This window comes from Rhopalosiphum padi, chromosome 4 (genome assembly GCF_020882245.1).
Source record: "Rhopalosiphum padi isolate XX-2018 chromosome 4, ASM2088224v1, whole genome shotgun sequence".
In the NCBI taxonomy this organism is placed as follows: domain Eukaryota; kingdom Metazoa; phylum Arthropoda; class Insecta; order Hemiptera; family Aphididae; genus Rhopalosiphum; species Rhopalosiphum padi.
Genome location: NC_083600.1, coordinates 37,405,774 through 37,549,952, shown reverse-complemented (window position 1 = coordinate 37,549,952; position 144,179 = coordinate 37,405,774). Strand labels below are relative to the sequence as shown.

The following is a 144,179-nucleotide window of genomic DNA, read 5'->3' as shown; positions in this document are numbered from 1 at the left end:
TACGTCGTTTGATTAAAACCGCATGTCGAAATATATACACAGTGTGTTACTAATATTCATTAAAACCATATTAATGATTAAAATTATAAATACTAGTACTTATAATCAATGATATTTATATAAATGTTATTATCGTCGAACGTTGAGCAATACATTAAAAGAACAACTAGCCGACATGTGTTAAATACGTGTTACAAATGAACAATACAGCAAATCTGTGTTCAGCGAAACAATTTTTTACCTTTAATAATAAAATGATATTTTATCAAATGTAAAGGTAAGAATATTACGTGTGTTTTTACGTTAGTTTTTAAGAATGATTAATTTTTAACGGAATTGTGAGACATATCATAAAAAAACACACAAACAACACGCTTACCTTTATTTTTATAGTAGGTCAATTCATTATAACATCAACTTGATAACATAAAATTGATTCTACTGAATAATATTGAATGATATTGATCATTTTGTATGTTTGTAAGACGGAGACATAGAACTCTGGTCCTCTTAGTTATATTGTTGAATTTGACGGTTTTCAATAAGAAATATTATATAGTACCTATTTCAATACATCACCTAACCACTTGGTGTAGAGAAAGTTATACGTCCTGTTTAAAACGGGATTACCGCTTTTTTTTAAAATTATTATGTCCCCTTATCCGGAAAAACTTTGAATTGAGCACTGTTTTCCCCGTTTTTAGTAGTTAATATCGTTTTAGTCTCGTCGTGTCCATATTATTTTGACAAATGCGAAAAAGAAAAACCAGTAGACTGTAAGCACTGTGTATCTTCTACTATCTACACGAAAAAAAAAAATCAAACAATATTTTTACAGTTTGATATTGAATTATTGAAATCAATGCGTATGTTGTTATAAAGCACTGTTTTTGTGTTAACGAGCGTCGAGTGATGACGATGAATATTCAGTATTGTAAACGATAAACATATGACATGTCGTATTGCATTATTCCACCGTGTTAAAAATTATAAATCCCCACAACAGGTACCCTTTACCTTATACTACGGGTAAACGTCATTTAAAAAAATATCGTTAGAATTATAAAAATCTCTACACAATTTTCAGAGGTTTTTTTAAGTTAAACCGACATTTTGTGTCCCTTTTTTTATAATATATAAATATAATCACTTTAGGCACCTTCGCTTAGATAGCTAGACGGAAAATACCTGCTTGGTGGTCATGTCTCACGCGAAACTAATCCGAACGGCCATTTAAATTTGTGACACAATATACGATGTCTCCATTATATTAAAATCTTGCGGGCGTATATATAATCATACGATTCGTCGTGGAGGTCGTTGACTTTAAATTAATAACATAATCTGTTTAACGGCCCAAGTCCGCGCTTTATCGAAGAACAACAAATACAATAACGTATATGTATTGTATACCCGCTCAGCGCATACCTACCTTGCAGACTTTAATAATTAACATCTATTTTTCATTCAAAATTTTCGTCCGGCGAATAGGTACCTCAATTCAAGGTTGCCATCATATGTGATATCGGCGTTCCGACCGAATTTATTTTCAGAATTATACATCAACATATGCATGCGCGACATATTGTTACGTACGTACCAAATAATACTATAATAATATTATATAGTAGTACCTATGAATTATTCCACTATTATACATTCACAATTCAATACATTATTAAACATGATTATTGTTAACAATACGTTTATAAAAAAAACAATGACGCAATTTCCTGTGTACAATTAAAGCGAAACTTTTGAACAGTAATTATATTTTCCATGCTCGATATCGAAATAACCTTTTTCGATTTCGATTTCAATTTTGCTTATAGATATTAGTATATTTTCTGATTTAAATTTCAAAACGATGTATTGATTTTATAATTTATGATTTTTTTCAATTATTTATGTGTTCTAAATTTGTATTTAGATTTTATACTTAATTTGTATTTTAGTTTCAATTTTAATTATCACTACGCATTGATTGTCAGACTCACGTCTCATTCATTTCAAACGCGCGACTATGATACGGGCCTAATAATATTGTTAACTTGCTGAATTTATATAAAAATTACAAAAAATTGAATTCTTTAATTGCAATATACATTTTGAATATAATTTAAAAAAATTGACTTTTATGTTAATCATGATTTTTTTTAAAGATTTCAAATCGATTTCAAGCTTTCAAAATGTTTATAGATTTTACTGTATAATATACCCATATCCTCATTATTATTTATAATTGTATTTCACTTTTCATTTTAACGCCAACAAATTTCTGTATATTTTAAACAGCAGCCACACTTTTGTTTCATGTATTAATAGATTATCCGTAATAATAATAATCATTTATATTACTTTATTTTTTATACGCGTACAAAAATACCTATATAGTAGAAAAATAAATATTCCGAAATAAAAAATCATTTTTTTTTCAACCACCCGTGGTCGTTAGGAAAGTATCTCGCCCACATTTGTTTTTCCCCAAGCTTTCGCAAAAACGCGTAAATTTACCGCCGCCGGTTATTTGCCCAACTATTAAGTACGTACCCTTACATTTGTTGGTGTATAAAATTATACACAAAACATGTATAAATAAAGCAGATAATATATAACATACATATAGATTGCCGGTAACCGCTCGTTATCGACATGGGTAACATGTACGTATACGAGAGTATAAGAACAAGCTATCTTTGTAAACCGCCATTAAGCCCTTGTAAAATCGTGACCACGACCCAGCTAACTGTCAAAAGCTCTAAATCCGCTACGATATTTACGTCGAAATCTAAAAAATGACGAGTTTTATACGCGTATATTATAATATTATGTTTGAAAATGTGACTATTATTCGCCTAAATATTATAGGTACATTACCTATATTATACAATATAAGTATATCATTTTAAGGAAAATCACTCATTTACCCGGAAAGTATTAACATTTTGGAAATATTTTTTTTTCAAAATTTGCAGTCACAACAGTCATGTTTTTTACTTTTTTGAATGACAGCATATATTTTTAATTCCTATTTCAAAGCAAAATATTTTTCTAAGAATTTCAATACGTTATTATTTTTTATTTTTTATTTTCATTAATAAATACACAATCTGTACACGATAAGGCACAATAAGAGTATGGGCTATAAATACGTTATTATAACTTAATAAACCTTAAAAGTTTGATCTAGAGGAGTTGATAAACACTTCTGGGATACTAATGTAAAATTAATCTAAAAAATTAAAAAGTAAAAATATAATGTTTTTCAAAAATGTTATAGTTTTGTAAGGACTAAGAATTGAGTAAAAAAAAATATTCCAAAGACGTTAATTATTATAGGAAAGATTACCGTTTTTCTTTAAAAAAAATTGCCTTTTCTAATACTAAAATCAATATATATTTTGTATCATTAACCGGGGTATGATATTATATTATATTTGGTCCGTTTATATCCGCATCGCTCTATAGTATAATATACGGTCCGACTGGGCAGAAATCTATAGTAGAACTATGCTGTAGAATGTTTTATTTGTTGCTATTTACAATCGGGCCAAATCATAAAAAAAAAAAAATGAAGTTGCAAACACAAAACAAACGTATATTATATAAGTAAACAAAACAAAGAAATACCCAGCACATCTTTTGAAATTGCGTTTGGAATAACCATTTTGGAGTATTATTGTGAGAGTAAGAACAAAACAACATGTTGTGTACATAGAGGTACGAATGGAGGTGGAAAAAACACCAGCACATTATTTTTCTTAATATTTAATACATGCATATTATTATATATTTTTACATATAGGTACCTAGTCGAAAAATAGAAAACATCGCATCCAATTAGTATTATTTCAGTTGATTTACTTGCATCATTAAAATTCAATGACTATATTGCATATACAAATAAACTATAAAGTAATATAATGTGCACCTTTATGTTAAAGTTATTTCATAAAAATATAATGTAGTATGCTTAATGTAGTAAGATATTGTTATTTTATAATTAATAGTTCTCTTGAGAACATTTGCATATAAGATCTCCAGTTTTGTAAGCGTAAATTTTCATAAACAATGATTTAAGCTTAATAAAAAAATGTATACAAAGTATAAATATATGTATATATGATAAAGAAATATACGTATACACAAATATAAAAGCACACAATACAGATTAATAAATTTAATAATATGACTTTTATGTTATTGTCATTAATAAATATGCTTAAAAAGGATAATAAAAAAGATTATATTAATAATTTTTGCATTAAATTTTTACAAACATAAAATCAATATTTTTACTTATAGAGATTGGTCATTAATTTAATACTGTTGTGATATAAATAATATTCAACATGGAATTAAATGATTTAAGTTATATTAAAATTAAAGGTCAAGAAAAACGTACACGTGGTTGTCCTTTGAGATTAGATAATACCACCTAGCACAATAGACTCAATTATAAAGTTTACTTACACGTTCTAATGATCAATTAAAAATATTATACTATAATAATGTTATGAAATACTGTGAAAAAAAATTAATTAATTAATAGCAACTTCTTTATTAAATATGCATGGTAATAATTATTTGATTAAACTATAAAATTCCATTTAATATTTAATAAAATACCTAATATTACATGTATATTCATTTTTTCAATTTGATTTAAAATATTTTTACAAAACGATAAAATCATGAATTATATAAAAGGTAGGTAATAATTTATTATCAGAATATTATACTAAAGTCCAGAAAACAATAATAAAATAATACTTTTTGAACGTTTGAACTATAGTGTTGACAAAAAAAAAATTAAAAAAATACGTGTCGAAAATTTAATTAAATATACATTTATTGAATTGTTAATTTTATTTTACCTACGTAGATTTATAAAATGTTATCACAATAAAAAATATTTTTTAAAACTTATAAAAATAAAGCTAAATGTTAATAATATTATTAATTATATGGATAATGATTGAATTTTTAATCATGTAGTATGATTCGTTTTACTTATTAAACTTTTTATTTCTAGATTTCATTTATTTTATCTTTACATCATTTTAATCCTCATCTTTCACAAATTCAATGAATGAAATTGATCAGTATTAAATTTTAACATATGTAATATATATATACATATGTATATTTGTATTATAATTTTTAAGCGTCTGTTAAACATACATATTTTTGGCCCAACTCTGAGTTTAAACAATACATAAAAGTAGGAGTTTGGTTGATTTGGACTTTTTTTTATTTAAAAATATTCACTACAATAATTAAATATAATTACTAAGCTTGATAAATTTGACAGTTCATTAAAATTGAATGGACCAATAATACGGGTCAGCACTACTTTATGTTTAATATAATTAAGAATACTCCAAACTTGAATAAACGTCTGCGCGACTTTGTATGAGTATTTTTTTTAATTAAATAGTTAAACTTATAGTAATAAATTGTATTGTTATGAATAAAAATAAAACATAATTATTTTATTTTAAATAAAATACTTTAGTCCTATGTGGAAAATTAAAATACACAATAAAATATTATAATGAATCTAAAGTACTCGTATTTCGGTATTTAAAAACATTACCGTCTAGTACTACTGTCCCAATACTGTTATAGTTGCACGTAGAACCAGACGGTAATGTTTTTATTACGTTCCATATACTATTAAAATCTCAACCAGAACAACTAAAGTACTATAAACATTAAACGATTAAGTCTTACTTATCGTTGAACTAGAATAATTTTATTCCCCATATTGATGGTCGATAATAATATAATTATATATTGTATAACTAATATTTAATTAATAATCACTGTTATGTAAACAAAATTATTTTGAACATAATAAATTGATTAATCGCAAATAGTTTATAGTTATAATATTGATCTAATGCATATGAACTATATTTATGCAAAAATAATCGAACCACATACATAATAATATGTCTGCTATAAAAAATATATTATTCTCGTATAAATTATAGCTAATACTCGTTTATAATATAATACTTTCATTTCTTTCAAAATCTTGTGGAAGAAATAAGTAGCAAATAGCCGTAGGTAGGTACCCTACGGGATTAGTCGCTGAGACGGTTGTATACAGACTCCTAATTCCTTATCACGGAACATTTCTTAACCCGACCCGACCTGACCAAAAAGTTGGACCGAACCGCTATAAAAATCGAAAAATGGTAATTTTCAGCTCATTAAAGTAGATAAAAGAATGTACAATATGTTATCTGCGCAAAAATATGTAAAACAACGTGAAGGTAACTTGCACCACTTGTAAAAATAAGTTATGGTAATCTGCGTGACGGAAAAAAATTCTGAAACTGATATCTTATCCAATGTTTATCAAAATAATAAAATAGAAGAAAGCAAGTGGCTAAACCATATATGCATTGAAGTAATGTTTTATTTTTCCAAATTATGTCTGCGATTGTTTGATTGAGAATATTTTAATATCATAGACTTCTGTAATGGCATCATAATATTTCGAAAATATAGCAATTATTTAACTAAGCGTTAATTTGTTTTTTTAAAAACCATTTATTTTGAGCTATTACAGTTTAGAACTTCAATAGTTTGAAAAATTTCGTAGATTATATGGGTAATATGTATTATGTTCTTTTGCGATTTTTCCGTAGATAAATATGAAACTTGTAATTTTGTACAATTTCGGTTTTTTCATTAAAATTGGTGCTACCTATCAACACTCAACATAAAGTGCTTGTGTGCAATTTTCGTCCAAAAGTATAAACCCGTAAAATCGGATGACATTATTTCTATCATAATATCATTCATTATAATATGTACCGATTCAATATTTCATTGGTTAGTGATTACCTATCTATTTATCTCGTGCACATATGGGTCAAACAATTTGTCATTGGACACGTTTACGTACGTGGCGAAGATCACAAATCTAGATTTAGTATAAATGTAGAATTATTGTCAAATTCAAGGAATTCCACTTTACTATCGATTGGTTCATAGGATTATTTAATTGTAATTACTTAATCTGTTTTATGTGCGCATACTATACAAATAGTACCGACTCTTGAAATATAGTGCTGTGGGGTCAAAGCGGATAACAATAAAATCAGCAACTGTGCTACTTCCTAGTTGAGGTTTTTCCTCTCGCCACTAATTTATGTCCTACTGGGTTAGGATTTTGGTCCATTATTAGTATCATAACTTATTGTTACGATTTATAATTTACAATCCAAGCGATCGTAAAGTTGGTTTTATTTTATTTTTGCTAAACTATCACTTGAAATATACAATTTAATCGGTATATTCTAAAAAATATGTGTATGTTTTTATTGCGTGAGTTATCATTATGGAATTTATATTAACAACAATACGTCGATTATAAATAAGAATAGAACAAAACATATAGTTATGTAATACGATCAACAGTCAATATGGATAAAAATCATTAAAAGTAAATTAACTATTAGTTATTTTTTCTACAGAAATATAGTAACTACTGAATGTATTATTTGTTTTCGTACACATTTTTGACGTGGCCTTTAGATGCGTAATAAAATTATTTAAACTCAAGAAACTGTTTTTTTAAAATGACTATACGATTTCTCTGTACGGACACAAACCAACGAAAAATATCGTGTTAAACCGCTCGCGATTAATTTATTTAAATGTGGTATTACATTGACATCATGTAGATCCTACGCTGCACCGTTACCAGATTTTGTTTTCTGATCACAGAATATAATATAAAATAAATGTTTGCATCTATTCTGTTGTCTAATCATAGCGTTGCTGAATCGTATTCAACCTATAGAGATAACTAAATAAAAATTATACAGTTTGCGTGTACCTAATATATACAACCACAGTTAGCATTTAATGAACAAACGGGAAAAGGCTGCAGAATATTACAGTTTGATAGCTTGTAGGAGTAGCAGAATATCAAACATCAATCATGATATAAATTCGGTGACCGACGTCCACAGTGTACATAGTACACTCGCAATAAATGGGCATCGTTCAAAAAACGCATATTATCAAAAATATAAATCTCGTGTAATATTTTTTAATTAACAAATATTAAGGTATAATTGTTTTTGTATTAAAAATGAAAAATAGAAATAAACGGTTTGCAATACATTTAAAATTATTTTTTAATTAAATACTAATAAAAATAAAACAAAAACGGTTTTTGGGGTTTTTTAGTGCTTACTGAAATTCTAATGTGTGCATAACTAGATCATTTTATAAACTCCAAGTTAAACTTTCGCTAATTAATATTCACGCAACATCTCTGTACAACGAATTTAAGAATAATATTTATAATATAGCAGGTACAGTTGTGAATTAACGTCGTTTCGTATATTGTATAAGTGTACTTATATAAAGAAGCGATATATAGCCTTTACATAAGTTAGTAAAATTCTCTAGATGTAGGTAACAACCTATAGTGACTGAATTAAAGTAATTTAAACTTAACTCAATTATAATATCTGTAGACCTTAGACAGCGTTGACAGGGGTACCTTTACCACCTCGATTATTTGAATTACATCAATTATATTTCAGGTGAAGTTTTGCTTATTCATAAACCATAATTAATATTGATAATATGCATTATTATTATTTCGTAGCTGAAACGTATTTAAACGAGTAAATGACAACACTAAACCGATGCATATAATTTAATTTTTTAATTTCTACTACAGGTTCCTGTATACTTGAAATATTATAGAAGTTTGAAAATCTCATACCATATTGTAATATCGATGATATAATTTTTATTTTTATCACGTCAAAATTGTATTCATTAAAAACCTACTTTTACTCCAATCTTATTTTTTATATATTTTCGTGTGAATTTTATTAACGCACAAAACTCGTTTAATCGCTACTTTTTTTTAATTCGAACTTTAAATATCACAAAAATATAACATTTTTCCGATACCACAAAAATATACTGAGATGGTGTTGTGTTATACATTTAAAAGAATATTTTTTTTATATTATACATTCAGCTATTGACAGTTTGATAACCTACCTATACATGTGCAACATAATCAAATTATTTTAAATGTATGTATTTTTATGTGATTTTATGTCACATAAAAATTCTCCAATAAATTTTAAAAACGATTTTTTTATATTACATAAGTATTTACTTATAACACTATCACATCTATAATAATTATTTACTTTTTTTAATGTTAATTCACGCATCAGCCACTCAGTCCAACTACTATTAACAATATTATAATTTATAAACTAGATATCAGTATGCATTCGTCATATTTGATTAAGTACTAATTCCTTTTAAAATATATAGTTGATTGATATTTATTATTTTGGACATGGGTGACATCACCAAGCAATGGTTATGTAATACATATGCAGAGCTGATTTGAAGTAAATGTTATCATACATTAATTTGATAACATTTAAGTCCAGCATTGAAACAAATCTAATTATTTTAATTGCAATAATCATATTAAAATACATAATAGTAGATCGTAGTGTACACTGTACAGTGTACATATTATAGTATACAACTAATAAGAATATCACAATTTAAAAATAATAAATAAAATACGAATAAAATGAAATAATCGGATACTCGAAACACGATAGCACAAGTAATATTGTTATATTATAGTAATATACAATTTCAGCTCATATAAAATGTATTTAGCTATTAGTTATTTCTATAGTTATATTACTAAATAATAGACATGAGAAATGAGTAGTAAAAAACATTGATTTTTATTACATCTTCATATAATTTTTCTGACTACATAACATAATAGACTATATTAGTTTTTTCTGTGTTGGCGTACGTGTTATTTTATTATAAAACACTAATGTGTCGATATTATTTTTGGTCATACCGATTTAATAATAAAATTGATTAATTAGGTATATTTTACGCTTTTGCAGTATAACCAAAGTAGAATATATATATAATATATTTATATATTAATATCGATTTACCATTAACCAAACCGTGGTCCTTATGACCCTATATATAATAACATCATAGCAGGCCAACGAAAAACCTTCGGAATGTCTAATGGGAAAATCTGATAGTTTATAGACGGTCCCCTTTTGATTTGTATCTTACTATTTGGGATACCTATGATTACATCGTTTTTTTAGATGTCATTTTTAATGGTTTAGGTCATTACACGCTAAATGTGGAGCTATAATATATATTATATTATTGTTTGATGAATGGTTTTCAATGATATTCAATAATTGCATTTATGGTTTAACTCTAAATAGTATATGTGTACTTCGAAACAACTAAAAAAATTATTAAACTATTATGAATAATTGATCAACCCTTTTATAATCGAAATTTAAAGTTATAAAGTTTTAAATCCGCAAATAAGCATAACATACACAGCATACTCCGATAGTTGAAATCTAATTAGTTAAGTCGTTATTTCTAATAAAATTTCATATAATCTCTTTCTAAACAGTTATATAAAATACTTAAAAGTTAATTTTCAAAAACTATCACTTATTCGTATAAAAAAATAATGTAAACATCGTATCATAAATCATATTTCATTAATTTTTATGAATAAGTTTTTACATATTTTCAAACTTTTTTTAACACTCGTCGGCAGAATAAAGGTGTTAATGTGTTTTTCTTGAATTTTCATCATTTTTCTATTGAAAAAATATATGTCTTCAAAAAATTGATTTATGAATAGATATTACCGGAGTTTTTTTACTTAATTAGATATTCTATAATTATTTCAAGAATTTAACATTTTAAATTTCAAGTAAATACGTATAAAGCCATTTATTATGTATTGATATATGTATATTGTATAACATATGAATGTATCAATTTGTAAATACTTATTTCTTCAAAACTCAGTTAAGTAAATAAAAAAAATATATTATTTTTAGTTAAAATTACTTAGGATTAATTTTATATAAACAATGATAACAAAATACAATTATTACGACCTGACCAAACAATATTTTTACATTTTCAAAGACCTCAATGCTTAATAAACATTGAATAGTAACTATGTATTTAATTTAATTATTAAAATGTTCTAAGGAATTAAGAATAATTAATACCAACCGATAAAAAATAAATCGTAAGTATTAATGAAAATGTAACGTACAAAAATATTTATACACTTTAATTTAGATGGTATGAATCTATGATGTCGCGTAAAAATATTTTTAACATTAAGTGGTAATAAACTAGACAGTGATGATGTTTTAATGTAATTTATAATATGTACTTGAAATAAATAACAAAATGTACTATTCGTTTTAAACAATTATAATTTTGCAGATGGATAATATTGTTTTTATTTTTTAATTTCGTTACACTGCATGGCTCGAACTTTAATTACAAGGAACAACATTTGCCATGTATTAATTAGCCAAACATTTACTATTATTAAAAAAAAAAGTAAAAATGTGTTTCAATAGATAACCCGAAGTATTATAATTATTAACATCTCTTCGGTATATCGCCAAATGTACGTAGAATGTTTTCATTACCTGCAGTGATTATAAAACAACTTATCGAATAGTTATATCATTATACTCGTATGATAACGACAGTAGCCAGGGTAGCAATGATAACTATGGAAAATGGACGTAAAACAAAATATTGGTAAAAATGGTCACAAGTTTAGGGACAATAAACAAAAAACACACGGTATAATAGTATTAAACGATTTTTTTACACGTCATTATTTTTAATTGAACAAACGAGAGAAAAAACTTCCTACTTCATAATATAGACTCGAATAATCTTGTACCTAAAAATATTAAAAATTGTCGATTTTCGAAGGTAAATATTTGTGTCTGTTGGTACAAAAAAAAATGCATACTCAACATGTACACTGTAATAATAACCACTCAAATCGTCGTTGGCATGTCTTTATGAAAAAAAAAAATTGTTTAATGTATAATTAATAATAATAAAATAGGTACCTACATCGGCACTTCAATAACCAAATGCGAATGCCAAAAAAAAATCGCACGTCTCTCTCGCCAACTCGAACGGTCACGATAAACCGTCAAAAAATTTACTTCAGATAAACTATTTTTACGCGGGAAACCCGTCACGGGCATGTACCGAAATCTTGTACATTAATATGTAATAAAAAAATTGATCTCATTTCACTCGCAACGATCGTTATTAAAAATACGATGTTATTCTTACAGCCGTTTAAAAATATCGAAAAGACATAACTACAATATTCTACTTGATAATGTTTATAATTTCAAATTGACCGTCTCTACGCTAGAATATTTTTCATGCCCTCGTTGCTTATTGAACTCGAACGGACAATGCGAAAAGAGTAAGCTCTCCAGTTTTTTATAAATTATTTTTAAAATAATGACAGACGGTTGGTGTTCACAAAGCACTGCAAGAAAAATATAGAATTTTATTCAGTTGAATATTTACGTAGGTACCCAAACGTCACTAAGAAAAACAATGCCTGTTATAATTATTTTTTACACTTGTCTTTGGAGAGGTCTCGAAACACTTTTGAGTGGGCAATGTCCGCGCGCAGAAACGGAGATACACTACTATCGCTTACCGTTTTTTCCGTGACGTGCACGTGAAACACGTTCGCACCACGTCCAACATGATGTCGCGGCAGTGGTCCGCGGCCAAGTGCGGCGACGACGACGGTCGTCGGTCGTCTGCGGCTAGTCTCACCTACGCGATCTACGAGACCCGGACGAGCGGTTTCGGTTCGGTTTTTATTTATTTATTTCTCGCGAACTGTTCACTTTTTCACTCGCGCGACGACGACGACGACGGCGGCGGCGGACGCGTCTCCGCAAAAATTAATCAGAAAACCGCTGCGAGACCGCTGCCAGCGGTTATGATTATATCACGAGCGCGCCAACACGCACACACACACGACGACGGCGGCGGCGGTAGTAAACGCGGCTACAGTGATATCAGTGGTAGTAGTGGTAAAAGTAGTAGTAATGATGTTGTAGTTCCGTAGGTATATGGTACAGTAACAGTAGTAGTGTAACGCCGAGTCAAGTACAAGGTTATACTGCGGCGGCGCTGCACGCACGGCAACCGGATTGCGCAACGTCACTTTTATTTTGCATCGCTATTTTTTAATTATTATAAAAATATTATCGCGTATTCATGTATGTGTATATTGCGGTCTATGGTGTCTTCTCGGGATTTGTACTGGCGAATTCAACAACGGACAATAATATCGTTGTATAGACGGCCACAGGCGCACTGCGGCGTAACGGATGGGGCGGATAAGGGCTAGGTATAGGTATGGTGTATACCACGGAAATTTAAAAAACCAAAAAATCACGTGGAAAAAAATGGGAGAAAAGGGACTCGAAAGACCGCGACGATGTCGTCGCAATGACGGCCAACAAGTGTGTGCGCGCCGATGCCGTGCGATCGAATACGGCTCGGCTGAGACCTGTTACCGTAATAATATTAATATATTACACCGCGATTTTATCTTTGCTGTGAGCGATCTCATTAGGTTAGCCTAACCTAACCGTACAGAGTACACTGTATAGTGTATATAATGTGTGTTATGGTGATAACGTTCTAATATTATACTATTAGGTACTATATATATATATATATATATTTATTATTTATATTGTTTTACCGTGCGAGTATAAAATACCTAATAATCTTATCTCCGGCTCGCGTCTTCGATTGGCAGCGGGCGGGCGACCGAGTGAGACGGAGACGTTATATTATGTTATTATGGACTTATCATCGTGTGCGGTGAACGCGAGAGGAGTGCAAGTCGTCGAAAAAATATAAAAACGCAGAGGGAGAGAGAGCGAGACAAAAACACGCGCGCACTCGCATTCAGACACGAGACACCTACTACCTACCATATACCATACCATTTGCGGCTTAGAGCCGTTCGTGAATCATACCTATATACCTACCCATGAAAATTCCACATGTACCGCATAATGCGCGAATAAATTGAGACTCGTCGTTATTCTAGTGTACTGTTTAGTTATACATTATGTTATATATTGTTTTCAATATATATTATACGCGATGTCACACGAGCTATAGCCGCCACTGCAGACGCCACGCTGACGATTCGAAGGTAAATCCTTTCCGCGGATTGTCGACGACAAATTTATTTGTTTATAAACTATATAAATACACATCAATGTTGATGCGTGAGGTAAACTTATAATTAAATAAAACACGTACGGTTATTACCGCGTTACATGAAGGACTGACTGCGTGTATAATAATAATTGCAGCGTAATTTAAATACGATAAAAGAAAAATACAAAAATTAACATTACGTCGGTGCCGGTTGGATAATATTATTGTTATAAATAATAATATTTATAATTTTGATAAATGGAAGAATTTTATGAGTCGAATAGTGATTTCCGGGCTGGTGCTAGAAGTTAACGTTGTCGTTGTTATTGTGTACTGTGTAGTTAATAGCCTAAAAACCGTGTTGTGGTTTTTTATTTTGCTATGAAATTTCAAAATAAATTATTACACTGTTAATTAGTATTCAACGTGATAAATGTGTCGTATGAAACCCCAGTCCTATAGTATGACAATTTTGAAACCGAAAATTTGCGAGGATTTTGAAATTTAATTAAAACACCGTTGTGTGTAAACATTATATAATATAGGCGACGGCACGATAAGAATGTATACTCTTCAGAAAAATTAATATTATTAATAAATTAAACATGATAAATTGGGTTGAACTTGCATATTTAATTGCATGCTCTTGTTTTTTTTCTCATTCAATTTATTGCTATTATAGATGTTATATTATAGAGTATAGATACCATATAAATTAAATTTACGGTTCAACTATAATAGGAATGTTTAAATGGGTAAATAAATATGATGCATTTTATTTATCAGGTATTTATCCAAAAGTTTTTTTACCTGCCTATAATTTGAATAAATATATTATATATTTATTTTTTTATACTATATGCAACTATACGAGTGTTTATTTTTAGTTACTTAACCTCAAAAAAATTAAATCTTATATAATACACTAGTGTTGTAAATCGAATGTATTTTTATACACCAATATGATTCAAAGATTATTTTTTATGAGTACCAATAAAATGTGTTTTTTATCATTCAACTACTTGACAATTTATTTTTATACATTAATTTCAAAGTATTTATGATTTGTATTTTTATGCTTTTTGTGAATTTGTGAGAAATTCAATATATATGATTACTAATTACTAATTAGTTATTATATTAATTAAAATAAATGTGGAATATAAATATTATTTATTAAAATTCCAATTCAAAATATTTAATTTACCAATCACTATAAAATTATAAACTCAACAAATGAAATATCCATAAGTGTTTTATGATTTTTTAATGCTTATTTCATCAATAATATGATTGAAAATTACATAGGTATATTAAAAATGCTTTTATTTGAGATTATATTGAACTGAAAATTAACAATATTAAAACTTTCCAAGCGTGTACCTAATAGTTTTATAACTATATGCACATTATGCACCCACAAAGTAAATTAATTTTATATAATATGTGTAGAAGAAAGAATTATATTAATATTTTATAAAAACCCTATTTAAAATATATCTAAAATTAAAATACAATAGCTGTAACTTACTATGTACATACAAATTCTAAAATAAAAAAAATATTTTACTGACAATTTTGCTTTTTAAGTGCATCACCACATGTATATTTAATAGTAATATTTTAGAGTTCAATCTCTAATGACAATCGATAATCATATTATTTACTTTATAGTTAGGTACAGCTAAATATGAATAACTTACTACATTTATAATTTATTATTTATTGCACTTAACATCGTTACTTTCAATTGCCAATTTAATTTTTTGTAACTTAAAAATATAAAGCAAAACAATAATGCAAATCGGACTGTATAATATAAATGAGTTTTAAAAATTGTGTTTACTCCAATATCATGATAATGATATTTAATTAGTCATGACGTACCTATACCAGGAAGGTACGAGTTAAATTGTTTTTATAAAATTCGAGTTTACCACAAAAAATAGAAGTATATACCTATATCATTGCGATGGAATGGTAAATTAGGGCGACGTAGGTACTTGTATTAGTGCGTGATAAAAAATAAATGTTCACGCCACTGGTACCTACATAAAATGTATATATATATAATATGTAGATTAACGTTTAACTCGTTTAAGCACAACTATTTTTCTAAGTTTATATTATTTTCACGTTATCGTAATCGTAAATCACCCATGGTTTTTCTCTATATTTTTATTCGGCCTAACATCGTTAATGCTTTAGTCAGATTAGGTGCACACGTTTTTCCAAATCGATTTATAAACTGAAGGACATTTCTTTTACTTAAATTAATTCAAGTTTTTTTTTTTTTTTTTGATAAAAATCAAATTTTACTCCCATATCATGTCCATATTAAATACCGATTTATCGATGAATGATATTGTATACTGTAAATTATAATATTGTTTTTTGCAATTCACGGGATTTGATCGTCATATTATATTACCAAAAAATTAAAAATATCAACATTAAAAATAGTTTTAACGTGGAATAGAATTAAGTTTGGTTTTCAAATAAAGCTTGTTGATAACATAAAAACAATATAAACGTTTTAATTAATTAAAATAAATACAATTAAGTAACAAGATTTCTTCACTTATGAAAATCATGGTTTAAAGTAAAGTAATATTTAATATTATAAATCGATAATTTTGATATTATATCGCTTCAAACAATTAGTTTATAATCGAATAAGCTCGTTGCCAAAATAAAAAATATATACATTTTATTGGAGTTAATTTGAATTCTAAAGGATTAACTGAGTAGCTAAATTAGGTGGCAATACATTGAATGGTGATTTTGAAATTGGAAGGCAATTCTAATCGCTTTTTTTAAAAAAAAAAACTATATGTAAAGCAATATTGTTGTAGGTACCCGCTTCATATTTGATAATACGAAGGATTTTGGAACAGTTAAATATGCACTAAAGCTTGGTGAGTAAATGTGTAACTAAATATCTTACAGACTATAGATTATGTAGGTTCATGAATTTCATTTTTGTCCTTTTCCATTGAACAGCCAATTTTATAAGTAATGTGACTGAGATTAATTAATAAAATACTGATGAAATTTGGTACGTAATGGTCAACGAATAATTCGTACAAGGGCAATATAATGTTTAGTCCCTAATGTATTGTTTACTTCGAATTGAATATGGGACGTTTATTCTTAAAATTCTTCGGAAAACTTGCATTATGGCTAAATGATCTAAAATGTATTAATCTTATTTTGTATTAAATTGCATCCGTGACATCGGAAATACTATACGGCTGGATCGATGAGAATTCAGACACAAAAAATATTATTTTCGTTTTGATAATGGTGTTTGGTTGTTGACAAAAAATGCATTCAAAAGTCTCATTTTAAAACTAAAAGAAAAATATACTATTAAGCATAATATATAACATCCATTATTTTTATGAAATGTTGTCTTTGTTTGGAAATATTAAGAACACTACACGAAATAAGAGAAATCACAATGGAAATAAATGTCCATAGAAAGAAACAATATTGTAGTTATTTTTATACAAAGATTTTTCAATACAATTTATTTTTAATCACAAACTTCTAATTAAATTATCTCTAACCCATCGACACTACATCAAATTATATGTACCTGATTTTGTTTCATTAGTTTGTTAGGTATTTTAATTCATTTTAATTTAGTCTTAATTCTTAAATATAAACTTTCCTTGAAATTTGAATTTTAAGTTAAAAAATCTACAGCTGAAATAATTTTTATCTATATATTAGTACGATAGCATAGATGTTATTATTTTTTTTATAAGTGTTTGTGAATAAAAACATGATCATTTTCAAAAAATAAATCAAAAATCGATAAAATAATTGAAGTACAAAGTGTTCAACTTTTTATAAATCACATTTATGGTCATATTTCAATCAAAGTTATAAGCCTAAATTAAGATTACTAATTACCTAGAAGCCCATTGCTTACATTATGGATAAGTCAGATAATTAAAATTTACTTTGAACAAATTCAACGAACTTCGCGGTTTACGAGTTATCGTCCTTAAAGTTTGTATGACAAACTGATGCAAATATTTTATCCATCATATGTTAAATTTTTAAGTTCTCGTTATCCTCCACTCAATGCTAACTAGAAAAACTTTCATCTAAAAACGATTTGTTTACTTCTAGAGATTCAGAAACATCTCACTAAAATATCCATATTAATTATGGAAAAAATATCATAATATATTACAGCAAATAAGTAAAATTATTAATTCTGCCTAATTTATCTAGAACATGTACAATTTAAATCCTCAAAGAACTAATTTAAAAACAAATTTTCATTTTTGAATTAATTTTAAGTTTAATGTTAAAACACACAATACCTTTCTGGTACCAATGTCAAATGATAGCATTGCTCTGGGCTGTCTAGTATTTTAATAGCTATACATTTATAATAAAACAATTTAATACACAACATTCGTTCATATTTAACTTCTAAATATTAGATTCTATAAAATAATTTTTTATATTTTATCATTGATTATACTAAATACTAGTAAATACTAGTATAGTGGTATATTTATATTTTAAATCATGTTAAATATTGAAAAATTAAAATTTTAAAACTAAATAATTTTACATTAATATAAACATTTTCCATGATTGTGAGAAGTATTTCTTTACGCTTCGAAAAAAACTAATAAAAAAAAATCACCATTTAAAATACCTACCACTAAGACTCGATTTTCGATCTCAGAATATTTAAGATTTTAAATTACTTATTTTATCACCCCGCCAAAAAAAAAAAAAATTATTGACGGTAATATATTATAAAAATAATAAAATATTGTTGTGAGACTTTCCTAACTTGTCTTATTTCACTCGGTATCCATTGATAAAAAATATTGCTAACTGTATGTGTTAATATTTTTTAAGTATTTTCAAAATATCGAGTTACTTAGCACAAGCACGAAATAAAATTAAAGCTGTATTCATAATTTAAGATACTTAATCCTAGACTTTACATAATGTTATCACGATGTGAATATTTTGTCTTCTTGTTAACTTAGACGTTATTCGTGAACGCATTATTTTGTATTAAATGCTGTATTAATGAATTTCCATTGTTATACATAATACATATCCATTATATCACGAACCAAACACGTATAGATGATTAATCTGAAGAATATTGGATTTCACACCCTTTTAATTTTACCGAGTATATGAAATACAATTCAAGATACTATGAATAATTTCAAAACTGAATTTAATAGGAGTAGGTAAAAGCATTTGAATATTTACAATAAATTTTAATATTTTTAAATAATATATTGTTGTCTTAAATACAAACAAAAAAACTAGTTGAACATCAGTTTATTCTATATTCTTGTAGGCGAATAAACTGATATGATATTCAAGTAAAATTAGTAAAATCTGTATTTATATGAGGCACGACATATTAATATGTCTACATTTTTCGATGAACGAAAAACACAACATGGATGAAAGCATAATTCAAATTTAATTTGATGATCGTCTTCTATATTTATATCAAATATCATCATGATCTATAATTATAAAGACAATAGCTATAGATACTAGTTTGTATTATTAGAATATTTATAAGTCATAATATAAATACATAAGAAACTGATGTTAGGATTGAGATATTAAAATATGTCGACGATAGAACTTTTTTAAACGTTTTAATCAATTTAATCGCATGACATTGGATTTTGATTTTTTTTATGAAGAGTATTTTCTTAGAAGTAATAATTTAATTATTAATGCAAATACTTCATAGATATTATTTAATAACAATGAATTTAGTTACCTATTATAGGAACCTTAATCAAGATTCACGACGTTGTATATTTTGTTTTAGAGTATTTTCGGCAAGGTGTTGATGTTTGAAATGTCAATAAATAATTTAAACTAAATAGTACTTTTGAATTATGTAGTCATACCACGAAATTATTATTTGATAATATTTTGATATAAGTTTGTATATAATAGACATAAGATAACTACACCAAGTTCACTTCAATCACATTATTATAACAAATAACTTTAAATACAATTCCCAAAACTAAAACTACTTAAATTTTGAATCATGCTGGCATTATAAAAATATAAATATAATATGTATAAATATTAAAATTAAATTAACAATTTTCAAATTAAATTCAATAAAACTGACGATAAAATAAAATGTTATGATTTAATAATTAATATTACTTTTTCAAATTACAATGTGGATAACAAAATGTGAAAAACTGACTTAAAAGGAACGTTCTCATTCAAAAAATTATATATACGAAAACAAGAAAGTAAATTTACATTTTTACAAACTGTGTTAAAAAAATAACCCACTTTCATCAGTTTTGCAGCAATTTATTTGTATTGTGTTGCTCATTTGATTGATTTTTTAAATATTTAAACTTGCTCGTTTTCCAATTATCTTCACTTATGAGTATAATATAAGAACATTTATCAAAATGTATACCAACTATCATTATATATCCAAAAAAAAAAAAAAAAATTATGACCGAAGTCATATTGTAACTTTATAACATTTTGAATTTAAAAAACTAAATCTAAATATTTAAAAAAAAATAATTATGATTGTTTTAGGTTTCCTAGTTTTCTACGTTATCTCTTGATGTGTTGTTAAATATTAGAATATTTAAACAGAATTTAGCAAAAACAGTTATTAATATTTGCTTTCTATTTACTGATATTGTTTTAAGTTTAGCTATATATTTCTATTTTCACTCGATACCTATGAGTGAAATAATTTTCACATATTTTAAAATGTGGAAAGATAGAAATTCCCTATCTACTTTAATGCAATTTATCTATAAACTCTGACAAATACAGAAATGTTCACTCACCCTATTACATTTCCACGGCACTTCTAGTCGTGTTCACATTTAATAAAATCAAATACTTGGAAATAAAGGAATTTTTCGCTTCCATTGGTATTTGGTATGCGGCTTTACACTACAAGTATTTGTTTTTTCACAATTATCACTAAATAATGTATAATAATAAAACATATTGGTATCATATATGTATGTAATGTTGCAAAAGCTATTATTTTTAATTTTTTGTCAAATTCCAGAACAAAAATGAGCTAAAAAGACTAAAATAACTAAGATTATCATGCACAACAAAAGAACAAGAACCGAATACTTAAAAAAAAAAATAAGAACAATTCCACACTGGTTTTAAAAATACATTTAAAATACCCTTTTTGAGCTATATAAAGATTAAGTTAGATTTTTGGATATATCAATGTCACTTAGGTTTGTGAACACCAGAACACTGTTATTGTGCCACACTTGCAATGGGGTCTTACAACTAATAGACAATACGACAATAGCATTTTTCTTTTTAATTCCATTATATCAATGTGTACAGAAATGTGTGCCTGCAATAAAACAGACTATATATATACATTGTCCCATAAGGTTTTACCCATTGCGATATCTCCTGAAATAATGGAAATATCATAATTCTGATTTTTTAATAAGATTCGCCGGGACAAGAACTACAAATATTTCATGTTTTATCTTATTTTAATGTTTTAGTTAACAAAAAATTAAAAATAGACATTTAGTAGAGTTTATTTTTCTGAAAATATTGACGTTTCAACATTTTAATTTCATTAATCTCCTGGTTTTTAATATTTTTTCTAGTTTCGAGAAAAACACTGAAACCGTTTTCCAGCCGTACGATGTGAATATATATATATATATATAATTATATGTGTGTATTTATAACAAATTGAACTAATTAATGAACAATTTAGTTCACAAATTATATTTTCTTTGGAAAAAAAAACAATTTATATTATTTAGTACAATAATTTAGTTCTTATAATGATAATTCATGTTTACATATTTATTATATAAATATAATTATTAGTCATTACATAATTTGTAAATAATCATAATTTTTGAAGAATACAACCTCGTTATATTTTATCGTATAATGTTGAAGCAGATAAAGATAACAAATATTAAAATATGGAAATTAAGTGCCCCTTAATAATCTTATATTATGATGTATAATAAATACATATTCGTATTATATATTTTATTAAAACTTCAAAAATTCAAACTATTATTTGTTAAGTGAGTAATTCTAGAATTAGGTTAATGATTTTTAACTTTTATGCTCATAAAATAATGAAATATTAACGACACCGCAATGTGCAACAATAAATATAATTTGACTGTTGTGTTTTAGATATGAAATTACAAGACAAACATAGTTATTTAAATTGAATAAAATTATTTATTTGTCATTTTAAAAAAGTCTATGATTTTCATATAATATACATTCGGGTTAAAAAATTTAAATCTTATTTTATTATGATTAAATGTTATTAATTTATTTAATTGCTTAAAAGTGAATTCATAGTTTTAAATATATATTAGATCTCGATAATTGGCACATTCTTAGAAATAAAAATAGATACAATAGGTAAATATTTTACACTCTGCATCATGACACGTTAACGCTTGGAATCAACGAGTCTTGGAAGTGTATACAATTGTTATTTTCTACTTATCTAAACTTAGACGTCTAAATAAACTGAAAATCCAATATTATGTATGGAAAGCAATACTTGATTAATTTAAAACTAATGAAATTCTTATACATAAGTTGTTTTTATAAAAACACGATAATTATTAATTAAATCAGTTTTTAAAATATAAAACAGAAAGAGGCAAATACGAGTAATACGACACACCTGATAAATTTGTAATGATAATATGTACTCTTGTCAAACTCCATTTTTTGACTGCTAAAAAATACTCGCTTTTAACATGATCTTCGTACAAGTGTGAAATGTTAAATAAACCCTTTCGAGTAGATCTGTTTGAAAAGTTTATCAAATGCAACGATGTATCATTATTCCAAAAGTTTAAAAACCTATTTCCCGGCGATGGACGTAAACTCTATATTGAAATTATTTTTATAAATGTCACTGCATCAGGTCCAATGCTTTTCGAAAATCATTAGTCACCATTACTCTTCAAGTAAAGAAAGTTACTTTCAATGTTTAATTACAGATTATTCAAAACGATTTACCATAACGACTTACGTTTACAAATCTTTAACTATAAATTATATTGTTGTATATATTATGAATTATGATTACAACAATTTCGAATTCGAAGTTCATATTGTGGCAAACTGCTTATTATTTGTCTACCCGAACAATCAATACAATATTTACACTTCAAATGAACAGTCGAGCTGTATAATAATATCTATATAACAATAATACGATTTTCCTCCCACATTCTACTCTATAACCACTGATTCATATTAATTTCACTACCCTTTCATTCAATTATTATCATTATTATTGCCATACATCATATTGTCCATGAATAATTGTACGTGCACTGCAATCATCCGTACCTTATCTACATGATTATTTATGAAGTAGTCGATTTAGGGAACAATTGTCGCAGTCATTTTTAAACTATTGAATATACATACAAAGGAGTAATTAGTTCCGAATAGGTTATCATTAATAATAATATTTTCCATGTTCGCTAACATATTTTTTTACCATAAATATAACTGAAAAATAAAATTTTTTTTAAATGTTTAAGCTTTGCTCTAAAATGTATATTTTGTTAAATAATTCAATACACGCGTACGGCGAGAACAAAATCAATTTGTCTACTTTCGCGATTATTGTTCCTAATGAGACTGTGTCGTTAAAATATTATCTGATGGAAATTGTAATATTCAAATTAGTAAATCGCTAAAAAAATATTAATTTTTAAAAATGTGCTAGTTTATTTTGCATTAATGTTAAAATTTTTGAGTAAAAATATAAAATTAACGAACAGTACAGAGGTGTATTATATACTGTTTGTAAATTAAAATACTAAACGCAACGCGAAAAAAATTGTATTCAATACAATGATGTAAAAAGCGTTCAAAGGACAAAAAACATGATGATTTACAATTGAAACTGGTTGACGGTTGATATGACGTCAAAGGACGTTGCGAAAAAAGGCAGCTATAAAATTATATTAACAATCATATTGTGTGAAGAAATCCAATTTAAAGCCTATTCTTGTAATTCTAATTTCTAGTACGAGTGGACCTGCAGCAAACCACAGAAAGCAAATCGACCGTAGTTGAATCAATAACGGCGAACCGAACAGTAAAACAATTACTAAATTAAACAACACCAGGCCACGGCCCGTTATTCGGGTTGTAATCGTATATAGATACATTTAAAACAAAATATATGTATACAGTTTAAGATCAGCAATGTTTGTGTTCTTATATTGTCGATATTCAAACGCGTGAATAAGTGGTGAAACATATTATTGAGTAGTGTTATTACTATTAATAATTGACAGATAATATATATTATGTTGACCAGAATTAAAATGAGTTTATATAAAACAACTAGCCATGAACCCTCGCTTGATGTAAAATTCTAAACACTCCCAGAGGCGCCAATGTCATCTAAGTATCTAAGATATCTATAAAATATTTCAATATGCATAAAGAATATATCATCCACTCTTCCTCATCACTTCATTCAAGGCCGTACCCAGAGGGGTCGGGGGTACAAACCCTCCTGAATTTTTTTTCATGTTATATTATGTGGTAGTAAAATAACCTATAAAATATTATTATAAAATTAGAAAACAATTTTCTTACTTAAAACCAATTCAAAAATTAATTTTCAGTTACGGCCTTGTCTTCATTTATGATATACTTATGTTATGGACAAAAATATTGTTTAATTTATTTAATAATTATAATATAATAAATACGAACGACTAATCCATCGCACACTAACTGAAATATGAATTACTCATGACATTTTTCATAGGTGAAGAAATGAACATTCGAACAAGCGCCACTGAATACTTCTGAGAGTATATTCAAATCGTAAGGATTGGTATTATTTTTTTCTTTTTGCGAACCAATAATATTTTATTATTATTTTCTTTATCAGTAACTTAATATTTAGACATTTTAAACCTATAGCGGTAATAATAAAATAATTAATTAATCAAAATATTTATTTATTCTATTTTGTTTCTCAAAAAAAAAATATATTAGGTCCTACTGAGTCACCACGTGCTGATAAGTCCAATCTATAGTTTATGTAACATAAATTAAATTAACATTAACACTAAATAATAATATATTGGATACAAAACACAAAACAGTTATTATAGTTAGTCTATGTGTTAAATAACTAAATTCAATAGATGCAAGGTCACGTGTTTGCTTTTTTAATTACTAAAATTCCTATAGACTATAACATTTAACATTCTATTAGTCGTTTCATTGTTAAAAGCTCTTATAAAATACTTTTTTAGCAAACTTTGTGTTAACATTTTGAGTGTAATGGATAAGTAATTTATGTTTTATAAAATAAATTACTGTGGCTTTGTAAAATATTTTCTTAACTGAAAAAAAATGCAAACAGATATTTTTGTTTAGGTCGGCTATATATTATAATAATAGGGACACTTTTTTTAAAGAGCGATTCTAAAAATAGATAATTTTGATTAATTTATAGAATCTTTAAAGTATTTTTATGAGCTCTGTCACCGCTAATAAAATCATATGAAAAAATAAGTTCAGTATTAGCCTTTTAGCCTTGCATAGAGTTTTCTGCCATATAAAATATTGCCGAACTCTTAACACATAAAACATTTTCCTAACTTTATTTGAAACTAGGTTTATTTGTTCCGCTCAACGCAGCTTACTACACACATTTCTATACCTAAAATATACTATATGTTTATTTACCATAAGTTTTTTAACAATGCGATTGCGTTTGCGGAGTACATCATGCGTAGTCGTGAAGGCAGATAGCTTTCGACGTCAAAAGTTTTATCGATTAAGTAGTGTAAGGAAGTACACGATTTATCTATATTTAAAAATAGATTATCTGGTAACAATAATTCTATTAGACTAAAATTCGATTTTATATTCTGACTTATCTCATTCCAGTTTTCTCTACAACATATAAACACATATCGGCATGATTTCGGTCTTAAAATGAATTTTAAAAAATCTCATTAATTTGTGTATTAAACAATACCTATTGATGGTATTGAACGTATTACGTAGTACCCCGCTTAACATTTTTTTCTCATTACTCAAAGTGCCATTCATTATTACTCGTATTCTATTATACATACATGAAATAAGCCATATAAGACCTATAAAAGTGGATGGTCTGATTCTTGCAGGTTTTAAATTTTGAATTATAATATTATGATCCATTCTATCGAATTATTTTGTTAGATCTGAACAAATGAAGGTGTATGTTTCTTTTATCTAAGGCGATTTATGTAGAACTGGTTTTTTTGGTAATAGTTTGAAATTTGAACCATACCTTAGCCTTTTCTAAAACCAAATTTCCTAATTCAAAAAATTATATTTTCTTTTTTGCGATTAGTTAATTTAATTTAAATTCTTTTTTGAAAGACCTGCGCAAAATTAGAGATAATATTATATATTATTAGTAAATCATATTATCAAATATAGATTTATGGAACCTTTTTTTTTTTGTAAATTGGGCCTATTATTGTGACTTTAAACATTTATGTACAACGTTAATAAATTAATGAAAATAATTATCAATCTCGGGAAAATCAAGACACATTTTTTAATAATTAATTATCAGTTGTAAAAGCAAAATGATAAGGTAAAATTATTCGTCAAATACAGAGTGTAATGGGACTATTTAACAAATATAGTAACATTTGTAATGGAAATTTATCAAATAGTCTTGCTATACCTTATATATTACGAAATGGCTAGACTGCTAAACGGATAGTGTATAACTTGAAATATATAAAATTATAACTACCGACGTTTTCCTATCAACACTAAATTGTACATTAGGTAATTGCATAGTTTATCTTATTTTTAAATACATATTCTCTATGCTTGAGATCAAATTAAATAAAAAACACTTTCATCAATAAAATATAATGTTGTGGAACTAGAATACTCTATTATTTTCCAGACCATTATCTTTCAAAATTCAATATAAAATCAAAGCTTTCTGGTATATTATTTTTTACTGTTTTGTTTTGTTAAGAGCTATTGAAATTGTTGTTATCTTTGTATTATTATTTTATCGAAAGTGAAACAGACATTGAAACACACCATTTCAGTGCAATGTATAAAGAACAATAATATGTCGAGTTACAGCAGTACGCAACAAAAATACTTGCTATAATATAAAATATAAATTTTTACTCCATTATATGATCTTGTATTTTAACGATAATTTTATGAATGACAAGACTGATGAATTTCGAATAAGCTCGTTGCGTGTATATAGAAACATTTTGTAACTTAAACAAAATGTGTGTAAACCGTTACTCGTTAGAGAAAATGAATACCTACCAAGCAAATCAAACACATCGCTGAGAAACGAAGACGATACATTAGGAATGCCTCAAACTAAACTCTCGTGTTTTTGTGTACAGGAGTTTTCAGTATTCACGTGTTTAGAATATTCTGCAGGGTTCTATCAATCAATTACGGTTTAAATATATTTGTTTATTGACTGATAGCTACGTAAACATAATATACAAATTACGAGTAAATATTTCTAAAACCGAGATGAATCAAACTTAATCAACAAGCTCGTGCTTGAGAAAGACAATTTGTGGCTTAGATTCGCTATTTATAGTTAATAATAAGTACTTACTTATACTCCTTAAATCTATGCTCCGATGAATTGTCATTCTCGAACACGAAATTTTTCTGATTGTATTTGAATCGTTTAGAAATATTTAGTGTTCTTATCTTATTGACCATATAGAAATTATCACATTATTAAAATTATTATTCTTTTTATAAACCATTTTACCTAATATAACCTAATTAACCTAATTTTGTTAATTTATTTAATCATTTAAATAATAATACAAATGTAATGATATGATTTTAAATAAAACACTAAATTTTATTAAATATTTGTAGTACGTTTAATTAATATTAGTTTATATTAATCAACATTTAAAATATACTTATAATAAATTGAATATAATCATTAATTTTCATTATAACTATTTTAAGAATAATATTGTAATATATAGATTTTTATACTTTAATTAAAATACAGTCCTCGTTTAACGTCAAGATTAGATTCCTAGAAAACACGACGTTAACAAAAAAAACGTTAAGTGAAACACTTTTTACTTTATTATAATGAGTTCCTGCCAATAAATAACAATTTATTATTTTTAAATTATACAATAATAATTGCACGATTTAATTATTTTATTTATACATTATTTTAATATCGAAAATATATTCATAATGTATTATTATTATTATTATTATTATTATTTTCAATTAAAATGAACAAAAAATTATCAAACATTCTGTTCGTGGTAAGTAAACGTAGGCGTTTAGTTGTCATATAAATTATAAATAAAACATAATAATATGTACTTGTATATACATATTATACATGGTTACTGCATGCATAGTGGACATCAAAAGTGTCGTTGGACAACTAATTATCGATAGAACGTACGAATGTATAAACGAATACCAAGTACATAATATGTACATATTACCTATAATAAATAAAATAGTATCTAGATTCTAGGTATGATAGGTAAAACATATCGATGAAATTAAATTACATACCATACAAACATATAAAAATATAGTCTGGTATAAATATTTATTAAAACCGACATTATACTGAAACCGTGGCAGTGTTAATTGATACACGAGGACTTAAACTTCTACGACTTAATAGCGAAACGACGTTAAATGAAGCAACGCCAAACGAGAACTTATTACTATAAAAATCTGTAATTAATCCATGGGAATAGATTTTTAAATCGTCATCAACAATTAAACCTATTGCCTTTTTATATTTTGATTAAATTTTTGAACCTGAATCCGATGGGGAGTTATTTAAGTATTACTTCCACTCTCAGCATTTAAATGTTTAACCTATAGTTTAATATATGTATACCCACTTTATAAACATGCGGATCTTTCAATAATTTATCACAATCCTCCTAAAAGTACAGTATTAAAAAATCTAAAAATTGTAAAAGTCCGTTGTTCTACGGTGAGAACAGCAGAATGATAATAATTTTAAGCTACTTGTTTGAAACCTATTCTAATGTATTTGCTAAACCTAAACTTGACTTTTATCGTATTACCTACAGAATATAGTTATCTGAAGTGACAGATAAATCCTACCAACATATACACATCTTATCCACAGCCCTTCAGGATTAGAATTTTTCTTGTCAGTTGTTTTGCTCAAATATTTTTATAAAACTGTCAACTTTTTTAAAAATTATTATTATTACAGTAGTTATGTTATATACATTATTTTGTACATTTTTTCACAAACACTATGACATAATAAACTATAAATTATAATAGATACTAAAATATATAAATAAACTACAACCCTACAACATTAAATATATATGTATAGTACAATGTGGTATACACGAGTAGTTTCGAAAAAAACATTTTAGCCCTACCAAAAATTCTATCCTGACAACCTCTGCAACATACGTACAATATGTACATAATATAAATACAACGTAGTTATGCCACTTTGTCGTTTCGCTCGCTAAACCCCCTAGATTTTCCCATAGAAATTGTATAATGTATATATTTTTTTTTTAATTTAAACAAACACATTTCAACTCCTGAAGTCCTGAATATAATTTATTTTTGTATACTTTTAGCGGTTATAGAAATTATAATCACTAAAATATTTTTTTTTACATAATGTTATACAATTTTTATACGATAAGATATTTTACAACTAAAAAGCTTAAATAAAATTTTTTTCAAACAATATAATGTTTTCAAAATCGTTCAGTATAATTGTTCAGTGTGTTTTTAACACAAAAACTTGCCTCGCGGGAATAACCTTCACATCATGTCAAATTCCATTTAGATACCGTATTTTTTGAAAATGTTAAATGCATACAGTTGTATTAGACTCGTCTATTTAAAACACTATTTTCATAAGTTTAAATAAATGTTTGAATAATCACGAATGTTAAAATATTTTTAAAATATATTTTCCCTATCTCTACTAATAATATATAAACATCCTGTTAAACCTAAAACCGATTTTATATCAATTGCGTGTTATAGTTTTATCAAAAATTAAATACTGTAACATTAAATACTTTAATACATAAAAAAAATTATATAATATTAATATTAATGATTAAACTTTATCAATAAATATTAGGTAAGTATAATATTACCGTTTTCAAAGTAAATAATACTTAACTATGAATTTTTAAGTTGGAAATATTTAAAATTAAATATATATTTTGTCATAGACTGTATGTACACACACCTATATTTATATTTGATTAATAGACTGGCTCTTGTAAATTCTAACCAAATTCAAAGTAAAGCTAGAGGGCTTGATGAATGATAACTGAGTGACCGATGCAAGCGCGCAATATTATTTTATTTTAATTTGTATACATTTCGCTGGTCATCAAACGATTTCTATCTCAGCTCACAACGAGTAAACGGACTTATCCCTATCTAAATACGAATATACAAGTGATGGAATTATAGGGAAGGCCAAGGGAACCAGATCCACTCCTCACACAAAAATCAAAATAATAATATTATGTTGAATAATTATTTTTAATATTCTTGCAAAATGTATCTTGTTGTTTTCACGAGGAGTGTATATTATGCGATGTAAATGTGTAATAGTCGAATTTACTTTACAGTAATTGCTGACAATATGTTGAATTATCTGGCCCACCCACCCGCCGAGAAAAATGTTGAAAATCCACCTCTAAAGTATGTAATATGTATACAATTATAAACAACTATATATTTAAAAATTAAACACATAATATGTAATATTTATAATACATAATAATATACTGATAATATTATACTAACATTGTGTGTTCTAATTTAAATACAATATAATTTGGCAAATTGACACTGGAAAATAATACTATGAGCCTCAATAGCCCTGACAGATTATTCATTCGCAAATTAATATTAAGTATAATATAATGGAGTAAAAATGGGATATAATTTCTGAATAATGTTAGTAATATCGGCATGGTTGGTCTTTGACTATAAGCCATAAGGTAAATTATTGATGTGATGGCATTTATGATAACTAAATTAAACTTATCAATCGGATTATTTAATCCGTTCTACGAGAATCTCGTGCTGCAATACGACAAAAATAATGTATAGACTGGATGCCATTTTGATATACATTTGAAAAAATAGAAACAGTTTCCCATTGATCTGTCCGCGTCGTTTTATATTATACATTATACATGCGTATATTATAGAGTTTGAAGTTGTTGAATTTCAAATGAGCTCGCTTACACCACACTCGCGTTCTCCGTAAAGCGATCGTTCATGAATCAGAAAGTCGCGTAATTCCCTTGGAAATAATTATTCACACAACAATAACGATAATAATAATGATGATAATCATAATAGTATGCGGAATCTAAAGCGAGACGAACGCCATAATAATAAAAAAATAATAATAATAAAACGGAAGAAGAAAAAAATTCTATATAAAAATGTGTATCACGTACGAACGATACAAGTACCTACGTGTGTATAATAATATAATATAATATATCGTATCGCGTGGATACTGTACATGCAAAATCACTTTGATTTATTTCACAGCAATCGCATGTCTCGTTGTGTGCCTACCGTGCCATATAGTGACTATACTAGTATATATTATTATTATATGTTTATATATAAATAATAATTATTGGTTTAATAGTTATAAGGAAACAATAAAACCGTGAATCGATATGTAGATACTATGTAAAGTACATAATATGGTGTCCCAAAAATATCGCTTTTTTAAATCGGAAGCCATTTTTTTTTTGTTTTTATATTCACAACATTGTTCTCGTCATTTTTTTAATCTACCATAATTCCGGTTTTTTGTTGTGTAATCAATTTTTGCCAAGTGTCACCATGGACCGAATGTCAATTTAAACACGTGTGTTGGTTGTTAAGACCTTTTACCAATCCAACGAAAGTGGTGCGGTGACTGTGCGACGACTTCGTAACTTACTCAGACCGAACGTTGCTCTCAATGTGTTATAAATTCATCGGTTACTAAAAAATTCGAAAAAAACTGGTTCAACTTTCGATCTCCAAAACCCCGGTTAGGTTAAGGCCTACTCGTGAACTCACCGGAGAGAAATAAGGAGACCGATATTGTTAATTTTGAATTTTCTCGGCCGGACTTCGGCCTGTGAACAAGCTAGTGAAAGACAATCGAATAAACCGGATGTTATATTGAAACTGTACATATCCTTTTTTTTGTAATTTTTTGAAAAATAAAAATGTTTAACTAATTTAAAAAAAGCGTTTTTTGAGACACCATGTATAATATGTAGTTATACATATGTTACTATAATAATTTTACAAATATCTCAATAAACTAAAAAAATGTCCAAAAAACTGGAAAGTGGAAAAAGTTACATATTTAAGAATTTATCATGGCGAGTCCAGATATTTATATTGACCATTAAATTTCATTTACAAATAGATAATGGGTGATGATACAAAATATTATTTTGAATTAAAATAATTTTCATGGATAATAATATGACTTACAAAGTACGGACTTGTAATATTACTTTAACTTCAAAACTAAAACTAAATTTTAAATTTTGAACTTTTCCGGTAAAACCCAGGTTTATTCCAGTATTTTTTTGGGAAACCTATTCTTCTAGAAATATTCATTCCTATATAAATTTTAAAAAACGTCAACCATGCATAAATATAATAATATTAAGATAAAAACATTTTTTTATCGTGTAACATAGTTATATCCATAAAATGATTGATGCGACCCTTAAATACTGCATAAATCTTTTCCGAATATCATAATTTTTAGCTGGCCTAAGTAAGTGTACTTACTTACAAAGTAAAACACGATTAATTCACAGATTATTCACTGATGTTCACGATAAGTATTACGTTTCCCCGATGGTACGGGTACGATTTATATCGCTCAAATCAAAAATAAAATAAAAATTTGTGATTAAAAAATATGATACAGAAATATTTAGAATTAAATCGTTTTTTTTTTATTTTTTACGACATTCCAGGAAAAACGTGTCGAAATGTTAATAGCTTAACAATACCCAACGCACAGCTGTGGCGATTCCCTGCAGATTTTTGCGTGACTCGACCTTTTGCATATTTATATTTATATAATAAAGTTAAATTAGAAAAAGGATGAATAGATTAACCAGGCGTTAATACGGAAAGTTTCAAAAATTAAAATAATATTATATAATCCTGTGTGATAAGCAAGGGTGATTTGAACAAAAGAATCCTGAAAACCTGCAGCTTTACGATAAACGTATACATTTTTTTAACATAAAAATATACCTACATAATTATTAAAACCAGTGTATAAAAACATTATTATAATCATCCGTCCAACAATCGCAATCTCTACATGTGTTCTGAATTTCGTTTGAACATTTCGTAGTGGATAATGATTAAAAAAAAAAACTATAACTGTCCAATTTGTGTTTTTAATATTATGTCGAGCATAGGCGGTACCGATGGGATTAAGGTAAAGGTAAAAAAATATAATTTTTACTGTTTTACAAGAAATGGGACATAAGAATCTTAATTCATAATATACGTTTTTTTCGTTTAGTGTTTATACGCACAATTTTAGTCAATAAAAGTTGTTATTCCGCAACAACGATCTAATTGATGTCAGCCGCAGTTACGATTTAAAATACGAGTATATAAACTAATATATAGGTACTGGATACCTATCGTCCTATTATAAAAGGTTTCCAAATTTATATTTATATAATAACATTATAAAACAGCTGTAAAAATAGTTACTACGCGTCAACATTTATAACTAATTTTATACCTAAACATTCATAATTTTAGGTTGACGGTTCATTATAATATTATTAGCGTTAATTTTATATCGTGAGCGTGACTGCAGTCATAATCTATTATAAACTGTATAAACTGTATTATCTAATAACAGCCACTACTATGGTTACCATTATCCGGTTAACAAATTGAAAGTCAGCTTTTAAACTTCTAAATGGTCTGTGAGGTCTACGGTTATATGCTATTAAATTTTGATTTCTACAAGTTGTATTAAAAAGTTGTTTCATAATAGAAATTATTTGCTTTTACTGTCTGACAAGAAGAAAAGGTAATCTTTAAAAAAATTTAAGTTAATTTAAAAGTGTTAAAGTTTTTTTATAATTATTTAAATTGTGGCGATAGGGACAGGGCTGTTATATAATAACGAAATTAAATTTAACGTCAATGAGTCTAATTCAGTACTCAGATCCTAGTATGCTATAACATAAATTTGTTTAAATAATGTTTAAAAAAAACCCGATAAAAATATCAGACTAACCTATACATTTATTTTATACATCAATAATTCCAAATTCATAATTATATTTTGCATATTTTAATTGTAGTTTAATAATAAGTAAAGTGGCGAGGAAACAACAGTGAAATTCCTTGATGTCAAATACGGATCATTTTTCCAGATATTATTGGATTGATTACTTTGAAAATCAATTAAATAATTACATGCCTAAATTTAAATATTCAATTTAATGTACTATATTAATTAATATAAAAAAACTTTCTTTAATTTTCTAGTTTCTATATGTTTATAATTAATAAATATTTTAATTGTTTTTCAAGATTGTAATTTGCGTCATATATAACTTATATAAAAGAGAATCATTTAATCTTGCACCAAATAAAATTATAAATTTGAAATGTCAGCTAATTGTTATTGTAAATTTTATACATACCTACTTTACGTACAAATTAGTAACATTTCAGCTAAATTATAATTAATTGTCCAATTTTTGATGTCATTAACAGTCAATGTTATTTATTTACGTTTTATGTGCTTTAACTGGTGAAAGCTTAGTAAAACTATCAGGTAAATTCTAAAAATTTAAATTTAAAGTTCTATCGCGGCGAGATCAAAAAAATTAATATTTAGATATAACGCAAATTACATGTTTTGTTTATTAAATTTTGGTACACATTATATACGCACTAAAATGTAATTTTGGTGATACAAAATACATCTATATATCTCCTACTATATCGCATAGTTCATTTTAGAGGTATAATAATTCCAAACCCTGGTAATAATAATAATAAATATTGAAATTATATTGTAACCGAGTAATCAATATTGTTTATAATTCCGGTTTAATGTTATTGTCGTTATTACAATATCACGGATCAATGGGTTGTGATACCGGTACCACAATTTTATTTTATTTTTTTTAATATTATTTATTGGAGTTGTACCTGCATCACAATCCATTAATTCGTGACTGTGCCAGTAACACGTTAATGGGTATAGGGTCTTTTTTTTTAGAAGTACTACCCCTACAATATTTCTTACAAAATTGTTAAAAGCCTGTCTTTCCTGAACAAATATTTTTAATAAATTATAATAAAGAAATACAATTTATAAACGTGGAACTGTTGTAGTTTTTAAAATACGACGGCTAAAAATAACCAAAATATACTATTATAAACGCCAAATTAAAAGGCAGCAACATAAAATGTGCAGCACGGTAAATGTGTTAACTGCTCGCTATCAGACGTATAATATATTTAATTGCTATCCAAACGAGTTTAGAATAGAAAATTATTCTATGAGCGTTTTAATTATTTACTCACTTTATGTCTTTGAATGATTAACCATAAAAATATGTGAAATCAACAATATTGATGTTTAAATATTATATTATTGATTTAAGGTACTCGTTATGATACAATATAAGTGAGGAATTATATCAAATTGAACGATAACAGCTACTGCTCGACGATTTATGAGTTATATATATATCATAGGACACTGGTGACAGAACTATTATATAGAACACAGAACAGAGGTAGATATTATTCAATCCATGCGTCCCGGCAGCGAAGGTCGCTAGGCATCTCGAATCTTTGTCAAGGGAGATGCGACACAGGGAAGACGAAAAACAATTATTTATTTAATAATGATGATGATGATGGTGATGGTGATGGACATTGTGCGACATTACGATAGTGAAAACCAGTAATGAGAATTATTAAAAATAATTGTGTTGTCGAAAACACGTACAGTCGATTATATATTTAAGTTATAATATTAATTATTATATATGATAAATAAAAAAATATACTTGCGGACATAATATAAATTATATATTTTTTCGTCATGATGAGATTTGAGAGCCATAAATTTATTGTTGTGCTCAAAAGAAGTGGATGAGCCGTAAGATGAAAAAATTTCAATACCTCTGCGGTATAAACAAAATTGTTATGAATCCTTGTGAATTTGTCACATCGCCTATCTATTTCTAGTTTTTGTATCTTCGTTAGTTGTAAATAGTAACATAAACTTAAGTAAATTATCACTAGACTTCAAAACTCTTTGGACTTGTCATACCTATTTCTGAATACAAATAAATTAAATTATATTATATTTTACTATTTTAAGGACTATTTTAAGAATCACAGATGATTGAAAACGACTAAAAAAAAGACTGATTTATACCACGATCCTTTCGATTACATAATTATCGACAACCATTACGTTTTCAGCTTCACACATCTTCAGATTTGGCGAGTCATCCATAATTGGCACATTCGGCAGATTTCCAAAAAAATCGGAAACAGCCGCGTTAATACTATAGGTTTAATTGTTTTGGAAACTTTTTCCAAAATCCAAACATTTTTAATCAACCAGGCTAGGCAAATCAATTGTGCATCATTGTCGGATGAGAATTATATTGTGAAAACCGAGATGATCGTAAAGGCTTTTTCGAAACATATTTTATCCTCTAAGCTCTAAATGTATAATAATACGAATATTGCCTTGTGCGTGCTAAGTTGCATTCAAACCGAACCGATCAATCAAAACCATAACGCGTTTTACAGTTAGCGTTTATTTTGATCGCGCGTAAGTTCATACGTTGAGATATCATATTTATATTATTATGTGTGTCTTTCTCTCTTCGTATCTACTCAAAACATTCGAAATAATTTACAACGGAATTATACAAATTTTTTTCTAGACAGTCCAAATATTCTGATAAAACCATAATAAATTATTCTCGAACAAAACAAGAAACATAATACCACACAACATTTAAGCATTATAACAGGTCTGTTGAACCTCATCTAATCAGCTAATTTGTTTAATAATAATAATAACGATACAGCTATGTACGTTATAATTAAGATTTTCACTTAAAGCCAAGCAGAGATCTGTCGGGTACATCATGGCATTTCACTTTAATTCCTGGCTCATGACTCATGATTAATAATTTCATAGGATTCAAATATTTGCATGTATGGTTCTTTGTTGGTTTGTGTTAATAAAATTATAGAATTTATAACTTTTTAAAGACTTGCAGTTCTATTTTACAAGGTTATTCACACAAAAGCAACTATTTTTAACTAATTTCACCATACGAGTATGAGTACTTAAACATAATTTTTAAGTAATTTGATTAAACATTGAACACATTTAATAGTGTAATAAATATAGCAAAATATTAATTTAGTTTACCACACATATTTTTATAAGTCGCTTATTTTATACTAAAATTTACTAAATGACACAACAATAATTTGTTTTTATATTAGTGATTAGTAAATATTGATGCTTACATATCAAAATTATACATATTTTCAATATCTTCACATTTATGAAAATTAACTTAAAAGTTTTAAAAGTGCTATAGATATTATGATAATATTTTACTGGTGCAATTGGACATATTTAAAATATGAAACTATACATTTTGTATGTATGTTGTATGTATGCAACTATGTATTTTGTATATTATAAGGTTTTTACTTATTTGACAAAAAAAATTCCTATAAGTACATGCAATGTATTTTACCAATGTTGTGTAAATATTTTGTGACTTTCGTGTGATTGGTTTTGCGTTCCATGCCACAGATAATAATCCCTTCTATCGATCTACGGATTTTTATTTTATTCAATGACATTGATATTGGATCAATAGGCACAATTATTTAAAAAATAAATAATTGTTAATACAAATAACAAATACATTTTTCAATAAATTCGGTCAAAAATTGATACATATATAGAATATATTTGCTCATATTTTTCTTTGTATTTATCTGTATTTAAAGCTTTTAAGTCCCTAAGTCTAGCTTTAACCTTTAGTCTATAATAATTTTTAATTAATATAACAACATCCAAGCTCTAATATTATTATAGTTAAATATTGAATTCGTTATATCCTTATGTTGTGAAAAGGTGATGTTCTTTCAAAATCTGTTTGATTTTTTTATGCATCATTTAGCATTATGTTGTGTTTTTGTGTTATTTATGCGAGGTTTAATCATACAATTTTTTAAATCAATGTTGTCATTTTGTAGTGTTTAGAAATAGTATATCTAATATTAAGTTTATTCGAAGAAAATATAAAAGGTAGGTATGTTATTAGTTTATTACTTATTATTTGAACTAAAAAAATATATTTAGTTACCTACATTAGTCAAAAAATACATATTATACTATTTATATAAATTTTAAATAATTTTATACTGTATAATAAAATGTATTTTATTTAATAATAATTTTTATTTAATAATAATTATAGATAATAATCTAATGCGTTGTTTTTTTTATTATTATTAACAATACAATCACGTTATTTTACATATGTAATATAAAAAGGAATTAAAATACCAAACACACGTTTTATTACTATAGTCTATCATAAATTTATAGTTAGATAGCGTACAGATTATTAAAGTTGTACAACAATGCATCGGCGTATAACAGAAGCATAAACGTATATAATTATTATTCATTGATGATGGCATTTCACAAATTAAATACAAAATTCAAATGTAAATGGCTCTTTAATTATTAACGCACAATTATGAATTATACATTTATTAAAAAATAAATCCTATATGAATCATATTATTTAAAAAATATAGGTTTTTTTGAATTTTAAAAGTTACCCCTAAAATCTCCTTTTTTTTAATTAAATAAAAAAATAATTATTATCAAATTAGTTTAAACTATATGTTCATTACTATATTGATCATTTTTTTCTAATTTAAGTATATCGTGCTGAAATCTGCTTTCACGTGAAATTTGGAAAACCCTGTTTATAACATGTTCGGCGATGTACCTAAGTAACGTGAAATACTTGACGCATGACCTTTAATTTTATTCAGGTGCTTATCAAAATAATTTTATTTTGTTGCTCATACACTTAAAAAAGGTTAAAATTTGAATTTTTTAAAAATTGGTGTAGTTTAATAATATCTAATAAGCAATAAGAAATGTATGTATGAAAAAAAGACTCAAATAAAATTCAAAGTCATGACATGTGAAAAGTTTGTGATACCTATATCGTTGAACACACTATAACAACCCATAATATAGGTATTTATATAAATATGTATATATTAATATTTTAAATTTCCGTTTATTAAATTAATGATATATACTGTATTTTTACTGTTATATGATTTCATATTATAGTATATATCATACCAACTACCACAATATAATAATTATACCTATCAAAAAAATATTTTTATCTAAGCTTCCATTCCAGAAAAATTATAGTATTAATTGTTATGATTTAAATTAGTAGTTATTCTTTCCTAAGTTAAATTTGCATAGTTTTCTTTACTGTAACTTTTTTTTTCAGTTGGTATAATTATTATCGCCTTTTTCTTATTTCAAATATGTTTCTTCAGAACCTCATAATTTTCAACAATGAATCACAATTTATTTATATTCCCCTCGGGTATAATAATTAATGGTACTTACTACTTGTGATTTTATGATTCTTACTTTTGCAGGGTGACTGTTTATTATGAGTCCCAGTATTAATTATCTGTATTGTTTCTTAGGTCTTTTTAAAATTTAGAATTCATGATTACAAAGATTTCATTTTCTTATTTTAAACATCCAAAAAGTCATAATAAATTGTATACGAGTAGTTTATAGTAGGTGCATATCGTGCCCTATTAATAAAGTAAGATATGTATTACCTTGTGTTGATTATATATTTTTGAAATATTAATAAAATACTGAATTTATAAAATACCTACTGAGATAGCCTCTTATTGTATTATTTTTTATTGTTTTGATCAATTGTGAAACTACTTGACAAGAATTTACCAACATTCTTTCTTTTTAGTGTATTTGTTATCGGATAAATTAATTAATTGGTTACAAATATCATAGGAATCATAAACCTAATGTATGAAAAAATTAAGTAACTACTAGCTTGAAAATATTTAAAAAAAAATGTAATTTAATCGAAGAGGAGACCAAATATTAAATTAATTCAACAGGAATGAAATAGTTTTTTATTTTAATAAGATTTTATATCTCTTTATTTTTTAACTAAAATATATTATTTATAATTATAACTCATTTTAACATTGCGTTCTCAAAGTATAAAATATTAATTACTTGCAACTAAAAAATGTATTTCTTAATACATTTAATTTTTAGGTAAGTACCTAATTAAATAATTTGTTACAATATTAACATGAACTGAACTACTGAACAAATATTCATAAAATTCATATTATACCACTAATAACGATTTAATTAAACTCATTATTTGTGATTAATTCTGGAATTGCAAGATTTTTAAATAATTCTATATAGTATTTAGATGCTATAAATGAATTATTATATAATATAACATTAAATATGATACAACATTTAAATGTTATAAATGGTATAATATTGTGTAATATATATTATATATATATATATATTATTTGTACTTATCGTATTTTGTAAACAGATTGTTAAATTCTTTTTAAAAAAAATATGTATTTTATTTTATAATCTACGTTCTATAATATTAAACTGTCAAAATGCATTTACTTTTGAATTAAATTTTAATAAAACAAATTAAATGTATTAGTTATCAAAAATCGTTTAAAATATTTTCTAGTGATTAAAGTTTATCTAAAACTAATTTTTATAATATTATTTAAATTTTATGTGATGTGATAACTTTTTTCGTATTCAATGAAATAAGTTTTTTTTAACAAGTTTTTTGACAAAAATTTAATTTTGTTACTGGGAAAATAAAATAACCTATAACTTCTAACTTCCAACCATTATAAATTCATCTTTGGATCAAATTGAAGAAATGAAAACACGATCTCACACAAGCGCGTAATTATAATAAATAGGTCTGTTGTTTTTAGTTGTTATGTAGGTATTTACTTAGTTTTTATTGATATTTTTAATTTTATAGGTTTCTATACTTTATTTCAAAACCACTATTGTTAAAATGTTTAATGTTTGCAAATTTGTTATAAAATCTCTTAAAGTGGAGCTTTATTTTTAAATGTAATGATTTATTACATTTCATAAAATTAGTAATAGCTCGGTAGGTTTGTAATTAATTCTTGTTAAGAGGTATGGCAAACATCAAACTAGTTATGTGATGAATCATAATACATCTTTGTTTATTTCAACAAATAACTAAAAACAACTTTATAGTAAATTATGTTATTGAATATTCGTAATTTGTATACCAGTATACCACAGAGTAATATAGCAAACTTCAAAGTTCAAATCTTAACTCAAGATACTATAATAATATGTCAAGTGCACACGTTAAAATTCCGAAAATCACTACACTATTGTGTAGAGTTAGTAATTACATATATTATATGTAATCACTAATATAATTTACAAATAGTAATTTTTTTTATATACCTATTTATTAGCCAACCAAAAAAAATGTAATATGTATTATCATCTATATCAGAGATGGGCAACTGAAAGTTATTAGAGGGCCAATTTTTAGAAATTAAAATTTAGCGGGCTAGAGTATACAGAGCAAAATAAAAGGTCATTCAAAATATGCATTTTAATTTAGCATAGACGTAGCATAGAGCATAGACGATTGACTTTGAAATTGTATGATGTAATTTGAAAATGTAACGGGGGCCAGATAAAAAAGGTTCGCGGGCCGCCAGTTGCCCGCCCCTGATCTACATAACTAAGAATTACAATATCTCAATCTCAAAGCATTTTATAAACAACAAAAACGAAAATTAAATCATATATTTATTATTAATGGTTTTAAACTTCAAATACAACATTTTAATTAAATTATAAGTTTTTAAGATAATATCACGTATTCTATAAGATATTGCATTAGCTCTTTGAGCTTAATTATTTAAAGTCAATGTACTTTTAATAAGTCAATGCGCCTGAGTGCGTTTATAAAGAGCACTAATTCTAGAAAGTCTGCAGTAGAAGGTTGGAATTATATTTTTGCTATATGAAAAGCATTGTTATAAAAAAAATGTATATCCTGTCTTAAAATTTAAATTACAATTTTAACAATATTAATATATTAGTTTTAAGTCCTGCATCAATTAAATAAAAAAAAATTGATAATTTAATTTAATAAAAAATAATGTTAATTTTTAATTGCATAATTAGGTCGGATAATAGACAATTAATAACCACCATAAATATTGAATAAAGTAAGTGAACTATTAGTTTTATAATGAAGTGCTTATTTTTCTTATAACAAGTTTTTATTTTAACTTGAATAATTATTTGAAGTTACAATTTCAAAAATTTGCATACCCACAATAACTCTTTGAATTAAAAATTAAACACAAAATTGTATTTAAAATTAATAATTTTTCAAAATTCTTAGTTTTTTTTTTTAAGGAAAGTCGTGATACTCTGTTTCAAACAATTAAGTTTAAAAGTTGTTCATAGTTATTGCATCAGTATCAATTTAAGGTAAAAGAAATAATGACTCAATAAAATTTAAATATTAAACGAGTATTATTTTTCAAAAAGTTTTCAAAGAACCTAACAAATATTTAAAACAATCACCTTAAATTTTTATGTTTATTTAATAGCCAAAAACAATGAGAAATTATTTCTATAGAGTAGGTATAGGTTACCAGCTTTTATTTGTGACGTTTTATATATATTTATTTTAAATTACAGCAACTATAGAAATGTCTGTTTAAAAAACGCCCTCGTCGCTCTTTATACATGTAGAACATTGAATCTAAATTAAAAAATGCAAATGCATGCTAAACCTTGAGTATAGTTACAGTTTTATTGGACACGAATGTGCCGACGAAAAGAAACATTTGTGTACAATACAACCCTCGCGATTACCTAACCAGCAATAAATGCCCGTAGATCACGGCGCATCTATTTATATATATTAGAATATATATAATATGTATATTACATCGCATATAACAATAGATAAATAAGATCCTAGGTCATTATTGTCTACGATCTCGTGCGCGAAATCAAATGGCTACCGTTTATTTTGCTGTTCGTTTACACTATTAGTATTTTTATATTTTTACGACGAATTAATGTAAAAAACTTAAGCAAAATAAATAGCTTTCCGAGACTCTCAAATAATTATATAGTATGAGTACTTATGTATGTGCGTGTGTGTGTGTGGGTGTACCTAGATATTTAAAGTTTTATATTTTTAAAATATGTAAATGAATTTACTAGTTTAGACATTTTGTCAAAAACGTGTAATTTCATTCAATTTTCAATGAAATTCCATAGTTTTAAACATAATGTGGAAACTATTATCTCAGACTATCATATTAAAAATTTATAAAATTTACAGAATGCGAACATTAATAATTGAGTTATGATACATACCTATTTGGGTAAAGTATATTGGACGACTCAAACCTTTCACGAATCAATGATATCGGGAAAAAAAATGTTTATCACCCATGAAAGAGTAACGTTTAAGTATAATATACCTAATATTATACATAGAAAAAATAATTCATTGAAAAATGTACTAAACACACAGTTACATTGTTTTCCGTGGTGATTAATATACCTATCTAAAATCAAGCGTTGTGCACAAAACAAATAAATTGTGAATCCTCATGCATAAGAAAATCAGAAGCGATACCGTAGACATGGGCGTAAATTGTGGGAGGGTTACCCCCTCAAAAAAAAAATTCTACCCTCGTCAATAGTCAATATAATAAATTATGTTATCTCTATTCACGAATTTACGAGTTAATTTATATTACAAACCCTCCCCTTCTCAAATATTTTTAACCATATTTACGCCTATATCTATAGATAAGAAAAATATTTTTAAAAAAAAAATAATAAAAACAACAAAAAATATATTATTATCAATTTTGAACTTACGTGCGACGATCGGTGTCCGTTCATTCTCTGTGAAAAAACACACACGAGCACATCAAAAAACGCGAACGCGTCGAAAAACCCGAAACCGGAACTATAACCGACGGCGTATTCGACGACGGAAACGAAACGGTGCGCCGCGACCGGTTGGTCATACGCAACACGCATTACTGGCGCGCGCGTTTGACGGCCCATCTGCTCAAAAGCACCCGGGGACCGGCGGCGGCAGGACTTTGGCGCCATCTGTTAGCCACACCCTACGATTATGAACGATGATGAATGAAGATGACGATGGCAATGAGTAAATTGAAATAATTTATAATATTATAGTTTTGTGATTAGAAATACCTAATGGACGGATAATGAATATTTTCATTCTAATCGAAATTCTCGTGGAACCGACTAAAATATTATGTTCGGTGTTGTACGGTAGTAATATGCGACCCTCTGGAGACTGCATACAGAGCATATGACGGCTTAAAGGTGTGTGTCTATGTATAGATTTTCCATAGACTAAAAACAAAAGAAGCTGATTCGACAATTCAGTGTAGAATAAAATTCGATAGGTCCCCGTGGGCTATTATATTATGTTTAAAAACTATATGGAATTTCAGCCGCTCCTGCAAAAGTCGAATCCTAAGTCCACCCATATACGACATTTTATAATGGTCTTTATTTACAATGTATTCGGCAATTCGGCGTAGGATATTCCATTGACATTTTAAGAAAAATCCAAATACATTGTATACACTGTATTACAGGTTAAATGTATCTGATATATATGAATTCCAAAATCCAAAAGACACCAGTTGAAAAAAGTACAGTAACTATTCAATTTATAACGACCTTTTAATTCTATGTATCCATACATGTACCGCTAAGCAAATTACATATTGTAAAGTATACCACGATTAAGAAAAAATGGCTTAATGATGACAAAAATTTGTCTGCTTTGATACCTCTATTAAACAACGCAAATAACACCACTGGAAGTTACAGTTGTTACACCCACATGTTTAATTGTCTCCGTTTCACAAACATCAATACGAAAAATTTGCATTCAGCAGACCCAGATTTGTGATGTTTGTATTAGAGTGAATTGACTGAACATCAAAATTAAAGGTAAGAACAAAGTTCATCCTGAATACCTCATTTCCAATTATGACGTCCTCTTAGTTATCTTTTAAGTTATCGTTCATTCAATTATTATGTAGTTATGTATTGTTATTTTTATTACGTAGGTACCTATGTTTTTCCTTTGTAACAAACAAAGGTAACGATGTCTGTACAATGGTCTTACAAACGACATTTTAGTCACATAATCAGATATATGAATATACGATATTATACAGATTGGTCGTTTTATTTAAAAAATAGATCAATCGTGATAACGAACAATTATATAAATTTATATCATGCAAATCGATTCGTATTTAATAATTTATATTTTATATTATAATATGTTACAAACAATTTTAAAATTTTTTAATATTATATTGTGCGTTGAGTCGTATTTTTAGTCATTTTTTTCATGTAGTACATTTAAATTTTGGCTTTAGTGACTTAGTAATGTATTAAATATTACTAGTTAACGATAAATTAAATAATAATGAATATGAACACACGGCATTTCGTATAGGCAATTTGGGTACATCACAGTCGCGGATTTTTTCCATTACCTAATCGTGTCTTGTGAGTATTATTTACATTTATTTATTGATTTCACACAAATGTCAAAATAATCACCTCCCTGTTTAGTAGAGTTACCTTATAAATGTACGATGTTATACCACTGTCTTGTCGGCGACGGGGCTTTGGCGATTAAAAAATAATGCATACAAGAGAAAATAAGAACAAATTTACCACGGTGACAGGTTGAGTAGACCTTTACACTCGACAGATTGTTGTTATTAATCATTATTCGTTGTTATCCTTTTTTCCCACTCTGAGTGGTGTTTTTTCGAGACCACAAAAATAACGATTTTTAAGTAATTTAACGTATAAGACGACGTTAAAGACGTATATCTACGAAAATTCCAACGTTATGATTCAATATACACTCAATATTCCATAAAAATATAACGGTTCAGGCTATATTGTTTTCTTAGTCAGTTGTCTAATGAACTAAACCTGAGTAATTAAACTAGGTTTTGAAAGATTGTTGATTATTATAAACATTACTGGGAAGATCAAATAGAAAAGAGAAACGCCCAATAGTTCTTACTGTAATACTACTACCTACTTTTGATTGTACTAAAGAAACGCATATAACATAACAAATGGTAATGCTCAGAAATTCTAAAGAGCTGAGAGGTTTCAAAATATTTTTTACGCTTATAAAGTGATGACTGGTGAGATTGAATTTTCAAAAGATCTCATTTTAATGTAATTCCATGTACTGACACTAAAAAACTTTACAAAATCAATATTTTTAAATACAATGTTTAAAAGTATTAAACTCGATGGAAATGATACCGCAAAAATGGTATCAACAATAAATTTAATTAATAAACTTTTTAATTAAATTATTTATTAAAAATAAAGATACCAACTTATTTCTACTGCTATAGTAAGAGTCAGATTAAAATATATTTCATGGTAACAAAAAAAGATTTAAGTATGCCACTTTAATATTATTAATGTACATTTTTCATACCATGATGTCATATAATAATTATTCTAACAATTTGATTAAATGTTTTTGAAAAAATTATTGATTAGTTTTTTTTTTTCATTTATACTAATCGTTTGTCGTTTCAAATTGATTCAACGCGGATTTTCAAGTTATTTTGTATAAATTAACTATGAAATACAATTTTACTAAAACTTCATTATTATAAACGGTCTTATACGAATATATAACAAACTTTAATATAACTCATTCTTGTAAAATTGAGACGCTAACACAAACTTCCATTTTTAAACTACGTTTATTATAATATACTGGATTTTCGTATTTGTAACTCGCAGAGACTTGAGTCGGGAAAAGTGAAATTTGGTTCAGGAGTAAATCGAAAAATTTCCTTGTTGAAAAACGTGTCTGATTAAATATCAGTCTTAACTAGTGTAAATCAATACTTGACTAACTAATTATCGCATAGTGTATCGGATACTTCAATTTGTTGCTTGTCTCGTCCGTTTTTGTAAGAACACATCTTAAAATTTTAAATATGAAATCGGATCGGTCACCCATTATGGCACTACATACGTACCACCTATTAAATACCTACCATTGTACCAATCAGACATCTATCTGTTTTGAGTACGCGAGGTATTTATACAGTTTAGTTCGTAGATTTTATGGCTAAATTTCACCCGATTACACGCCTAATTTATTAAGTCCAATAAAATGGCTAAGGAAATAAGTTATTTTTTACAGATAATCTCAAAAACTACCAAATAGATTCGAACGAGGTTTTTTCAATTTAAAGAATACATATAAGGGTTCAAACCCCCCTGAAATGTATGGTTGGTACGGGAATTGATTTTGATTGTATAATTTATTGGAATTTAAGAATGGAAATTTTTTTAACCCTTCCCCCTCCCCTACCGGAAATTAATTTCTATATACGCCAATGACGGAACAAGTTTGAAACATAGTTATATTATGGGCCCACTTCATATTATTCAGAGATAAAATAGAAATATACTAGTGACGCCATCTGTACAGAAAACTAAACTAAAAAATAAATATAATAATTATTTATAAAATATAAAAAGCAGACGGCAGTAACCAGTTTTAATATTTATTATTCAAATATACATCAAAAATCAATGTATTTTAATACCGTTAATAACAAGTGCTATGCTACTTTGTCCATCTGCCAAAGACATATGGCCCATTTCGGTTAAATTAGTTTACAAAACAAGGTACCGATTTGCCCTTGAAATGATGTAAACTAAAACAAAGATACACCAGTTAGAATACGGAGTATTTTATATTCGTTTAATTTATTCCCGAACGAAATGGATTATATAACAAAATGAATTGTCAATTAAATTAAGTTTAATTTGTTTCAGTTATTTTTAAAATAATAATTATGAAAATTCAAAGTAAATTTATTATTTACTGTTTTAATACGCTGCAGAAAGTGATTTTTAATACATACTAATGAATAAGACGTAATCACACACGTTCAATATTAATAAATGTGAAATTAGTTTATTACTAACAGCTAATCTCAGAAACTATACGGGACTAATTTCAATAATAATAATAATATCAATTGATTCATCGTGATAGGGGGAGTGTTTTTAGGTTCATTTTTTAACACTCTGACGTTACTTTAGGGCGTGACTAACACATACATTTGTTTTTGGTTTGCGAAAATCTAACATTATTTTGTTTATATTATATAGAATTGCAATTGGTTAAAGAAGTAAAATTATTTTTAAAAAAAATTGGCATAGACTAACTAGCCAGCAGATTTTTTTTAAATAAAAGTAAATAATATTTAATTTATTGTTTTTATTTAAATGTACATCAAAAAGATATACACATTGCACATATGTTCGTAACTTAATAGTATTAAATACATTTGAAAATATACCAATTATTATATCCAATCTGCCACAGGCAGTTTGCCCATTTTGGTAGAATTATAGCAAAATTAACAAAACAACGTAAAGCTCGTCCTTTGTCCTATGAAGATTTGCCAATGAACTGAGTTACACTAAAACCAAAATACATCAAAATTGTTATTTATTTTATGTTTGTTAATTTCTTCCCGAGTAAAATCGGGTTATACAACTAGTAATGTTATATACCTAATTTTAATTTTAAAGTACAAACTATTCTAATATTATTTTTATTAAAACAACTACACTTTACAGTATATACTATCATGAATTACTCACTTAAATTCGTAGTATTAAATTTCTTTTTTTTCATAAACCATGAAATGAAATAAATACAGGAAAACATGGAAAATAAAGAACGGTATTGTAAGGTTTTTTTTATAATATATATTTTTATATAAATTATAAATACATGACTTTGTATTTTTGTTAAAATTATGGTGCACAATGTTTTTGAGTAAATTAAATATTTATTATGTGATGTATTCAATTTTATGCAAAAAAATGTTACTTCTTTGAATAAATGGTGTTAAGGCGGTAATAATTTGTGCTGCAACTAATTAAAATAAGCTAAGCACCCCTTTGAGTGTTAGTGAAATATTATTTTATTTTTAAAGCTTAATTATATAATACGCTATTGTTCATAATCATATAAAATATAGGTTTTTTATATTTTTTTTGCATATTAATTTATTGTTATTATTGTGTATTAGTAATAATTTATGTATATATAATATAAGTAAATATTTACTAAAAATGTTTGTTGTCAACAACAAATTTACCTTTGTGATCACATTGAACTATTTGATGTTTTCAAACAGGAAAGCTCTCCTATTATGATTATACAACTCGAATAACTACATTGTTTTTGATCGTTTAAAATTGCTTTTGTTGGGTATTAATAGCTCACGTTAATATAATAATATGCAATAACTTTGTGATAGATAGCTACACAAATAGTATTTTTAATTATATTTTAAATCACATGAGTTATTATAATGTTAATAATAGTATTGCCATATTTATCAAGGAATTATAATATAAAAACTTAAATATCACTCTAATATGTTTTACTACATCTATGATAGATATGCAAATGCTATAAAATATTAAATCCCGAACCCTGATAATAATATACAAATGTGATTGAGTAAAACTATTATATTATACTCCGATATAGTTTAGTACCTATTGGCTTATTATACACTTATACACAAGATATAAACAATAAAACTAAATCTCCGATTTTACTTCACAGACAGCTCTGATCTCATAATGATAAAGTTAAATAATGATATAGGTAATAAAACGCAATAGTTGCAATCATATGAGCATCATCGTAATCATGAAAGTTTAAATGCCGCATGTCAAGATGAGGCGTGAGAACAATATCATATTATCCAGTCATCATGATTGATGTCACATTACATGATAAAGCTTTCGAACTATTAAATATGCATACTTGATAATTTATGTGGATATAAGGAAGCTGATTATCGCCTAAAATCGTTATTCAAACATTTTCTTATTTTTAACGCATTATAGATAAATTAAACCTAATTTTGGTACATATCTAAGGATTAAGTTCCACATCTTCCATACAACACTTTTATATATACTACTAGGACTAGGGTACATTCGTTTTTATTACATTCATTTCTTAAAGATAAATAACTCGTTTTAGATGATGATGACCTCTTCCTTATGTGATTTGTGACTATAAAACTACATTTTGTACACGCAAAGAAATAGTAAAGGTACAAAATGTTTTACCTAGATACCTTGCAAGTAAGAGAGGTTGCCAAAATACACAGCCAGTTTGTAAAAGATGAAAATAATAATATATCTATATAATAATCAATATATTTATATTCTATAATTAAAAAAATGTTTAACCATATGTGACTAAAATATAAAAATAATTATTATTGATTTTTATTGTATTGTATTGTAAATTAAAACACTTATAATATATTAATTTATTGTAAAAATAAAAAAACCTTAAATACTTTATTACAATATTAATAATTAAAACAATCACTGAAAACAAAAAATAAATATATTACAAAAATTAAACAAAATGTTTTAAATTTTTAAATATTTCATGAAATATTCACTCATATATTATAATGTTATGAAACACCAATGCGTTAAATACCAATATATGTCCGGCAACGCCTAATTTTGAACCTGTGTGTTTATATTTATTAATTATAATTTATAAAATATTACGTTTATTTTTAAGTGCAAACAAGTGCCCAGTTCATTCCACATGGTCAAGGACCAAGGTCACTGTCACCTCGACTAACCGTTTAGTTGATACGTTATGCACTCTCTAGTCTCCACCTGATATATATATATATATATATATATATATATATTATAATATACGTACAATCCGGATTTTATACTTTTGGTTAGACAACGCCCTAGCAGGCGCCCAGATACCCACCCCAGGGCAGTTAGGTATCTACCGGCTGTATATATAAAAGACCACGATACCCGGCATCGGCATCACACTACATCTCACTTATCAAGTGTATACATTGACCACAGGTTGAAGTTTGCAGATTCGTTGTAAGCAACACAAGAAGAAATCACCTAACCGAAATGGCTTCTTTCAAATATCTGGTAAGTGAATTAACAACATAAAATTTCAGCACAGGTTTTATTCTTATAATTTGTGCAAATGATAAATTATTATTTTTCTAATGCAAATTCCCTGGTCAACTATTCGGTTGATATATAATATTTTTCAAAAAGTCTTAACTCTCGTAAAATGACATACAGTATACCGTCACACCGATAAATTATAATTCACCTTAATGGCTTAGTATAATTTCCAACGCTTCGATCGAACACCCCACGAGAGCTATATATACAACGAATCGGAGGCTTATAAATTTAAATACAATTATTAGATATTATATTTCAACAATATTATTTTAAACGTCATTCGATGTTGTCTAAACGCGTATAATTAATTATTATTCTTTACGTAACATAACACATAAATATTTCAATTAATTTTTTGGGCCTATTTACTATAATGTAATATATTCGGCATTATATAATGTGACTGTGCGTTTATTATTATACGATTAAAAATTAAAAATAAGTTGTCAAAATACCGAACGACCATCAAAAAATTCTCAAAACGCATAGGTACACAACTTGAATCAACTCGCTCCTGTTAGTATGGAAAACATCAATATTTAAACGTGTGGTATACGAATCTACGATATATACGACTATACGAGTATATATAAATATATATTATGAAAGTTATAATTTTTCATTCACGCTGAAAATTTATATAGACAATAAAATATTTTCAAGCCATGCACGATTATTTACCTTTAATGTGAACTATTATTATATTCTACTGTCTTATTTTACCCACTTGTACAGATGTATATTTTTAATTTAATTGAAAAAAACAGTTTATTAAAAATTGAAACAAAAATGACTAAATATATATCACATTTTAATTTGTGATGAATACTCTACACTGTATTTATTTTACTCATGACTTCAAATACAAATTATTCGTGATCATTTTTATTTATTACTATTATATTGTTACTCTGTACAGATATTCTTCACCTTGGTCGTGTACTCCGTTACTGCTGAAGAAGGAGTAAGAGCAAAGAAACATGCTTACATCGCCGCTGCCCCAGCTCGTAAGTAGCTATTATAACTACCAATAATATAATCTATAATACATGAATGTACTTCTAGTTTCTAGAAAATTAAATTTTACCAAATTCCAAATAGTTCCTGTAAATACAATGGAATGACGTTAATCGATTTTTTTTCCACAGCGGTTTTGGGTTACTCTGTCTCAGCCCCTGGATCGTTCTCATATGCATACTCTGGTTACACCGGCTACCCGTACAACTATCCAGTAGCAGCAGCTACTCCATACCATGTACCCGCCGCATACCCAGCAGCAGTGTACCCAGCCACGACATATGCCGCCCACGCATATCCAGCCTACGCCGAAGATGACGGCCAATACTGGCCAGGCAAATACGAAAAGGTCGAAGTTCCAGCTTACAAGGCTGTTTACCCGAGCTATTCCGAAGATGACGGCCAATACTGGCCAGGTAAATACGAAAAGGTCGACGCTTCAGCTTACAAAGCCGAACACCACTACTGAAGACTCTCACAACAATGATTCAACATCACAACCTTCCGCGGGCAAAAAACTCGTAGTCTTTTTCTTTTTCAACTTTTAATAATAAAAACGTGATCTACATTTTTCATTAACTGATTTTTTTGTGATACTTTACCTCTCTCTCCAGGTTGTGAAATCCTAAACTCTAAAGCATTACAATTTACAATGATAGGTATTATAATATTATTATTTCACCTATTATACGGTTTATGTTAATACCTACACTTAATATAGCTTCTTTAACATTTTAACAATCCTCCTCAAATAGCCCACTCTAAAAAATATATCAATTGGCACGGCACAAGTCCGTACTACAATAAATCATCAAAAAAGTTCGTAGATTCGAATACACGAACAAATTGAAAATGAGTGTAAGTTAAAAACTTTCATAACTTTAGTGAATAATTTTTTCCATTACTACGAAGAAATTAAATAAACAAAATATATGAAATTAATTTTGTTAGTTATTAGACACTAATGGACTATATTTTTAGGTCTATAAATTGAAAATGTGCACATAGATATAATAGTAATAATAATAATTAGGTACAATATATAATATAAAATTTATTAACACAATAATATAAATTATAATTGGCTGTCATATAGTATGCGGTCTACCGGCAAACAGGTTCTACCGGCCACTGTAGGATGCGGTCTACCTGCGGTTTTTACATAGGCTTAAGTTTATTTTTAATAGATAAACTTTAATCTTTTTCTTCGGTCAATACTTTATCTTTATTGCCTTATACACAGATAACAATACTTCGACATTTTGTAAAAGTATGGACTATGGGCTCAATAGCTCAGTACGTCATTTATTGCGCGACACAATTTATATTTTACACATTCAATGATATGTTGGCAAAAGATTTTTATAAACAATTTTATACTTATTACTATTTTTTATTTTTTTATTAAAAATTAGTTTGTCAAAAAAATTGTTGTCAATGAGTATAAATAAATTTAACGTAATACGTATAATACAATGATATATATTATTGCAGATATCTCATGGAAACATGGTGGCGTGGCATAAATAAATCAGATTTATATAATGCATTTTTGAGAGATCTGGCGGAAGTTTTTGTATAACATATACATATTACATTATATTTATTTATACTCATTGACAACAATTTTTTTGACAAACTAATTTTTAACTATTACTGCTACAATAATTATACTTTAATATTATGATATAATTTTTAATTTATTTATTTGCGGTAGACCGCATACTATATTCGTAAATCGCATACTATAATATCTGTAGTCAATTCAAAAAGGAATAATAAGACAATATTATGTTATTATATTGCATTTGTTTGCTTAATTCGGCCAACACGACAATGGCCAATGACTGGCCAATTGATCATTGACAATGAATATATTTTACACGTATTATAGACATATATTATAGGTATATTAACTAATATTGAGTAATATGAATTGCATTGCACCACCAGTCGATCACTCAATCACTCATCTTGACCCGGTTGTTTGAAAAATACATTTTTATACTATCAATTTCACACTCCATAATCTTATCAAGTTATTAAACTTACTACAAAAACGTAGTCAAACACTCATAACTCGCTTAAAAATTAAAATATTATAAAAACTCTATGAACAAACACAGATAGATAATATGTTATACTTTGTACGTTTGTCGGAGACAACACGTTTAAGGGTGAAAATTAAAAAGCCCTCGCTGGCTCATCTCTTTACATCGCCAATATAATTATGTAACTGTTATTATTATATTTTGAATGTCTTGCCAATTACCCGCATGTGTTTAGTGCGTCTTACTAACGCGTATATCAAACGTTCAAAAATATCAAACTTAAAATTAAAAATATTTATCCGTGTTCTCTGGTTGACTTTTTACGACATTTTAGTTTTTAAACAAGATATGAGCGAGTAAAATATTGAAATTTAAAAAACTATCATAAGGAACTCGTTTTAAAATCAAATTATCGTGAAAAACTTAAAAACCAATAAAAGTACACAATATACACAATGTTCTTGGCTTTAAATTTGCTAATAAGTCAATATTCATTCTAATATTAAACCAAACAACACGGATTAATTATTGGTGCCGCTGAACGCGAATTAGCCGTGTTTTCCACGTGTAAGACAAAGACGACCAAAGTACAAAGTTATGTGGGTGTGACGTCCTCTCCCGACGAATTTAATTTAATTAATTACGACGTTTTGGAATGTTTGCATACCTAGATAACGAATCGTTATCATCCATACCGGAAATGCCGTCGTGATAACGGAGCTTTTTAATACCGCCGCGGGGGGGAATGGAGATGATTTTTTCCGCCACGACTGTCGAACGTCGCGGTTTTCCGCGTCAGCTGCTGTCCGCCACCCCTCCACCGCCTACCCAACACCCACCAGACGAAAATCCCGATCCGCCTCCGTCCAGCTTTACCTTCCGCGCTCGGGCGGCTGACTACGTCCTCCCCGCGCTTGTTTGAAATCCGTATCGCGCGTGCGCTTCCCCGCGCTCGTACAGTCGGCACCCATCGTCGTCGTCGTCGTCGAATTATTATTATTATTATTATTATTCTCGGCCTGCGATATTTTTTTCCCACAAACGCAAAACATCTGATACGCATTTTTCTTCTTTGTTTTGCGCGCGTACCGAATGAAAATAAACAAATAGGAAAATGTATTGCGAGCGAGTGAGACGGAGAGAAGAGTGATTACACGCACCACACGCACACGCACTCAGGCGGTCTGCTGACTGCTATCGATTTACTGTATTGTTCGGTTGTTCTCTAGTCTGTAGTCACTAATCGCACTGTCGCAGATTTAGACGAGGGCCAACGACGACGTGGTGTGTCGATCGCGGGCACCCGAAACGTGTGAAACAACGAGAGAGACACGCAGCAATTGTCGTCACGTTCAGAAATTAGTAGATAAATATTAAACATCGTTTGACGTTGACCGGTCATCACTCAGAAATCGTATTGCGAAAATCGAATGGCTCGACCGCCGAATCGCGCCAGTCGTAGACGTACAACAACACGACGATCAGTAAATAATTCGCCGCTTATTGTAAGTGGTGTTGTCGGTGTCCTGTCGATTTTACAGTATTTTTCATTATTATTTTCTGTCAGCAGACACCTTATTCGTGATCGTTTTATCGGCCGGTCGTCTGCTCAGATTTTGCGTTTGAGCAGGTATTGCAACGCCGCTCCCCCGAATCTGATGTCAACATGAAAAGAGACTTGGCCAAGAAATTGATCGAACGTTATTTCTATTTGATCACAGAAGGTTGTGGCAACGGCGATTGTGTTAATGATTACTGTGCATCCAGTAAAAGGGTAAGTAACAATTGTGCTTGCTTCTCTGCGATAATAAATGTATTTCTTTATACATGGCCATTTGTTATAGTCTGATTACAACCATTAAATAAATTGGAAATTAGAATTTGATTTTCAGCAAAACTATAAACTGATGTAGATTCTGTCCTTGAACAGATACCATCCAAATATTTTGCTGACAGTACTATTTTTTTGCCCAGTAATTAAATGTAAATTATAAATGTTAGTTATCTTATACTTATTGTACCTATATAGAATATATTTATAAACATAAGTTTATTATTATTTTAACTGTATCATTTACTATTTAAGTAGCTTTATTAGCTTATGAAAATGTTATTTGATCATAGAGTGATTTTTACAATTTTGATTACCTAATGAGTATTACGATTCATTTTATATCTATTATTAATCAAGCTTATCACAATAAAAAAAAAATGATTCAATCATAACCTTATGAAATGTTAACTTATATATTTGTATCCAAAACCATACTTATTATATAATTGTTTTGTACAACAATAAATTATTTTTTTGTAAATAACAAAAAAAAATTCCTGCTTAGATATCATACATTTTATGTTTATAATAATATATTACATATAAATGTTATGGTTTATAATCTATTAGTAGTTTTATTAAAAAAAAAACCATACTAAGATTATAATTTATTTTATTTTATGTTTTATCATTGTTAGGCTTACTACACATCACAGTAAGTCAGTTAATTTGTGAAACACACATTCGACCAACCTTCTGAATGTATTAGTTCTTCATAGATCATCGGCTAGCTGAATTATCATTAAGTAACTGTTTGGTAAATCTGTATATTTTTAGAATTCTAGTTAGTCTAACATTATTAACTCAACATATTTAATTAATACATGCATGTATAGTAATATAGTAGGAAAAAATTATATGTTGATGTTTTACTCAAATTAAGAATGATAATCTTTTAACAACATCTCTAAACTTAGACCTAAAAATTATTTATTTAAAATACTAATTTTATTTAATTAAAATATTTTTACTAATATTATAAATTTTATTAATAGTCAAACTATCAATTAATTCTATAGTTTTGTATTATACACTGAATATTTTAGTTACTACTTTCTAGTAGTTATGTTTTTAATTTATTATCATTAAAAATATTTTTAAATGTATAAAATATAACTATAAAATAAGTGCTATTCAAATTATGTACACATATTGTATACTTATTATTTTCGGCTAGAAGATATTAAAATTAATCGATTATTCTGTTAGCATTGTGAGTTGTGACTTATAATATGTTATACTATTGTACCTATGAGAGAACTAAAACATATCAAATATACAATAACAATTTCAAAATTATTCCCAAACAATTTTAAATTAGCCTAATTTTTATTGTCAAAAAAAAAAAGTCTTATGCCCAGTCTTATAGGTTTGAAATACATTTTCAATTAAATATATTGTTAACTTAATTGTTATTTATTTATTTGTTTATTTATTAATCAATATTTTTTTTCAGTGTACTAATGTGGTGTCAGCTAATGATGCAGCCGCTATCGCTATTCAATTATTTCGCCTTGATGCAAGACTGTGTGATCAACATCCCATGAAAGTAGCAAGAACCACTAATAACCCATCAGTGTCTGGAAATACTTTACATGACGCCAATACATCATTAGCTTGCTGTAGCAATACCCAAGATACCCTTTGTTTATCACATGATGCTTGTGTACAAACAAATCCATGTACTGTATTCCAAGTAAATCCAGTACATACAACTGACTTATCTAGATCATTATCAGATGCTCAGATTACTCAAACCACTAATACTTGTTCTCAAACAGAAAGTGGTGGTAGTTCATCTTCTTTTAAAATAGTCAGTGCCGAATCTATGACAAAAGAACACGGTTCATTTATTGCACCAATTGAATCTATGGCACAACAACAACAAGGTACATCTACTCAATTTTCTAAAGAAGAAGTTAGTGAAGATGTATTGAAGCATACAGCTGATCATACAAATCCTTGTGAACAAAATAATACTACTAATCATTCAACAAACAAGGATATTTTGGATCATTTGGATGTTGCTTCATTAGAAATACCAGAGTGTGTTTTGCATGAAGTAGAAGACTTAACTTTCATGGAAACTATGAAAAAAACTTTAAAACAAATTGCTTCTATTCAAAATGGTAATTTTGAATATTTTTTTACAAAATAGTATGTATGTATAATAATATTTCAAAGCTCATCTCAATAAATCAGGTCAATGTTTTTTCTTCAAATTTTGATTCATGTTCTTTGTGTGAATTTAAAAAAAAAAAATCATAAATACTACGCAAAAGGTCAACAGACAGTCTTTTAATAGCATAGGCTGGCACAATGTCAGATTATTATTATTATTATATTATTATAAAATTGTATATTGCATATTTGCATTCATATCATCTATCAATACGTTTACTTACCTACTTAATTTAAACAAAATATATAACTAATATTATATATTATTGATTTATTTGCCAATAAGCAACAATTGTTTCATACATTAGACAAAGTGCACATAATTTGATTTGTTTATAAATATTGAAGGTCCTTTCACCACTTGGCTTCAATCCAATACATGCGTTTTAGTTGTTTAGCGTGTTGTTTTACAAATTTTGGCAACAGCAGATATTATATATTTCTTTGTATATGCTTTGTCTTGAATTTAACATTTGCGAAGATAATCCTCCTACCTTTTATCTTATTAGTAATATTATAAATGCCTGTCTGAAATTTCATTCAGTGTATCATGTGTAGAGTCTAAACACTAACATGATGTGTATTTTAAATGTTACAAACTTGTATTGTTTGATGTTTTCAGGTATTAAATATTTGAATGAAACCAATTTGATAGAACTAGCAAGACAACAAAAAGGACCTGATCCGTACAAAGATAACAATGAGTTACTATCTGCTCTGTACCATGTATTCTCAACACCAGAAGCATTGGGGAATAGTTTTATAAAACGCCAATTAAAACAAAAAAAAGATTTGCTTAAAGTTCATAATCATGCTAAGACTTTATCCCCCAGTATGACCAAAGAAAAAGTGAGATTTTAATTTTTATTTAATTTATTAATTTAATTCTAGTATTTAACATAATTTTTACTTAAATAGATACGTGAAATGGAAATTGAAAAAGAATTGGATGATAACTCAATGGATGAAGACGATGAGGTAGAAGGAGAGGAAGTGTATGGCGACAAACAATTAGATGTAGAAGGGTTAGCACGAGCATATAAAAAAATTAATTCCACCATTAACAATGAGTTTTATAAAAATGTTCTTTGTTTAGCCATTAGTTCCTTATGTGGTAAATATCTTAATTTGAAAAACTATATTATTCTCGTTATAAAAATTCACATTTCTTTTCTTTTTTTTAGCAAAAATCACTGTAGAATTACATTATTTTAAGTCAAAATCATTTCCAATCAGTGATAAATATTTAGAGGATGTGTTACATTCGCTTAAAATCATCTATGAAATGCCATGGTTAGATGACTTAGCATTTGTAGAACGTATAGTCCCTAGGCTTGTAGCAGCCACATGTGTACTCCCAGTTGCTGAACAAGCAAAACTTGCAAGATTCTGGAGTGAAATGTCATCCGAAAACACTTTACGGCGAATATTACATTGTCTCCAAGAAGCTATAACGTTCCAACTAATATCTACTGAATATGATGCAACTTTTCAAGATGAGACTGCTGTTGTATTTGCTACAAAAACTATGAAGGTAAATAAAATTACACATTGCTATTATATTGATATTTAAATTATAACTTAAAAGCTTTTGCTACTTCACTTCATCTTTTTTGAATTTGAATTAAGTAAGTATGTTATTATAAGTTTAACATGAGATAACTAAATCCATGTGATTTAAATGATACTGCTTATCTCTAAATTTTCTATTGCACAATGCATAACACAATTTTGGTAAGTATTCTATATTTTTAATTATTACATATATTAATGTCAATAAACTTATGGATTATAGATTTTATACTATGCAAGTATTATGGCTGGTGAATGCGATACAAATGTTGATAATGAAGATATTAAACAGCCTGAAAAAATAGAGAAAAAACCTGAAAATGTAAGGGATGAAAATTTACTGGAAGATATCCTTATTAATTCACATCCAAAGAATAAAATTAATAAAATTGATCCATTAGCTGAAATTTTAAATGTTAGTATGAAATTAAATTTAAATGTTTTGATTTAAGCTGATCAAATATTTGTTATAGATAAATATTTTGGCCTGTCGTGCCCCATTAATTCCTATATCCAAATTTTACAATGAGTTATTGAGTGATGCTCTAGAAATGGATGATGATTATCAAACTTGGAGAGAACATGGCATTGAAAAATTTTCGTATATGTCCCATTCGTTTGTTCTTACCCCATCCACTAAAACTCTTGGGCTGTACTATGATAATCGAATACGAATGTATGAAAATAGACGTTTCTGTCTTATACAAACATTAATAGGTCAGCCTACTCATCCTTACCTCAAACTTAAAGTAAGGAGGGAACATGTTGTCCAGGATGCTCTAGTTGAAGTAAATATAAATAGTATAATGTATTTCAGTTTGCATACATTTATTTATGTTTAATTTTTCTTATTCAGCTTGAAATGGTAGCCATGCAAAATCCGTCGGATCTCAAAAAACAATTGGCGGTTGAATTTGACGGTGAACAAGGTGTTGATGAAGGTGGAGTATCTAAAGAATTCTTCCACCTCATTGTCGAAGAATTATTTAACCCAGACTATGGTAAATATTTGTATAATTATATTTTCTATCATAAATTATAACTTAAAAATAAAAATAACGCCTAATAATTTTTGTATTATTTTAGGCATGTTTGTGATTATGAACTCCGAAAGTGGAAACCCTACTTATTGGTTTAACTCATTCTCATTTGAAACTGCTGCCCAATATTCATTGATTGGCCTCATAGTTGGATTAGCAATTTACAACAATGTCATATTAAACATTAATTTACCAATGGTTGTGTATCGAAAGTTACTAGGTAAACGGTGTACATTCAATGATCTACAGGATTGGAATCAGGTAGAAAATTGTAATGTTTATGCATTATATAGAGTCTAAGATAATATAATTTTTTTTTATTTACAAAGGAATTATACAATGGCTTAAAGAACTTGTTGGATTATGAAGGAGATGATATTGAAGAAATGTTTATGCAGACATTTAGAATTTGCTATAAAGATGCATTTGGTGAAATAGTATATCATGATCTTATAGATAATGGAGATAATATTACTGTAAACCACATAAATAAAAGAGTAAAGATTTGTTAATTTATTATACTATGAATTTGTTCAAAATAATTTTTAATAATAATTTTAGGAATTTGTGGATAAATATGCTGATTTTTTACTCAACGAATCAATCGGAGTTCAGTTCAATGCATTCTACCGTGGATTCCAAAATGTTATGGAAGAATCTCCATTACAATACTTATTCTGGCCTGAAGAACTTGAACAAATAGTGTGTGGCAGTAAAGTAAGATTACATTTCAGTGTTTCTTAAATACCAGTTCTAAAAATAGGCTTTCAGGTATTTGATATGTCTGAGTTAGAAGAAACTACACTTTATGAAGGAGGATATCACAAAGACACAGAAGTTATTAAATTTTTCTGGGAATTTGCCCATGCCTTACCTAGAGCCTCTCAGCAAAAGTTATTACAATTCACAACAGGAAGTGATAGAGTTCCTGTTGGTGGCCTTGGAAAATTAAAACTGACTATTACGAGGAATGGTTCAGATTCTGACAGGTATGCATCAACTATACTACTAATATAGTACAACAGATTCTTCTTTTATACATATTACATTTAAGAAATACCTTATTGTGCAGGCTACCTACCGCGCATACTTGTTTCAACATCCTGTTGCTACCTGAATACAGCAGTAAAGATAAACTTGATGAGCGACTATCAAAAGCTATCAATTATGCTGAAGGGTTTGGTATGATATGAAACCAGTAAGGAAAAAAACACCCACCTATAAATTGTGCTACGTTTTTGAGCGCAATCAAAGTTTTTAGAAATTATAAGTTTGTTTTCAATTCTTGTATAATGTGTATAATAATAAGTTGTATTAATTTTATTAAATTTATGTTGAATTATAACTATGTTGTAGTCATATTTTAAAAAGAACCTGTTATGTTTCAGTAAAGTATTAAGAAAAAAATCAAATCGATAACAATTTTTTAACTTTTGAAGAATTGTTTAAACATTTCAAAGAAATAAATAAAAGAAAAAGTAAATTAGTAATCAAATTTTAATTGCACTGTAGGAAAATTTCAAAAATAAATAAATATTATATTCATAAAAATTTTTATTTTTTATTAACTATTAACATTATAAATTATCATATAAAAATTATGAGTGAATTGTGTTTTATATTGTGAAAAACACACAGGCACGTATACAAAAAAAAAAATTGGGGGGTTTACAAAATTTAGCAATACAAATTGTCCCGCAACATAATAAAACAATATTTTCCTCGTTACTTGAAAATATTTCTGGGGGGTTTGAACCCCCCCCCCTCCTTGTATACGTGCCTGACAACACATGCAAAAATATAAATGCACTTCTCTTGATGTGCATCATTGATCGATGAAGTGATTATAAAAATATGTTCTTTTTTAAAAAAAATAAATAGTTTACAAAAATATCACAACCCCAAAAATACCTCATTTAAAATAAGTGGTCTATCTAACAAAAGAAGTTTACAATTCATCATGTTGTACTTTGAATGACTCCAAAATGTTTAAACGAACACTTAAGTCAGCTTTTTTTTCTTTAGTCATTGAACCCTTAAGCACATTGTTGATGCGAATAGTTTCTGTATGGAAAAACTCGTCACCCTTTTCCAAAGCTTTTCTCATACTCTTCACATACACCTCAGCTGACTTTTGCTTCTGCTTGCCCTCACTGATATCCCACAACTTCTCAGCTCTCAGCAATATTTCTTTACGTTTGTCCACTGATTTTTCCTTGGCAAATTCTGATGCTAAACCATCAAACTTTTCTAATGTACCTGGAAGTCCAATGTACAAAATTTCCTTGCTGTGCTTAACAACAAACTTTTGTAATTTATCCTGATTGAAATCTTCATCATTATATACATACGGCTCTGATTGGCCATTCACAAACAACTTCACGGCTGGGTAATCTTCTTTTGATACACCATACCTTAATAAAAAAAAAATTAATAAGTACACAGTAATTTTTTATCAACAGATAAATCTATCAAACCTGATGGCCAAATCTTCATTGTCTTTATCTCCATAATCTTTTACTGGTACTTCAGCTACAAGCAAATCTTCTACCGATTGATACGCAGAACCTAATTTTACAAACTCTTCATGTTTTTCGCCATATGGATATGAGACATCGAATTTGACGATTGACACTTTAAATTTTGAAAGAACCTAATGACAGAGAAACTGTACCTAAACACTAGTATATAATGGTAAATGCTGTTTAAAAATCAACAACAAATAACAACTCCGCGAAAAATATAACGTTTATAGTCTGTTTACCTTGTCAAAAGTCAACGAGTCTAAGGAAACTACTCCTTTGGATTGTGTAGCACGACACGCGCAAAAACACAACACGAATACCGACAGGGTCTGTAAAAAAGGCATTTTAGCAAGGCAGAACATGGATGGGCGTTCGATTTAAGAATTCTAGACTTAATAGAGTAATAATGTATGTTTCAACGTGTGCTTTATGACTCAATTACATCAAAACATATTATTATTTGAACGTTAACTTACATTGAACAACGGTTGTTACGTCTCGTGCTCACGTTTGACCACGTATAATATAAATAATAATATTATTATCATTATTGCTGTTGTTGTTACCACGCGCCGGTTCAAGACGATCACGGTACCTCTGTGATACGAATCCTTTCGGTGATAACTGTTTAATCAATGATATTACTCGGATAGTCTGATACCATTTGAATTATTGAAATTGAAAATTTGAGAATGCCGCTTGCCATGTGGAATCGACTGAAGGTTTGAATCTGAAGAACTAAATCTACTAAACAACTAAACACAGGATAAAGGTTATTTGGGTAGAACTATCGTGTGTCGTCTGTTTGCGTAGAGCTTTAAAATTTAGAACGTCTTGTGAGTGAGAATGAAAACTGCCAATCCGGCGACAATGATTCTATTTTATTGCTTTCAGACCTTGGCGCCATGTCAGACGATTCGTCGTCCGAAGATGAAATCACAAAGCGAATACTCAAAGACTCAATCGACACTGATTTACTTACCAACGACTTGTACAGCAACAGCCCCAGCAAAAAACAATCAGACAAAATTAAAAGTGAGCATATATTTTGTTTTTTAAAGTAACTATTAGAAACTTTTTGCATGAGATGTGAGCCTACAATTATTTGTTCACTTCAATTCGAAATTATTTTATTAAAAATCTTGGTTTAATCTTATTTTTATGTACAATAAGCAAATATATTGTAAAAAGAAATTAACTTAAAGATTTTATTTCAGCTCATAGTATTTTAGTATAAATTTAGATGTGTTTTTAGTCTGTAATGGTTTGGTGATTGATCTAGTAATAATACATAAAGAATTATCCTGAAAATAGTTTACAAATTTCTCGTATTTTTGATTTTATCCTTTAGAATAATTTTTAAAAAGAATGGTAAAAATGTTCTATAATTTCATTTTTGGATATGCCTGTAGTTTCTGGGCAAATATCTCTTATTTACTATGTATTTTCAAATGTTATTATTATTTTAGACATTTATATCAAGTTATCAATAAAATAATTGTTTTAATTTTCAACACTTTATGATTTCTATTAAAAAAATAAAAATGTATTTAATATACTTATACAACAAATATTCCTGAATCTGCTGATAAGTATCTTAATTAATAAATAAAATAATATAATCAGTTCTGATATTCATACTGTTAATTATATTATAACGTTTGTTATTTTTATTTTAGGTATCAATGTTGTACAAACAAAACCATCTCTTAGGAATGTTATTGAAGATGATGTACATAACCATAATTTTATCAAGGTGACTCCAGAATTTCAAGAATATGTAGCTAAAAGCTTATTCAAACATTTAGAAAGGTAAATAATATAAGATAATACTAGATAATATAATATCTCATGTTATTCCATTAGTATATTGACATAAAAATTAACACGTTTAGTGTTATTAACTATTAGGCATCAAATTAATTTGAAATGAATTTTTATTATTTTGTACACATAGCTAGTGATTTTTTTTTATCATTGGTTTACATAGTTCAATAAATTATTATTAAATATGTGTTTTATACTATTTGACATTTATTAGTATGAGTATGAGTGTAATTACTAATTTTTATTTATTATAAGCCATTTTTATATGAACACACTAGAGTGAATACAAAAAAAAAAAATATGTATGCAGACAACATGTTAGAAAACTAAAAAACCTCCATACTTATATTTAGTACCTACAAGTTTTTAAATTTATTTTGTTAAACTTTTTATGACTTTTTAAGTCATTTTATTATTGGAGTTGCAAAACCATGATTTTGAACAAATTGTTTGGCATACAACTGTCAAAAGAATTGTTGGTGTCTTTGTACCTCTTGTACAATAATTCTTTTAAATTGTATTTAACATCTTGAAAATATTAAATTTGAATCATCTTATTTCTACAGTTTCTCATTGCTATAATTCTTAAATATTATTATTGTTTATTATTAATTATTATGTAATTAGTATTGTATTTCAATGTTTTTTTAGCCAAATAATTGAAAAAAAATCAAAACATAAAAAACACAAAGTTGACAATACTGACGAATCAATAGGTATTCATCTATTCAATGGATCACCCAAATTACTGAACTCTTCATTAGATGAACCCACAATTGCGGTAAAGAGAAAACGTCATATTAAAAATACCAGTGATGATCTCATATTGCAGCGTGCTTCTGAAATGGCAGTGTCACCTGAATGGATATTAAACAAAGGTGCTATTCAAGGTTGGGAAAAAGTAACCAAAGGAAAAATTATGAAAGTTAAAAGTAACCGTGAAGGTACATTTGATATAATCAATGATGAAATTTAGAGGCATATATCATAGTTCCTAGAAAAATATACTAATGTGAATATCCTTTTTAACAAGATACTGTAGTATATTATCGACTATTGTCTATTGTCAATTATTGTACTACCTACTGGCATATTACTACTAACTATTTCTTAAAGGATCTTTTATAGTATGTTTAAACATATGTTACAATAATGTGCTAATATGTTATAGTAGTATACTCCTAACTATATTGTAATTATATAAAAGTAATGACAAATCTACGACTTATTGCTTAAGTCTGAGTTGCACATTAATTTAATGCTCTATTAAAATTCACTTATTTATAAAAACTATACCTATTTGAATTGACCAGAAAAGAATATACATTATGTATTATATATATATAATCTGTATTATACAATTTTTTAAAACTTATTTTAAGAATTGCCAAATTATTCTATACTTTATAATAAGTACATAACCTATGGTTTTTTTTTGTTTTTTTTTTCATCAGTTTAAAACTACAAAAATAGTTTATTTATTTAACAAAAACTGAATTCGTGAGTTTTTTTTTATATGTATAAGTTAAGTCATTTTTTTATTAAACCATGTAATCTTACCCATTACACAATTTTAATATTTAAACTTTTAAAACATGATAACCAGCATTTATTTCATCATATATTTGACAAAAATTACATTGAAATATTATTAATTTCAGCTACTACTACTAAATTTAAAATTACTATTTAATAACGTAAATAAATTTAAAGCGGCTTGAAGGAAATTTGTGTTGTGCAATAATAATTTAACTTCTTCACATAATCACGTGGTTCAGTAAGATGATAGAAATTTTAAATTAGTAATTAGAAGTGTTGAACTTCAGGAAATGTTCTTAATAAAATATTAATAACATACATATGTCGCATGTTTATTTTACAATAAATCATTTCATCTACCAGATTAGGAAATACACTGTGGGTATGATAGTTATTCATACTTGTCAATTTGCATTCTTGTAAACCAATCATGTATATGATACATTTCATTTTAATTGTATTTCTATCTTTTAAGCCAATTATTATGTTAGTTATCTTAAACGTATAAAAAAAATTAATTAATATCTACATGAATCATGACAAATCACGTTTACAATTATCATAAGATTTTGCTTGTTTATTTATTGGATTATGAGTTATGACTATAAGACATAATTCAAATGTTATAAAAACTTGGATTGCTTATTCGTGAGACCTTGGATCAGAGAGAGAAAACAAATAATACGTTGACATCTTCTTAATAGAATCTATGGTCATAAAAAATAATTGGAAAGTATTTTACTCATATGTATCTAAATTTTGCTAATGAATGGAAAATATGGTACATACAATTATTTTTAAATTATAAGTCAGAGAATTCATATCTATATGAATTAAAATTAAATTTATAGGGGAACAGAATAAATTTCTCTTTAGATTCTGAGTACAGTGATAAATACCTATATTAATTTTACAATAATGTGTGTTTTTAATGTTTTTATATTAATTAATTTTTTATGTTTACGCAATAAGTAGTTCAAAAAATTTTTCGATTTCCTATTTTGAAATGGTTTCTGATAGCTAATTGGATTTTTTATTTACTTTAGACTTTTAGAGTTATCAAAATAAAAAATATCCAGTTATTATTCAAAATAATTAGGAAAAACAAACAATAATTTAAAGAAATCTTTACGCTATACTAGTTTTTGATGAAATACTTGAAATTGTCATTAAATGTTTGATATACACATGTTATAAGCTTCTAAATATTTTGAATATATTTTTGGCTATCTTTAATTTGTATTGTTTTTTTTTTTTTTTTTTATAAATGTTGATAAAACAACTTTCGCTGGGTCAAAATACTTGAAAATTTAATACAAGGTTCCTCATAGCTTTATTTAAATCTAAATTTCTAAATGTAACGAGATAGTATAAAGTCTTGAAAATTTTCAAATTATTTTGTAGTTAAAAATCCATAAAAATTGTTCTTTTTATATCTAAAATTTGAAAAATGAATACAATATTTCTCTTACATTTTCATAAAAGTTTGAAATTGAAATTTTAAACTTTTATCGTATAATATTATATTGTGTAGTGTGTACACACAATGACATTTTTTCGACATAAATTGATTGATTGTATTGCCAATACTAGAATAAATTACCTTAATATATCAATATCAAAAAAACTTTCCATAAAATATGCTTAGTGCAGACACGGATCCAAGGGGCCATGCCCCCCCCTGTAGACTCTGCCACATAGGTAAATTTTTGGATATCTGTTTGGGCATGGACCAGTTGCGCCTAAAACAATATTTGTACTTTAGGTCAGTATACCAATTGCGCTACTTATATTTTAGGTTCCTTTTTTTTACATGGACATATGTAAGTTACTACACGGCGGAAAAAGCTACATATGTATATACACAATTAAATATAGCTAACTAATATACATTCAAATATACTTAATTTAAAGCAAAACGTATACGAAATTACGGGAAAATACAACAAGCTACAAGCTGATAATAGTACCTATAAATCTATTTAAAATACATATTTTTATATACTAGGTGTAATGTAGAATAATATTATAAACCCTGAAAACAACTGAGCGCAATTAGTATATCGACCCAAAAAAGACAGAACGCAATTGGTATATTAAAAGGTCATTTTAAGCGCAATTGGTAAACTCCCATCTGTTTTTGGCAGCCGATAAAATACGATACGTACATGGTATTTCCCCCCCCCCCGTAAATTTAGTCAGGATCCGCGCCTGGCTTAGTGATAGAAAGTATAAATGACTGACAGACACCGTCTCCGCTAAGAATCATTTTCCATAAACAATGATAATATATTATCATTGAATTGAGTCAATTCAGATTTAACACATTCATTACAACTCACTCGACACATATCTAGTGTACAGCAGTATCCAATTGGTACTAATTTGATTCTGTGCGGAGCGATTTTGATTTTCAATAATGAATGATTTTTATTATTATAATTATTGTTTATTAGATTCTAGCGAATCGACGAATGTGTTGATTTACGATTATGTGCGTTTTTCTTAATTTTTTTATGATACAAATATTTTTTAAAGGCGATACCTTAATTACCGATAAATTAGTCCGTCTTCGCTCAGTATTGTTTTTATCGTGTACAATGATTTATCATTGATTTAACGCATCTCTTACTGTAACCTACTCAATGATGAGGAGTACACTTGACACTTTACTGTTCAGTAGAACAGTTAAGTGCCTACTTGACGACATTTTATTATTGTTGAAAAAATAAAAGCTAATCGCTAGCTTAATGTGAGCATTTGTAAGTCTCAACTTACTAGGACATGGTGAAACACTGCAGTGAAAAAAGTTGAGATTTAGCTTTTATTTGATATATACATATTATATGATAGGTATTCAAATTTCCTGGTATAAAAAATATTCACAATTTAGGACTTCAGTGTAATTGATAAAAACATGGAAAATTATAATGAAATTGAATACAATAATTTTATAATTTTAGATTTAAATTTAGATGAAAAATCAAGGAAAAACAGTGTTTTTAATTTCAAACGAATAAATATTAACTATGGAAGCTTGGTTGACTATGGATTTTTGTGGTTGTTGAACAATTATTAAAAAATTCATATCATTGTTAAGTGGCTGAGATGGCGCAGAACATACAAGATACAACAGGTAAATATATGTATACGTATACTTAAATACTTAAGTATCCAAACAATATCATCAAAATTACGAAGTCCTTAAAAATGAATCCTACTAAAATTTTAATTCTCTCTACTGCAGATATTCATCATCGGACATGAATTATAATTAGGTAGGCACACATAGCTTCTAAATTACTATATAATTATATTATTGCAATAATATTTATGCCATACACATTATTAAATAATAATTATACATTAATTGTGAATACATTATTTTTCTGAAGATTGCTTTTTATCGGGTTATTGTGGTTTTATGAAATCAAAACAAAAAACTCCAAGTTTGCGCAATCGCAATAATCGTACGATACTTACGTACGGATAAAATTAACTAATTACTTTAATAAGCTTTATTAATAATCGATAGATATAAAACTTCAACGACAAAATGAAGGCATACCATCAAAAGTCTCAATGATTAATATCATCATCTCAACATACAGATACTTGCCATTTGCCAGAACGTCGTACCTACTTGTATTACTGCTTTAACAGGTAGGCACTTCTAAAACTGTTGTTGTATCACGTGTAGAAAAATTAACGAGGGCTACGGGCACGTAGTTCAGAAATGATCAAAAAGGATAGATGAGTGATGAGTCCTTGTTATAAATTACAACCAGCTCCTTGTAAGAACCGTTACAAGGCCACCGTTCTAATTTAATTTAGATACGAAGTAATTGGGATTCGGGGTAGCAAACGTAGTGTGATCACGTGGACAGAATCTGTACTTAACTGTTACAAACAGCCTGTTTGTATGTAAATATTGTATATTAATCATCTCATAGTAATGTACTTATACATAGGTCATAGGTTGTCGATGACTTTCGATTGAATTAATTTACAATGGATTGTTTTCTCTATATTGTCTGGTGGTTTTAATTGGAGTACCTTCATCGGGCTTCATACAATCAAACGACCCTCGATATTATCAATTTCCATTGATGTTTATTTTGGTATCCTAAAATTTTAAATTTGTAAGTAAGTGTTTGCAAACTTCTGAAGTTAAGCCAGATGCCTCGTATACTAAAGTGTGATCAATGATCATGACACTCGACTACTCGAGTCATAACGACCGATGAAAGTATGATACCCCAGTTTATCAATAGTTTATGCATACTCAGTGAAATAATCACAACCACGACAGCTTAATAAGTAATAACTAATAACTATATATGTATGTCCTTACACAAAATACTTTAAAATTATTATTTTGAAGTATTTGCTTAAAATCAGAGGTCATAGTGCATACAATTGTAACGTTCATGTCCATTTTCAATTTTGCGCAAAGCACATATACATATGAATGAAATTTGTATTTTTTTTAGAAATTTAAAGAAATATTAGATCGTTCAAATGAAATTACTTTTATGAAATTTGTATTTTATTTGTACGTACTACTTTTTTTCCCCTTTTTATTAACGTACATAGTTGTAGGTAGGTATCGAAAAGGACATTTAAAAATCATAATGCAATTCCATAAATAATTATACAAGTTTACCATCAAACATATTTTACTAGAATTCCCGAAATATACTAGCTTTTTAAAAAATATTAAACGACGCAACAATCACCTGAGGAGGTAAACACTAAAAATATATTTAATTTTTTCAATATAATAATGTAAAATAATCATAGATGCATTTTGGGGGAGGGGTTAAGCCCCCCAAATTGTTTCATTATAATTTAGATTTTAATAGTTATAGATATCCACAACCAATAGATATAACACATTAAAAAAAAATAGAGAGGCTTCAGCACTCCCTGTTTTTTTATTGAAATTACGTTCCTGAAAATAATATACTTAATACGAGTATATAATAGGTACTATTTAACTCCTTCAACTGTTTACTACAATTTATTTCGCCATATAAATAAGACTAATATGTAAACTTGCAGGCTAATGACATCAAATGTCAAAGCCTTTAACTCCCCCAAAAAAATGATATAATTTGTCTTGTATATCAATTATAACTTGTATAACATATAAAGTTGCCTTGTATGGAATTACGTAAAATAGCCTGTTTTTCCTTGAATTTTTCCTGGGTTGTTTTTCCCGATTATAAAAATAAGTACTAAGAACTTTAAAATGTTACCTATTTAAAATACAAATTAGATCCAATTTTATATCCAAAAAAATTCCCACTTTTGAAAATCGAAGCATTTTATCGACAACTTATCGTGTACTCATCCACAAAAATAAAATAATGATATAAATAATATAAATAGCTCAAAAATGGTCAAAATATTTAAAAATTATATTTTATCATGTATATAAAACACTAATATAAACATTTTTTATTAAATTTCAAGTATCTGTGGTTATTAGCTTATGAATTAACACAGAAAAACATTTTTTATCGAGTTGCATAATTACAAAACTTATTTTATTGGTATTATTAAGGATTTAGGGATACGCTGTACGGACCATAATAATGGGTATTAAATAATTGTTGATTATTTCGCATTAATTTCTTGTAAATATTTATAAAATAAAGATAGTATTTTACGAGTTTATTAATTGTTGTTGTAAAACTAATTTAATTAAATAACAATAATAAAAATAAAAATGTAATTATCTTAACGATATATTAGATAATTATAATTTAGGTAACTCAAAATTATTTAACTGCCAAAATACACTACTAATTATTATGTGTTTTAGAACAGATATTGTCTAGGGCCGCTACCATGGGAAAAGAGACAATATATGAGAGAATGTACCTAGTTTTTGTTATTTTTTACTATAATAATAGTAACAATAATAAATTTATAAGACATAACAATTAAACTATTATTACAAAAGGTTTTTTTATATAATAAAAAGTAGCTAGTTTAATTGTGATGCGTATAGATATACTTGAAAATTATCAAAGGTAGGTACTTGTAATTTATTAATATTATAAAATCGGTGTAGGTACCTTCCTACCTACAGATTTGATAAAAACATGATCAGAATGAATGACCGGTTCATGATTCGAACACAAGTGTATAGTAGCGTGCAAACAATCAAACTAATAAGGTTCAAGACTCGATCACTTGGAAAACTCAAACTCAAACCTATTCATTTATCCATTGGACGTATATTTAATTGTTCCGTTTGCATAATTCCATTTTAAAGGTAAATACATTTATTTTTAATTAATAATTTATGATATTATTAAAAACTATATATTTTTATCAAATTTTTACGGTTTGAAATAATAATGCTGTTTAGTTAATATTTGATTGTATCATTATATCGATAATGGGTAGTATATGTATGATGTATATTGGAAATAGGCTCGACTATAATCCATAACCTATTTATTTATCAGATATTTTTTTATTAATTACTAACAAAAATTTAAACAACGTTAATGTATTATGTATACAAATTACATTTTATTCAACACACTGAGTACAGATGCTTATAATAGTACCTTGTACCTATAATATTACCTAATATGTATAGATGTATAATAGGAAAATGATTTAAAAAAATGTAAAAATGATCATAGTTGCCGCTTATAACCCAAACCCAATATAACCGTTCTCGTTGACTCAGTAGTCAGTAATATTATGATCATAATATTTACTACGGTTAAAGTAAATATAAATTATAGTACTACCTATGTATAATAGGTTGAACTTGATTGTACAATTAGAAGAACTAGGAAGAGGATTAAGAATCTACGTAATTCGGATTTTATCATATGATATGACTAGTGACTACTGTTTTTACTCTTTTAATCTTATATTAAGTCTACTGAGATTGTACTGGAGATCCGTCAATGGAGGTACCTAATCACCGCATCAAGAATCATTGCCAATAACGTGACATGATATAATTACTGTACAATAATTTTTATGCAAATTTTATGTTCATTTTTTTTAAACTTAAAAGTCCACACTCCATTGTTTTCGTTAAGGAATAATAGTATGCCACAATATTCAGCACACTTCCAATGGCTACTACTGCCATGTATATTTTAAAATAAAATAAAATATCTTTCCTCAAAAAACACCGCTCTGAGTCATTAAGACGATACCCACTACACCCGCATTTGCAATCGTATCTGCCTTTACAAGCACGTTGCATAGCAAATTTACGTCGTTTTATTGTTACAACGGAGAAAACAAATGTAGATATAGCGTCCTTTTATTATTTTCATATTTGCCTCCCACCCTCGTAAGTCTTTTTAAATTCACGATAAAACACATTTAAAATGGGTGGTACGCCCATTGTACTAGTTTCGTAATACCTAATATCTATATATTTTTAGTTTGATTCACGTCTGTATTAATATGTGTATTATGTACTTAAAAATACAACAATATAAAATCTGAAATTTGTTTTCATTAAAATTGTTTTTCCAATGCGATTGTGGATGACGTAAAATACCAATACATTCGTCATTACATGTAAAATCTCGTTATTTTATAGATCATGTTATTGCCGTATTAGATTAATGCCTTGTCTGGCAAGTGGCAGGTGGCTGCACAATAATAATATCAATGGCTAATTAGTACAAATATATAGTATATTATTATAACGCAGTAGGTATAAAAGTATATACATAGGTATACATGTCAAACAAAACAAACAAAACATCTAGCGCACAAAGGCCGGGCAGATTAGATTAGATATTTATTTAAAACTTTACATACCTAATTATATAGTTCTAATATGTATATATCAATAATATATCAATTCAATATCATTAAATTGTAATAATTGTATAACAGACATCAAAATCGTGTTGTCTCATTATAAACTATCAGTAAGGAAAATGATCATAATTAAAGTTCTACCAAATGTTACGGGAAAGGTTTTATCCCGTTTATTTTTTAGTACAAAATGTACCAACACTTTGTGTAATACAATTTATTGCGAAATGTATACATAACGCGCTCGCAAGTTGCAAATAAGCCTGCTTGTTTAGAATAACTGTTGAAACCAAATCAAACTATTACACGCAGAATATTTTATATAATTATTGTTAATGTGTTGACACATATAAATTACTTCGTTTTAAAATTACATTATTAGATGTGATAATAACTTCAAACATAACTAGGTAGAGCTTTTGTTTGAATGGTCCAATATGCAATATTGTATGCATGTACACATGGTCATTGTTTTATGGGACTAAAACTCAAAAATATCAATAGGTCCGGTTCAAATACAGTAGTGACATTTACCTCTCTATAATGGAAATCTTCTTTTAATGAAAATTGTTATTGGTCCCAAGCGATTCCGTTATAGAGAGGTTTAACTGTATATTATTATACATCTCAGAATATATTTTAATGTTTGGAATTGTTTTGCGCACCTATTTTTGGCTCAATACATTAATTATTAAGTACTTTCTTAATAATATAATACATTATACAATTTTACAGAATTATTGTTAACTTGTATAATATTTAAAATCTATTTATTTTGGAAAATTATCTGACATGTACAATATTGTATTACAAATTAAAAGCATTTAATTGGTATTATATTATACTATGTTTTATCAACTTTACAGCTGTACAGGCTACATTTAAATTTTAATTGAACAATACATTTGTTTTCTATTAAACTGTTCAATATCTTAACTGGCTGCTAATCCATTTATACGTATATTTTTTTATTATTATTGGGAATGTTTTCTTAATCATACATAATACGTGGATACTTAAATCACTAAATCGTAATTACAATAGAAAAATTACCCAAAAAAACTAAGAGCGTATTCTTATATATAAGATAATTTTTATTTGAAGTCTTGGCTCCTGATATCACATTAGTGATATAAAGTATTCATTTTTTTATTTTTATTAAATAAAACGTGTAGATTATTTATTATTGGTAATTGCCAATTTGTATTTAGTTCAAACCACGCACTATACCTTACCTATGAGCTACAGTAATAGAAACAATTAATCTATAAACATTATATATTATGAGAGCGTATGTTTAACTCTATACGTTTTATATTTTTGTAATATCAGATGAAAACAAAATAATGATTATAAAGAGATCAAAGACCATAAATCATAGTATAGCTGGTAGTTACATCATAATTAACGTCGTGTAAAACATACTTAGCACCGCGAGCTTATGTTTTTTTCATATTTTCTTCAAATCTGACGTTACATTATAATAATAGTATATTATATAATTATAGTATTATAATTTATAATATATAATACCTATCTATTATGAAATACAATTATGGACTGCGCGGAAATCGGCATCTAATGCAGATATATTTCGGTATTATCGCTGTTTAAATAAAATATGAACTTACCTATAGGCTATAGCCGCTATAGGTGGTATTTATACATGTATTATATAAATAATAGTTTCAAAGAGATTTGATGTGAACGCGATTCTGATTATTGTAACTACATGAGTATTTTAAAATGTAAATGCATCGAGTATCCTTAATGTAGTATTGTGAGTTGTGACGTCGTGAGGGTATCGAAAGCTTAATATTTTTGGATTGGTTTGTTTTACAATTTGATGGAATGTAATTTATCCACTCAAATAGAGACGCACGTACTCAATGTCCATTCGTCAATTATAAACAATAAGGAGTTTTAAGTTTTAACTGTTGCAAATAAACTCGTTATGTCGTATCTAAAAAATTCAAATTTTATTGAAATGGTATTTTAGTGCGATATAGTAGTTTAGAAGGATTTAAATTTCATTTGAGGAATTGTATTTTTGATGTTCGGCATATTAACAAGAATCTTTTGTACATACTCGCCCTTAGTACGCTCCACTTTTAGAAGTTTATAGTTAGTTAGCTTATATAACTATTAAGTAGTAGCTAGTACTAGCTACTATAGACTACAGTACACCTTAATATATATAATTTATAGTTCCAGTTTATTAAACGTATAAAGCACCATCGTGTACAATTAGACTTATATTTCGTGTTTAAGCTTTTTCTCGAAAATATTGACAGACCTGATTTCTTTAGTCGTTTATCGTTCTTTATGCTTACGTACGTGTAGTACTATACGGTCTACAAACTTATTATACTTGAGTCGTCAAGTAACTTACCGTACAAATAATACCCATATATTATAAAATTATGAAATACATAGTTATAAAATAAAAATACCTAAACTAATTAGAATTTTATTTGTATATCTATAGACAATTTTTCGTAATCTCTATTTGTGTTTATCATATTCGTCGTACTACTGTTTTTATTATTAATCTCAATTATTTTATTGGTCCTTGCCTGTTTAAAATTAAATAAATGAATAGGTACTGATGAGAGACTCAGGAAAATTGTCCAAGGACATCACAAAGGATCTTTGATACCTTTCGATACTGCAACCCAATGTCCATTAGCATAGTAAAGTTATAGCAGTACCTATACCTTATAATTTTTTTTTACTATTTCTCTATAACAACGTAGGTCTCATACATGTCCAGCTAATGGTTTGTTTACGTCCAGTCGCTTATCGCGTTTATTATACACCGTACATTGGTACATGCGATACATGTTTGAAAGTGACGTTAAATTATACGGTAAAATCGCACAAATATCTGAGTGAAAGCCGCAACTCGTTTAAACTGAGAATTATATATATTTACCTACCTATATTGATAAGGTTAATTATATGCTGAATAGTAAGAAAACACACTGGCGTATACCTACAATTATACTATACGATATCGACGAGGCTTTGGTGAGTTTTGATTTTTGATCCGGCTGTATAAATTTTTGCAAAATATACAGGACGATTCTTTTAACACAAATGGATTGGTATATATTTTTTATCTCTACACGTCTAGATAATTGAAACGCTTTTGTCTTTTTTGGAGTACTGTTTGTAGGGACGTGTAAATAATAAAATAGTTATAGCATTAAAGGTATGGCCCGAGTCTTATAAAATACTTCTTGTACGCTTAAGTATTTGAGTGTGTGGGTAGCGGGGACTTTTGATTTTCGAACGGCGACCGGGATAATATATGCATTGTATGTATTACTAAGGCAAAATTACTGGAAATTTTTAAACTGATTCAGTTTTTTTATTCAAAATTTTTGACGAGTTGTTTTGGTGATAGAAAACCTGCTCACATGCGTTATATCAACATAATATAGTATCGATGACGTCGCGTTAAGAGAATCGCTCTGTATCTTCATGTGTGTATAGTGTTTATATATAAATATAATATACTCTCATATGATTGATAAATTCCTCGAGCCCGCTTTTATAAAGGTACTACGCCAGTGATGACGGTAAAACGATTCGCCCTCAAACGTGCAACTACACACTTGTCGAATTATAGTTATTTATTCATATGATTATATATATAATATGCGTATTGCGTATTGATGTATGGTCCTAGTAACAAATGTTTATATACGAATTCGGTAAACTGCAGATTATGTTCACTGGTTCATCCGTGCGGCCGTGCAATAATGTAGAAAATAGTTTAATGTTTGTAAATGTGACACTATATAAGAGTTTAAAAAAGAGAAAATGTAAGTGTATTTTTTTTATTTAGTGTTTATTTTGAATTATTTATAAAAAGAACACCCTGAAAATCATATAATTCGTCCATTATTTAATATTAAGAGTATGGTGATTCGTTTTTTAAACCATGAGATGTATGAATATCGTGAGCATCAAAGTTTTCCATCGACGTGATAATTTGATGTATAGCTTGAAACCTATCTGCACACGTTTTATGATTAGATAAGCTTAGGTATGTAATGAAGCGTGTACTGATAATTAGGTATTAAATATTGAAGGTAGGACTTTAGGCTAATACGACTTTTATTTTGTGAGTGCGGGGTAAAAGACTTAAGGACAATCGGCCTTTTTTTACCGACTTCAATTTGTAGATGAATGATCTTGTGTGCATAATATATACAATAAAATTTTAATTGCAATCGACTATTGTGTAATCAATATCGGGTGATTCTTTTTATATGAGACATATACAGGCACGTACACAAAAAAAAAATTTCGGGGAGCTTTTACAAAATTTAGCAATACAAATTGTGTCACAACATAATAAAACAATTTTTTCCTCGTTACTCGAAATTATTTTCGAGGGTGGGGGGGTGAACCCCCAAAACGCCTGGACATATAACTAACGTTACTTCGAAAAACTATTATTATATATATATTAGAAATATATACTTTTATATAACCTAAAGTCATTATAAAACAACATTTTTAAAAATCAAGAATATTTTAATACTTGATTTAAAGTTTTTGATGAGTGGAGTGTAATGGAACACTCTGTAATATAATTGTTCCACTATTCCACTACTTAATGCAAATATTAAATAATTTTAAGTTAGAAGTGTTATAATTTATAACTAAATAACTACCATAATTTGTAATATATTTTTAAACATTGAAATAAATAAAATATCAAGCTTTAAAATATAAAGTTAAATATGCTATAACAGTTATATTAAAAATATAATTATTTTTTAAAATGTTGCTTTGTAATAATGATTTAAATTTATGTGAAAAAATATTTAAAAGAACGTTGGTAAAATAATAAGTTCCTTGTTAAAAGAATCGCGTCTTGTATAAACTGGAGAAAAAAATAACAAGTGGGGTGATGCACCTCGCGGAGGTGGGACGCGCCCGGTCAGGTACGGATGGCGTATAAAAAACGCGCGCTTTCCGGTACGGAAACTACAATATTATCATTATCATACTCGTGCATACCATCGTCCATAAAATATAATATTTTATTTACGCGTCCATATCTAGACATCATAATATAGTATATTATCTCGCGATAGTACAAGGTACTATTAGCCGCTTGATGCTCACAGTCTCTAACTACCCACGACTTTGATTATACCACTTTAAATTCGGATGGTGTAACACATGGTATAAACTCGGTTATAGCAAATGGTAAAATCTCTAGTGTTTATTTTGTATAAAAATAATATGTGTATGTGACGTTCGTACTTGTGCAGGTGTTGGTATGGAACGTGTCAGTCAGCAGCAACAGTGCGTCAAGAGAAGAGAGGATCCGACCGCGGTAATTGAGTACGATGACGAAGAGCGACAACAGCCGATGCCGTGGCCAACAAAGAGGCCGTGCAGCCGGGCGACGACGCAAATGCAAGTGCAGCGACCGCTACAGCAACGGAACGATGAATGCAACTCGACCGTGGACGCCATAAGGGGCTACTGCCGGAAACGGAACATGCCGTTGGACGTGTATCGACCGGTGGTGCACCAGGACGCTGACCGGTGCGGCGGCGGAAAGTTCCGGCTGACCGATCTGATCAGCGAGCTGCACAGAGTGTTCGCCGAGGACCGCGTTAACGTCGAGTACGTGCAGTACCTGATGGAGTCATACCGGAGCGACCCGGCCGAGTGGCTCAAGTACGCCAAATTCAACAAGTTCCGGTACACCAGAAACCTAGTGGACGCGGGCAACGGCAAGTTCAACCTGATGGTGTTGTGCTGGGGCGAGGGCGACGCTTCGTCCATACACAACCACCCGGAGTCGGACTGCATAATGAAAATGCTCGCCGGACAGCTGACCGAAGTGAGGTTTGCGTGGCCCGAAAAGTGCACCGTAAGCGACGACGAAAACGAAGACGACCAACAGCTCCAGCCCATGTGTGAAATAGGACGGACGCTCCTGGAAACGGACGGCGTGTGCCACATAAACGGTTAGAACGACAGAATTATATATTATTTTAAGTTGCAGGCTAAAAGATATAACCATATAACATAATATTATGATCCCGACAACATAGGCAGACGTTGCAACAGCGTGCGAAGCTATATTATAAGGGTTAGGCTTGTCTCCGCCAACGATTTTATTAATTTTTAAACTACATGCAGACTTTCGTAAACAATCGATGAAAAAAATGTAGGCGATACTATATGATGCGATCCGCACGTCGTACTTTTTGGCTTGACTAAACGATTGGAATCGTAGTCGTCGAGCCTCTCTTAAAATCCTGATTAATCCTAATTGTACGTATTCGGATATTCGTCATAACTTTATAAATGTCTATTATTATTTGGACGCGTATAGAGTTATGCGAGAATGAGGTGTTTAAGTTTAGATGGGCAGATGGGCGTGTGCGAGTATAAACGACGCATATTACATACAGTACGTATTATATATTTATATTATAGGGCCCGGGCTCTCATGTACTATATATATAATATATATAGGTAGTAGGTACACATATTTACCGTAGTTTTCAATGAATGGTCCGCGTATTAACGAAAAGTAAACACAATCACATTATTGTATATAACGTTATATTATATATATATCGTTAGTATGTATAAATATCTAATAAGGCGTACACGTATAGACAATTTCTTTTTTAAATTATATTATTTTCGTAACAAGGACTCGAATAATAAATAGACGTTAATTTAAATTTGTTATGATTTTAATGGTATAAACGTATAATAATCGTGCCCACATCCCGATAGTTTATAGTGACTAAACTTTATACCATTCTTAGACCTCAGTTCGTGGATTTTCACGCCCTAGTCAAAGGTGAATTTGTTTTTTTTACTATACCTACAACATAAAATTAATGCTTCGAAAGTATACTTTATAAAGTGCAGTAAACGATTGATTGGCATATAGATGAGAAATTTAATCTAATATATTATTACCATAATTTGTAAATATTCCTTAATTATATATATATAATTGGTAATAATGTGTCCTTTTAATTTTATCGTTTTAAGTAATAATTATTTTAAATAGGTCAAACGTAATACATATATATATAAATATCGGTTTGAGAATGTTAAATTTTCAAAAAGTTATAATACCAAGTACCTATATAGATATTAAATGTCTCCAACTTTTACTTAGTAACTATTTGGACAAGTATGGACAATAGACGTGTAGACGATTCTTTTACTATATATATTTTGAGTTTTAAAAATGTTATGGTCTCTTCCGAAAACCTATTGTTTTTTAAATTGACAAGTAGTAATAGTACCTAAATTACCAACTACTGAAAATTTAATACGTATATTATCTATTCTTATCATTAATTAAAAATCCATGATACACAGTAACTCAACTATATTTTTGTATACTTCTATATATTATATTTTTTAACTTTTAATATCGCGAATGGCAATACACATTCGGTAACCGTACCCTGCAAACTGCAAGGGATAGGTCCTATACATCATAGGTATACAACTGTATCCGATTTTAATACATTATAAGTAGTATTCTATATTTCTATCACAGCTAGTGTAGAAAATATGTTATAGGGAATAGATATAAATATATAATATGCAATCTAATCTATATATACGTAATATGTATTTATTAGTGTTTATTCGTTTATTCACTTGTGCGACGACAATTTTTGTTAATGAAATATATTTATTTTATTAACGCGTTATCTGAGTATTTGTTATATTATACATATACTGCAGTACTTCGATTGCATCGAACGATGAAATAAGAATGTACAAAACACCTGTCAGGCACCAGGCACGTAGCCAGGAATTTTTCCATCATAAGATGCGGCCAATATATGTTGGCCCCTTTTATTTCCCCTCCTCCACTACCACTACCCTTCCCTTATCACACAATCTGTCTCCATCAATTTAAAATATTTAATAATACAACATGGGGGGGCCGGTTCAGGGCCACTGTTTTTTACTTAGGAAGTTCTGCCCGCTAAGACCTCTACCTTGGCGACATGCCTCTGACATCTGTGTAATCGTTTAATAGGTGTACTTCGGTTCAAGGGCCGGATTTGACCGAGGGTTTTAAGGGCACGCGTACCGGGCAACAGATGTTTGAGGCCTTGAGGGGCATCCGAATACCAGAATACTATGAAAAAATGTTTAAAACATTTTGACTCTCGGTTTAGGAAATTTATATAAAAATATATGACCTTCAAAAATAAATATTGATTTGTATTTATTAAATAATTTGGGGTTCAAAATTAATACGTCAAGATTTTAATAGTAAATATATTTACTTATAATGTATTAAATAATTTAATTTAATTTTTCGGTCTTATTTTTGAGTTTTAACTGCACATTCGAGACGAATCACATGCGGGGTGTGTCAATGAAGACGAAACGTTTTCACTTCATTTTTACCCCCAAAAAGTAGCAGTTATTACCACTTTTTGTACAATTATTATTATTATATTAAATATTGATTTTTATTTTTTTCCTTAACTACTTAGAAAATAATATTTGCCCTGGGCATCTAAAATTCTAAATCCGGCCCTGGTCGGTTCGTTGGTTTATGTGTAATTATAAATATGAAATTCTGAACAGGTCAATTGTGTGACATTCAAGACTTGACGATAGGACAAATACAGTATAACATAATATAGTGTATGAGTGCGTTATACCTATTACATGTACGCGTAATCAGCCATTCGTTTTTGTACGCGAATGTTTAAATTGTCTAAAATGTCACTGAAACGTTTGGGGTGCAAAGAAAAATATCGTTCGCGCAGAAAACAAGATGGAAGGTATATTATGTTATGCACACGCCTATAGCTACGATTACAGCTATACAATGTATAATATATATTATTGCTATATAAATATTAGCTTTCGATTTCATAGCTGGCCAAAGCTCTTTAGGTAATCTCGTTCTCGTATCTCGCAAGATAAATAATGGGCAATAAAATAGCCTACTGTATACGCTAAATACGTATAATTCGCGATAATGTTGTTTTTGCCGATGTGTGGGACGTCTTAAAGTGCGAATCAGCGCGCGTGCACGGTGCATTATAAATTACGTGTCGTACGATTACAGGGTATTATTATTACCCGACGCACTTGAACACTTGACATACCTCTCGGCGATCGCATTTTGTAATACGCACTTTAACGTTTGCCTGCGTGAATATAACCGTATAAGTACGTCAGTCGATGACGCGAGACCGGCAATATCTCTATAGCTGTTCGACTCGCCGCACAATATAATCTTCACTCGCACACCACAACATTATCAAGCCGTGCGTTAATGCTCTATAGACACACAAATAATAGTGCGTATACTATTGTATAGAAGTGCGGTCATATTATATAATAATATCGACATTTCAAAGTTTATATTATTTAAAATAATATATGATCACGTCATTTCCTGCAGCACCTCTCGTGCAACAGTGGTGTGTGTTCGAAAGAGATTTAAAGGGTTCCTTCCACCTACAGAGAATTTATTATATTATGTTCCTATAAATTTTACTATCGCTGACGGGGAAAAAATACCAAAATATTGATAATAAAATTTTAATTTTTTTTAGAAAAAACTGTCACAGAATTTCTAGAAAAACGTGAACTACCATTTCCATATGGTATACATATGTGGGTTATGTATAGTATATTTTCTTAGATGTATATAGTACAGTAGTCGCTGTATGTATTGAGTATATTTATCATTTACGAATTATTTTTTTATTATATCGATTATCGTCGAAATATATCATATTATACTTTTACGTTTTTATCTATAAAAGCTATAATGATCGATTTATTCAAGAATAATGAATGGTTTTACTATTAAAATATGTAGGTTAAAGTTTCACCTTCACAGTTTCATATTAAAATTCAATGTACGTGTGTACTCTATAATATGATTTTTGTAACTGCATATTTGTTTGCAATAGTTATAGGATGTTATAGACCAAATGTACATTTTTTATTATTGACGTAAAATTTAATAAGTAGGAAGTTTGACTGCAAATGTTTGCATATTTCATTACATCTCACAAAAAAAGTATAATTGACAAACTTATTCAGGAATATTTAACAATTATTACTATCATATTATTTGAGCATGCTTTATCATAGACGTATCGTTTTCTCCTATTTATTTCCCTATAATTTTAGATTTTAGAGTTCATTTGATATTTTAATTGCGTATTTCGAAAATGTTTTCTATAAATGTACAATAAATCTCGAACTCCCGAAGCCTAATAATCAGTAATGAACTAATGAATAATGTAAACTTTTAACAAGATTAAAAATAGTAATTTTATTTAATCAAACATTTTTGTTTTAATTATTAAATAAACAAAAAAAATTATCTGTATATTTTAGATATTTATTAAAAGATATTTATTATAATTTGAATTGCATAATCGCACATTTTTCTTCGGTACGATAAGTCCCAGAATTCTATTTATACTTATAGGTATTTTATTTTATTTTTATATTTAAAATACTTACAATAATGCTAATATTTTCACAAACTCACCTATATAATATATTTGTTTTCGAATGCCAATTCGTTGAAAATGATATCTCATTGGTCCCAAGTGAATTTAGGTATAGTTAAAGATCATATATATTCTATTCGCCGCATTCGACTAATACTTATCTATAAAATTGTACGTATAATAGTATTATAATACATAAGGTGACGACGTTTGTCGCGATTTTGTTTGGTAGTCCGTCGCGGAGATGTCCGTCAATTCTCTGGCTATGAGTATATTATTTTTATTTTACATAGTACATTGATAATTAACGCGGTTTTAACTGAACTCTGTGCGCTAGTAGAAAAAGAGAAACTCTCTAGTATTTTATATTATTTCCGATCGAATAACTCGAGTTCAGTGTACCTATACCGTCATACCAATTACTGGGTATATATAAATGGCACCAACTACCTATATCTACCCGAACACGAAAATAACCAAAACAAAAACATCCGAAAACGTTATTTGCATTTCACCACGTCCGCGATCCGCTCATATTATATGTATAAAAAATAATAATTTATGAATAACTTACTGCATTAATTATACACACGTATATGCGTAATTCCGGTCGAACGACTCGCTTAATTTTTACATAATATTTAAAATATTCGCACAGAGATGTATATTCAATTAATTTTAGAGAAACCGGCTAGTATCATATTATAATGTCATTTATGTGGCAGGTCGGGGACAAATGTTTGGCAAAACCGTATAAACTGTAGTATACCATTGATTTTATATGCTAAATTATAGGGACAAAATTGTAATTTTTCTGTTTTACACACAACTGAGTAGTGAGTGTCATATGACCTTGCTCACTAATTAACTATTTTCAGTCCTATTTTTTCTCCTTATGAGGTTCTATCAAATGTCAAAGGCAAATCTCCTATATGCTTATAGGATATGTACATTATTTATTCGTTAAAATTTATTTATTTGAATTGTTATTTCCTCAGATGCGATGGGTCTACACCGAGTAGAAAACGCCAGTCACACCGACAAAGCTGTAAGTCTGCACTTGTACTGTCCGCCGTTCGAAGAATGCTCCACGTTCAACCAGCAAACGGGACACAAGATGACGGCCAAATCAACGTTTTGGTCCATTTACGGCGAAAAAGTTTCCAAGGTATAATACTTATTAATTTTTCAAATTTTATATTTTATTATATAAATACTCGTACAAGTGTGCGTCAGGTATATGTACTATGTAGGCATAATTACCATTACTCCATAGAGACTTAGACGGTAGACTTCTGCAGTGACGTCTACATAACTTTTGTAAGTGTGATTGAGCGTGGTGCCCCTCTCTCTCGATCAACGGAAAAAATCCTATACCCTTCTTGTCCAAAAAAATGACTTTTTAACGTACCTATTTAAAAAGATCAAAAGATAAGAAGTCATAAATGTACAACTTTTACTTAAATGCAAAAATAACTTGAGGCGAAACTCTAACCCTAAAATTCAAAAGCCAATTTATAAATCGTTATATATATGTACGTATATATTACTATTTACAGTAGGTAATATATTATTTAAAAAAAAAACAGCTATCTTCATACTTGTAACTATCGTGTTTTACTAAATTGTCCGATTGTCGTGTAGATCCATCCACACAATTAAAAAAAATTAATCTTTTTCGACGTAAAAACGCATGTTTACGCAAAACAACGAACGAAAAGACATAAAAAATAGTTTTAGTGTTTTACAAGTACTTGAATAAAACTTAAATAAATTAAAAAATATACGTACCTATTTTCGCGCCTGATGTAGACTGTAGCTCACTCAGAGGCGTATTTAGGGAAGGGCGAAGCGGGCAATTTCCCGGGCGCCAAATTGTAAGCTTATTAAAGGGGCGCCGCACTAAAAGTTAAATTTTTAGGGTTTAGAGTTTAAATTATTTTTAATGGGGAAAAAGGGCGCCAAAATCGTAAATACGCTCTAAGCCCACCTTAGTCCTTATCTGGCTGTATTTCAATTTGTTAATATTTTCTAATTATTTTTCTTTTCAGAAACATGCTGAAGAACAGGTACCCGCTGATGATAATTAAGTTTGAATATAGCAAAAACAATCAAACATAATGTGGACAATATCTTATATTTTGATTTAGATGAAAATTACTAATTATATCTACTTACCTACCATAATATCACGTATTTCTATAATTTATATTGTTATTAAATATAACATTTTATATGAAATCATGTGTCATGATAGGTATAGTATAATATATAAATATATTATATATTTTTATCGATAAACGATATTGTATTTTGCATACTATTTTAATATATTATTATATATTTTTTTAAAGTTTTAATTAAGTCGATAATTATTGTGTTCAATGAACACCCGTCATTAACATTATATGTATCACAAATTACATTTAAATATTACAATAATGTACCTACCTGCATAATATTATTGTGTAATACCGTTAGGCCAGACATTTATATACATACCTACCTACGCTAAAATCCTATTAAATATGTATGCAGTTATGTCCTAAAAAATGAACAGATTTCACTCTATTGTGTATTTGTGTATATGAATTGTTTAGTGAACAATGATACAACTGATACGAGTATACTGTATACTTCTACCTACACCTAGGCGACTAAAAGACTAAAAAATATAATTATTAGCAGAGCTCTCATGAGTCGATATAATTACCAATTATATCCTATTACCCTCACTGTTTATTTAGAATTTTAAACAAATTGTACCAGTGGCGTGTCAAGCACAAAATAATTGGGTAGACCCGTTTGGTTCTGTAGCGTGTAATTGTGTTTATACCTAACTATTAGGGAAGATTTGTCCAGTTGTCCTATCGGCTATCACATATGGAATATATGGGTATGATAATAATATTTATAGTATTTACCATTTATAGTCATTAGTCACGCCATTGTACCTAATTAAAAAATACAATTAATCTATAATAATTATTTTATAGCTATTAGCTACTCAAACAAATCAAATAATATTATTACCAAAAACGGCAAAAACCTATTATAACATTAACTAAAAACACTATTTAAACAACTTAAATATATCTCCGATCATCATTCATCGTACTCGTCCATACTACGATTTGGATACTACGATATCAGCTCAGTTTTCTTAGTTATGTTTTAGGTTTGTATAGTTTGTACAATTTATACATTTTCAAGTTATTTGCTTCGTCGACCTAAATGGCTAAATTACATAATATATGAATATATATTGAGTATTGACTATTGTCATACAATATATATAATAGCATTAATAGCAAATAGCACAGATAACGTTGGATTGATATTCATCTCAATCGTGTCTAAAAATAATATACATAATACATTATCCTATTAGCCAATTTACCTATGTCAAATACAAATTTCCAAAAAAGTACTATTTTGAATGGTAGACTGGGTACCTACATAATTAAATAAAGAAATATTAATAACAATTCCCCAGCTCGAGCTAAGGACGAAATGGTCTGTCCTGACTGTCCTCGTTATTTACAAAAATTAATGTTACCTAGGACTAAAGATAGGGTATTTATCAAAATATGACGACAGCTGGTCTGAACCGAAAACTGGGTATAATAAAGCTCGAGGTAATACCTCCGTCCTCCGGGGTATGTTAAAAGTTACTGAGACACGTTGACGACCGTTCTATTATACATAAAATTAAGAGAATCTTTTCGCATTGTGGATTATGAATAAATGACTTGGAATGGTTTTTTTTTTTTTTTTTTTTTTTTTTTATTTAGAACTTTCAGCATATAACTATTATAGTTCGACAGTTATTACAATATATAATATATGTATAAAAGATTTACAATAAATAGAATCTTAATTATAGCATAATTTAGATAATTTGGTGATTAGATAACAATATAAAATGAAATGATACAATATATTATGGTGGACGTATAACGGTATATGGAATTACAAATTACCTTTATTTAATAAAGCCGTTAGGAGAGACAGGAGGGGTTTTATGATTGCACTGAATTCGGTAATAAAAGATGTAAATAAAGTTTCTATATTAGGAGATAGGTGGGAATGGTTATGATTGGAGGAAGTGGCTTCGGCATATGATGGTTTATCGGTATTGGAATTTAAGGTGGATTTAAGGAAGTTTGTATGAGATTTGGGAGTAGATATGAAATGTTTACGACGAGGTGGTCTGTAATTAAGTTTTTTATAAACGGGACAGCCTTTGTAATTGGCAGGGTGGCTACCTTGGCATAAAGCACACCTGGCCGGAGATTCTGGTGACATAGTGCATACGTCAGATCTGTGTTCTTCGCCACATCTGATGCATCGTGGAATGTGGTTGCAGTAACTCTGAGTGTGCCCGTAAGACAGACAACGATGGCATTGAGGTGGGCCTTTACGTGGATGGGGCTTTTCGACAACAATTTTGGTGTGCAATAGATACTCGATTTTATATAAATCCATGTTGTTGGTGGCTATTTTGAGGTCGACGAAAAATAGAGGTAGAGGTGATTTATCGGAAGAGCGCTTAATGTTATGAACGTGGGTAACCTGGTGTCCCAGTTCCGATAGAGAAGTAATTATATCTTCAGTAGAGGTAGAAGGGTGGAGATTGCGGATCACCACCCGTAATGGACGCTTATCATATTGCTGGTATGAATGAAAACAGATGCTGTTTTCAATTAGATATTTAATGAGTAGTCTGTAATGCTCATAGAAATGAGTATGGACGATCAGGTAAGAAGGTGTGGTTTTACAGATAAATTCTGTTGTATTGAAAATTTTCATCAAGTTTGAGGTGAAACTGGAAAAATTACTCACATCTTTGATATAAACTGCTGGTGGTTTTGGTAGGATATTTTGAGTATGTGTTTGAGTTTTGTTTGGCTGTGTGTTGTCGTTTGAGTCTTTAAGTGTAGTGAGAACTGAGTACCGGTTAGGAGTTATGAATATTTTTGATTTCTTATCATCTGGCTTGGGTGAGAGCGAAGAAGACGAAAGATTTCTTTTGCTTGAAGTTGAATTAATTTTAGTTGTGACACGATTATTCGACGATTGGGCCGCCATATTACGTAAACGTAAACGGCAGAAAGTAATAATATAATATTAGCGTATGAAAAACAGATAACGGAGCGAGCGTAATGACCGTGCGTTCATGATGAACGTTATTGCCGGACTGACTTGGAATGGTTAACAACCAAGTTTGAAGCCATCCGACAGACATCAATTTTCTATTTGCTCGTCATAAGACATTAACATTTATAAAATTCAAGGATGACGTTTGAAAAGATCTTTATTAGACGTTGGTAACTTAATAATCTAATGTGCGATCAAGCATTAAAAATTTCATTAAATATGTCCAACATGTTCATCTGACTAACTTTGATCCCTGTCATGTGAAAGCCAAAAATAGTGCAATTTTTAAACACAGCTCATAGACTTTATAATATAAGCTCTAGTGCTCTACGATACAACCGTCTACAATATTTGTATAGGCCAGCATTAGGTAACGTCCATTATTCAAAAAAAATTCGACAGCGAAAAATGAAAGATTGTAAGTAGTAAGTACTATGACGGTCTAAGGTATTATTTGTGGGTGATGTTGTCGACACTTCGCCAATCGACAATCATTCAACTCCAGAACAGAAGCTGAAACCAACAAAATGTAATACCTCCCTTCTACATTAAAATCATTTAAATATTAGATAGGTACTGTTAAAAAAAAAAGGCTAATAAAACATTACTTATTAACAAAAAAGGTCAGCCGACAGCCATTATAAAATATATTTCAAGCGCGAGTGAATATCGATACAGCTGAAATCTCATTTACAAAGAAATACAGTACAATGAGTAAAAATAAATAAATGGTACAATTTACAATTTTCAAACTCATTTAATACGAAAACTTGTTCTACTCTTATGTAGAATGATTGTACATATATGACATATTATATCGAATGCAACGTTGAATGAGCAGTAGTCAACGACAGGTAAAGGTAGATGAATTTACATCAGCTAAATAGATGGGTAAGTATTATTATAAAAACATTAAAAACCATAAACTTGTATCCAATAGTCATATATTATTTATTGACTTATTCTATATTTCTATCTATTAGTTATTGCAAAGGAATCTAAAACCGAGGTCATGCTAGAGATCTATTTCAATGAGTCTTTACAGCTTTAATTTAAGGGTGACATTTTAGTTTCTAATAGTGTTGCCAAAATTTAAAACTGCCAATTTTTTAAAATAGCAAAAAACGTATTTTATGCATGTATAGGATTGAAGGGTTGTAAATGTTATATTATAACGTTGTATATTATTATTATTTAATATAATAATAAAATCAGAAAATTGAAAAGTTAAACACAGCATTTGTCATGCACACCAATGTTGCATATATATAAATAAAAATATGCATTATCCCCTATACATAATACATATTAATATATTATATTATATTACACACGTTATGTGTACCATAATATATCTCAATTTGTAGGTATAACAAGCCAATAAGACTTAGAAAAAATAAGGATACAACATGCCACCGCCCAAATTACGATCATGAACCATGTCAGTGTACACGCACGCCATACACAATACACAATGTTACAAGATATAACTTCTGAAATTGCAGTATAATCTACAAACACACGTGGCCAAGGTCAATGATCAATCACAGTTATGTTAAGTACAGGATGTAACCTTTTAACTATTTATGCCTCAATCCTAGTTTTATCAGTATGTCTCCACTTAGAATTTTGTTGTACACAATTATTTATCATTAAATCCAAATTGAACATATCCATTATAGCAATCACACTTAATAAAGAGGTACACTGAAAACCTACTAAACAGCAAAGCAAATTCCAATTTTTTTTATTTATGAGTGGGTAATTTTTTTTTTTTTTTTGTACCTATAATGGTTTACCTAATTTCCAAATAATTGAATTTATTTCAAAATAAAAACAATTAAGTAGATTCTACAGATCTTGTTAACTTAAACAAGGAAGCTTAAAAAAGGAGAAATTACTAGACAATGACAATGATAAATACCCAACTGCGACATATTAAAATAAAAAATTGATTTACCACAAAATACAAATAGTCCACAGTAATATTTTAGTTTTACCAGAACTAATTATTATGAGAATATAATAAATATATATTTTACTTGATTTAAACTATTATGAGTAAGTTCCGATATGGATCTCTGACAAACTGGACTCCTCAGTTAATCATAATCATATACATATATATATGATATTATGTACAGTAGGAATATTTATAAAATCATGTAAAATGTATGACAAATAAATATTCAGTTACCACAATATTTCTATATTTGTTAAATAACAAACAATAGATGGTCAGTTGTCTAATACTAGTTGTTAGTTACACAAATGTTGATGTTAAATTGCCATTATGTATTTTAAATACTAGATATTGCATAATACAACACCCAATAAATAAAATCATTATAATTAAAAGGACAACAAATCTTAAACTATGGTAAAGAATAAATTAAAAGGATTAGAATTTATTATATGTTTATAAATAGTTATAGGGAGCTGCCTCTTTACTCGATTCAATTGATGCTAACAAAAACTTACATCTAATTTTAAATATAATAAAATGGAGACTAAGTTATATCATTATACAAGCAAAACTCATGCTTCGGGCAAAGAGAAAGAATTCTTCAAATGAAGACATGGATATTGGCGCGTATAATCCAAATCATTTTCATCCCATTCATCATCATCGCTGGATTCTGAACGTACCATTTTGATAGTTGCAACAATTGGCACAGTTGTAAAATGATCCTCGGATATTGGCATTAAATTTTTCAATTTTTGCCTAAAAAATATGTTATATAGATCAAAATATAATATATAATATATATTATAAATACTCTATAGTATATAAGATTATAACATTCAAACACACCAAATTCTTCGATTTGCAACAGCAAAGACCTTGGGAAGTGGGAAGCCATTAAATGTACTTGCTACAGGTATTGTATAAGCTCCCATGTCTTCAAAAATAATCCAATCACCCATTTTCATCAATGGCATAGTTACCAAATCAACTACTTGATCTAAACCATCACAAGTAGGTCCCCAAATGGAACTTTGACTAATTGGACTCATCGGATAATCCTATAGTAATGTTAACATAAATTTATTATACAACTAATCGATTAACAATTTAATGTTATCTAACTCACATTCAGAGGTTTGGGTACAACAATTGAATGATCATAAAGAATACTATTGAAAGAACCATACACTCCATCGTTAATAAAATACATGACATGGTTTTCATCATTTGAACGTTTTTTAATGGAGTGAATTTTTGTAGAAAGTGTAAATGCTGAAGCCACAAAGAATCTACCCGGTTCTGCTATGATGGTCACACCGTTGTTTGGAGGGAACCATTCATTAAGTGCATCATTCACTATGTCTGAAATCTGAAAATAAGTATATAAAATAATTCAATAAAATAACTTTAATTGCCTTTTTTAACAAATTGCATACTTTATCCAATGAAGTGTTTTTATTTCCAGGAAATCCTCCACCAATGTTCAACAAGTACATATTCATAAAACCTAACTGCTGGGCAAGTTGGAAAATAGCTGCTGAAGCAGCGATTGCCCTTCGAAAGGCAGCTGGTTCATTGCATCCTGAACCAACATGAAAGCTTACTCCCACAACAGACAAACCCAAATCACGGGCCAATGACATTAATGCTGGTGCTTCGGTTAGAGGATCGCAGCCATATTTGATACCAAGTGGGCACTGAGTTTCAGTTGCATCACAACGAATTCGTATAACCAAGCTAAAACAATCGACAAACTATTAACTTTGTATCTTGACTCTTGAGTTAGCTATTATTAACTTACTTGCAGGATGGGTGAATAGATTTCATTTTGTACAGTTCTAGTTCATTATCAAATGTTGTCAGATCAACACATTGACTCATGGCATACTTAATATGTGAGGTCATTTTTGCTGGATTAGCGAATATTATACGAGACGGATTCACCCCCAAGTCCAAAACTTTTTTTATCTCGGCCTAAATGATAAAATGAAATTATAAACCTAAAATACATATATATATAAATATAATTTTTTTTTCCTTACTTTGGAAGCACAATCGAAATTCGTTCCAAATGCAGCTAACGTTTCTAGCACAAGGGAATTGTCGTTGCATTTTACAGCTAAAAATTACAATATTAAATTTCAAATGTAAATAATAACATCATAAGAATTAATAATAAAGATGTTTAAAATATTATTTTTATATACATTTTAATTAATTTTATTAAATAATTAAATAAATATGCACTTTAACCTTCTTAGACTATGAGCAAAAATTGAATGTAAAAATAAACAACATTAAAATATGAGGTCCGTTTAGTTAACCACTATTTAAATATGTACTACACAAATTTATATTCTGTAACCAATATTATCTAAATAATATTTATATGGTGTTAAAAAAATTATAATAATAATGACGGTAAAATTATCTTATACCAATTAAATTTACTTTTAAGCTATGATAAGTAAATAGTAAATATAACAGGTACACAAAATTATTTATTATCTAGATATTTTTTTTTATTCATTTATTATCTTACTTCAAATATTTGAAAATAAATATCTGTTATCCATCTAAATCTTACAAATGTCTAATTATACTAACATGATAATATATTAAATTATACACAAATTTCATGTTACATTTTTTTTATGATTCCACATAACCTTATACATACGAAATACCAATAGTATACTCAATCTATACCATTCAGCTCACAGAATATAACAAATAAATTAAAAAAATGTGTTTATTCGTTCAACTCAATTATAGCATATGCCAACAAATGTGTAATAATTTTACTCTAAAAATGCAAATAATTATTGGTAAAAACTAAAAATACATATAACCCCAAATGGCTTTGAAGATATATTATGGTTATACATCAAATATAAATAAATATTAATAAAGTTAGACTAGTAAACATTAAAACTTTGTATTATTTGATAAACAATTAAGATTAAAAGTTCTAATTATTCTTACACTTACAATTAGTAGTAATTTAAATTCATCAATTTATTTTAATCAAGAATAATAAATAAAATATTTTTAGAAACAAGTAAATGTAAATGGACTTAAAAGTTATATGCACATTATATTCTTATTTCCTGTTCTAAAAGATTATTTTTATAAATATACAAGATTTATAATAATATTTAAGAATAATATACATGAACAAACAAGTAAACAAGTATTTTATATTTTTTAAGCTACCTAAATACAGTGTTTTCTGCAATTCCAAGTACTTGTAAAAATAGTCTAGATAAAGAAAATTATATTATTAAGAATCTGATCATAACTTTAATTTTTCAAAATACCTACTGTGATAAAAATGATAAATTTTTCTAATTTCAGAAACTGACCTGAAGAAAGTTGCCGTACAATAGAACCAAATCCTAATACTGACTTGAAAAACTCATGTATAAAACAAATAAGCACTTCTCGTCTTGAAAATCCTTAGTTATTTTTCATCAAAAACCCAAGATTCTTGATTCTAGTTTTTTTATATATTGTATCTATGTGGAGTCCAAATGACAAATCTGAACGAAAAACAACTCCTAAATCTGATATATTTAATACATATTTTTTATGATCAGTTTTAGAAGAAAATATGATTGTATTATTTTCTATTAAGGAACATATACAAAAGTATGTATCGCATTGCATTTCATACTGTTAGGTATCACTGTTTATAAGAAATCTTTTTAATTATTTCTACATAATTTAATAGTTATCAGTGCATTTAATTATAAAATGAGTACTAAATCACTCACAATATTACTACTATATTAAAACACTAAAAAATTTAAATTAAAAACAAATGATTATAGTGCCCAGATGAATCTTTGAATTAGACAATTGTTTTAATACAACGGAATTAATATTTACAGTTATGACCCGTCAACTAAAAATTAATAAGTTAAGATTAAATGGCTTCCTATGACAATTTAATATACCTAATATTGTTAACTAAACTGAATACCTCCTTAATATAAATAAATTATTAAAATCATTGAATACACACTACACAAACAATTTAACGAATTAAGGTAATAAATTCATTATTCTATAACAAAAGAGCCAAAACAACTAGTTCAATACTATCTAGAAAATTTGTTATTTGAATGCACATAATACATTTTGATCAGTATACAGAATATTAGTTTTGAAAATATTTTAATATAAGTAAAATTAATAAAAAATGGACTAAACATAACTTAAATAGTATTGTTCAATTAATATGCATTGTTAAATTGAAATAAATTAATTTTTATACACTATTCATGAATGCTAAATAATATTACTAACATTCTCTACAGTTTTATAAATATTACCTTATGTGTTAAATGTGAAAATATACCTAATTAAATAAAATAAAATTTTCATCTAAACTCACCATAAAAAGGTTTTACCCGTGGTAACTTTTGCTGCCATATTTTTGCTTTATGCACAAGATCACCAACATCAAATATATAAAATGGATCTGATATTTCCTAAAAAAAACAAAAAAATATTAAGTATTATATGTAATTAAATAACATTTAGTACATCATAAAGTAATAAAGTTTGTATAATCAATAATTACCTTTGTTCTAACTATATCTTTTATAATTTCCTCAACAGTCACTTTATTATCAATGACATGAATTTGTTCTTCAAGTCCACAAATTCTCATACTTGTTTCGCTTGTACAATACAACTAGTGTCTTAGATACTATATTTAATCACCGAAAATGTTAGTGAATTGAAAAGGTAAACTAAAAACAAAAAAACATTAGATTAATACTAAAACATTTTCATTTAAAATCTCGACTATTTTTTAGTAAGATAAGTTTATTAAGTAAATAAATATAATATAAAGAAATATTATACATATAAATTACATAAATATTTAACCTAACAAAATCAATACCAGAGTTTATAAGTATTTATAAAAAAAATCTTAATGGATTTACATATAACCTTTAATTAATTTTAATGCATATAAATATTTACATACATCACATAATTTATTTATTTTTAATATAATTAATATTTTAAATGTAAATAGCTAACCAACATTTAACATATTTTTTTAACAACCTTTTTAAGCCCTTAATAGGCAATTTATAAAAATTATAATATTAATTTAAATTAATAATTTTTTTTGTTAAAATACAATGATAACATCAAAAAAAAAAAGTTTAAAGTGCAAATTAGATAACAATTTGCTATCAAATATTTTATTTTATTTATTTCTTTAAACACACCATGCTATTTTATCTAAAAAATTAAATAGTAAAGAGAAATATTACCTATGAATACTAATTACTATTATCTATACCAAGTCTTACTAAGATACTTAATATAACTCATTAGTCATACAAACAATATATAATAGAATAACTTGATTTATATGATGTATAAGGGAAGAACAATAATTATATTCTACAAGATAAAATTAAATTCTCAAAACACATCATAATAATTCCAACCATTTAAAAATAATTTTTTCTTCTACATTGTAAGTAACATATATTTATTTTGAATACTTTAAAGATTATCTAATAATTTAATTTATAATTAGGAAAAAAAAACGTGTTTAATCATTTTATAGTTATTTAATATCATGTAACTAAATAAAAGTGATAATCACTTTAGCTATAAATACTAAAAATATTACACATGCAAATAATTTATTTTATTATTTTATAATAAATAAATATGAATAATATAAGAATAAATATTATATTTAATGCCCAGAAAATGTATTATCTATATTATAAATATAACAAATTAATAATTACATTTATTTTATAAGAAATAATTTATAATTTTAAGTTATTTAATTTCCGATAAATAGATATTTTAATTAATATAGTAAAAAACTATTTTTATTATATTCTTAAAGAATAAACTAATACATTTTTGTTTAACTACTAGTACATATATTACTTACGAGGCAGCTTTGTAGTGATATTTTATTCAACAGTGTAACGCTCAATCACAATGTCAGCAACGCCACGGTGGATCTACGTTTAGTCCAGATTGCCAATTCACTGTACGCCAAGCGTTTCCTGTTGCACACCACTTTACCAGCTGACGCTGTCCCTGAAAATTAATTTTTTTTTTAAACATTTTAACAATTCATTAACATTAAAAAAATATACAAAAATCTCAAATATGAATCTACTTCTTAATAACCTACCCTGGTGTTTTAAAAAATACTATTATTTGCATAATATATAAAAAGTAACCAAATGTATGTAATTGAAACATGTAGCACAGAGAGCTATAAGCTAAATGAAAGCTACTAATGGAAACATTTTTGATATATCAGACAAATTTATCTTATCAGCTCATACAATAAAGATCAAAGGGCATTATTTAATTGTGTAAGTTGTGCAACACCATTTTTAAAATTTATATTGAACATTTAATAATACCAAATATGTTAAAACATTTTTTGATTTACCTTTTAAATGTTGTTTATTTAAATTTTTGATTTAAACCAAAATTTTTTTAAATTTTAAATTTTAATTCAATTGCTCTTTAATCTAATTATTATTTAAAACAAATAAAATCTAATCACGTGTTTAAATGACTGTCATAGATAACAATACACTTGACATTTAAATGATTAATACAATTAATAAAGATTAGCTAAATTTCTAAAATATTTTTTCAAAATTCTATGTTACAATTGTTATTGTTCAGTAGTAGTCAACCTATAGATGTATTAATGCTACTGAGTATCTTTTGAATTATATATTTATATTAATAGATATAGGTAGCGTACAACAGCAATTTTAAAAGATTACATTATGACATAATGAATAATAATAAAAATTGTGCGCATTTTCATACATATGATCCTCACTCCACACTTTTAGTTAACACTCAAAACATTCAAATAGGTACGATCCTGAATAAGTTTCATTAAATTGACCTTGAACATTTTACATATAAGTATTTAACAATTAACATGTCAAAATTTAACTACCTTTAATCTATACTTATGTTGGTATTAAAAACAAAATTATTTTTTTCAAAAATAGTTAAAAGTACCTGCAATTTTGTGAAAACTAATTTATAATAAATCTAATAAAATTAAAATGTTTAATTGATTACAACTTAATAATAATATTTGTTCATTTATAATCATTTTCAATGGTAAGTTAATATGTAAACATACATATTCTGTTTCAACACTTATAGGAGGATCACAGTTTGAATTAATAACCCAAAAATCCAGAAATTTTTCAATAAATTTTGTTTGGTAGAAAAGTTAGATATTATATTGAATAATATACATTAATATATTAATATAACAGAAAACTTAAAATTTGAATATAATTTGATTTGTATTAAATAAACATAATAACAAAAGTATCCAGCATTGTATGTCAAAATATCACATAACATCTGGTGATGAATGAATATTTAATTTAAGATATTTATTATGATGAAAGTACAATTGTCTCATCTCCCCATTTGAAGTGATATCTATTTACAAATATTATACATTTAGTAATATAATATTATGCATTGGTATAAACTTAGAATTTAAGAGTATTTTCGTATCTACAAACCTCAGATTGTATAGATAAGTGATGTTTATCCAAAAATTCATATTTTTCTTTGAATACTAAATTAAAAATTATTTTTTTATCTTATATTTCATATATATTATTTTAGACTGAAGCTCTCTGATTATGTAAACTACTTAATACTGACTCAAAGTCATTGGCAATATGAGTGCAAATCATTTTTTTTTATATATATATATTTCGTATCAGCTAAAACTTAAGCATCAAAAATTAGGTTTATACACAAATTGTATAACTTATATCATTGTAATATAAAATAGAATTTAGTATTATAGTGAAATGGTAATTTTGAGGTGAGTGGATGATAAGACGATTACTGATATTTGTGTTTCTAATGATTTCAGAGCGTCTTGGCAGAAGATAGCTATATCAAAATGTATTAGTTATAACAATTGTAAAAATACATGATTTTCCTACATTCACTTTGCTTAGAGCCTATACAGTTGCCCTCCAACAACAAACGGTGACACAGCGACGTTTACAAATCGTCCATGTCCGCTGGAGCTACTAGTAAAAATCGTAACGAATTGTGCTTACCTTAGAAGTGGAACACCACCCTAACTGGATTCTGTTTAATGGCGAAATTTTGACTGTAGGTTAAAAACAGGTAAAAAACGAAATAAAATGCATAAATTTTACCGACGTTCGAACAGACGGGAGCGGTGTGTCGAAAAGGACGAAAACAAGTATTTCCGATAGTAGAAAGATAATTATTGTTTTTATCAAAAACGTAGGAAAAAAATAAATGGAAAAAACACATGGAAACAGTGTGACCTCGAGCGAATATAATTATTGTTTTCGCGAGCAGACCAACATATTCGTTCTAACGCAAAATTGTCAATAAATACATGCTCGTGAGGCAGTCGACAGTGGCGAACAACTCAACAACTGGCGAATGGCGAATGCCTTTCGAGTCTCGTGTTTGCACCAAGACACTAGCTAAGTGGACGACAGGTTAATAATAATTAAAATAAGTAGTAGGTAGTAGGTACCTAATATTAATAACAATAATTTGTATACTAATATAATATAATATTTATAATTGTTAGGTTATTTCACATTGGCCTCAGGTATGCCACTCTAGACTAGTCGGTAGAAGTTACAAGGGTGTGCCTTCGCCTGTCGCACACCCTGAAAATCCAATCGCCTGTATAATATTATTATAGTATTAATTAACTATTAGCCTAGGTGGTGGGCGTCTACGACTACTCTTACACACTCGCCGGCCCCCTTTGCTTTCAAATTACAATTTTTCTACGTCGTCACGCCAAAACATATTTATCATCGCTTAGACACCGATGACGAATAATTCGTTGTTTTTATGAATCATCTGGCAATGGCATATAACTCGATCATCAACAATAATACAATATTTTTAAAATATCCATTCAGAGTTTTCGTCTGCCTAAATATCAATTCTACATTAATATTATATAATGTAATTTACCTACGCCAATCTATGTATACCTATTGCTTATAGCTTTCAATTTAAATCGGATGTCAGAACAGCAATCTTTGTACGAGAATAAGAAACTTTCTATTATCATTCATTGAAAAAGTACATAACAGACCTCCAAAATATGTAGGTATATACAGTGTATAAAGGCTGCACGTTTTTCCCATACCCTTGATTCCTGTAGCTATGGCTAACTCCCCCTTTTTGAAAGTTATGTATATTCTACTTGTAATGAGGGTGTTCCCGGTGTTGGAGCTACTGGTTAAGGAGCAAAAATTCGCGTATATCGTAAATGTCACTTGAGTCAGAGATCGCAAGTAAAAAATATTGTAAGAAAAATCATCATGTTAAAATTATTTTGTTAACCTATAAGAGGACACTACACCCTCATGTATTGTCTCCGTCTTGCACATATAAAACATAGCAAAAGCTGTTTTGCGCGGGATAGAACCACTCTGGCTGTAGTGATAGTAAGACTACTAAGACTCCAAATTGGTATATAATATACCAATACATAATATTTTCACCACGTAAAAAGGAGAACTTTGGCTGTGAAATATCGTTTTAATTTTTTTTAAATTATACGAAAAAATTTCTTATTGTTTCAAAATCCATTATTTTTGAACATAAATAACTTTTTTTTTTGTTACGATATCTAAAAATTAAAAACGATATTTCACAGCCACAGTTCTCCTTTTTATGTGGTGTAAAGTTCGTTTCTTAGTAGTGATGGGTCGAACTGTTCGAATCTCGAACCGAACCGAACCGAACCCTTGATGTTCGGTTCGATTCGAAATTCGAACTCGGCACGAAAAAAATTCGAACCGAACTATCAAACATCTTTGACTGTTCGAAAATCGAACTTGAAAATATTTGTCGAACCTGACTTACTGACCACGATAGTTCAGAGACCAAATATTTGTACAATTCTTCAAAATTTATTTTAAAAAAATAAAAATTGATAATCATTTTTTAGAAATAATTAGACTATTGGCGATAGAAAGTTATAAACTGTAACAGGCACCTTATGTATCATTTATAATAATAATGATAAAAAATATTGAGTTCAAGTTCGAGTTCGACTTAAAATGATTCTAGGTTCGTTTCGGTTCGGTTCGGTAGAAAATATGAAGGTTCGGTTCGGTTCGAGTTCGAAAAAATAATTTAAAGTTCGGTTCAAGTTCGGTTCGATTTAAAAAATCAGAGTTCGACCCATCACTATTTCTTAGTTATTACTGTAGCTTTCTTGGTTCTTTGCCGCGCAATACAGTTTTTGCTATGTTTTACATTTTTAATAGGAGACAACACATGAGGATGAGGGTGTAGCGTCCTCATATAATGACTATAATTATATTACCAATATTAAAATAAAATAGAAATGATATAAATAGAATATGCATTTGAAATTATTGTTATTATAAATATAATGTAAACACTAAAAAGAGTAGGGGATGTGGTTATGTGTCCTGTGAGCTCTTCACTTTTTGCGTACTCCCAAAAATATTGGTTTGTGTCTATGAGTACATTATTACTACATAATATAATACATATACTATAGAGTGTAGGCATAAACATTAAAACATAGTTTGTACCAGCACCCAGTGGCGTATTTTCAAATTTTTCTGGGGGGTCCTCAGTTTATACATAATTAATCTATGATAAACTATAATATATGAATAATAGTTTATATACTATAAACTATGATATCTTGTAATAGTTACGTCCTTATGCAGTTTTTGGAGGAAGTTGAACAAAATATATAATTGTATTATTATAAATGTATAATTTCTATACTTATTACTTAAAACCATGCTGAAGGAAAATATGTTGCGTAACGAATTTTAAACTATATTTTATATAATATTTTTTTAACGGGAAAAAAATATGTCCACGCGTGCCTACATAAATCGGGTTCTGCAAATATGTAAGAATTTTAGTTTTTTTTTTGGAGAAATTTTGGGGGGGGATCCAGTACCCCTGGACCCTCCTCTCCCCGTAAATACGCCACTGCCAGCACCACATATTATACGTTTGGCATCTACTATCTACATAATATGCAATAAAATTATATTATATACTAGTACAATTATAAATTTAATTAATAGTATGAGAAATTGAAAAAAAAAAATATATAATATAAAAGTAATAAGTATAAAAAATAAACGTTGATATTTCAAGGTATACCTACAAACGGCACTATGAATTTGTTCCAATTTGTAAGTCAGTAAGTTAACTAGTTACTATGCCACAAATCAAGAACGCAAATTATAGTCTCAAGGTAAATATTGCCATATTATTTTATCATTTAAATTTTTTCAACGGATCAAAATATTCGAAATCCAATGTGACCTATATCATCTTTCAAATAAAGGAAATGTTTGAAATGAAATCTAACTATTTCATGAGATATGAACTTTCTTGTGCGGAAAATGTTTGTTTCAAAAATACGTATAGAATTAATGTCTAACCATACCCTATACCCTTTTTTTTTTTTAGTAAGGTGTAACGTCTTACGTGATGGCCGTGATACGTGTTGTGTTAAGTGTGTTCTTGACTATTCCTGCAGCTATGAAACATAAAATCTCTTTAATAAAGTATTATTCGGGGATAACCTACAAATTAAAAACTAACAAGCGTTCACAAAGGCGGAGGTCAGATCAGTGACAATATACAGACAGAAACGATGACGCGGGGCATTATAATTAAACCGCTTTGTATCACCAGCGTAGCCGCATGTAAATATTAAAATAATTAATAAACAACTATGACACGCGAACATTACGTTGTTGTTTTCCTAAAACATTATAGATATTATAGTAGGTAACATCAATTAGACCGCTGACCACTGTTTAAATGTCCTAATTTATTATTTAATTATATTATATTCGCCGAGTGCACGATTGCTGATAAATGCGTTCTATAGGTCTTGACGGTCTTGTTCATCAGTATATAAACATTATAAACTGTTGTGTATTGAACCATCCTAAGTCAGAATTATTAATTAATGAATCATCATCATCATCATATGTGGTTACACTGCCTATCACAGGTATGAGGTATAACCAACAGTACTAATAAATTATCCTACTTCAGTTTGGATGGGAATTAGCATACTGTACCACGGCCCACGCAGAATAAGTACAATTTCATACGTCTTTTAACTTGTAATACGTTTACTGAAAATGTTGGTAACACGTTAGCTATACAATTATAGTAGTAATTACTTATTTATTATTACTATAGAAGTACAAGTTGAATATATTTCAATGACACAATTACATTTGAAGCCATGCTGGTACCATAAATGAATAATAATTAAAAACCAGTGGCGCACCAAAGTTGGTGGACTCCGGGCTGGACCCCTCCCCCCCTTTTGGAGCTTATCAAATTAATTTTTATTTTTTATTTTTATTATTTCATTCATTTTTTTTTTCTTTAGTGATATAGTTATAAATTTACTTTAATATATTCTATAGTAGTATATTTTTCTAACTTAAGAACTTTTTTTAATCTTGTTTTTGCATCAGAATTTTACATAACAATTTTTTGTTAAATGACAATGATAGATTTGTAGTTCTTGGAACATCCCCCCTTAAAAAATACTGTTTGTCCCACTTAAATATACAATGTGACAAACAGTAAACGATGTCATTACTTTCTCATTATTCAGATGTATTGACCTGTAATTTAACGGTCCGAACAGCGAAATCGAATTCAAAATCAGTGATCTTCCTACGCTGAATACCACCGCATAACAACATTGGAATTACATTAAATGAATCCGGAAACAATTATTTCGTGGGATTAGCTGCGTATTCTAATAATTTAGAAAGATAAAAAGCTCAAGCCATGACAAATAAGACGATAGAAAATGTATGTAAGAAATCTACATTTATATGAATATTATTTAAATAATTTATTAAGGTTGGTAATTATTTTAATTATAATAAATAAATTATAATGTGAGTATAAGATATTACTCATATATTCTACTACTTCTTGTTCTACTTAGTAAGACAAAATATGCATATAATATTTTAATGTAGTTCAATCAGTGGAAAATATGGAGACTGGGGATTTGTGAATTTGTGATCTAATACATAATTAACCTGTATAGCTCAACACTTACAAATTATTATATTTTAAAACTGAAAAATAACGAAAATCCTCTATGTATAAGGTGTATAAGTGTATTATTAAAATATTAACTTAGCAACTTAACTTAAGTATATGTATATATTATATAATAACTTATAAAAAGTAAAATTATGTTACATGACACTTTGTATAATAAACTACATCACAGACACGATAGTACGATACAATAACATATTCACACATAATTAACTGTAAGACTTATTTCCAATAAGCACCATATGAAAATAAATGCTTCGCTATACATATTAAAATCAACAAATTATACTACAGACTACCGAACTCCGTACTACGACATGGCCAGTGGCCACCTATACTACTGACTACTGTAAAATTTAAATTACATACCTACTTTAGTACTTTGTAAGTATTATTTGTTTATAAATAGGTATTTAGTAGGCAATAAAACCAATAATAAATAATAATAACTGTATAATTGAGTCTTAATTATATTTAAATACATTTAAGATCCTTTATATATCTGTCTACTACCAGTTACGGTAATTAATAATTATACATATAGGATCACACGATTCTCCCTAGGTATCTTATACTTAACTGATCACCCCCTGGCTACGTTAACGTTCTTATAAAATATATCAGTATTTATTAAGCACAACGTGAAAAGAAATATTTTATGAAGTATAATGTATCATAATGGCATAATGCACGTGTTAACTTATAATTGATGTAAAAATAAATTTTGATAATTTTTCATTTTCAATCTTGTTTTTCTGTGTATTTTAATTGTTCATAAATAAAAAATCAAGATAAAAGACACGATAACGGATAAAATACGATATCTCACTGTCGACAATGGGGATAATATTATTAAGATAATTCAATAATTGTTGTAAAGGTATAATATATCTGGTTATATCTAACGATTACACAGTTAGGTACCAGGTACGCGTTCAGTAAAGTATTACAGAATTACACGTGCAGTTATACACATTTACACGACATAACAACAACAATAAATATGTTTATAATTATATTAATAACCAATAAATCCGAATTATTTCCTAACTCCACGGTATTGTATCATAATATTTTCCTAACTATAATTTCAAACACTTATAAAGTTATAAAAACAATAGGCTAATTATATAACATAGACCAATGCCAAGTCATCACTTCAGTGGTAACTAAATTTTTTTTACTCGAGTGCCGTTTAAAAAATTTAAGCTTTGTAGACCACAACGTAAAATTTATATCTTCGTAAATAAACATACTTATAATTTTTAGTGGTATAAAATGTAATACATAATATACTTAACAGATAGATCTAAGTTTTTAATGATTTTTACGTCATTCCGTTATTTAGACATTTAAGTTTATTGTAATATATTTTCTTATACTTACTTAAAACAAATCTATTAAAAGACATTTAAGTTTATTGTAGTATATTTTCCTATACTTAGGTACTTAAAACAAATGTATTATTTTGCGTTAGTTATGTGATTATGTTTATTATTGAATGTAGCACAATATATATATATATAATACTACATAAAAAATGTTCAATAAAATATTAAAATAAACATGATAATAATATGAATAGTTCTATCATAGGCACAAATAGTCCAAATTTCTAAGAAGTCTTAACTCTTTTAAAAGTATTATTTTTACATTGTTTAAATATACATTAAGTATATTTAATCAATGGTTTTAAAAATACATGAGAGGCATATTCTCTACCCCATCATCACCAACAACTATATTTATCGATACAGTGGCGTAATTGTGGGGGGAAAAAGGGGGCACTTGCCCCCCTGACAATTTTTTGAAAGCTTAAGGTATAATATATCTTAACCGTGGGGGAGGGGTGAAGGGGTTTTGATAATAATAAATATATTACATTCATTATACATTGCCCCCCCTAGATTTTTTCCCAGTTACGCCACTGTATCGATATACAAAGATAAATTATTATGTACGTCAGTAATCAGTAAATAAGTACATAATAATTAATATATTATATATAATTTACATTTTACATTCAATATCTCCATTTCACTTATTATTTGTGATGATTGATGAAAATAATAATTAATTGTTGGATCATATTGTTCTTTAACCAAATTACTGTATTTAGTATTACCTATTAATATTTATTATGGGTTAGTAAAAACTATGGCTCGCTGGCCGTAGGTAGAAACTATTACTAAATTGCAAATAATGCAAATAATGATAATATAGTATATTATATACATAGTATTGATTTATCGAAATCTGGAAACTTAAATAATCATTATTTTGATGTATATATTTCATAAACCTAAACAATTTATACTTCTAAAATATGTTAAAGAGGGGTATGGATTTACACTCATCTTCAAACGAATTTTTTCGTTAATACTTTTGATTAGGCTAGAATCTATCCCAGAATGTTTACTCCATAGTCCATATAGACATAGTTATGCTTCTGAATCAACATTTAATTTGCATCTAAATGAACTGCAGATATTTAATTAAATTTTCTACTTGTAGTAACTATTGACTATTGTAACTAATAATAATAATACAATATATAATTGAAATCAAAATTAAAATAGATATAAAATTGTTTTTCATAATTTGTATTACATAGCTTATGAAATTCCACATTGTGTGTGGTCATAATCACGGAAGTATAGGTATAGAATATAAATATATCTATGTAAAACGGTTATTAATTTTATTTATTTAGTTATTAGTACTTATTACTATAAAGGTCCTCGCTGATTAGTAACTAATCTAACCTATTGACTTTTAATAATGTTAAAATAAGTTTATTTCAATACTAATAACTACATATTTTAATTTTGAATATTTAGATTTTTTATTAAAAATGTTCATTAAAGTTATAAAGTAGTAATATTTTTAAAGTTTTAATTCGACTTTAAGTTCAAAATACAAAAACGTTATCCTATCAAGAATACAATTTAAATTATAATATGTTGATATAATTTAAAACTATAAATGGTTTATTAATTTTAATTATTATAGCATTTATATTTTATTTTAAGTTGTAATTGTATTATCATAACGTGTTTAATAATTAAATATATTCCTTCCCAACCACATCTATATATTGTGCCCCGTGGCCCGTGGGTATAGATTGTATATTGCAAATAAAGAAAAAAAAAGTTATAATTGAAAGAGTAGAGATGATGGTAGGTATTAAATTTAACATTTATCTATTAATATATTAATTTTCTCTGTTATCTCAATCTAAACTAAAATAATTTGATTAGTATTAAATTTAAACTATATGCATATCATATACCTATATGTACCTAAACTAAGTATCAATATTTCTTAAAAAAAAATGTCTATAAAATGAGAAATTATAAAAATAAAAAATGCCATTTAAAATATTTAATACTTTAATATCAAATAAATGAATAAATTTGGTTTTTTTTTTTTGCAAAAATGTAAGTCGTAATAATTGTATAATAGGCATATAAACACTAAACAGTTAGATATACCACCACATACACCACATTTATATTTTATAGTATTCATAGAAAATATTTATGAGGAAGTTAGTGTTTAATGTATTTATAGTTAAAACTTGTAACTTATAAATTATATAATCAGAATCATGATGGGAACCAATGTAATTATAAGCAATCCAGACGAAGGTATATTTTTAATTTATTATAAATATCTTTTAACGTTTTAAATTGAATAATACTTATAACTAGTAACTACCCAAGTATTTAAAAATTTTAAGTATAATGTAGATATCTGCAGTCGCCTGCAACGTTATATAGTGACTTAGTGACAGACGACAGTGGTTGGCAGTGAATATTTTAAACAACATACTAAGCGAAATTTTTGTCACCTAGTAGATAATATATATTTAATTACTGGGTGACAAGCCAACCAGTGCCGGATCTAGTATATTTTTTACCCGGGGCAAAGTATAAAATTAGCTCCCTCTCGCAATTCAACCCCCTCTATTATTATTTATTATTCCACTGTTATACTTATGTACCAGTTACTCTCAAAAAAAATAAATGTAAATATACGATATTTTGTAAAAATGACATTGTTTGAAATTATTCAACAATTTTATTTAATAGTAAATAATAATTTCTTATGTTTTATTTTGTTATTAATTTGTTTATCATTTCGTTTAATTAATTAAACTTAGAAGTAAAAGTAATTATTGAGATTTTCCACAGTAGAAAATCCATGTGACAAGTATTTGTACTTATTTATGTGTCGAGTTTTAATGGTATTGTTAGATATAAGTATAATTTTGTTTATTTAATACTGAATTGTTTTTTAGACTCATATCTTCCTGTCGAATTTAACTATGATTTGTTGTATAGAACATTTTATTTTAAACGTCGCCCAATGATAATTCTTTAAAAGATTAAAATATCCATATGTAGACATGTAGTTAGTGCATAACATTAGTGTTTTAACAAGTGTTTTTTTTTTTTATTTTATTTAAATTCAGTTCAATTGTAATTTAATAATTTATAATACTATATTGAATAGTAATACACATTATATAGTTAGGATTAAACATGAGAGTCGTGATATCAACCATCATATATCATAAAATTGCGCGGTCGAGAAAGATCATGTAAGTAGGTACACTCTAAGAATTGGTACATATTATTAGAATAATAATTAGGTATACACTCTATGTAATCTATATGAGACATCGGTTTAAAGTTCAGACCGATTATGTTATTAGGTTTTATAAAAACCAATACGTCGTAGAAGCGCATTTAACACAATTTCGTTTGACGGCGGTCCGACATTATATGTGTGTATAAAATATATTATCAACTGATTTATTCAACACACCCATAGTGACTTTACGAGTGGCCATAACTATCATAATCTCTAAAATTAAAAATGGCTGCATTAACTTAAAACTATTATTTAATATTATAGACGATAGTTAATATTATTTATTCCATCATAACATATTTTAGAACGTTAATACAAAATGCAATGTTTAGAGATTTATAATCGCCACATTAAAATATACTAACGGATTTTTATGAGATATTTTATAAATATTGCTAAATTGTTAAGTATGAATTATTATCCGTAAAATGGGGTAAATAGAGTTACACATCATACTCGGTAACATTTTAAACTGTCAATAGAGTAGACATAAAGTGGTATAAATTACGTCATAGATAATTATTAAAACACATATTGTATAAGCGCGCTCTAATTAATTGTTTAAAACTATTTGCACATATTACATGTTACTTGTAAATTACAAAAGCTGAGAGTGATTAAAAATTAATTGCTGGTTTATGTATATTGCATATTATATACATAAATAAAACATTGTATACTATTGTTTATAAATCTATAATACACATAAATAAAACATTCGATTTTTGGACGAGAAATAGTTTATTAGGATAATTTTAACGGTTGTTAGTAAGTTGTTACAACAAACGTTCAATAATATACAGGTTAAGTTGGTTAGTTATTGGAATTTTTCAATCATAAATCTCGTATTATATTTTAACACAAGTGAAGTATATAATCTACGAAGATAACAAATGATTATAATTTAATGCGATTTTTCAAATCAATATCACATAATTAAACGTACAAATGAAACTTGCTTAATAACCTATATAGTTGGCACCTAATAGTACTTTTGATAAAATATAATATATATATATATAAAACTACTATTATTTATCTTATAATATCTTATCATTCTTATCTTACATTCTTACATCATAGGTACTGCAGTAATAAGCAATTTGTGCCTCATTTCCAAATCTCTATACCATCGCGGCATCGCCAAAAATGTGTAGCCTATATATTATGTGTAATATGTAACTGATCAGTGATCGACTTAAGTTATTATTACTTATATTTTGTATATTTAATTGGCAAGCTAGTGAAGTTTGTTATATCCTATTGGCTATTATAGCAAGGTGAGAGAATACTCCAGTAATAAGTTTTATTAAACAGGGATAACTTGTATCTCTCCTCCATGGTGAAAAATACTACCCTTATTGTATACTAATTAATACTTATAGTATGCTAGTCCAACAAAACGTCAAGATTGATAATTTAGTATAGAGGAAATAATAATACGATGTTTTATTAGTTTTATAACGAGTACATCATTAGACGTCACACCCGCATCTACAAATTCATCTGATTGGAGAACGGAGAACATTAATATTGAGATCGGCAGTTCTAATTTAGCCTAAAAAATAGAGTCCATTGACCTGTTTTAAAATTTTTAAGTAAAAAATTTACGTGTTTACAGTTATGAGCATTTTAAAATATTTATATGTTTATGTATGTATATAATACATATAAGAATATATGAGTATACTCATAACTTGCTTAAATATTAAAACATCGTAAGAACACCGACAAGAGAAGAGGACACGGATAATAATAGAATAGGTCAATTTACGAGTAATATAATATTTAAGCTAATAATACAAAATTGAAACTGCTAAACATTAATTTTAATATCTATGTTAAGCATTAGATAGGCAACACACGTATGGGTGAAACATCTTCTTGATTATTTAAAGTTTTTTGAATAGTAATTCCCAAAATATTGACGAAAATGAAAAAAAAAATGACCAATTTGAATTTTAAAATATTGCACCGAATAATGAAAATTGACTTAATGAATATTAAATTAAATTTTATCGCCAAAACTGATATTTTTCCAAAACCACTAACCGTTATTATACTTTTACATTTTACAGATAAGCATTGGTTTTCATAACCTTATTTTCTTTTGGTATAAACGTATTTATGTATGATATAAAATCTGTATACAGATTACAGATATTGAACAATCAAGACGTATACCAAGTACCTATGTGAATAAATACGGCTACACGTAACAAAACGTATTGAATATATCGGTTTATTATATTTTATTATTATTAAGGGGGCTGCAGCACTACAATTTACTACAAATATTTTGCAAGTTTTATAATATTGGAATGGACAAAATAATATGATTACTTCCTATGATTATCTCGATGGTTTGATTGTTTGTAACTTGACACAGAAAATGCAGGTAAAAAATAGTTTGTTTGGTAATTACCTATTTCTGAGGAAATTGCTTACAGAAACACTACTTGAGTTAATTTGCAGGCAACTAAAAAAGTATCCAAATATATAAAATTAATTAATGTAGGGAAAATGTGCTTAAACACAACACTAAAACAGAGAAATATTCATTATGAATGAAAGAACCTATATGTACGTGGAATTGGAATTTATACATAATTTATAAATATATAACTAATTATTACCAAGTATTCAAAAATATAAATAATTTTATAATTACATTTTCATACTATATTCAGTATATTCCTATCTAGTAATTCTAGTAATTAACTATTATTATTTTTAAATGAAAATTCATACATAGATTCCCTTGCTCTACATAATATATTATGACCTAACTAAGAATTTTCATATGTTATTACTTATTATTATAAAATTAATGGTATTTGATTAAAACAAAATATTTTTCATGATTTCGTAAATCTATAACCGTAGATTTTTATAAGAATTTTTGTACAATATACGTAATACGTAATACACAATTCCAAAATAATAAAAATATTTACATATACGATTCCGCATGATGAAATAAATGCATCGTTTTCGTTCCGAAAAACATACATAATACCTAAACCATACTCCATAGAACATGTTTTATGCCTAAACTAAGATTATAAGTTACAATCTGTAACGTACTTCCGTATGATATTTATATCACTAATCGACTCTTCTGCCATTATACAAAAAAAAACCGATAAACTTAGGTAGGTAGGTTACTCCAAAAATTACACAAAAACGTACAACTGTAAATTATTATTCCTAGATAATATTATGTATTCTTTTCTGACGAGCATAAATAAAATATTACAGTAACTCCTTCAAAAATAATTTACAAATCATCAACCATCGTATTTAAATAATTGCACACTTATGAATAACTGTAAACTGTAGTCTATGGTTAACTATGATATGGGGTGGTTTAGGTGGTTATTAAAAAACAAAAATATTTTCAATACGCACATATATCAAGGTAAATTAATAAAGTAAAAATTTAAAAAGAGATTTTAATTTTCTACGTGATATTTAAAATATTTCTGCTCTGCTATTTTGTACATTTCTGATGGTGATAGTTTTATTATTTTAAATAGAAAGTTAAATTTTTTATTGATTTTGTCATACTACAATTTTTATCTTTCTAATTCAGAAAGTAGTCTGTCAATAAGACGATATTAGCATTATAATTTATAAGTATTATTCCTAAAAGACTCGAATTTAAAAATTTATTTTTCCTTCTTTTTTTCATTTACTTACTATTAATTTTTTTTTTAATTTGCGTATTTTTTGGTAAGTTATACGTCCCAATTTATCAAAATATAAATATTTACCTTATTCTGATCTGGATACTGTAATAAAAGGCATACTACATACTAAAATATAAATATAGACGATAATAACAAAAAATGAAAATAATCCTATTACTTCACAATATAATGCTACGAAAAATACATTTGTATAGGTTTCGTGAAAACATAACATTCACAAGAATAACAATTCCAGATTATTTTTTCTTGTTTTATATTTTACGATATTTTAAGATTAATTTGTCATTCTGATGCCTGACGTCTTCTCAAAATTTGGCACTTGTGGCCAATGACCCCCTTACCGCCCCTAAATACGTCACTACTCTTAAGCCAAAAGGAAGTAAGCATAATGTTGTAATTTTGAGAAAAATAACTTTTTCTGAATCATGGTTAAACTTTAAAAAACCTTTTAACACCTCAAAGCGTAAATACATACTTTTAGCTCAGGGGTATATATATCAATATTCAATATTATTGTTTACAGAAGGAAAATGCAGTATATTATGCATATTGCATATAATTAAAACGTGTTACGTGTACAACATTGAACGATTTATATAGTAATAACTAATAATAAGTAATAATAATTTACTTATTGATATTAAAACAAGAAAATAATATATTATAATAAACAACATTTATTAATAACACAACCATGATAATAATATTATATCATAGTCGATGGGCTAAACCACAGTTACAGAATTAATAACACCCACAATGTTAACAATAGGTATCTTTATAAATTATTATAAATTATAATGTGTGATAGTATGACATTCTGTGATATTTATAACATTTTTGTCAATACCTAGTACTTACTAATCGAAAGTATCGTGTATGAAACAAATAGCTTTAACGGTATTTTTGCTAAAGAATGAAAAAATGCGTATTAAAATAACAAATATTTTGTTGTAATAATAATTTTAAATTTTGTCGCTTACTGCCTTTTGGCTTAGGAGGGCAGTAATGACGTGTTGTTGGTGTTACGATTGTTACTAATCAGTTATCGCAATTTATACGAACATTACGAACACGTGAAACTTGTAATCTATTAAAAATGTAAAGCATAATATTTTTAAATAATAATACAATAATTATTATATTAAATTTTTATCAATTATTACTGACAATTTACTCTTCCCAAAAGCGGTTATTATCAACAAAAATTAATGTTGATTCATCGATATTACGATTATGTGAGTTTGGGCAGTCGATATCTTAATGTTATGATCGATAAACGATAATATATTTTTAAAAGCAAAGGCGGAACAGGAGGGCATTCATATGAGTGTTCATTTTCTAATTAACTTAATAACTTAGCTAGTTAAAGCAATATGCATCTATTTATATTGTAAAACAATAAAATTTAGATTTTTTTCAGTTAAATTGAAAAATAATACGTTGAGTATATAGTTAAAACTACAATTACCTAATTAACAATTTTTTTTTGCTTGATCTCGCTGTATAAATACAATAATTTAAAATAGAAAATATAAATATTCCTAGATTTAATCATTTTGTTGACACAACTACACGAATGACGAGTAATTGCCTAAATCGCTAAGACAATATGTGCAACAACAACAACAATCAGAGAGCATGATAGAATGCAATTTCCATGTTTATGTATCTATCATTTAAATATTTAAAACATTGAAAGTTGCACTGAATAAGTGTTACGTGGTTGGTAATTAAAATAAAATACTTCTTTTAAACCGAATAGTTAAGTTAATATTTGTCTCCGTATTAACTTTAAACTTTTAGAGTTAAGACAATATTGATTATTAACTAATAATATAACTTAGCGTTAACGTTTGACTTAAACTTAATCAATTCGAGTAAATTTCTGTCACAAGTTGTCTATCTTTGTTTAAATGTCCGGCGCCACATAATATGTATGCACGCGATTTTTCAAGCATCACATAATATACTGTGTACTGTGCAGGTTAATTCGAATATACATCAATATTAATAATATATTATTGAGACTCGTTACTTAGGCACAAACACGCATTATATCATCGTAATGTTTCGCCACTCGCCAGTACCAGTCCTCTTCGGAGGGTAGTTCGGTAATTTTGCCAAACGCGCATTACAGCGGGTCGTCGACACACCACCGTTAAATAACATATAAGCGGCACGGATTTCCTTTGTTCGGTTACCGGGTATCCAACAAGTGGGAGGAGGACTGGTGCTGAGTATTCTCGCTGAGTGTACGACCCACGTCTCTGCACACCACCTGGCCGGCGTATCCACCTTTCCCGTAGCTGAGACCCGAGGCTCAAGACTATAATACACAATGACTCGAAACCGAACAAACGACCGTGATTCACCGCGTCTTGGACTACGCGCCGTCGTCTCTCGGCCACCTGTTCCACCTGCTCGCGGGCTCTCTCCCCCGTCTACAACGCAATCAGACATATATACTCCCGAGGGTGGCATATCGTAACTATGTATCGTAATACATTTAGTTACAGAGGTCTCTAAAACCGTGTTTCGTTTCGGTTTCGACGAGGTACTTGGTCCGCGGTCGCGACTGAATCTAACGCAGCAGAGCGGCGAACGGGGTTTTTGGTTTTCTTCGATTTGTGTCTAAGAACAGAGTTCTAGGGTGGCGACTTTGTGGAAAAAACATTGAGCGGGCAGGTTATTAGAGCACTGAAAACCCGTATGTCGTGCACACACGCGTCACCGACGTCGAAACTTTCCAAAACTCGTGTCCGCGGTTTCGTGCGCGTCTAAAAATAAACCACACGACGGGCGAGTTGACGAGACACGATAAGACAAGTCTCCATCGTTGTATACGATATCGCCGTGCGCGGTTTACACGCGGGTCCTTTAAAGCGGATTTGTAAAAATACTTCTGGAAATAATCGTCGCGGACGTCTAAACTAGGATGTGAAACCGATTGATTCGTTTCGCGTTATCTCCGGCGCGTGTACGAATACCTCTACCTGCCGCGGCCGTTCAATGTGCTGTATACGGGATCTGTTTTGTCGCGGCAATCCGCCGATGTTAAGTTATTACGACGTGATAAAATCGTAATAATATAATAACGTGTCGCCGTCGCAGATCGCTATCACCGGCACCGCAACGTGTAGTGTGGCTTGGCTTTATAACGTGCACATCTACCTAAAACACGATAGACGATATCGAATATTATCAATAATATTATTATTAGATACCCACTTGTATGTGTCGGAAGCCCCAGTCGGACGAGCTCACGGCCCGGCGGGGGTACGGTATCCAACGCCGACGACGGGGTACGACGACCTACGGTGTCGGGTAGCAGCAGACGCCAGACAGCAGTACATCGCGATCGTCGTCGTCAGTACTCAGTAGTCAACAACTCACTACTCGTCACTCGTCACTCGTCCGTCGCGTAGTAGCCAGCAAACAGCCGGTTAGGGATTCACACGTCCCCGCAAAATAAATAGTCCGAGACGCGTTTCCGAGTGACGAGTGTATTTTTATTTGAATTTTTGTTGATCGGACCGGCATACGGACGACGACGATTCACATTCAATAATATTATTATAATTATATCCAACCAACGCATTGTTATTTTTTGTAAACCGCAATAAATCACTTCAACATTATTCACCGCTGGTCTCAACAGTGGCTTTACAACCTTAAAATCGAAAACTTTACAATCATTTCTGGGAAGTTCGTAGTCAGCAGCAGGACTAACGTGATTTGTTATCCACCACGGTCAAACTTGGTGCTTCGCTATAATATGGTAAGTGACTGCCTTCTCTTCGGACGTGGGATATCGTGGATGTTTGCTGTGATTTTTCCTCGACCACATGATGCGTTGTCTTTTAAAATTAAAAACAATTTGCTTAATTTGGCTTGCATTAGATGTTCTATTTTAGGATTAACTGTCGCCGAAAAATAGACAATACTATTTTTGTAATTTGTTGGAAGTTAATTGAATTTTTTATTTTTTACTTACTACTAATGATACCACATACCATACTATACTTGTGCTTTAGTGTACCAAAATATAGTATTTTCTTATTAGTGTTGAATGGTTTAACTTGTGAGTAACTGTGGGACTGATTTAATATTTATTTCAGGCATTGAATCATCAAAGACGTACTGATAAATGGTGGGAAACAGAGTATAGTGACAACATACATTCATATTTACAGTACCACGAAGTTAAATGGAGGATGGTTTATGGAGCTAGATCACCACAAGTAATGCATACATTTAATATAATATAATAATAATATTTAGACATTAAACTCTATTTTATTATTATTTAGATTCATTTGCGACCCGTGTTGTTAAAAACTATTAGAAATATAGCCAAGACATGTGAAATGTCAAATGTATGTGTTCATTTGGCCGTCACCTTGATGGATTTATTTATGGATAACCATGATCTAAAATTTGATACTATCATGCTAGTCTCGTTTGCATGTTTAACATTAGCTGGTAAGTGCCTTTCTTACCATTTTTAACTATCAATATAAAGTTAAATAAAATTCATTTTATTTCCATAGCAAAAATTGAAGAGCATTGCTTAAAAATACCAAAACTAAATACCATGCAGAATGTCATTAGTAAAGATGTAACAAATTCACACTTTCGTAAAGTAGAGATGAAAATTTTAATGTTTTTCGAGTTCAATGTTGCGATACCTACAGTTGCACATTTCATTGAATTTTATAAAGACCATTTTTTCTGTGATAATGATTTTTATCATAATGAATTTGCATGTATTTTAAAAGACAAATTCAATAGAATGATTCTTTCATACCAGGATGCATCATTGGAAAGTTAGTATTCTATATTCATTGAATTCATACATATTTTATGATTTAATTATTGAATAATATTGTTTTTAAATACTTATTATACATTTTAAGTTTAAAAAGAATGGCTTGGGCTATTTAAGATTTATCAGTTTTTGAATTTTCATGAAACTTTTATATGGTTCTTTACTTTAATTAATATAAGTATATTTTGTATAAGAGTAGATCAAAACCAATATTAATTAGTATGATAACCTTTAAATTTAACCCATGTTTGTTTCTTATTGACTTTATTATAATATGCATATATGATTTATATTATATGCAATTTTTGTAATGTATTGCATTACTTTGTATGGAAAAAAACATTAAAAATCAGACAGCATACTAATATTACACCTCTCGTTAATCACAATGTACATTGTATAGTAGCAGATTACTAACGTTCCTTTTCATAAAAAACAAAGTATATTTTTCTAAGTTTTAAAAGATTTGTTTAGAATGATAAATTTATCTACAAGTTTTTCTTTATTAAAGTTGTTCTTAGAAATCAAAAGCTAAAACTAAGCAATGGTAATTTAACTATTTAAAACCACTAGAAATATATCTGAATATATTTAAAATTGTATAATAGTTTAATATGTGTTATGTAATTATATTTAAAATATATTATGTTTGTATGTTTCAGGCATAAAACTTATATCTTATAATCCATCAATGGTTGCCGCTAGTATTATTTTAACTACTAGGCATACTTTAGGATTGGTACCATGTTGGACTGCACAATTACGAAAAGTGACAGGATACTTAAAAAAAGATCTCGTGCAGTGTTGTTCTCTATTAGGGTATTTTTTTTAATTATTTTTATTATAAATTTTATTTAGTGATTTTTTTTTATTTTAACATGTGTGAAATGAAGGTTGAGCTTATTACTTTAATAATCTTGGCTAAACTAACGCACGAAAAAAACTATTTTAAGTGGACATCAATTTTTTCTACAAAACTTATAGTGTTATTATTTTTGATTTTTATAATTGGTATTGTCAATTTGAGTTTTTTTATTCAAATTTTATTTTTATGCTTACCAATTAAATGAATGACTTATTTATTTTGTTTCAATAAATGGTACAATCGTAATTAAAAATAATTTTTCTTTTGATTTTTTTAACCAACATTTCTATCTTATATTTTATTTGTAACTCATTGAATTGTAATTACTAATATAAACATTATTTTGCAGAAGAAATGTCATGCAGCACAGAAAGTTTGTGCCAATGGATGAAGGATATCAAAGTTCTTCTCCTGGTTTTCGATCTCCAATTATCATGGGAAGTAAAAAGAAAAGAAGTCACATTGATGTACCAAATGTAATTTTATCAAAACGAACAGCATTCTAAAACTTTTACAACTGTGATAAGTTATCCTACAATTTATTCCTATTTTCCTTCTTGTGTACTGTGTCTTTTCACAATGCCTATTCTAAGCTATTTATTTATTTCTACTATTTAAAAAATATATTGTGATATTTATTTATTCATAAAGCTCAATTTATTTTATGAGACTGAATTCTGTTTTGTTTTATTGGGTAATTTATATTTACTATTTTTTTGTTGTTATAAACTTTAATTTTTATTTATTTATATTTATTTGTTTGTGTAGATAAAACTAGTTAAAAATGTATTCAATCATTTATTATGTAATTGTCAAAATTTCAAATTTCAAAATGGTTTGAATATAATTGTAAAATACAATTATGTTAACTGAACATGCATTTACTTTTTCATAATTGATCAACTTCCTCTAATTCAAAGCCGTAACTGGGGGGGGGGGTCAACAAGTAATATATTGTAAGTATGGCCATATTTCAGGGATAATTATAAAATTATTGTTGAAAGACTCTGTGTAATAGGCATACTTAAATTAATAGGTTATTAAGTTATTATTTAAATTGTTTTTTTCAATAAGTACTTCTTTATGTATAAAATATTACTATTTGATGCATTTAAGCATTTTGATTTTCAAACTTAAAATTTTTTTGTTACCTACATATTATTTTGTATAATACAATTATTTAGCTTCTCTATTCTTAGGTTTGGATTAAGTAAGGATGCCAGATTTTGAAATTCCTAAACATGAAACATTTATATGGAAATAAGTATATCTTCTTTTTTTACTTAAATATTTATTAATACAAAGATACAGTATACGCATTTTCTCTCAACTTATATTAATTGGGACAAGCTGAATAACTGGTATGTATCTTTAAAATCAGAACTAATGACGACAAGCCTAGTATTAAGGTAAAAAAAATTTATGCAATGTATTCTATCTATGTTCAAATTTAATTAATTGACTTCATAATTTTCCATAGGTGTAACTAGATGATGGCTAAGTTGAGCTTCCCTTGCCCCAAAAATAAAAAATAATATATTTATTCATGAAAAATATTGCAGGGCTGTATAATATATTTATAAACATTTGACAAATATAGTTATGAGCCATTATACGCTGTTCTATAAAAAAAAACGTATTAAGTAATAGTAATTAGTGTTAGTCATTTTACTTTAAAGGCTACAGTTAAATCTCTTTTTTTTAAATTGGAACCTTAATATCTTATGAAAAAATTATGATGTATAAACACTATAAACTATAAATATTTATAATATTTACTAGTACTATAAGAACTAAGAAGTTAAATATTTAAAAAAAATCAATACAAAATATAATAAAAATTATTGTCACCCATTAAATCTTAAATAGATCTAACTTTATGTGTATGTAATTAAGACACTAACTTATAAATAATATGTAGTCAAAAAACATTCATATATTTATTAAATGTAATTTTTTCTTGGTTCATCATATAGATCATAGAATGTCGAGTAACACAATTATAATTAAATAAATTATTTTTAATTGATTAATTTAATTTTTTATTTACATCCTTGAATTAAAACTGGCCAATGCACATATACACTAAGAATATATTATTATTTATTACCAACTGAATTATCATAACCAATATTGGTAATCCGAAATTTAAAAATTATTAAACATTTATAGTGTTCAATCTATTTAAAAAACATAAGTAACAAAATACTTATCATCATTTATTTTTGATACATTTCTTACAGTTTTAACATTATTAAAAATAACATTGATTACAAATATACAAATTAAATTTATCCAAAATTATTAATTACCAACATCTAGACAAATTTAATAATTCAAAGAGTATTATATAGATTAATAGAATTAATTTAGTTAGGAACATTTAATTAATAATTAAGAAAGCAACAGTTATACTTCCAATATTAATTTTATCATACACATATATTTATATACAATATAGGTCAGTATTTGTATCAGTAATTAATGATTACATTATATTGTTGCAGAATTTAAGAATATTTTACACATTTCTTACTTTAGGGATAAAGATTATAATATCATCAGCAAGAAAAATAGCAAATTATAACTATAATATATGTCTAACCTCACAAGGCAAAATAGCATTATGCAATTTTTTTGTTTTGGTTTCATTGACGGACATCTAATGCAGTCATTATAATGTTTCAGAACATAGATATTCTATTTTATTCCCTAATTTTTTTCTTATAAGTACTTGTTCTGAAATCCCAAAATGTCAAGGATCTTGGAAGACTTATTTTAAACATATGAAAAATAAAAACGTTAATATCATACATTTTATTTTGTATTATTTATTTATTTATATTCTCAATATTTGCATTATTTGGATAGCATTGAATGAGTTATTGGGCCATTTCAAATGTACTTATGTTATATTGTATTCATAATCATAACAGATAAATATAAGTTCCAATAATTTTAAAGAGAACTATAGTTTTTCAAAATTTTGCCACATAGTCAGATATTTTTCATATTCACACATTAAATTTATTACCTGAATCTCTTATATTTACATTTTAGCCATATTTAGGACACTTATTTGCAGATGGCTAGGTAAAAATTACATTTTTCAATTGTTTTTTTGTTCTTTCTGAGACTAGTCCCGATTGCTGAATTTGTGTTATTATTTATAAGCAAAACATTCCGATGATATTCCTTGACATTTTTTTTATCAAATATGTTCACTCAGTAGTATTAGCTTAACATACTCCGTGTAAGATGATCATAGCAATAACTAAAAGTTACAAAAATAACCACCATCATTAAAATTGTGTTATTGATAAAGTAATTCCTTAACACTCAAATGAAATAGGTATTACATTGGTATTACATTAAAATATGGAATGTTTGATGAAAATTGAATAACTAAAATAATTTTCAACCCCTATTGTAACACCAATATAATAATATTTCAAACTTTTTACTTTACAATTATACACATTTATTGAAAATATATAATTTTTTTTTTTGTATACATAATTAGTTAATATTTTTCAAAAATAAATATTATCTAATTTTGAATTAAAGAAGACAAAATCAACTTTAATTAAAAAAACATGTTTCATTTATTCTGCAAAATCAAAATCAAATAATGTGATTAAAACAATTTAATTAAAGACATATAAATATACATTAATCAAATCAGCACAATAATAAAAGTTATGTTTCGTTACGTCATTATAATCCTGGTTTTTTGATTAATATAATTTACTCAAAATTGAAAATAGCATAGACACATAACTATATTGAACGGTATATTTTAAATTCTACAAGAAACTAGTATTATGCATGTTAATGTTTATATGGCGGGTAATGAAGAATTTTATAGAAAGTTTATGTAAAAATCAAAAGAATGTTTTGCTTATCAGTAATTTGACAAATTTAATAATAAGGATTAGGATTAGTCTAGAGAAACACCAGAAGAAAAATTCATCTGTATACAACTACATTTGAAAATGTGACAAAATATAAACTCAAGAATAATATTCAAGGATTTAAAAGATATTTAGACCAACACAGATACATTTACAACAAAAGAGTTCCACTTTAAAATTCTGGTAACTTAATAATTTAGATGATTTTTAAATATAAATAAAATAATAAATGCATACAATAGGGTTCAATACCCAATATTTAAATTTAAAATAGAGAAATTATGAAAAAAGATTGTAGAATTCTTTTTTTTTAATTTTTGTTTGTAAAAAAACAAAAATGGAAGAGCAACAATGCCAAATTAATATCTTTGGTATTTAAAAAAGTTCTTATATCTAAATTGGGAAAATACTGTTTTCAGATTCTGCAACTGTCCACCAATAATTATAGTAGGTAATTAAATTACTATGGTATATTACCTTGACTTTAATTAATGTGCTAATTTTTATTAAATTTATATTTTTAAATTGTTTTAATTATCAATTACCAATACTATTGATACAAACACAATGTTCAAGTAATTTTTATTTTATTTGTTTTAATTAACATATTAGAGTTGATTAAATAATAACTAAAAAATTAGATGTTATTTTTTTTATTATTATTAAAAGTTCGACATAAAGTTGAATTGTTTTTTTTTTGTTCAAACCAGATGCTCCCATTCATTAATAATTTTTTAATATATAAATATTAAATATATAATATTAAAATCTATACTATTATTAATGTAGTACACTCCTTTCTCAATTAAATTCAAAAGTTAATTATTTTCTGAACTCATTGCTTGAGCAGCATCTGCAAGTGTGGAAAGGTTATCAGGTGGTACCTCTCTATTTGTATCAATAGAATGCTGTTCCTCTTTTTCAATTAATTCAGCTGCCGCCTGTAAAGATGCTAATCCTGGACTATTTATTTCATTAACATCTGTTCGCATGTGGCGGTGTTCTGTACGTACTTCAAATGTATGTAACGGTAGCTGTTCAAGCCATAATTGCATACTAGAAAAAAAGACTTAAGGTTTGTTTACATTTTATAATAGTCTTGTGATATTTAGTTGTTGCATATTGAAATAGATTGAAGGAGTATTCACTTATTGCTGTAGCACTTAGAAAATTAATTTGTTTATTGAATTACACGCATAAGCACATAAGTTGTAATACATTGTGATATATAGAATTTTTATAATATTTTAAGTCCAGAATCTAGACTATTTAGTAATAATTTAAAAACTTTATAATATTTTTATCAAAGGATACGAGCTTTCTTCTTTTTCTACTTTTATAATGGTTGGTAATATGTATTTAGCTCTAAATTCAGATACTTGATCATTGAGCTCAACAAAATCTAAGCGTTCATGCATACCATCATTACCAAATTTTCCATTATATTTATCATAATGTACTTCTTCTAATACTAAGCCTAAACCTGGAGCAATAGGTAAATCAAGACGATCAGGTTGCCATGATCGTTCTATCACATCATGCTTGGCTACACCTCGGCAAATAGCAATAATAACACCAACCATTTTACGAATCTGATGAAGCATAAAACTTTGTCCTAAAACCAAATTAAATATAATATATTAACATTCATTCAATAATAACAAAACATTATTGTAAAATTTACCTCTAACATACAATGATATTAATTCAACACCATCTTTTTCATATGGTTTATCACAGTAAAAACTAACCATGTACCTTTGTGCACTTGGATCACCTGGTTTTCTGAAAATAATCAAATCCAAATTTAAAATTTGATTGACAAAATAAGTGTTTATGAGCTTAAAAAAAATTATCAATTTATTATTTTTTTAACTTACTTTTTAGAAGTGTAATTATGATAGTTGTGGCATCCTAAGAAACTTTTAACAATTTCATTTATTCTATCAATAACAGTGGCATCAATCCGATAATTAAAATCAATGGTAGCTTCTGCTGGTGCAAAAGCAAAAGTTGGACATGTGTATGAATATGTTCGTCCGTCACAAGAATTTTTACTGTTGAAACCTTTGGTTGTTCTTCTGATATCTAGAACTCTGATTTGCTCTGGTAAAGCAGAATTAATAACTTGTTTATCTACATCTTCGGCTGAAATAGTTAAAAACATACAATTTAAAAATAGATTTAAATTAAAAATTTCAATACTTAAAATCAGAAAGTTAAGCTGCAGCACTAAAAATAATAAAATATACTCATAAAAATGACAAAATATGAAAATATATTTTTTTTAATTATGTTGCGTCTTCTTAGTTTATAGTTTTTATTTTTATAATATAGTTATATTTTATTCTAAGGTAATAATTTGTATAATGCATAGGTAACCAAAATATTAATTACAATGTTATATATTAATTATTATGCTATATTGAATTAATTATCAAATTGGAGAAAAAAATTTATAAAAATTATCAAAAAAACTAAAATACTGAAGGTATATAAATCATTATAAAATTTTTTTTTTTAATTTTATATATGCATAAAACAGTAGTATGTAGTATGTACTATATAGATTTTTCAACAATAATTTGAAAAAAAAAATTAAAAATATCTTGTTTCAAGAGCTGCTTAGTATTTTTAAATTATATACATTTGTTAGTAATTCCTAGGTCATTATAATAAAGTAGTTTATGTTGTACAAAAACAAACATTAACATAAGTAGGGTGATAAGTTGTTACAAATAATATTGTTTAGTATTAAAAATAACTTACGTAATAAAAGTGAAATTATTTGTCGCAGAGCAGATACTCCTTTGTCGGTTCTAGCAGCACGCTGAAAATTCATGGTTTGAATTTGTTCAAAACCTTCATCGGTTATTAAATTCTTTGATTTTAATGCAAGCAACAATTCTTCTTCAACTGTTTTTGTCCCCTTATTTCTACAAGTGACAAATATTAATTAAATTATTGCATTTACAAATATTATTTTATAATTACCTCTGTAAACCCAAATATCCTTGTCCAGAGTATGCCAATAATATGGCACATTTTTTTCTTTTGACCCTAGGCTCTATGCACAATTTTTTAGTAGCAATATTCTCATCGTCCTCTGAAAGTGGATGCTTTTGATTAATTATCGGATCAGACACCATCATGCGGACAGAGAATCGAGTTGTTCCAAACGATGTTCGACAAACTATTATAAAAGTAAGCAAAATACGTATAATTACACAACTCTAAACCTATATTACTCATATTTATATAACCCTGCAATACCTATTACTGTGTACCTGAATTTATGGGCAACAAGGCTTTGAGTAAATAACGAGTGGACAATACCATTTAGCGCAATTTGTTTCACTTTCGAAAAATACAAAGTATACAATAAGTGTATAATAAGATGTTTTTGATTTATATAAAAATATTCTAAAATGCAAATTTTAACAACCCAGCATCGGCAAGCCCCAGAGCGTTCATCAACTTTTAAACTTTCTGACAAATCGGCAAGATTGCGCGTTCGTGATAATATAGTTCGGCGAACACACCATATTTATAATTTATAGTAGTTGATAGGGAAATCAACACAATTTAATATTACAACAAACATTTTGAACTATACACATGCTTAAAACAAAAAAATTTGCTCCCACAAGGGGATATTAAAAAAATGTGAAACTTACATTACGTGACCACCGAACGGTTACCGCGTTAATGGTAACGCGCAATGAAGCAATGTAGGTACCTATAAAAAACCTTCCGGACAACGTTTCTCGAACAACCGGTTAAGACGTGGCAAAGTGTATATTATTTTAGACATTGTGGTTTGTGGCAGTTGCCAGTTCATTGGCAATTAATTATTTAGTAATAAATACTTTACTATTTTTTAATTTTTTTTTCTTTTCTTTTATTATTTCTGCCACAGCAGCGACATCAACAACCGCCTAGTCTAGACAATTGAATTCTCCCCACCACAAAATTGTGAGCGAACCATTAAGAGAGGGCGCAATGGCCGCAATGTAGTGAAAAAAATAGGGCATATAAACATGGTTTCGTACTTCAGTCTTCAAGTGATACAGCCTATTAAAGGGGCTTATACTGCTTATAGTAAAACTACCTATCAATTATAAAAATATAAAACTTGTAGAGGAGAATTTTATCAAGAATTATAAGAAGCCCAATTTTTGATATTATTTTTATTAGTTAGTTAAATAATTAAACGATAAAAAGTAAAAAGAAACTTGCTAATTTACTATAAAATTTAGGTTTATATATATATTGATTAATTAGTAATTAAATCTCATCTGAGTTCAGAAAATAAACTGCCAGCTTCATTGACAACTAGTTTATATATATTTAGCAATATTAGTAGGTATATTTGTATAGGTATTTTATTTAAAATAATATTAATTTAATTAAAATTTTTTTTTTATTTAGCTCTAAAACAGGTGTCCTAATAAATAATTATAATAATAAAAAGGTATAAAGTGGTAATGCTCTGCTATACGCCTATACATTTGGTGACGAGTAGGTCACTTTTATAGGTGTGTTGAATTTGAATTTAAATCTAATTTTAAAGATATAATTCGTTTTAAACAGAAAACTATTCTAAACAGAGACAGTATATTATATACGTTCAGTGGCGTAGTTACGGGAGGGCGCAAAGGGGGTGCTTTCCCCCCCAACCTCCCCTGAAAATTAACTTTTAAACAAAACTTGGTAATTTAAAAAAACTGTAACCAATGCGTCAGTAAATTAGTAAAATATGAAGTTTCAAATTTACATGAAATAAAAATAAAATCATTAATAAAATACACAATAATTAGTAAATAAAAATATGTGTAAATTCAATGTTTTAAGTAAAGTAATAGATACATACAAGATTTCTGGCAATATTAAACTTGAACTGCTTTTGTTAATGTCTTTATAAAATAAGAACTAATATAATAACTACTTGGAGTCTTTTTATAACAAGTCAAAGAATATTTTTTTTCAAAACTATTTTATTGTAATACTTTATAAAACGTTAATATTTCTCGTTTCTTGATATAAATAATTATTTAATTGGTATTTAATAAAAAAAATGTATGCAAGGTAACTATAAGATAAGAATAACAGTGTTAGGTAATTTTCCACACCACCTTTACTATTAAACGACGTACAATAACATTGTCCGTATTGTTTAATAACTTTATGAGGTATTACACGAGGCGCGTTTTTTTATTGTGGTGTCCCCAGTAGGCCTAATCCACATCTTAAGCGAGAACGCATTATATGTAGGGGCGTATTTAGGTAGGGGCTTTGGGTCCAGTTGTCCAGAACGGCAAATTTTTAAAGATTTAGAGGGGCGGCAAATTTTTATTTCGTACTTTTTGAGTACTGGCGCAGTGACGTCAATCATTAATATTTTTCACAACAAATGTGTGCCATAGAGATATAAAATACTATATAGTATTAATATAACATGGTATTCTATGGTATTAACAGTTTGACCAATGCGCGGCATAGAAGTTTTTTTTATTTAATGGGGGAGAGGCAACAAAATATGTGTTGCCCTTATCCTAAAATTTCTAAATACGCAACTGATCATATGAATGCATTCAAATAATAAAAAAAAATATACAATAACTTAAACTATGTTGATATTAATAATTTTATATAATATAAAACGGGTAATGTGTATAATATGTGTGTGTTGCCGGCCGGCGATAGTCAATGTGTTGGATGAGTGGATGAGAGATGAGCGCTAATGCGTAAGGGGAAACTTATACTATAATGCTGCCAATCTTCCTCCGGGTTGAAACGAAGCCGAGTGCCGACACTTTTCCCATCAGCTTTGTGACAACTTCTTCTTCACTAATAAATATTATATAATTATATATAGTATACTGTACCTACTACGATTCTAAAAGTTATAATATATTACAAACAAATCCTTTTGATAGTTGATTATCAGTTGAATTTATTTTTGCTGCTGCCAGACGTCCTCCGTGTTGAAATACAGCCGACACATTTTCCATCAACTTTGTGACAAATTCTTCTTCACTAATAAATATTATATATAGTATATTATACCTACTACAATTCTAAAAATTATAATATAATACAAACAAATCCTTTGGACAGTTGATTATCAGTTGAATTTCTTTTTGCTGCTGCCAGACGTCCTCCGTGTTGAAACGAAGCCGAGTGCCGACACATTTTCCATCAGCTCAATGACAAATTCTTCGTCGGTGGATAGTCCATGGCCCAGCCAAATGTTCGGTTCCTATAAAACTTCAACTAATGTGCAGATTAAATGTAATTTAAACTTATAGACAAATTTTAATGTTTAAGAAATCTATATTGGTGTTCTTTTATTTTTGAATTTAAATTAATTTTAAATTTTATATTCATAATTTATCAGTTAAAAATGTAAACAAGAACTAAAAACATTATAGTATATTGCAGTTTAACTTTCTGTTCGGTGGCCACCTTTTAAATTCCTCACTCTCTTTTATAAGAAAGTTAAACAGCACAATAACTATAAATAATATAAATTTAAACATACACAAAGACGAACTAGCTATGTGATAAGTAAAAAAATTGAAAAAATTAGTAATTTATCGACTTATTATTAAAATAAAGAGAACACCTAAAACCGTAGTACAGTATATTATCTGATAAAAAACCATAAAAATTAAATATAATTTAAGTAAATATTCATAATATACTGTACTACTGCTCAAAAAATTATAGTATTAAACAAACACAGCCTTGTGACACTATTATATTGTTATTCAGATGATCTTCTTATTGATGCTGCCAATCGTCCTCCGGGTCCGGGTTGACATTATACAAGGATATTGCATAATTATTTCAGTTTTTTTGTTTTTCCAATATTATGGCAAGATCTGAAATTATTTTACTATTTACCACTCATAGTACCAAATAAATCCATATTTGCTACAAGAATTCATGACAAACTATAATATATTTTATTTTAAGTTTAAAAAATAATTTTAATCCAAAAAAAGAATAATAAAAAAAACTTACCTAAGCGTCGACTCTTCCCGGGAAACCTAGTTGTACCAATCTACAGTGTATACGGACTACGGAGTGGTGCACCGCCGCCGAAGAAACTCCAAATTTTCTTCATACGATCTTCATCATGGTTCTAAATGGGAGTATAAAGATATTTTATGAAAATAAACAGAACGAAATGAAAAGGAGAGTACTTGTCATGTACTGAAGACTGTTGTTTAACGACTGTTCATTAAGACTATTATAAAATTGTTAATAGTCTTCGATGAAAGTCGTCGATTGTCGTATGCCACAGATGACGAATATTATAATATGATAAATCTATGGTTTTTTTTATACTTTTATAGAACTCTTTATGATATTATACGATCTATTTTTCTATTTTAGTTGTTTGACATATTAACGTAAAATTGAAACATATAAACTATAGACCAAATCTTTATAGATATTGCAAAGTATTAATATTTTATTCTAATGAAGATGATTACAAATTATTTAATTTAATCTATGAAAATAGTGAACTAAATAAAAATAATTATATTATTAAGTATTTAAAAATAGAATTATGTTAAATATCGTTATGTTTCTGAGTTATTATTTCTACATTATTTTTGTTCTAATCACGCAGTGCTTTAACTTAATCTTACATACCTATTACATTAGATGCAATCACCTCTGTCTGTAGATATTGTGTCTGAAGACACCTATCATAATAGAAAAAAATGCATACATTTCGTTTATTGTGGTTTCTTGTAACAAATAGTACCTAGTCACTAGTCAATGCTTAGGGGAATCAATTTACTTTTTTAACTTAAAATAAAATATATTCATTTTTATGAAAAATCCGCTATCTGGATGATGTAATCGATGTAGATGCATATTTTATTAATTTATATATAAATTATATAATACTGAACTTCAAACAATCATAATATAAGTTTCCAGTGAGCATTTTATTTTTGTTTTTGCATTAAAAAAACTAATGAGAATTCCTGTAGAATATTTTAAAATTGTAGATATAAAAAGAAAATATTTATATGAATACTAATAAAAAAAATAATTTGAACATTTTAAAAATTTTAAAAATTTGTAATAATAAAAAAATAAAGAACATGGTTTATATATATAGAGTTTGAAAATATTTTTAAAATAATAACATAAATAAGAAATACTCTCATAAAAAATTAGTTAAGACTTTAAGTTATCGGTGTATAAGATTATTTGTTTTTAAACTATGTATAGTATTATAGTCTATAACACAATATAAAAATCGTTTTACAAGAAATAGTTTTTTTTTTAGATGAAAAATTAATACTCAATAAGTCATAAAATATTGAACTTCAGTCGTAAAAAATAATGTGACTTTCCAGTAAACATTTTATATTTTTATATTTAAAAAAGCTAATGAGAATTACTATATTAAATTTGTATATAAAAAGACAATATTATATAAATATCAATATAAATATTGACTGATGAGGATCACTGTATTAAATTTTAAATCATATTTCCTATATCAATAATTTGTATCGGCTTAAAATTTAAAATTTAAAATTATTAAAATGTTTTTATAATCATACAATATATAAAAAATCATAATGTAGACAGTTGGTATATATTTCAACATTCTATGATTAGCATTTTTGAATTAAAATTTAGTAAATGAATTAATTTTGTCGAAATTATACAAGAGTATATAGCATAATGATTCCAGTTTTTCCGATATTATGAAAAGATCTGAAATTTTTTATTTTATTTTACTATTAACCACCCAAAGTACCTATTAAATATATCATATTTGCTACAAGAATTCATAACAGATAGAAAAAAAAACTAAATAATTTTAAAATCTATATACATTCATTGCTACGTCCAGGATCAAAGGTATAATTGACGAATTTATTTTATTCTTGGCTATTTTTTAACTTTAACCTTTTAGAATGCCATATTAACAAATTCAAAACAGTTTGCGGACCAGATAAAAATAAAAATTTTATATTCTTAAATTATTTACTACGAAAAAAAAATATTATCTAGAACTTTAAAATAATAAAATATTAAAAAAAAGATTCCATCGTTTAAGAATTTAAAACGGGTCGTATACAATAACCCGCCGGTTGCCGACCAACTACATTGGACGATCGGAAATAAAATATAGGTCTAAGTAATCGGGGTGGCAGCTTGTACAAGTCAATAAATATTTATTTAAAGTATAAAAATTAAATTTTTTACTACCCTAAAATTATAGGAAAATTAACCTACGCAAGTATCCTTCGACGCATTTCGGCGAAATCAAGCTGTGCCATATTAAAGTTCAAACGTGCACGCAGCCACCGAAGAAACAGCTAGTTTATTTCTTCATTTGTCTTCTTTACACTTCGGAATGAAATCATTGAAATTTTTTATGAAAATGAGAGTACTTGTCATGTACTGAAGGCTGTTGTTTGACGACTGTTCAATAAAATTATTAGAATGGTTAATCGTCTCCTACAAATGACGACGATTGTCGTTTGCCATGGATGTAGTAGATGTGCCTCACATATATCATGTGCCATGATAAGTATTATATTACTGTTTTTTTTATAGAACTCTTTGTGATATTATAGGTTTTTTTTTTATATTTCAGCTGTCTTGCAGACGAAACTTTTGATATCTAATTAATTTCATACGTAAAATCATAATAATTGTATATCCTGAATTTTTTTTAAATTATTGTTTTATTATTTCAATAGTTGTTTGGTAAAATTTCTCACCAAAAAATAAGACCATCTTCGACCAGCATAATTTTACATTGTATACAATGCAATTATGCATTATACATTCAAAATTGAATTCAAATTTTACAAATTCGTTATAGTGACATACTTAACCTAGTCTACATGTAGTATTGTAGTCACCTACTATAGTAGCTATACAGCAGTTTTCGGTTTAACTGAACTAAATGATTAATAATTTTAAAAATATTTAAAAGTTTAATCGTTCAATTAATATTATATACTAAATAGTTAAAAGATCACGTATAATAAAGAAAGACTTACAAAATCAATAAAATTAATTTCTAAATACAAGCAGTTATTCACATTCGACTCGTTATATACACGTGTGACTATATCATTCCCGTTTCGATACCGTCCTGTTAAGGAATTATACATACCTACACATACTATTTTTTACTGATTTTAAAATAATCAGTAGGTTCTAATGTTAATATGCTTTCAGATAATTTTGCGATATTAATATATATATAATAAATGCATCTATTTATGGTATTATGCTATTGTTATTTTATCCTATAAGTGTACCTATAGTCAAAATATTTTGAAAATTATATGTATAAGAAATTCAATCATTAACATTTGGTAAAATTTTCAAATACCTAACTACAGTTATTCGTTTTTAAATTACTACAATAAAACAAAAATCGGTTGAGCAGAAATAGTTATCACAGAAATATGAAATGAATATCCAATGTCTTAAAAATTCAAAATTCAGACAATTATAAAAAAATATTAATGCGTCTTTTCGGAAAACTTTTTATTTTTATTAGGGATAAAAAAAACTTATATTAGGCTAGTTAAAAATGAAAAATGCTATTTATACAATTAATGTAAATTTAAATTATTATATAAAATAATAAAATGGCTCTGGACGGTCTGATAATATACTAATATGACGATTATGTATTTTTGGTCTCACGTATTTTATGCATCGCGCATTCGGGAATAAAATATGCATACGTATATAGGTCCCCGGGGGGTAGAAGATTGTCCGGTGCAATAAGTATGAATTTATTTTATGTCTAAAAAAGTAAATTAAAGCTCCAAAAGTATATAGAAAATCAAACTCACGTAAACATCGATTTTTTTTTTGTGAAACTTTGTTGTCATATTTAATGTCCACACGTTCAGTGACCACATCGCCGACCCAGGAACACCTTTCCTCGTCCGTCTTTACCGCGTTTCGAATTGAAGATATTGAGATATTTCATAAAAATAAGCTGAACAGAACGGCATATGCGTGTAAAATATTATATATATTAAAGTACGGTTTAAAGATTTGTACGTCTATTTTTTTTCTCCGTTAAAATTATTACAACCGTCAATCGTCTCCGACAAATAGCAAAGATTGATGATTGCCATAGATGATAGATTAATATGATAGATTCATATTTATAGATTATATACTGTATTATTATATTGTAATATTATTATTATTATTGGAGTCTGCGGTTCGAGAGACTGAATTGTGTACTCAATATTATACAAATTGTAACAGGCACAACAAGGCGGAGGATCGCATAAATTAGTTGTTTTTATCGATATTTTTCGCCGTATTATTATTGAATGACACCCGTCTTCTCATTATTAATATAAAAATATAATACAAAAAATTATAATATTATCAATAATCAATATTAATATCGAAAACCATCATAATTATTTTCAAAAAAGATAAAAAATATTAAATTATACTACAATTTTCTTCAAACTTTTTAATTACTTTACTACTTTTTTTTATGATGAGTCGCCGTCTCAAAGACCCCTGACGAGCTGTCACTGCAGGTGCTAATAATTTTATGGCATAAACAGCTTAAAACTAATCTACATAATATTTTGAATACTTCTCTGTTAGTGTTATAATAATACACGAATTGGTGTCTTTAAATGATATTTTTGTAATAACTTAGAACAAAATAGATAACTATACCTATAATCGTTATTTTTCGTTAAAATATCCAGTTTTATCAGTATTCAAATTTGGTATGTACCTACTAACAATAGCGCCGAACACGGGTATGAACTGGGGAAAATACCCCTGAAATATTTGTGGGTGGGTGGGTGATTATCAAAAATAGTTTGTTATGCAGTATCTTGTATGTATATAGTTAGAAATAAATATAGTACCATTCGAACGTAACTAACTAAACATTTTTTTAGTAGGTAGTTCTAACACCAGCATTTTTTCCCCATAATAACATGAAATATAGATCGGCGCCACTGGATTTACGACTAACCACTGAGACTGGGAGTGAGAATATGAATAAAGTTAAAACTTTTAAGCAATAATAATAATATAATAGTAGCTATAGTTATACTAAGTTATATATATAACTTTTAGGCTGGGGCAGACATTAACTCGTCTCGCAATTATTTTGTTGTTGTAAACTCTGCTCGAAAATAATAGGTATCTAATAAAAAATTCGATTGTAAACTAGACCCGATAAAATATAATAAACGTGTCACAATTTAATGTGAAAGACGAATAAATAATGAATAACTATTACTTATACCTTATTGTCGAAAATTCGTTCTTCAAATTTCAAATATTATAATTAAACATTGAGTCAAATTATTTCAATTTCATAATGGAATGCCGAATGTTACACTGAGAATAGCCTACTTGTAAGTTGTTAGTCTGATAACACTAAATGGTTTTCAAAAATATTACAAGATATTGCTAATAATTGAAATAAGAAAATCAAACCATGTTTTTATAAACAAGCCAAGTTTAGATATTAATAATTGTTACCTGAAAAAATTTAAAAATCAGGTCTTGTTTACAATCGCCCTTAAGTTGATAAGACCCTAATATTGTATGTAGGTTCATGCATTAAATTGTATTTTATTATATTTTTTTTGTGAATAATTCTAGAAATAAATTAATCATAATTACTTGATCAAAAAGTAAGGGAATTTTAATAATTCAAGTCTATGTTTTTAAGAGAAGAAAATATATATTTAAGATTCGTATAAAATACTAATTCGAAATACGATTGTTTTGATCGACTTGCGCGGTAAACGTGGTTGTAGGTCATTAGCTCTCTAGAGATCTAACAAATTGATTTCGATTTATTTAAAATCTACAATAGTACATTACTAACCCGTTTTTAACTTTTTGAATAATCGCGAACTATTTAAAATAAATTATGTGCTGCTAATTGTACATATTACTTGAAAACATATCTGTAAAACCGGGTTGATTACACGGTTTATACAGAAAACACTAAACCAGCGTTTCCCAAAGTGTGTTAAGGTTCCACCAGATGTATGTGATTATTGAGAAAATTATTTTATATTATATTTGGATTATTAATATTTTTAAAAATTATTACTTTATATCGTTTAAAAAAAGCGGGTTCCGCGAAACAAACTATTTCTCAAGGGTACCGTGGTCGTAAAAGTTTGGGAACAGCTGTAGTATTCACAGTGAAAAAGCGTAGTAACAGCTGTTTAATGTTAAAGGTATATGTACAACATTTAAGAATCAATTTGATTAATAATACATTTAATCTATCCATTGCCCATTTTGTTCTGTGATTCATCAAAACACAAAACCCAACTCTACTCTTAAGTATTAATTTTTTTTTTTGATTATCCTTCTGAACAATTAATACTTTTAAGTTTTAACTATACCTTACAATTTACTACAGCTTGTTACACAATGTGTATACGTTTAACTCGTTCAAGTATTCAACACATGCAGTTTTTGTAGTATTAGTATACTGGATTTATATTCTAAATTGCAGAAAACAAAAAATTTTGAATTGATATAATGATAATAATATGTATGAATGTATGGATTATCAAGATCCATAATCGGACAATATTGAAATTACTTTTTTATTGATAAACAATTAAGATTTAAAAAAAAAATGATTATAAACAGTCTGTTTGAAATTTTAGTTCTATTTGACAGGGGAAAACGCAGGAATAAGTTTTTAAAAATGTATATTTTATTCTTGCGGGAAATTTTGAAATAAATAAATATTTTTTTTTTTGTTTTCCAGATATTTCTAAGAGGATTAACTCTCTCCCCTGCGTTCACCTTTGCCATTCAAAATAACATTTTATTTGAACTAAGGAAAAACACTAATAAAACTAAATAGGATTACAAAAATAATAATTATACAAGTTTATAAGTAGATATACCATAACAACATTATCCCTTTATCTAAACAAAGATAAAACAAATTAAGAATAACAAAATAAACAAATAAATTATAATATAAATTAGTTATCTATTTAACAAATTTAGAATAAATAATCAAAAATCTGTTTGATAAAAATTGGTTAATAGCTTCATTATCTTTGGTTTGTTTTCAAAGTTTAGATTGAAGAAATTCAACCATTAAGTCTACATTTATATAAACAGTTGTAACCATTTTAAACTTCAACGGATTTTTTTTTTTTATCAAAATAGTATTAAAAATATTTATCATTATCATATCATATATAAATATATACATGAAACATGATTATCGATTATACACCATACACAATATTTAACAAATTCATAATATATTCATAAATAATCTTTTTTCTAATAGACAACAAATTTACATTAAAAAAATTACATTTTTATGCTCAATTTACATTTAAAAATAATAATAAAACAAGTCTAAAAATAACTATATACACTAAACAAATTAAAGATATCTAATTTCTACCAAAATATTTTATTGTTCCATTTTAACAATTATACCGATATATATATTTATATAATATAGAATATGTATACAGAAAGAGGTCTTCAACTTTTGTTAAATGATAAATGGTAGTCAATTCCAATATTAACATCAAACAGGGGATAATTATGAACTAATTTATAAAACTAAATAGTTAAATCCCAAGTTTTATTTAGATAAAAAAAGTTTTATAAGAACTTGGAGATAAGCAATTAGTATCATTATTGTGGAACATTATCGTTGTTTAAGCTGTTTCCAGCATAATATTTTAAATATTAATAAAAACTTATTTTTATTTTACAAATAGATGAAATAAATTAAATAATTAAATCAATCTCTATTTTTGAAACATTAATTTTGTTTCCCCTGTAAAATATTATTAGTTAACACCCTTTTTTTCAACAAACTGTAAAACTCATGAACTGATGTCTATAAAATAAAATTATGGCAAATATCAATGCTTAAAAAATGGTAATACATTTGAATACATAAAATAAACCAACCTATTTATATATTCATATATATAATCTATATAATATATACCTATATCTTAAATCGAAATAACCATACAGGTAACTTAATATTTTGAGAATTGTATATATAAAAAATAGTCCATTCATTTATCATAACCAAACCTGGATAGTACATTTTAACAAGTAAATTTAAGGAAAAAATAATTTTAATTTAAACAAACCCCATAATTACCACATAAATTCTTTTGTTTGACACTTAAAAAATGTAGCCAACACTAATTGTAAAAAGAAACCCCCTTTTTAATTTCAAATTTCACAATATAAAATTATGTAACTGCATAGATTATATAAAAGCTCATAAATTCTTTGAAAATATATGAACAAAAATTACTGTGATGTCATGTAGTTGACAATTATGCACTAAAATAATCGTTTACACGGAATTGGCCACCCATTTAACTGCACAATTGACCCTTTAACTAATTTTTTGGATTTTAACAAAAATAAACCATTTTTAAAAATTACTTAATTCCAAAAACATAACCAAAAGATTTAAACATATTATATAAGTTAAAATGAGCTTACAAGATTTTTGAAAATATCACGTTAAGCATGCAATTTTGGTCATGACTGGTACTTTGTTTTCTCTTTTAAATTTGAAGGTTCAAAAACTATGTCTATTCAGTCTTTGTTTGGCAATAAAGTTCTTTTAGCGCTTTTAACTCTTCAATAAGTGCTTTATTCTGATTTTCTAATACAGATACTCGGTTTTCCAAGCATTTAATATATTCTTTCTTTTTTCTTCTACATTCTCTTGCTGCTTCCCTGTAAAATAATATAAAACATAAATTACCTTAGCCATAATTTATTGAACAAGGCACAATTTTTATACTTTTAAGATATATAGCCTATAAGCACAAAATAATAATTATTATTATTATACCAAAATCCTAAATAATGAAGAGCGAGGTAGTATATTAAAAGAATGTAAAATATTGAATAATAATAAAATATAGATGAAGTTTAATATGCTAAAAAAGCCTATGAAAAATTCATCAACAGCAATATAAAATATGAAATGAGAGAGAACAATGTGTTTTTTTTTATCAATCATTATACTTAAAAAGAAGTATTGGCAATTTCACTATATATGATGAAATATTTATTGACATGAAAGATACTTTGACAACATAAATTACAATTTGACTAAGAATACATTTTATATAAATATGCGAATATTATTATTAAATAATAAATATAATTTAATATTTAGTATAGGTCGCACATTAGAACAGTACCCAATGTACTAATCTCAACTAATAAAAATCTAAATAAGTTATGTAATACTATTTACGTGAAAGACAAACAAATCATTATGTGGAGTACTAATAACTCATAAAATTAATTACCTATTTTTTAATAGTCTCATTTCACGTTTTTTAACTTGGTCTTCGGGTACCAAAGAACTTGTATTTAAAGTGGAACTCCCTCCTTGTGTAACAACTAAAAAATATTTATAATACATATTTAAATAATGCTAATTTAGACTGTTAGTATTGTATTTAACAATTTACCAGGTACGAAAAATTGTCCATCCTGACTTGCATACTGCAATATAGTACCACCAGTAGAAGTTGCATTTGACATTGTTAATGTTGGCATATTATGCATTTCACCTTGGCTATTTAACTGAATTGATCCAGGAACTGAAATTATTATAAAATACAACAGTGGTTCAAAATTGTTTAGTAATAGTTCAAAATACTTAAATATTATGAGCCTACTACAATTTATTGTATAGTAATGTATACACTATATATTATATAACAGAAAAAAGTGTGATTATTATATGTAAGGTTTAGATTAAAAAGTAAATACTTAAAAAAAAAAAATGATGAAAAGATAATTCTTATATACAAATGTATTTTATAAAATTTTTGATGGAATAAATTTTATTTTCTCTTTTCTTTCATATTTTATGTTAAATTTTTTATATATTATATTTTAATACAGTAATTTTGTACATATTTATAGGACTTGTGAAGACATTACATAATAAATGTTATGACGTGTGGAATAATGTACTAGAAAGAAAGTGCCCACTGAGTCATTATTGCCGATAGACATATCAATAAAGTACTTGTCAGAACTTATTAAGCGTTTATCAAAGTACCTATATTACCTATAGAACCTCCAAATAAAATATGTTTTTAATGAGTAGATTTTATGTCAGTCTTAAGTCAAGTCATCAAATGACATAATTGGTAATGAATAATTGGTATTAACATATATATTTTTTAATTACTTAATTTGACATACAAAATGCATTTTCTTCATATTTTAAGTGTTTTTTTTTTATTATTATTTATATTTCTTTAAAATCCAAATCCTTAATATAGGTAAGTAATTTAAACAATTTTTTTGTAATGTTATATTTTATTAATGTCCATTTAAAATCACATATTAGTAACTATACATGTTATATGTGTATTATATAATATTTAAATATGTTTAGTAAGTATAGTATTATTAAGTCATAATACATATAGCTATAATATAGCCATACATAATTCTCTATGTTAGATACAATACTATTAAATAATAAATACTATGTACAATTTAAGAAATCCTATAAATACCTACTATATCATTTGTAATTATGTTTAGAATGTAATAATATTTTTTAATTTAATATGATAACTGATAACATACCCGCAGCTGTAGCCTACTCAACACTTAAATGTAATAATGTCTGTTATTTTGTAATATGATCTAATGGAATGTTTTAAAAACAGTTTACCGTTGCACTTAAAAATCACATTAATAAAAAAGTATTTTTTAAGTTACAGTTAACTCCAATAAAATTAACAGTGATATGGATTTTAATAAAAGTAAATCATTTTAGTAGATAAGATTTGTATTGTGAATTAGGTGTTTTATTAAATGATTGAATTGTTTAAATGTGTCATGACACAAATAAGATTTTAACAATTGATTGTTTTATTTTTGCCCACTATTCTTCTATACATATATTGTATATCTACTGAAGATTTGTATTATTATTATTATTTACTACATACTAAACATATTTATTACTTATGACAATTTCACACTAATAAAACAATAATAATTTAATGTCTTTTATTTTTGATCAATAAAATTAATATTAATTTCTGTGTTTATTTGTAAGGACAAAAAAAAATATGTTTTTAGACTATCATCTTATAATCTATAGTAAATTAAAACTCAACTAATCCAATTCAAAATATTCATATATTATATAATATATCTAATATTAATTTGTTACAAATACATTAACTCACCAGTTTGGTAATGAGCAGACAGTGAATTTGAAGATAATTCGCTGTCAAGATTTGAATCGCAATCTGAACCAGATGATTCAACTTTTCCGCCTAAACGGAAAATGTAATAGTAATTATTTAATATGTTTGGAAACATACAACACGCGGATAGATCAAACAACCTGCGATATCATTCAGGATCTTCCGATAAGACGGCCTTCTTGTTAAGGCATCGTGGCGTCCTCTTTTGGGGCTATCCTCGTTTGCTGATAAGCTTTCATCACTACCAGCTTCAACAACCTTGAAAAGCAATGAAAGACGTAATTATATTATACTTTAATAAGCCAACAGATAACAAAACAATAAATAACAATTTCATACAAGCACACTCGATTTACAACATTTCAATATGAAGAAATGATTAATATTATCGTTATTAATTGGACAATATAAAATATACTACTACCTGAAGAGTTTGTATATTTCCTTGAGGGGTTTGTATGACTGAATTCGGTTTGCTTAACAATATAACGTTGCCTTTGGTGAGCATGGTGCCTTGCGTTGCAGTCTGGATGACTGACTGTTGGTTCGCTTGAATGACTGAGTGCACCTGTCAACAGTTATTTACCGATATGAGAAAAACAAATACACACCATCAGTACATGCAAATAACGCCGTTTGACGTTGACGACTTACCGACGTGACGACAATCGGACTGCCGGTACCCTGTGAGACGAGGGCGTCAACTGAACCGCCAGTCCCATTTTCTTCTACCATACCGTCCATAACACGATCAGATCGTCGTTACGTCCTACACAAACGAATAAAAACAACACTTGATCATGACGAGCACAAACCGTTATGGTCGAAGGTGGCGGTGTGAAAAAGGCCTACACGACCACAACAGCCGCAGTGCAGGGACGATTGCCGCGCGCGCGTAAGACCATACGCGATAATGATAATATAATATAATACGATATTACTGTAAAAACGATCGGTCCGTCCGGTGTCCGGCCACCGGTAGACCCGCGAAATAAAAACGATACGCTCGCGGTTTGTTTACGACGTTTTAATAATAATTCGTTTTCCGACGTCGCCGGCCCGTCTCCGCGGGTATCCGACATCGCGGCAGGTACAGTGCCTCTCGGGTAGGGGTAAACAACGGAAATAAATAAAGCGTCTCGACGACAATAATAAATAAACCGACGGCGGCTGTGATAACGCGCGCGCGGATGATTGTAAAATTTCGCGGGCCGGCCGTCGCAATAACACTGTAATCTACGTCGTCGCCGGACGGACGTTGGCGTGCGGAACATGGTGTGCGCGTAATATGTTGTTGTTGTTATTATTTTGTTATTATGACGATATTTATATTGATGTTGTTGTTAATGCGAAACGCGATTTTTCCGTACCGCCGGAGGAGTACGCGGTTTTTCGGCGCCGTAGACGCCGCGGAGATTTCGTCCGGACGGCAACCGCGGAAAACGGCGAAACGGCGGCGTTTGACGACGAAAACGACGGTCGGACGGGCAAAATCGCGGCGACCGGGTGACAGTGAACGTTAACGCAAACGATAAAATCGTAACGGCGACGCGGACGGACGTCGGACAGCGGCGGCGGCGGCGGCAACGACGACGACGACGACGCCGAGAGAGATAGGTACGGAGGAGACACACGGGAGTGATGACAACACAACGAGGTATATAGCGAGCGCGCGGCCCCGTAAGCCCGCCGCCGTTACTTACCAGCAGTCACAATGTTACGTCGTACGAGAGCTTGGTCCTGCGATCCGACTGGCCCGAGCGAGTGCTACGTAGCAGCCACGTCAAATGACGTCTGACGGTGGAGTGGGGTGCGGGCGGCGCGCACGGTATTCTGCGTCATCAAAACAGGAACACGGCGGCCGCGCCGACCACGCCGCGCCCTCACCGCCGCCGACCACCACCACCGCGGCCGAACACGCTGCCGCCGCCTCCGTCACGATCGTCGTCGTCGTCCGTCCGTCACCGCCGCGCGCGCCGCCGCACGCCGTCGCGCGTAGCGGCGCACGGGCGGCGGGGTCGCGGGAGCGAGG

The 144,179-nt window shown here is 27.8% G+C and overlaps 9 protein-coding genes and 2 long non-coding RNA genes across 21 annotated transcripts; 6 read left to right on the top strand and 5 right to left on the bottom strand.

Moving 5' to 3' along the window:
• Positions 1-51,430: 51,430 nt before the first annotated feature.
• Positions 51,431-53,226, top strand: LOC132930426 (cuticle protein 5-like). Its single transcript, XM_060996297.1, has 3 exons — positions 51,431-51,589; positions 52,554-52,641; positions 52,783-53,226. Exons 1-3 carry the CDS (start codon positions 51,569-51,571, stop codon positions 53,118-53,120), a joined length of 447 nt encoding a protein of 148 aa, XP_060852280.1. The 5' UTR covers positions 51,431-51,568; the 3' UTR covers positions 53,121-53,226.
• A 2,357-nt stretch (positions 53,227-55,583) lies between these two features.
• Positions 55,584-62,674, top strand: LOC132928240 (ubiquitin-protein ligase E3A). Of its 4 annotated transcripts, none has more exons than XM_060992774.1 (14): positions 55,584-56,207; positions 56,270-56,476; positions 57,993-58,665; positions 59,340-59,566; positions 59,636-59,831; positions 59,902-60,251; positions 60,513-60,704; positions 60,763-61,077; positions 61,146-61,290; positions 61,376-61,590; positions 61,659-61,826; positions 61,891-62,046; positions 62,101-62,318; positions 62,402-62,674. In XM_060992774.1, exons 2-14 carry the CDS (start codon positions 56,369-56,371, stop codon positions 62,520-62,522), a joined length of 3,084 nt encoding a protein of 1,027 aa, XP_060848757.1. In that variant the 5' UTR covers positions 55,584-56,207; positions 56,270-56,368; the 3' UTR covers positions 62,523-62,674. The 4 variants fall into 4 exon arrangements, with proteins under 4 accessions (XP_060848757.1, XP_060848755.1, XP_060848758.1 ...); XM_060992772.1 differs by having other exon boundaries at positions 55,585-56,207; positions 56,273-56,476; XM_060992775.1 differs by lacking the exon at positions 55,584-56,207 and adding an exon at positions 57,175-57,282 and having other exon boundaries at positions 56,337-56,476.
• A 191-nt stretch (positions 62,675-62,865) lies between these two features.
• On the bottom strand, positions 62,866-64,380 carry LOC132928241 (endoplasmic reticulum resident protein 29). The gene is made up of 3 exons (XM_060992777.1): positions 64,094-64,380; positions 63,807-63,982; positions 62,866-63,743 (listed from the first exon to the last, which is right to left on the bottom strand). Exons 1-3 carry the CDS (start codon positions 64,214-64,216, stop codon positions 63,278-63,280), a joined length of 765 nt encoding a protein of 254 aa, XP_060848760.1. The 5' UTR covers positions 64,217-64,380; the 3' UTR covers positions 62,866-63,277.
• An 86-nt stretch (positions 64,381-64,466) lies between these two features.
• Positions 64,467-67,538, top strand: LOC132928242 (uncharacterized). Of its 3 annotated transcripts, none has more exons than XM_060992779.1 (4): positions 64,467-64,626; positions 64,749-64,889; positions 65,534-65,666; positions 66,333-67,538. In XM_060992779.1, exons 2-4 carry the CDS (start codon positions 64,760-64,762, stop codon positions 66,655-66,657), a joined length of 588 nt encoding a protein of 195 aa, XP_060848762.1. In that variant the 5' UTR covers positions 64,467-64,626; positions 64,749-64,759; the 3' UTR covers positions 66,658-67,538. The 3 variants fall into 3 exon arrangements, with proteins under 3 accessions (XP_060848762.1, XP_060848761.1, XP_060848763.1); XM_060992778.1 differs by having other exon boundaries at positions 64,473-64,690; XM_060992780.1 differs by having other exon boundaries at positions 64,489-64,576.
• Positions 67,539-73,345: 5,807 nt separating this feature from the next.
• On the top strand, positions 73,346-87,915 carry LOC132929595 (cysteine dioxygenase type 1). Its single transcript, XM_060995060.1, has 4 exons — positions 73,346-73,506; positions 80,330-81,037; positions 86,554-86,723; positions 87,607-87,915. The coding sequence occupies exons 2-4, from the start codon at positions 80,338-80,340 to the stop codon at positions 87,643-87,645; spliced, it is 909 nt and encodes a 302-aa protein (XP_060851043.1). The 5' UTR covers positions 73,346-73,506; positions 80,330-80,337; the 3' UTR covers positions 87,646-87,915.
• Positions 87,916-92,903: 4,988 nt separating this feature from the next.
• LOC132928755 (ornithine decarboxylase 1-like) lies at positions 92,904-100,960 on the bottom strand. Of its 2 annotated transcripts, none has more exons than XM_060993620.1 (10): positions 100,814-100,960; positions 98,626-98,777; positions 97,273-97,444; positions 97,084-97,180; positions 94,727-94,803; positions 94,486-94,658; positions 94,121-94,421; positions 93,811-94,053; positions 93,531-93,742; positions 92,904-93,440 (listed from the first exon to the last, which is right to left on the bottom strand). In XM_060993620.1, the coding sequence occupies exons 3-10, from the start codon at positions 97,360-97,362 to the stop codon at positions 93,254-93,256; spliced, it is 1,380 nt and encodes a 459-aa protein (XP_060849603.1). In that variant the 5' UTR covers positions 97,363-97,444; positions 98,626-98,777; positions 100,814-100,960; the 3' UTR covers positions 92,904-93,253. The 2 variants fall into 2 exon arrangements, with proteins under 2 accessions (XP_060849603.1, XP_060849604.1); XM_060993621.1 differs by lacking the exon at positions 100,814-100,960 and adding an exon at positions 98,875-99,033.
• Positions 100,961-101,117: 157 nt separating this feature from the next.
• Positions 101,118-104,373, top strand: LOC132928756 (uncharacterized). The gene is made up of 3 exons (XR_009662062.1): positions 101,118-101,230; positions 103,911-104,010; positions 104,229-104,373. It is a non-coding gene; the product is annotated as an uncharacterized LOC132928756 (long non-coding RNA).
• Positions 104,374-116,842: 12,469 nt separating this feature from the next.
• Positions 116,843-120,808, top strand: LOC132930345 (cyclin-J-like). The gene is made up of 6 exons (XM_060996174.1): positions 116,843-118,019; positions 118,360-118,482; positions 118,552-118,723; positions 118,792-119,067; positions 119,732-119,888; positions 120,284-120,808. Exons 1-6 carry the CDS (start codon positions 118,017-118,019, stop codon positions 120,438-120,440), a joined length of 888 nt encoding a protein of 295 aa, XP_060852157.1. The 5' UTR covers positions 116,843-118,016; the 3' UTR covers positions 120,441-120,808.
• A 3,677-nt stretch (positions 120,809-124,485) lies between these two features.
• LOC132929676 (pseudouridylate synthase 1 homolog) lies at positions 124,486-127,725 on the bottom strand. 3 transcript variants are annotated; one of them, XM_060995191.1, is made up of 7 exons: positions 127,526-127,725; positions 126,843-127,041; positions 126,618-126,784; positions 125,729-125,996; positions 125,533-125,633; positions 125,163-125,463; positions 124,486-124,904 (listed from the first exon to the last, which is right to left on the bottom strand). In XM_060995191.1, the coding sequence occupies exons 2-7, from the start codon at positions 126,998-127,000 to the stop codon at positions 124,667-124,669; spliced, it is 1,233 nt and encodes a 410-aa protein (XP_060851174.1). In that variant the 5' UTR covers positions 127,001-127,041; positions 127,526-127,725; the 3' UTR covers positions 124,486-124,666. The 3 variants fall into 3 exon arrangements, with proteins under 3 accessions (XP_060851174.1, XP_060851173.1, XP_060851172.1); XM_060995190.1 differs by lacking the exon at positions 127,526-127,725 and adding an exon at positions 127,122-127,519; XM_060995189.1 differs by lacking the exon at positions 127,526-127,725 and adding an exon at positions 127,136-127,519.
• A 945-nt stretch (positions 127,726-128,670) lies between these two features.
• On the bottom strand, positions 128,671-131,091 carry LOC132929677 (uncharacterized). Its single transcript, XR_009662134.1, has 4 exons — positions 130,878-131,091; positions 129,950-130,735; positions 129,769-129,887; positions 128,671-129,698 (listed from the first exon to the last, which is right to left on the bottom strand). It is a non-coding gene; the product is annotated as an uncharacterized LOC132929677 (long non-coding RNA).
• Positions 131,092-137,469: 6,378 nt separating this feature from the next.
• Positions 137,470-144,048, bottom strand: LOC132929164 (cyclic AMP-responsive element-binding protein 1). 3 transcript variants are annotated; one of them, XM_060994307.1, is made up of 8 exons: positions 143,851-144,048; positions 142,802-142,916; positions 142,572-142,715; positions 142,288-142,405; positions 142,127-142,216; positions 140,378-140,509; positions 140,213-140,306; positions 137,470-139,628 (listed from the first exon to the last, which is right to left on the bottom strand). In XM_060994307.1, the coding sequence occupies exons 2-8, from the start codon at positions 142,889-142,891 to the stop codon at positions 139,481-139,483; spliced, it is 816 nt and encodes a 271-aa protein (XP_060850290.1). In that variant the 5' UTR covers positions 142,892-142,916; positions 143,851-144,048; the 3' UTR covers positions 137,470-139,480. The 3 variants fall into 3 exon arrangements, with proteins under 3 accessions (XP_060850290.1, XP_060850288.1, XP_060850289.1); XM_060994305.1 differs by having other exon boundaries at positions 142,569-142,715; positions 143,851-144,042; XM_060994306.1 differs by lacking the exon at positions 143,851-144,048 and having other exon boundaries at positions 142,569-142,715; positions 142,802-143,844.
• Positions 144,049-144,179: the final 131 nt, after the last annotated feature.

Excerpts from the sequence above, each read along its gene's own strand:
- LOC132930426 (XM_060996297.1), top strand. The coding sequence starts at position 51,569 with ATGGCTTCTTTCAAATATCTG. Across the intron at positions 51,590-52,553 it reads TGGCTTCTTTCAAATATCTG|ATATTCTTCACCTTGGTCGT; the intron begins GTAAGTGAATTA and ends TACTCTGTACAG. Across the intron at positions 52,642-52,782 it reads CATCGCCGCTGCCCCAGCTC|CGGTTTTGGGTTACTCTGTC; the intron begins GTAAGTAGCTAT and ends TTTTTTCCACAG.
- LOC132928240 (XM_060992774.1), top strand. The coding sequence starts at position 56,369 with ATGAAAAGAGACTTGGCCAAGAAATTGATCGAACGTTATTTCTATTTG. Across the intron at positions 59,567-59,635 it reads CCAGTATGACCAAAGAAAAA|ATACGTGAAATGGAAATTGA; the intron begins GTGAGATTTTAA and ends TTACTTAAATAG. Across the intron at positions 60,705-60,762 it reads CATTAGCTGAAATTTTAAAT|ATAAATATTTTGGCCTGTCG; the intron begins GTTAGTATGAAA and ends TATTTGTTATAG.
- LOC132928241 (XM_060992777.1), bottom strand. The coding sequence starts at position 64,216 with ATGTTCTGCCTTGCTAAAATGCCTTTTTTACAGACCCTGTCGGTATTC. Across the intron at positions 63,983-64,093 it reads ACTCGTTGACTTTTGACAAG|GTTCTTTCAAAATTTAAAGT; the intron begins GTAAACAGACTA and ends CTCTGTCATTAG. Across the intron at positions 63,744-63,806 it reads AATGAAGATTTGGCCATCAG|GTATGGTGTATCAAAAGAAG; the intron begins GTTTGATAGATT and ends TTTTTTATTAAG.
- LOC132928242 (XM_060992779.1), top strand. The coding sequence starts at position 64,760 with ATGTCAGACGATTCGTCGTCCGAAGATGAAATCACAAAGCGAATACTC. Across the intron at positions 64,890-65,533 it reads ACAATCAGACAAAATTAAAA|GTATCAATGTTGTACAAACA; the intron begins GTGAGCATATAT and ends TTTTTATTTTAG. Across the intron at positions 65,667-66,332 it reads TTATTCAAACATTTAGAAAG|CCAAATAATTGAAAAAAAAT; the intron begins GTAAATAATATA and ends ATGTTTTTTTAG.
- LOC132929595 (XM_060995060.1), top strand. The coding sequence starts at position 80,338 with ATGGAACGTGTCAGTCAGCAGCAACAGTGCGTCAAGAGAAGAGAGGAT. Across the intron at positions 81,038-86,553 it reads CGGCGTGTGCCACATAAACG|ATGCGATGGGTCTACACCGA; the intron begins GTTAGAACGACA and ends TTATTTCCTCAG. Across the intron at positions 86,724-87,606 it reads ACGGCGAAAAAGTTTCCAAG|AAACATGCTGAAGAACAGGT; the intron begins GTATAATACTTA and ends TTTTCTTTTCAG.
- LOC132928755 (XM_060993620.1), bottom strand. The coding sequence starts at position 97,362 with ATGAGAATTTGTGGACTTGAAGAACAAATTCATGTCATTGATAATAAA. Across the intron at positions 94,054-94,120 it reads AAAACACTTCATTGGATAAA|ATTTCAGACATAGTGAATGA; the intron begins GTATGCAATTTG and ends ACTTATTTTCAG. Across the intron at positions 93,441-93,530 it reads GTTGCAAATCGAAGAATTTG|GCAAAAATTGAAAAATTTAA; the intron begins GTGTGTTTGAAT and ends CATATTTTTTAG.
- LOC132930345 (XM_060996174.1), top strand. Across the intron at positions 118,483-118,551 it reads ATGGAGCTAGATCACCACAA|ATTCATTTGCGACCCGTGTT; the intron begins GTAATGCATACA and ends ATTATTATTTAG. Across the intron at positions 119,068-119,731 it reads CCAGGATGCATCATTGGAAA|GCATAAAACTTATATCTTAT; the intron begins GTTAGTATTCTA and ends TGTATGTTTCAG.
- LOC132929676 (XM_060995189.1), bottom strand. The coding sequence starts at position 127,187 with ATGGTATTGTCCACTCGTTATTTACTCAAAGCCTTGTTGCCCATAAAT. Across the intron at positions 125,634-125,728 it reads CATAATTACACTTCTAAAAA|AAAACCAGGTGATCCAAGTG; the intron begins GTAAGTTAAAAA and ends GATTATTTTCAG. Across the intron at positions 125,464-125,532 it reads AATATCATTGTATGTTAGAG|GACAAAGTTTTATGCTTCAT; the intron begins GTAAATTTTACA and ends ATTTGGTTTTAG.
- LOC132929164 (XM_060994305.1), bottom strand. The coding sequence starts at position 142,891 with ATGGACGGTATGGTAGAAGAAAATGGGACTGGCGGTTCAGTTGACGCC. Across the intron at positions 142,406-142,568 it reads ATATACAAACTCTTCAGGTA|GTTGTTGAAGCTGGTAGTGA; the intron begins GTAGTATATTTT and ends TTGCTTTTCAAG. Across the intron at positions 140,307-140,377 it reads TGGACAATTTTTCGTACCTG|TTGTTACACAAGGAGGGAGT; the intron begins GTAAATTGTTAA and ends AATATTTTTTAG.